Here is a 144179-nt window from a genome sequence, read left to right as displayed (position 1 = left end):
CCGAGCACCTATTTTCCCTGGAAACTATTTGAAACAATACAGGCTTTCCGCCTACAATCGTAACACATGTCGTTACATATTTAACACTCTCGGTTAAATTATTCATCTCTCAATTCTATTTATTCATCAATATTCTCGACGTAGTAACTCATAATACGGCCTCGCTCATATCAGGCGGGCGAAATAACTGTCGTTCACATCCATTTCTTACGACCTTGTTCATGACATGGTCCAAATATCACATTTTCCATTTTCAACGCAGATCATCAGGGATATTACTATTCACTTTGCTCGATCTTTTGATCATCCTCCGCTTCACATATTATGAAATATCAGAGCTAACTTATCAATGGCTTCCTGTCACTAGATATTTTACTGAAATGACGAGATTGCCTCTCAAAAACACGGCTATCGAGATTTGTAACCGCATTTACACACAGGAATAAACACTCGCGTGTCAACCAAATCGTCGCAAAAATACAAGTTATGAGAACTGCCGGAAACGGTCATCTGAATAATGATTACATAACATGAAATAACAAACTGAATGCGTTAGTAGCAAAAGTAAACATTAAAAATCAACAAGGCGGCATCTACAAAATCCTAACGTCAACAAAAATATCGCTCATAACCGACGTTATAATAACATTATAATTATTATTACTACCAAATCTGCACTACACTTATTTAAATCTCTAGAAAAATATGATTCTCATATGTCACAATGACTTACTTCAAATGATCCAGAAATAATATGCAAAACACATTTACTTAAAGAAAGTACGCAAATAACACTTGCTCACACTTATATTTATTATTATTATTATTATTATTATTATTATTATTATTATTATTATTATTATTATTATTTACAATCCTATCTAACAGTCTAAACTACATTCTGATCATCGATTGGTTCATAGTCCTACATATTCATTATTACTTATTGCTCATTTACCTTGGTGCTGGAGGCAGGTTGGATCACCCTCCGGGCTCTGTCATGATGAATTAGTATTCCATCTTGAAGCTGATGTGGTTATCCGAAATATCACACGTACATACTTGATGCATTTTTATGATGGTGTTGCACACGTCCACATTTACATAAACACTCGCATTTTTCTAACACTCCAATGAAGATTATTCAATACCACTGCATTAAACGCCTGACGTGAAGTCGAAAGTCTAGTCTCCGCTACCTGCCTGGCCTCCTGCTGCGTCTCTCACACCCCTATCAGTTTGTTTGTGTAAAGGCTTATTGGTTATTCACCTCCTCTGAACATAACATTGGACTCAAGGTCCTAGCACAAAGTCATTCTCCTCCCTGTAACTGCTTTAACTAATTCTGCTCCCGTAATATCTCACTTGCCATAATAGTTCTTTGAGAGTAATGAAAAAGAGGTTAACTGTAATGTTCCCAATGATACGTGGAAAATTTCTATAATAATTGTCCTCCAAAATATGACCTTTCCATAAAATATCCAAACTACACGTGGATTAGGGAAATTTTATGCAGTTACGTGTTACGACGTGATCCATTGGCCCTTTCGGTTTGTTTGTGTAAGTTCATTTAAGGCAAGTGTTGAAAATATAACTATCATTGTCATTTGATGATTCAATTGCCTGATTATCTCTGCATAAATTCAAATTAAATAAAAGTTTGTCAAAGTGTTCAGTTCTCCTAAAATATTACTCTCACAAGTAAATACATTACTCACTCGGATGCCAACAACTGTCTCTGATCACGTTCCTACAAGACTCAGAATTCACACAAGAAAAACGTTCATACAAGACTGAAAGAACACACACGAACTACTCCGTACAAGACTTCGTACAAGAACTCCACTAAACTTCTTACAAGAACTGAAGATTCACCACACTGCTCGTTGGTTTTGTAAACAGTCCTCCCCCCACTTCGAAAATAGTTCTGTGGAAGGGATGTGGCGTAATAATCTTGCACTTGGGACCGATTTATCATACGTCCGTAGGTTAAAGTTTTAGGAAATATGTTCAAAACATTCCTAATTTTGGTCCGTTTTACGTGTTACATTGCGCTATGAGAAAGGATCATAGGGTAATTCATACGACGGCGCGCGTCACTGGCTCTATTTTCTGTCAGAGGATGGCGTCTTCCCGCCATGACGGTTCGCTTCCTGGGCGATACCACCCTTCCATGTAAAGTTGAAAATTTCTTATTTAACCACTGATTAATCACACACTTGCACTGATAAATCCTCAAATATTGCTAGGAAGTCAGGACACCATTTTCCACAACTACTCCGGGCACCAAATCGCGAAATACTGGCTGTAGATTCCCGCTATGACAAAACATTTAAATTTGCGAATTTGTGATTGGCTGAGACGTTCGCGCTCTTCGCAGCATGGATTCTTCCATTTTCTGTCAAGGGTTGACGGGTATTATTTGTTTCTCTCTCGCACCTCTAAGTAGGTCAAGTTCCAACGCGCGGATTCCCGTGGGAACCGGGTAGAAAGTTTCCACTTCTCGTCGGCATCATAAAACATTATTGGATGTACCACTTAGGCCAGCTATCCTGTCCGTGCCTTAAGACGTGTTCTGTGGATCTTCCTGCAGTCTGAACGGCGCCAGAATGTTGCTTTGTGAGACTGCCAGCTTTCCCAGCCTACTGCTGTATTCCAATATGCGAATTACTAAACATTTAATTCATGCATTAATTACGCACATTCGCTTATGGGTGCAATATGAACAAGGTTTCGTAACACTTTCCCCGCTGACAAAAACTGTATTGATGATGAAGACCTTGGCAAAGATGACCTCATTGTGATAGGGTGTTTCCTCCTGAGAGTGTCCTGTTGACATCCATGATGATGATGGTGATGATGATGATGATGATGATCAATAAATCACCACTTATCTGCATTTAAGGCAGTCGTCCAGATTCCCTAATTTTAAAAACACCGCTCAAACGTATTCGTCTAATGATGTCATCGCACCCCATTTCTCCACTGACAGCTCGGAACATACCACTTATTCGAGCAGCTCGTCTCCTTTCTCCCAAGTCTTCTATCTATTTCTAGTTTTCATTCCCCTCCCTGAAGGGGAGAGGCGGACCACCCTGAAGGTAACGCCTTCACTCTGGCCAGGAGTTTCGGCAGGTTGGAGAAGGAGTGATGGTATGGGTAGGAGGGTAGTTTGATGTATGGAGTTAGGAGGTGTGTGCGGATGGTATTTAATTATCGGGGATGTGTGCAAGGATTAAATATAATGGAAAGGAAGGTGGGTAAAGGAAGGGTTTTTTGTTGTGGGGGAGAGCATATAATTTTTATTTTCATTTTTTATTTTTTATTTTTTTGAGGGGGAGGGCATATATATTTGTTTTTTGTACATTGATATTTAAATACGGTTTACAGTTTGACAGTACTTGAGATATTAACATAAATTAATGAGTTTTATCTTTACAGTCATGTATGAAGTTCCAAAGTTTAACACAGTGCTGATTAGAAATTTCCGTTGATTCCTTCGCCATGATTATCTTTTCTGAAGATAGAGGGGCCAATATGTGAAGAGTAATATTAATTTTGTGATGCACTCACAAAACGACATTTAACAGGATGTAAGTGTATTCAGTGATTAAAAATATTGGGGAGGCCCAAGTCTTCCAAGCCCAAACTTTGCAATATTTTTATAACGCGATGATGTAGGTAGAGGATGTATCCTGGTGACGGCACATAGCCTACTCCTATAGAATTATACCACGTGGTCTGTTAAACCGTAAATCTCCCCATTTGGCGGAGAGGTTTGGAACTCAACCCAACATTTTGACACGCAATCAGGCGCACCCCGGTGAAATTTTAATGGGGCTTATGGTGCCAAACTGTAGCTAGCTTCAAGTAGTTTCCGTCCGAAATTTTAGATGGCGCTGGAGGTCATTCACAACGTGTAGATAGTTGTGGACAGGTTCTGTAGATGGCATGCAAGTAGGCATGAAAAGCTATTTGCTTTACGTCGCACCGACACATATAGGTCTTATGGCGACGATGGGATAGGAAAGGCCTAGGAAGTGGAAGGAAGCGGCCGTGGCCTTAATTAAGGTACAGCCCCGGGATTTGCCTGGTGTGAAAATGGGAAACCACTGAAAACCATCTTCAGGGCTGCCGACAGTGAGGCTCGAACCCACTATCTCCCGATTACTGGATACTGGCCGCACTTAAGCGACTGCAGCTATCGAGCTCGGTGGCATGAAATGAGCGATATTAATAATTAAAGGCAGTTTGCCTCGAAGTGAAGTATTTGAAGTCTAACCTCAATCAGTGGGCCCTTCTGACAAAGAATTAGTCGTATCACGTCAAGTATTATGGAGATAATATTGCTTGATTGCATTGAATCCGACTTTACCCAATCGATTAACCTTGTTCGAACTAATATCGATTTTAAGCGATAGTTCCCACGATGCTACAGTATTTGTCTTGTTTGAATTCCAAGTGCCCATGTGCTTGTGCTGTAAATCCTTGTTCCATGTGCTTGTTTATTAAAAATATATCTTCGCCAGTCCTCCTGAAATCCGGTATTTCCTGTTTGAGTACACCTCAGGGGCTGGAAGCTGAATGGTTCTGTTAATGTATTTCTATATATTTCCCGTCTCAGTGCATTTAATTCTGTTATTTTTTTTTTCATATGGTACTTGGATATTGATGTGATATCCCATTCTCTGGCATATGGTGGCGACCAACTAGTTTGATATGTCGTCTCCACCCGCCCGTAATGACATACGAAGAAGCACAATAACAATAAGTTTTGTGGACAAGTTTGAGTTGACTTTAAATTCAATGTTTTAATTAAACCTTTAATACAAGCACAAAATTAAAAGATGATGGAAATTGGAACAATTTCACCATTTAAATTCAGTGAAATGCTGATGACTTCAAAATATTCAAAGCAATTTCAACCATTAGCGACTATGGACATTTTCAGTTAGACCTGAATAACTAGAGGATAGAAAATAACTTATATCTAAACATTCCGAGCCGTGCTGAGTGGCTCAGACGGTTAAGGTGCTGGCCTTCTAACTCCAACTTGGCAGGTTCGATCCTGGCTCAGTCCGGTGGTATTTGAAGGTGCTCAAATACGACAGCCCCGTGTCGGTAGATTTACTGGCACGTAAAAGAACTCCTGCGGGACTAAATTACGGCACCTCGGCGTCTCCGAAGACCTTAAAAAGTAGTTAGTGGGACGTAAAGCAAATAACATTAATTATACATGTTTTTCCATGTCGTTTACCGGTGAAGCGCCCACCGTCTTCACTTACACCTACAGATCAGCGTACGATGACCTCAGAAAGGGAAGACCTCGGACTATTATTAGACTGTGAGCTGTCCTTCACTCCTCAGCTACATAAGTTGGTCGGTCAAGCTTGTTCTCGTAGACCTTCAAGTTTTGCGCAATGTCAAGCCATTTTATAACAACTGGGTCAGGCCAAAACTAGAAAACGCGAGTGTGGTGTGGAGTCCAAGGTGCATTATTCATGTTTATCGACCTGAAAGGATGCAAAAGATTCAATCATCATTCATCTGCATTGAGGGCTATCAGCCAGGTGGCAGACGCCTCATTAGTTGTTTACCTAGCACCCTCTGTACCCTCTGCCTGTCTTAAGACGCGACTAAAAGGGGAGATCAAGGGCTCTGCACTAGGAAGCGTGAGTTTGCGACCACGGGGCTCTTAGCCGAGTCCTGACATTGCTTCCACTTACTTGTGCCAGGCTCTTCACTTTCATCTATCCTATCTAACCTACCTTGGTCAACTCTTGTTCTTTTCTGACCCTAACAATATTACAGCACTCGAGCCCCAGCGAGACTTTATTTTCACGCCCTTCGTGGCCCTTGTCTTTCTTTGACCGATATCTTCATTTTTCGAAGTGTCGGCCCTTTCCATTTTTTCTCTCCGATTAGTGTTATATAGAGAGTGGTTGCCTAGTTGTACTTCCTCTTAAAACAATAATCACCACCACCACCACCTCTCTTTTCAATCCTTACTACAGTCTCTAAATACTCTCATAACCATCTGAAGGGATCTGAAAACTTTATTTACAATCTCGTGTGGCTATTTCTAGCCGGGTGCAGCCCTTTTACGGCAGACCCTCCGATGAGGGTGGGCGGCATCTGCCATGTGTAGGTAACTGCGCGTTACTGTGGTGGAGGATAGTGTTATGTGTGGTGTGTGAATTGCAGGGATGTTGGGGACAGCACAAACACCCAGCCCCTTACCCCGGCCGGGAATCGAACCCAGGACCCTCTGAACCGAAGGCCAGTACGCTGACTATTCAGCCAACGAGTCAGACATCTCGTTAATGTATTTACCCCATTGAAGATATTTCCTTATATTAACACCTAGGAACTTACAATGATCATGTGAGGTACTTTCACCCCATGAATGCAGTATTTGTCCGCCTCTGTGGTGTAGTGGTTAGTGCGATAAGCTGCCACCCCCGAAGGCCTGGGTTCGATTCCCAGCTCTGCCACGAAATTCTTTTGAAAAGTGGTACGAGGGCTGGAACGGGGTCCACTCAGCCTCGGCAGGTCAACTGAATAGAGGTGGGTTCGATTCCCACCTTAGCTATCCTGGAAGTGATTTTCCGTGGTTTCCCACTTCTCCTCCAGTCAAATGCCGGGATGGTACCTAACTTAAGGGCATGGCCGCTTCCTTCCCTCTCCCTTGTCTATCCCTTCCAATTTTCCCATCTCCCCGCAAGGCCCCTGTTCAGCATAACAGGTAAGGCCGCCTGGGCGAGGTACTCGTTATCCTCGACAGTTGTATCCCCCGATCCAGAGTCTGAAGCTCTAGGACACTGCCCTTGAGGCGGTAAGAGGTGGGATTCCTCGCCGAGTCCGAGGGAAAAACCTACCCTGGAGTGTAAACAGATAAAGGAGAAGAAGAAGAACACAGTAATTAAAACTGAGAGGACTTTCCCATTTACCATCATACCGCTGTCTGTTGTCCATTTTTTCAGTTGCTCAGAATCCCGTAACTTATTCACTGGTGTGACTCCCTGTGGGTGGGGCGGTAGGATAACACCTCGGTAACCCCTGCCTGCCGTAAGTGGCGATTAAAAGGGGCCCCAGGGGCTCTGAACTTTGGAGCGTGGGTTGGCGACCACGGGGCCCTTAGCTGAGTCCTGACATTGCTTCCACTTACTTGTGCCAGGCTCCTCACTTTCATCTATTCTATCCGACCTCTCTTGGTCAACTCTTGTTCTTTTCCGACCCCGACACTATTAGGTTTCCGAGGGCTAGAGAGTCTTTCATTTTCACGCCCTTCATGACCCTTGTCTTTGTTTGTTCGATACCTTAATTTTTCGAAGTGTCGGACCCCTTCCATTTTTTCTCTCTGATTAGTGTTATATAGAGGATGGTTGCCTAGTTGTATTTCCTCTTAAAATAATAATCACCACCACCACCTGTCTTTTAAATGTAAGCATTGTCTCTGTAATTTATTTATATGCGTCATTATATCCCATTTAATTTCTCTCCCATTTCACACAGTTATACTAAGAATAACGAATGGTATAATTTTTCAGTAAAAAGGTAGGCCCTAGGTCTTTAATTGAAACATTTACCTTCTTTCATCTTAATTTCTTGCGTTCAAATTTGATATCCGTGCATATTTTAGTGCAAGGTATATTAACTATTCTATTGACAGTGCTTGCAAGAGTATTAAAGTAGTTTAATTTAATAGGACCTATATTGACGAAAATAAGGGTCATTCTTTCTTACAATGGTTGAGCGCGATACCATTTGATAACGAAGTCATGGTCGAGACCGCTAACATTTGAGCCAGCCTTCGCACACAAAAGTTACAAAGAAGCTGAAGATTTTAACCCTCAATGAGTCGACATACATAGTACGTCTATTGCCTGCAAGGAGCTGTGTGGCTCCTTCCCTCATCTCCCTCTATCTTCATTTTCGAGCCAGGGCAGGCGGAGAAGCAAGTACCTTCCCTTCCGCGTGTGTTTCGTTCATGTTAAACACCCCGTACTTCGCTCTCTCCACCTCCCCTCACTCTTCAGTCGCGTGCATGTGTTATGCATCTAATAGATGGGACCAAGAAGAGAGTGTGTGTAAGCAGGTACTACCGGCAGCCCAATTGCCATTTCATAATACACTCAGTGCCGTATTTACGAATGGGCTGTATGGGCCCGGAGCCATGACGGCAAAAATTTAAAAGTCTAATAGTTAGAAAACGAGTTTTTAGAATGCGTTTGTAGTATTCAAAAGCGAAAGCTCCCGACATTGATATAACGGAATTTTCGTGCCGCTTATGTGAAAGCTGTCAGCGGAACGAATAGAAATGCATAGTGCAACGACTTCTGCTGATTTATATTATATTATATTATATATATTATATTATATTATATTATATTATATTATATTATATTATATTATATTATATTATATTATATTATATTATATTATATTATATTATATTATATTATATTATATTATATTATATTATATTATATTATATTATATTATATTATATTATATTATATTATATTATATTATATTATATTATATTATATTTGCCTTTATTTGTAGTGGCGAAGTTAGGACTCATGGTCCTCTCTTACACTTAACCACACTTCATTAACATTGTACATCTGAGAGCAATATTCATAATCTTATCTTAAAACTATCATTACAAACTATGAAATAAAATAACATAAACTCTATAAATATTCTTAGTCATGTCTTAAAACTATCGTTACAAATTAAAAGTTGAATGACACAAAATACCATAAGAACAGTAAACGTACATTCATACACACATTCACTCTACTAGATTCATTCAGCCTGGCGGCACACATCGAGGAGATACTCACGGCAAGACAACTTGAAGGAATTTAAGGATTTTATGGCTCTAATGTTGTGGGGGAGAGAATTCAATATTCTAGCTCCATTTGCAATAAAGGAACGGCTAAATGCTGCTGACCTGCTGAGAGGGATAGCAAGTGTACTGCCGGAGCGTGTGTTATGCTGGTGGAAAGAGGATAGGAAATTGAGTTGTGAAGATAAGTAGTATGGGATATTCTCTTTTAATACTCGAAAGATTAATACTGCCAGGTGGAGGTTTCTATATTGTTCAAATTTTAGAAGGGAAAGTTGTCGATAATAAGGGGTAACATGAACATCATAGCGTAAGGAAAATATAAATCTAATACACGAGTTCATAGCACGTTGTAATCGGTTTAGTTGTTCTCTCGTGGCATCAATTAGTACTTCGTCACAGTAGGAAAATATAGGGAGGATAAGAGTATTTATAAGCCTAATTCTCATGTTTAGTGGCAGCATATTTTGATGATATTTTAGTGGATGAAGGAACGCATACACTTTTCTACAGATATTTGTAATGTGCTCTCCCCAGTTAAGATTCTCGTTTATTATTACACCAAGATTTCTTACCGAGTTTTCATACGGAATAATTTTACCAGATAAAGTTAGTGGAGGAATGTTTTTGTTTTTTGCCGCACTGATTTGTTTCGTCTGCCCAACAATAATAGCTTTAGATTTTGATGGATTAATTAAAATACAGTTTTCATGAGCGTATGCACAGATATTATTTAAGTCAGAGTTCATACAACCTATTGCTTGATTGATGTCTGAAATTTTGGAATGATAATAGATCTGTAGATCGTCAGCATACAAGTGGTATGTACACTGTCTTAGCCGTGTCGATATATCATTAATATAGATAACAAAGAGAAGTGTTCCTTCACTACGCGGCGCTCGTGTAGATAAATAGTGATCAGCTGTCTCTGAACATGTGACTCTAAATTAGATCTGATGTGACTTAATTTGGAATGTATTGTTTAAATAAATGATTTAAAACCGTGTTTTCATTATTGTGATGTTCCAGGACTGTGCATTCTGTTTACTGGCTGATGACTGTGTTTATGTGCGATCTGTGTTTCATGCAAATTAAGATATAGTGTTCCCTGTTTTGAAAGTAATTCTCGAAAAATACATAAGAAATATTTTACACTTAGTGATAATTTAATGACATTACTTCTGAAATTAGTTAGTCAGTATTTTTAACGAATATCTCAAACGTGTATGTGTCTATTGAGCTAAGAGATCTTTCATTAATTCACCGCGAAATCAAACTCGGTTGCAATCATCAGTTATAACCTTTAAAAACATGTTCAACTCTTAGTGTACATGCTACGTAATATAAACATAATAAAACTGTGCAGGCACCCACATGATTGTTACGTATGTCATACACATGTAATTTCTACATAACTACTTCAAAAATGAAAAAAAAAATTCCATTTTTCATTCGAATTCTTATCGTAACCCGGGGCATAACAAGTTTTAGGCATATTCACATGTGGTAGTAAATTGAAGCATATGCCTACTTCTGAAATACTTAATAATTTTTACTTTTAAGTCACAAAAAATGATACCGGATATTTTGCACGTATAAAACTACCGAAAAAGACGAGAAACTGTTTACACGCTTTCGCATTATCCGACAAAAAACGCGCGTATTTGGCCTTTTTATCGACAGCAACGCTGGAGGCGGCGGAGAACATGTACACCATATCTGTTAACATGTGATTCAGAGGGAGTCGTCACACTATTCATTTCTGTTCGTCCTGCAGTCAGTAATAATATTATAAACAGCACCACAATGTTAAAACCAACGACATTAAAGATATATAGACTGCTAAACATACTCGTTACAGCGCCCCTGGTTGAAGCACAGCGAACTAACTTTTGCCTACAACTGTCATGGCGGCTGCCACTTCTTGGTCTTGACAGTTAGCCCTTATCAGTTCAATGAATTGATGAGATTATACGTTATTGCAAATTAAAGATATATTTAAGAATAAACACGACATTTTCAAACATGCTTAATGTTGCATTGATGTTATAATGAAATAAGCGCAGTGAATATGGTGAGCATTTGCTTGGTTAAAACGAGAATTACGTGTGTAGAAGAATGGATAATTCGGCGTCATGCACTAACAATAAAGTAATTCACTACAGAAAGACATGTTATACTTACAGCAGTTCATTGAGGAATTCACACGCGTAGAGAAAGATACCCTGCTTTTCATGACATACCTTCAGTGTCATTCTGGTATAATTTTTGAATTTTGCTCCTTTGTCTAGTTTGTTACGTTTTACTTTCTAAGAACTGCTGAGCGACATGTAGCACAGACGTCCGTTGGTTGCGGTGTACAATATCTCTACGACATCCTCTGCCTGTCGTAAGAGGCCACTAAATGGGGTAACCCCAGATTCTAAAGTCGAGAACACCTGACCCCTGGTTGAGTGTAGCATTCCTTCCACATCCGGTATCCTACCAGCTTTACCACTTTAATATTTCTACCGGACCTCTCTTGGTCAAACCTCGCCTGACTTCATTCGACTGAATTCATAGCCTACATTTATTTATTTATTTATTTATTTATTTATTTATTTATTTATTTATTTATTTATTTATTTATTTATTTATTTATTTATTTATTTATTTATTTATTTTAACCTTGCACACCTTCTCAAAGACCGTACTCCATCACACAACAACTTCTACAGAGCCTTTCTATGGCAGATTCAGAGGAAATAAGTATATGTTTTGCCTACAAGTGTCATGGCTGCCAGTGGTTCAAGTAGATTCAAAGATGGCCATCAGATTAGCAGTCTATATTTTTAATGTCGTTGGTTAAAACACAGCCCCCTCCGTTCTGCTTATTGGTATCAAGATGACTTCGGACTGCAACTTAGTCAAGTGGGCGGCGAATCAACGCCACCTAGAGACAACCCGTAATACAGAGAGTTTCGGACAAATCTGTGAAAGCCATTTTTATTAATTTTTTGATAGTTTTATTAAGCGTTTTCCGTGTTACGTACATAACATGAATGGTCGAAAACGATTACGGTAAGTGGCGCAAATTATCACAGATTAGCAGAAGGGAAGAAGAGGGGAAGTGAACTGACCTCTCAAACACCAAAATTATACCTGTTTTTACACAGGATGGAAACGGTAACTCAAACAACTTCTCATGCAATGGCGAAAATAAAAAAGGTTGGTAATCGCACAGAAAACGTTGATGAGTGTACGCCCACTTTATGTTGCGTTTCCATCGATCTGTTGTTGGAACTGTAAGCGCGCGAAATTCGTGAAAACGATGTACTACTAAGAGAAGTTAGTTTTAAACCAATCGATTACCCTTATTTTTCATTTTTGAATAATATTACTAGAGACTACGATCATAAAAGTGGAGTGAAACAGAATCAGGACATTTTCTGTAATTCTATGCGGATGTATCCAAACAATTAGCGATTTCAGACAAAAATGCTGTTTGAAAGAAAAGTTTTAAATGAAGACATTACGAAACGTGAATATCTGGTTTAGTCCTTCAGTCAACGATCTCTTTTTGTGCTCCGTGTAAACATTTTGTAGCAACTGGCTTCAATGAATGGAAGCACAGAAATCAGCGGTTAACGGAACTTGAGAATTTTCACTCTCATCGTGATTACGTGGTAATATTTAAAAACCGGGGTAGTGGAATCAGAGATAAGAGAGAGAAGGCATTTTTCGGATGATATTATTCTGTATAGAGTAATAAATAAGTTACAAGACTGTGAGCAACTGCAAAATGACCTTGATAATGTTGTGAGATGGACAGCAGGCAATGTTATGTTGATAAACGGGGTTAAAAGTCAGGTTGAGAGTTTCAAAAATAGGAAAAGTTCTCTCAGTTTTAATTACTGCCTTGATGGGGTGAAAGTTTCTTATGAGGATCATTGTAAGTACCTAGGTCTTAATATAAAGAAAGAACTTCATTGGGGTAATCACATAAATGGGATTGTAAATAAAGGGTACAGATCTCTGCACATGGTTATCAGGGTGTTTAGGGGTTGTAGTGAGGATGTAAAGGAGAGGGCATATAAGTCTCTGGTAAGACCCCAATTAGAGTATGGTTCCAGTATATGGGACCATCACCAGGATTACTTGATTCAAGAACTGAAAAAAAAATCCAAAGAAAAGCAGCTCGATTTGTTCTGGTTGATTTCCGACAAAAGAGTAGCATTACTAAAATGTTGCAAAGTTTGGCTGGAAAGACTTGGGAGAAAGGAGACGAGCTGCTGGACTAAGTGGTATGTTCCGAGCTGTCAGTTGAGAGATGGCGTGGAATGATATTAGTAGACGAATACGTTTGAGTGGTGTCTTTAAAAGTAGGAAAGATCACAATATGAAGATAAAGTTGGAATTCAAGAGGACAAATTGGGGCAAATATTCGTTCATAGGAAGGGGAGATGTTGGAAATGTTCTCCTCCTTCATCCACACATTTCAATTTTAACATTTTTGTAGCCCACCATGCTGAGCTCTTCGAAACCCCGACTTCTTGCCCAAGTCGTCCTAGGGATCTTTTAGGTGTATGTTCTAATATTTCTGTGATTTCATTAACTTTTCCCTCGTTAAGTACACGTTTTTTAACACTTCGCTTCTTATCGAGTAAAGAACCAGTTCCTCTCAGTTTGTTAACGAGTTTCCGCACGGTCTCTCTGTGTGGAGGGCGTACATCTGGAAATTCTGTTACAAATCGTCTAACGACTTTCACATAATTATCGTACATAAATACCCTTTCATCCACCGTGTACTACATGTGGAGACATTTGAGAATCAGCCTATACCCCGAAGTAACACTTCACAACTGTTGAACAGTTGGAGCGACATATCAACACTTAATACACGTTCTGAGCACGGACCTGAACTGCGAAGTGCGGACATTCCCGTGTTGTCGCTGCCTCTGTAACGGGAAGTGATGAGTCAACGGGAGGCAGATAAAGTGGGCGCGCTGCCGGCCAACCGATGAGTGAAACTCACTGCACATATACAGGCGCCACCTTGTTGAGATGGTACTCAGATATACACCCCTAGCACTTGTAATTAACTGAAACTACTTGTTCACAGGAAGTTTAAATTTAAGGCAGAGGTTCTTAACCTACAGTCCGTGGACAGGCTTCAGAATGCCCTGAAAGTAAAATAAAACTAGCATACCAACTGTATAAGATACCTACAATTAGAAACTGAGTCTAACCATCGTCACCTTGGTCTCCCTCTACTTCTCCTACCCTCTATGGTCGAGTATATTATTCTCCTACGTAACCTAACTACCTCCATTCACTTCACATGGCCCCAACACCGAAGCCAGTTTATGTGTACACCTTCATCAATCGAGTTCGTTCCTAACTCAGCATTTATCTCCTCATTCTGAGTACACTCCTGCCATTATTCACACCTGTTTGTACCAGCGATTATTACCGCTGCTTTCATGTCTGTTACATCTAACTTATGAATAAGATATCCTGAGTCCACCCAGCTTTCACTCCCCTAAAGCAAAAATTGCTCTGAAAACAGAATACGTTTGATCGCAATTGCGAGCTCACTGTATTAACTTTACTGCACCTTGATTCTATCTCACTTTCTATACTACCATCCTGGGAGAACACACATCCTAAATACTTGAAATGATCTAACTCTTCCAGATTTGTATTCCCAAACTGACATTCAATTTGCTAGTTGTTGTTGTTGTTGTTGTTGTTGTTTGAGCCATTAGTCCATAAAGTGGTTTGATGCAGCCTTCAATGTCACCCTATCCTGTGCTAATATTTTCATTTCTACTGAACTACTACATCCTATATCCGCTCTGATCTGCTTGTCGTATCCCTACCGTTCTTACCCCCTACACTTCTATCAGAAACTAACTGAATAATTGCTGGGTGCTTTAAGATTTGCCTTATCATTCTATCTCTTGTTCTCTTAAAATTTTGCCAAATTGATCTCCTCTCACCAATTCGATTCAGTATCTCTTCATTCGTTATTCGATCAATCCATCGTACCTTCAGCGTTCTTCTGTAACACCACATTTCCAAAGCTTCTATTATCTTGCTTTCTGAGCTGGTTATCGTCCATGTTTCACTTCTATACACGACTACGCTCCATACAAATGTCTTCAAAAATATTTTTTAATTCCTATATCAATGTTCGAAGTGAGCAAATTTCTTTTCCTAAGAAAGGTCTTCCTTGCGAGTGCTGGTCTGCATTGTATGTCCTCCTTACGTTTACCCAAGTAACAATATTTATCTACTTCCTTTAAGACTTCATTTCGTAATCTAATATATACTTCATCACCTGACTTCATTCCACTGCAATCCATTATTTTAATCTTGTACTCCTTCCCCAAGTCTCTATCCATACCATTCAACATTTTTTTCCTGATCGTCTCCAGTCTCAGATAAAATAACAATATCATCGGTAAAATTCAGGATTTTGATTTCCTCTCCTTGGATTGTGATTCCCTTTCCGAATCTCTCTTTGATTTCCTTTACAGCATGTTCTATATAAACACTGAAAAGGAGCGTGGGAAATACAGCCTTGCCTCACTCCTTTTTCGACTGCTGCTTCTTTTTTAATCCCTCGATTCTTATCACTGCAGGCTTTTTAAAATACAGAATGTAGGTAATTCTTCGTTCTTGGTATTTGATCGCGATCACCTTCAGAATCTTAATGAGCTTGGTCCAATCAACATTATCGAATGCCTTTTCTTGATCTACGAACGCCATGTACGTGGAATTGTCCTTAATTCGGTCCTCTAATTTTCTTATTGAGAAAAAATATGTTTCGCTTCGAAATCATAATGTTTATAGGAAACGGTTAGAACAATAATCACCATCATCAGTTCACGGGACCATCAGCTTAGAAACATCCATTTTCCATACTTTATATGGTACTAGCATGTGCCCGCGTTTATTAATTCAACCGTTTGATGTTCTAAACTCTTTATTTAAAATCAAATTAAAACATTATATTTATTAACTCACATCTTTTTGACGTAAATTGCATGAAATACATTATTTTATTTTTATTATATTGTTACTTTCAATGCTTAAGAAACCGGATAATTCTTGTGAGTGTTGCTTGTTGATGACGTTGACAGCTTCATGTCTTGGTGCAAGAATTGCTCTTAGACACAACCATGCGTCTTAGGTGAAAACCTGTGCCCACCTATGACAAACATTTTAGATCTTTGTTTGCCATGAATTTGGCTTGGCATTGCACACATGAACACAGACAGACAGACAGACAGACAGACAGACAGACAGACAGACAGACAGACAGACAGACAGACAGACAGACAGACAGACAGACAGACAGACAGACAGACAGACAGACAGACAGACAGACAGACAGACAGACAGACAGACAGACAGACAGACAGACAGACAGACAGACAGACAGACAGACAGACAGACAGACAGACAGACATCATGGACTGAAGGAAAAATGGCTTCCTATTCCACGGACTTAAAATTGCATCTTGACTGATATACACTGACTGACAGAGCAAATGCAACACCAAGAAGGAGTGGTCAGAACTTTATGCCAATTGCAGGGTAGACTGACGTCACTGAGGTATGCTCATGGTGTGAAATGCGCCGCTGTGCTGCGCACGTAGCGAACGATAAATGGGACACGGCGTTGGCGAATGGCCCACTTCGTACCGTGATTTCTCAGCCGACAGTCATTGTAGAACGTGTTGTCGTGTGCCACAGGACACGTGTATAGCTAAGAATGCCAGGCCGCCGTCAACGGAGGCATTTCCAGCAGACAGACGACTTTACGAGGGGTATGGTGATTGGGCTGAGAAGGGCTGGTTGGTCGCTTCGTCAAGTCGCAGCCGATACCCATAGGGATGTGTCCACGGTGCAGCGCCTGTGGCGAAGATGGTTGGCGCAGGGACATGTGGCACGTGCGAGGGGTCCAGGCGCAGCCCGAGTGACGTCAGCACGCGAGGATCGGCGCATCCGCCGCCAAGCGGTGGCAGCCCCGCACGCCACGTCAACCGCCATTCTTCAGCATGTGCAAGACACCCTGGCTGTTCCAATATCGACCAGAACAATTTCCCGTCGATTGGTTGAAGGAGGCCTGCACTCCCGGTTTCCGCTCAGAAGACTACCATTGACTCCACAGCATAGACGTGCACGCCTGGCATGGTGCCGGGCTAGAGCGACTTGGATGAGGGAATGGCGGAACGTCGTGTTCTCCGATGAGTCACGCTTCTGTTCTGTCAGTGATAGTCACCGCAGACGAGTGTGGCGTCGGCGTGGAGAACGGTCAAATCCGGCAGTAACTGTGGAGCGCCCTACCGCTAGACAACGCGGCATCATGGTTTGGGGCGCTATTGCGTATGATTCCACGTCACCTCTAGTGCGTATTCAAGGCACGTTAAATGCCCACCGCTACGTGCAACATGTGCTGCGGCCGGTGGCACTCCCGTACCTTCAGGGGCTGCTCAATGCTCTGTTTCAGCAGGATAATGCCCGCCCACACACTGATCGCATCTCCCAACAGGCTCTAAGAGGTGTACAGATGCTTCCGTGGCCAGCGTACTCTCCGGATCTCTCACCAATCGAACACGTGTGGGATCTCATTGGACGCCGTTTGCAAACTCTGCCCCAGCCTCGTACGGACGACCAACTGTGGCAAATGGTTGACAGAGAATGGAGAACCATCCCTCAGGACACCATCCGCACTCTTATTGACTCTGTACCTCGACGTGTTTCTGCGTGCATCGCCGCTCGCGGTGGTCCTACATCCTACTGAGTCGATGCCGTGCGCATTGTGTAACCTGCATATCGGTTTGAAATAAACATCAATTATTCGTCCGTGCCGTCTCTGTTTTTTCCCCAACTTTCATCCCTTTCGAACCACTCCTTCTTGGTGTTGCATTTGCTCTGTCAGTCAGTGTATGTATTATTCCTTGTTTATTATTATCGTCTATTTTGTGCCATACATGTTTCCTGTAAATGTATACGTGTCCAACCCTTGTCCCTTTTCTCTACGGGGTTTGGGTATGAAGTAAGATGAATCTTCGTAGCGAGTTTTTATATGATAGTAAGAACGAAGAGGATAAAACCCGGCTCCGGCACATAGCCCACTCCTCTCGAAAAGCTTCAAGACTTTACGTCCCGATCCGACGGACGAATCACCATCAACACCGCCATATGCCCTCATAACATATAAGACCAAAACGGCTTCCTACGTCCTGGACGTAAAATGGCTCCTTGAACATTGTGTTCTCTACCTATCTCTATGTACGTTGCCTAGCGACAGCGACTCTATGCATTTAATCTTGGTGACAGCACGTTGGATTGTCATATCTTAATACACGTTATCCTAAGGTTTTTCATTCATAACTCACCAACGAAAGCGAAGATGAAAATTCCGGTTTCGAGGTGCATTCGGACCCCCTTCCATCTACCTATGTTCAAAATTTCAGATCTCTGCGTGCTGTAGATTTTGCTGGGCATCGCGCACAGACACACATTCAACCGTTAGATGTTTCTAAACTATTTATTTAAAAGCAAATTAAAACTTTATATTTATTAACTCACATCGTTTTGACGTAAATTGCATGAAATACATTATTTTATTTTTATTATATTGTTACTTTCAATGCTTAAGACACAGGGTTGATCGATGGTACAAATAATATTAAAACCATGTAAAAGACCATGTTATATAATACAAAATATATTGTTTCCGGTTATGTGAACGCTACTGATCCACGAAATATCACTGTAATATTTGTCACATATGAAAGGTAATCATTGATTTACTCAAATAAAGTCTAAAATCCCAGGTAGATTAAGAAATAATGGAAATATTTAATTTTACAGAATACATACTTTACTGCCTTACAGCTATATACAATTTTTTCTGCGTCGCAGGGCTTCCGTGTTTTGTTTGTGTGTAACACAACACTTTCGTGTGTCATGTCTTTGCTCACGGTAATGCTTTGGTGTCGTGTCACTTCAACTGTCAATTGTCTAATAGTGCTGTTCCTTTAATAAAGTAATATATCTATTGGTCCAGGGATCATGCTATTTTCCGGTTGCTTCGGCACGAGATTTAGGTCTTGTAATTTCCTTATTAAATGGTGATTTTCGTCGTCAAAAAAAGCGATAACATCCTTAATGTTGTTCACCTCCATTTTGAACTGTCCGCGCTAGACAAATGCACAAAGATAATAAGAATTCACAGACATGGCACTCCCATTCATCAGTGCCAGCCCTGGACCTCAAGAAACAAACAAAAGACGACGCGAGCAGCGGAATGCAACATGATGGACTCCTGTTTACAGCTCATAAGTACGTATTCATATTTCTTGCTAGTAACGACGGTATTTCTTAATCTACCTGGGATTCGAGACTTTATTTGAGTAAATCAATGATTACCTTTCACATGTGACAAATATTACAGTGATATTTCGTGGATCAGTAGCGTTCATATAGCTATTGTTTCCTTATAGAGCTTAGGAATAAACTATATTAATGTCCTTCCATTTAGAGGTAAGATGTTTACTGTATTGTGTTTGCCTTTCGAACTCTTGAACAATCTACGTACAGTTAACAATGGCAAAAGCACCGATTTCGAAGGTGGGGTCCTACAACTTTAAGCGATTGTCCTATGTCAAAATTTCAGATCTCTGTGTGCCGTAGATTTGACTGGGCTTCGCACACATACACCCAAACACTTCCGAATATTACGGGCTGATGGCTCCTCATGTCGTGGACCGAAAATGGCTTCCTACACAATGGACTTACAGTCCGAGGAATACTACTTCGCCCGCGGCATGCTCAGTCATGATGGTGGCTTCAATAATATTCGTCATCAGTTTCAGAGCTGTGCCCATTGCAGAGCATCAACAGTGTCATATGCCCTCACACATACAAGACGAAAAACGGTTTCCTAGACCCTGGACGTAAAATGGCTCCTTGAATATTGTGTTCTCTACCTATCTTATGTACGTTGCCTAGAGACAGCGACCTTACGCATTTAATCTTGGTGACAGCACGTTGGATTGTAATATCCCAATGCACGTTTGTCGATGGTTTTTCGTTCATAACTCACCAACGAAAGCGAAAATGAAAATTCCGGCTTCGAGGTGCATTCGGACCCCCTTCCATTTACCTATGTTCAAAATTTCATATATCTGAGTGCTGTAGATTTTGCTGGGCATCGCGCACAGACACACAGACAAACACTTCCTTTTATAATTATAGATTAACACTTTGGAGCTAGAGATATTGTATGTAATTGAGCCGCCCCGCATGTCGTTCACAGATAATGCTTACATACCTTCTGCATCGTCTGTACAGAAAGCAATTCAACTTCATACTATGTGGGATATTCAGAAGAGTTCAGATATCCCTGATTTTTAACTTCGTCGCTAATGAACGAACTCGGGAAACAGTATGGTGTCGTCAATGTGTTAAAAGTTGTTGGGGTACTTCGCACAACATCCTTGTCCTGCGAGTGGTACACATAAATACCTATTACGTTATTTACTCACTGCACATAAACCAATTATTATAACGCAGTCTTTCTCACGACCTCCAGAGTCCACTGGATGACCTTCACTTTACACTGATGGATGGAACATTCACAACGATCCAAGGACTTTGAAATAACATCACAGTCCACTTAATGAGGAGTGAACTATTATTAGGCGCATGATTTTTTTCGCATTAATTTATGTTGGATTTCGCGAAAAGGAAACAATTTTTCGCATTATTTCGCGAAATAGGGATGACCCCATAGCTCTAATTTGGCGTTAATCATTTCCTAAAATTATTCTTAAAAAGTTTAATTCGTGAGATTTCTGAATGATTCATGTGAAAGATAAATAAAGAGAAACAATATTGATAACCATTTATTATCTTTTGAGACTATAATATAGCCCTAACCAAGGTTAAATAACAAATTACCCTTTCACCCTACATGACCGTAGCTTTCACCCTATGTGGTAATATTATTAAGGGATTTTATAGAATATTAATACGAAGAAATACTTCTGTCGAAATGAGAAATCTTATTTTCTCCTGTTTCCCTTCACATATATTTCAAGATCGTTATTTTCCATGAATTTCGCTGCATTTTCGCACTTACCGCAAAATAAGTAAATTTCGCTATAAATAGGCCTTGTCGCTGTAATTCGTTAAGATATCAAGAAGTTAGTAAAATAACCACCTAATCGATTAGGTGGTTATTTTACTAACTTCTTGATTATATTCATCGATACGGCCATGAACTGGACAACTTGTAATCGTTAAGATATCTCAAAATCACTTTAAAATATTCCTTGTCGCGCTTATCGTTAATGCGAAAAGATCATGCTTCTAACTATTACCAAGTATAGAGAGGAATACTAATGGCTTTCACAGAAATGGGAGGCTGGATCTGGACTGGGTACTTTCGATTCCCAGGCGGCCTAGCTCGCCAGAGGCACTAGTTTGAGAGATACACGTAATTTTTCTTGAGACATACAACTGTATTTACTGTGTCCCACTCCTAGCGGGACCGGTAGAAGACATGTATGTTCCGAGCGATACATTCATAACTTCCCACGTATTCTATTACCGATTACATTTATTGCTTACTAGCAAATGTACCCGTGCTTCGCTATGGTATTCTACATTGTATACAGATATCGAAGTAAATTACTGCACAATGCAATGATAAGATTTCTTTTAAATTGCATGTCTCTTAACGTTATCCAGAAACAGCAGGGGGACATTCCCATACGTTGTTTCCAATGTAAAGTGCGAGTTGCGGAGTTGTGATGATAACGGCAGGCTCACATGCCTACTGCCAGTAACGATCGAATAGGTAAGTTTTCATTATAATGGGAGGCCCCATTACCTACTGCGCGGTCACAATCGATTTGGGGAGTTTTCTTTACAATGGCAGGCGTCCTTTCCTACTTCCAACCAGATTACAGTTGAGAACTTCATTTTATAATAGCAGGCACCTTCCCTACTGCCAGTCAAAATTCATCTGCGCTTTTTATCATTATAATGACAGGCCCCTTCTCTTAATGACAGTCACGCCGAGTTGGTGAGTTTCCATTATAATGGCAAGGTCACTATGCCTAATGCCAGTCACATTTGAGATGGGTAAATTCTTTTTATAATGGCGGGCACACTTGCCTACGCCAAAAAACAATCGGTTAGGGGAGTTTTGAACTAAATTGCATGCTATCTTGACTTCTGCCAGTCAAATCGAGAAGGGAATTATTAATTACAATAGTAGCCCCTCCTTACTAATGCTAGTTACAAGGGAGTTGGAGAAGCATTCTATTCCTACTGCCAGTCAAAGTCGATGTGGAGAGTAATAATTACAATAGCAGACGCTCTCCTGCTGAGAGTCACTATCGATGTAAAATAATAATTATAATGGCAAACACACCCTTTCTACATCGCTACAAATCGACTTCAATGAATATATATAGATCGACATACGAAGTATATGCATGTTTACAATATTGGAAACCTTCATTACAGATTAACTGCTGCTAAACGATACATCATATCGACAAACTGATTGTACCATAAGATGCCTCATTTAGCAGTTTAAATGGCAGGTCTCAAGATATTTTCTCCTGTCTCATCTATTTATGGGTAAAATTGAGTTAGAGACGTTGAATAGGGTGAAATTTTGGTAAGGTCTCACAGTGGTTACAGTGGGTACGAATCTGACAGATACAAACATAAAATTTGGCTCACGTATGGATACTGGCTGGACCAATATTCGTGTAGAATTAGATGATTGTATCTTTCATATAAGTGATTCGGACTACGAATTATACGTGTGCAAAGATCAAAATGTAGGTATAATCGAGAAATTGAGACAAATCTAATACACTGACTGACAGACAGAGCAAATGCAACACCAAGAAGGAGTGGTCAGAACTTTATGCCAATTGCAGGGTAGACTGACGTCACTGAGGTATGCTCATGATGTGAAATGCGCCGCTGTGCTGCGCACGTAGCGAACGATAAATGGGACACGGCGTTGGCGAATGGCCCACTTCGTACCGTGATTTCTCAGCCGACAGTCATTGTAGAACGTGTTGTCGTGTGCCACAGGACACGTGTATAGCTAAGAATGCCAGGCCGCCGTCAACGGAGGCATTTCCAGCAGACAGACGACTTTACGAGGGGTATGGTGATCGGGCTGAGAAGGGCAGGTTGGTCGCTTCGTCAAATCGCAGCCGATACCCATAGGGATGTGTCCACGGTGCAGCGCCTGTGGCGAAGATGGTTGGCGCAGGGACATGTGGCACGTGCGAGGGGTCCAGGCGCAGCCCGAGTGACGTCAGCACGCGAGGATCGGCGCATCCGCCGCCAAGCGGTGGCAGCCCCGCACGCCACGTCAACCGCCATTCTTCAGCATGTGCAAGACACCCTGGCTGTTCCAATATCGACCAGAACAATTTCCCGTCGATTGGTTGAAGGAGGCCTGCACTCCCGGCGTCCGCTCAGAAGACTACCATTGACTCCACAGCATAGACGTGCACGCCTGGCATGGTGCCGGGCTAGAGCGACTTGGATGAGGGAATGGCGGAACGTCGTGTTCTCCGATGAGTCACGCTTCTGTTCTGTCAGTGATAGTCACCGCAGACGAGTGTGGCGTCGGCGTGGAGAAAGGACAAATCCGGCAGTAACTGTGGAGCGTCCTACCGCTAGACAACGCGGCATCATGGTTTGGGGCGCTATTGCGTATGATTCCACGTCACCTCTAGTGCGTATTCAAGGCACGTTAAATGCCCACCGCTACGTGCAGCATGTGCTGCGGCCAGTGGCACTCCCGTACCTTCAGGGGCTGCCCAATGCTCTGTTTCAGCAGGATAATGCCCGCCCACACACTGCTCGCATCTCCCAACAGGCTCTACGAGGTGTACAGATGCTTCCGTGGCCAGCGTACTCTCCGGATCTCTCACCAATCGAACACGTGTGGGATCTCATTGGACGCCGTTTGCAAACTCTGCCCCAGCCTCGTACGGACGACCAACTGTGGCAAATGGTTGACAGGGAATGGAGAACAATCCCTCAGGACACCATCCGCACTCTTATTGACTCTGTACCTCGACGTGTTTCTGCGTGCATCGCCGCTCGCGGTGGTCCTACATCCTACTGAGTCGATGCCGTGCGCATTGTGTAACCTGCATATCGGTTTGAAATAAACATCAATTATTCGTCCGTGCCGTCTCTGTTTTTTCCCCAACTTTCATCCCTTTCGAACCACTCCTTCTTGGTGTTGCATTTGCTCTGTCAGTCAGTGTATATAAGGAATAGAGATACGACGAAACGTCATAGGACAAAAGTTGTAGATCACTCCAAATTGAACTGAGATCGGGCCATCCGTTTTCTGATATGACTGACCGTTTCGCCGCAAAATACCTCGAAACGAAGGTCTGCACCGTTAATAAAATTACCTCCATATTTCAATATTCTTTGGGGATAAAGAGTGAAAATTTCAAAGATCTTGGAAATTTTCCGTCGGTTACAGACTAAATCGAATAATTTCGCTTAATTTAAATTTTCTGGCTCGTCTGGCAGATTGCGCCGCAATCTTGATTTGGGGCGAGGGGGGGTAAAATTTAGGACTTTCAGGAAATTACAGCTAAAAAATATGCAGATGGTCATTATTACCCCTTAAAAGGATAGCCGATGGCCTTCGATGTTACAAAGACAAAGACACCTCCGTACAGACCATGAAGGCCCTTGGAGGAGAGGAAGGTAAAGGCTTCCACCATTGTTAACCGCGGCACGTGATGGGGTAGAGTGGTTAGCTCTACGCCCGGCCACCTTTGCCCCAGGAATTAACCTGGTACTCATTTTTGGTGTAGGCTGAGTGAACCTTAGGGCCATATGCACCTCCCGAAGTGGAAATCTCGTTTCTTAAATTTTACGACTTCCTGACGAGGATTCGAACCCACGTCCTTCCGGGCAAACCGAGCACGCCTTTACCGCCTCGGCCAGGTAGCCCCTGGCCTTCGATGTTAGGCCCCTTTAAACAACAAGCATCATCATCATCATCATCATCATCATCATCATCATAAACAGATAGCTGTACGAAAATTTCGCCATAATAGTCAATGCACAGACACACGGTCATTACGATTTTATTTATATAGATAGACTAGCAAGATACCCGTGCTTCGCTACGGTATTATACTGAAATTTATAATTTAATGCTTATATATAATCCTCCGAAATCCGCTATCTGACTCGTTTTCTGAGAGAATCCGCCAACATTCGCGATTTGATTCGTTTTCTGAGAGATTACGGCAAAGTTCCTCACATTTTTCAATCCTTCTTTCCAGCAATCGATTTCGTACTTCCCGGGCTAGGTCCAGGTATTCCACCCGGTCAGCTGGGTCCCTAAATCTTTGCCATCTTTTCCTATAAGCATTTTTAATATGGATCAAATCCTTAAGGAGATCTGGCGTGGTGTCGTCATGGGTGCCTTGGCGGCACTGAACCCGCGGCCGGACTGTATTCGTAGTAATAACCCGGCCAGGACCCGTTTCCAGTGCGGTCCGCACATTTTGACGACGGTCCAGAACATTATTGTTACGGAGTTTTGGTGGACCGGCAGAGGTGAAAGAAGGAGCTGGGTGGAACAGGTCTCAATTACGAAATTAAAGTTAATTTAAAATTTAATAAAGGTTATATTTTCTTTTCAAGATCAAGAAATAACAAGTACAACAGGCACCCAGTACCATATCAACAAATTAAGAAAGTACAATTACAGTTTGTTACTAGATTTGGGCTTCGAGCCCCAGACTCACAATCCTTGAGCAATGAGCCCAACTTTACCCATATACAAGATTCAACAGAGGGGCAGAAAACCCCAATCATGCCAAGGAGCACTTGCTCCCAATTACCCAGTAAAGCCTCCTCGAGGTACACAGAAAATCTACTTTTAAGAAAGAGCAAACCCGCTCTCAAAACTCAAGCCTATTCAAAGGCCACACCAAACTCCACCTTCAATCTGCCCTCCAGGCACACAAGAACAGGGGTAAAAATACCTAACCTACTGAGGCCTATTCAATAAAGAAACAGGTCAATTACATGGCCCAAAATTCTGAGTTGAATGGAGGCGTAACTTGCAGTCCTAATACATTTTTAAAACCTATTTGGCACTAGGCCGCTTATGCAAGGGCTAATCCCATACTACGGAGGTGACACGATAAGAAAACTTAATTACATTAAGAAAGGAAGAAACGGTTGAGAAATCAAAGTCACCTCAAAACAATAGGAGTGGGAGCTCGAGAGGGTGTAGCACTCTCTATCCCAATTTATAGTTAAGAAGCCAAGATTTACCAAGTGTCTATTACATTTTCTTGATAGGTTACATTAGAGAGGTTTCGAACCTGCCCCGCGGGTTAAACTGCTGAGCTAGCAAGAAATAAAGTTATTAAACGGCCATTACCTTATAGATGAACTGCTGCCCGAAGAAAGAGGCGCTTCCCGCCCCCTGCTACATAATCACACAAGGAGAGATGTTACTGAAGTGGCCCGGAGACCAAAAAATCAGCAGTTTATAAACCCTCGTGGAACATTCGAGACCTTTCATGAATGATTACAACCCGCCCATAAAATTTTATTGGTCGGCAAAAGATTACAAGTCAAAACTGAAGAAGACATCTAGGATTGGTGGAAAATTAATTACAAAAATTACTCATTGGTCAAATTCAAAACTGGCGGAAAGAGAAGGGTTATACTGCCAACCCAAACAATGACTGAAAGAAATTTAACAAAGAACAAACTTATGAATACCCAATTTCTTCAAAAAAAAAAAAAAAAGTTCCTTCACTTCGCACTAGGGTGCACAATTGTAGTTCTTAAGTAGTGCCATCTAGAAGAGAATGTTCACACTTCTTACTACAGAAAAAACAAAAACAAATCGAAACCGACATAGTTCAGAACACTTCAAAATTTACAGTAAAGACATCTTATGAGAAACCTTAGAATTAATGTGGTTGTTAAAGTTCAGGCTTTCTCCAGTAGAGGAGTTTCAACTGGCGCAACGTTTGAATTAGCGGCGTGGAGGTGTACCGCCCGGTACAATTATTATTATTATTATTATTATTATTATTATTATTATTATTATTATTATTATTATTATTCAGGACCCCACAGCAAGATGCAAGACCGCTGCTTGGCGGTAAATTACATCTGCTGCCATTGTCATTTCTGACAATGTGACCAGCACCATTGTCGCACGTAGGCAAGTGCGCGGGATTTCTGACGATATGAATGATATACTTCCGTGCATTATTGACCTTATTATAGAGGTGAACAATTGCACCGTCAATAGCATTCCTATAGTTTATTTCAAATGTGTTTAAATTTTTATTTATATGCCAGGAGAATCTACTGTAATCTAAGAACGTTCTCCAAAGGAAAAGATGGCTCTTGAAAACGAACCCAGGAAAGATTAAAAACGATCGTTTTATGATCAGAATAAGTACATTGAAAATCCACAGCCTGTTTCCAGTCATTCGACCGTACCAGCGGTCTAGCGGCGAGGATAGGAATTGTGCCGGCTGCCGAAGCCTGTCGAACTACTCTGGGGCAATGATTAATGAATGTCAAATGAAATGATATTGGAGAGTGTTGCTGGAATGAATGATGACAGGGAAAACCGGAGTACCCGGAGAAAAACCTGTCCCACCTCCAGCACAAATCTCACATGGAGAGAGCGGGATTTGAACTACGGAACCCAGCGGTGAGATGCTAGCGCGCTGCCGGCTGAGCCACAGAGGCTCCTAATAAGTGCATTATGAACAGTAAAATCAATTGACCTCAACTCCTTTTTCACCCCGCCGCCGTTAAGTTGATTTACCCCTCCCCCCAAAAAAACAAAAAGAAGGCGTGTTTCTTTATGTTTAAAGGAGATTCCAAATACCAATATTAACGCCTGTTACCTTCAGTTTTGAGATGTAAGCATCCCCATAAAAATAATTCACTTTTCACTTCTTTTCACAATCTCCCCCCACCCCCTCTCCATGTGTACTTTCCGGCAAAAATACTTGTTTCTTTAATAGTAAAGTATCTTCTAAATACCAATTATCTTCAGTTTTTGAGATATGTGTCCTCATAAAGGAATTAAACTCCTTTTCACTCCCGCCCCCCAAGTTGATTTCCCCCCAAATCGCGTTTTTCTTTGTTTTTAAAGGAGATCCACATACCAGTTTTCACGTCTGTAACAACTTCAGTTTTTATTAGATATAAGTATCCGCATACAAGATTTTCCAAAAACAAAAAATACGTGTTTCTTTATTTTTAAAGGAGATCCCAAACACCAATTTTCAGGTCTGTAATATCTTCAGTTTCTGAAATAAAAGTAGCCTCATTAAAGGCGTTCAACCCCTTTTTCACCCCTCCTATTGGGATTTTCCGAAAACAAAAAATACGTGTTTTTTTATTTTTAAAGGAGATTCTAAATACCAATTTTTACATCTGTAAACTTTTAAAGTTTTGAGATGTAGATACACTCGTTTTAAAATTCACCCCCCCCCCCTTTCATCACCTTAGCGATGTAATATCCAAAAATCCTCCCATAGCGAGCACCTACATTGTAATATAAATGAATCCTGAAAATGTCATTTCTTTATGTCCAGTAGTTTTGGCTCTGCGATGATGAATCAGTCAGTCAGTCAGTCAGTCAGTCAGTCAGTCAGTCAGTCAGTCAGTCAGTCAGACAGTCAGTCAGTCAGAGCATGTTCTTTAATATATATAGATAATAAATCCGCTCCACGTACACCACCTTTTGGGCTATGTCCTTTGGACTTAGCCTGCAAAACCGACCGTTCGTGATATCTCCCTTATTATCCCTCCTATCAAAAAAATTGACATGAGAAACAAAACGTTTTAGAAATGGATTTCCAACAAGATTGGTCAATTTCCAGTCCGGCTGGTCTTGTATATATTGTGGGAGAGTAAAATCAGTGTTTCGGTTCCTTATAAACACCAAGTCCATACCGGGAATTCGACATAATATGGACTTAAAAACTTACCTTTGGACAGATGGATGCTAAATATGAAGTTTGGTTGAAATATCTCCAGTAGTTTTGAAGTTATAAGGAACAGGCTTTACATGCACCCGCTCCTGAGTTAAGCCTGGTGGAACTTGTACCGTAAAACGGTCCGTTAATGATATCTCTCTTATTAATCCTCGTGTCGAAATGATGCACATGAGAAGAAAGATTTAGAAATTGATCTTTATTAAAGAAGGTAGATTTCCATTAAGTTTGGTTGTGTATATTTTATGGGAGTGCAAAATCACGGTTTCGATTTCGTATAAAGTCCCACTCAGTTCAGCGATTTAGAAACAATATTGGTTCTAAAATCTACCGAAGGACAGGTGGATTCTAAATATAAAGTTTGGTAGAAATATATCCAGTAGTTTTCAAGTTATAGATAAACACACAAACAAACAGACAGACACCAAAGCTAAAAATTATGCGGATGGTCATTATTACACCTGAAACGGATAACTGTACGGAAATTTCACCAAAATAGTCAATTTACAGACACACATTATTTACCGTTTTATTTATATAAATTTATGCACCTAATAACCTTTATCATGCACTCAATAGCATTTACCATGAGTACTAACCTTTTCTTACAGTCGTGTTCAAACATCCCTGGCATCTTCTAATGAAATTGCTATTCACACGGATAAGTTCCTGTTGCGTAATTGTCCTCATTACTGTTGTTATATTGTTTTTATGTTCAATTATGGTGTGAGGATTATTTCTGTAAACTTCATTTTCAATACATGATGCTATATAGGCTTTTGGGCTTATGCCGTGTCAAGAAAATAAGGTGAAATTCTTTACGTTTCGCAGGGAACTGTGCCCTGCGTCCTCAGAAGATATCTCGACTGTCCACGAGAAAGGCTTATTTTCTTGACACGGCATAAGCCCAAAAGCCTATATAGCATCATGTCTATAAGTAGGCCTACGGGCCGTGAAAGCATCAATGGCAACATTCATTTTTAAGGTTGCCCAGAAATAAAAGTCTCACGCAGTAAGATAGGGGGGAGCATGGAGGGAGGGCATAACCCTTTCGATATTATCTTATCATCAAAAATCGCCTCTATGTCTTGCAAAGAATCATGTGCAGTATGAGTTTTGTCAGAATACTGTTCGAAATAGCCATATTTTCTCTCATTATCTGTAAGCATTTGAAAAAAAGTGCGGTATCTCTCGGAATTTATGGTATCGTTGAAAAATATGGGTCCTAACATCCGTTCTGCAGTTAAAGCAAACCATACACCAATTTTCTGGTCATGTAAAGGAACTTCGTAAATTAATCGCGGATTTTCAGTGCTCCAATACCTACTGTTTTGTGAAGAAACATGACCACTCAAATGAAACCGTGCCTCATGTGACAAAATTATTAAAGGTGGGTCAACAATGCCGTCAGCAATATTTTGCAACGTCCAATTACAGAAATTCACTCTGGCTTCATCATCACAGGGTCATAATTGGTGGACAATAGTCACTCTGTAAGGTTTTAATTTAAATATGTTAGTAGCCCTATTGTACTGAGGATTTTGAGATACTGACTTGTTGTGTAACACGTCGTACAGATTTACTGGGAGATCGTCCGAATGATGTATTAACGTCGTCGATAAAATTGTTATAAAAGGATAAATCATTCAAGTCATTAAAGCCAAAAATAATCTAAAAACAGGAGAAAAATAATATATCAAATAATTTGATGCTACAGGATATGTTCCCTCCTTAGAAAATAACTTAATTGCATCAGCAAAAGGCTATCGGACCCTTCGTTTAGGTTTAGGAATTACAGCATTAAGTGACCCCGTTGTTATTAATTTATTCACGGGACATCTAACTGTTTTTGATAGATAGATAGATAGATAGATAGATAAAAAGCCTTTATTTTTATTTTCTCCTGAAATCGCCTACACACCCCTCTATATGACTCGGTTGTTCAAACGTGAATTTCACCGACATTTCAACAAGGTAATAATGTAATTAATCTAATTAATTCTACTGTAATTCAGCCACACGTGCTTTTGCAACAAACGTATCACCTCACAGCTTCGCACGACACACAAACTCGAGCAATGGGCCACCTCGTGACTATGCAGTGAGTCAGCACGGGATTATGAATACACCGCTCGGAGCGTGCATGTTATCTCCCGGCCCCGCTGGGAGTGGGACACACTATATTTTTTCTAGTTTAGTGAATTTACAGTTAACTTATAAGGTTGTAAAATAGTAAGGTACGGCCAAACTTTCACGACATGTTATTCTTACGACTCCGTCTCCCTACGAAGGTTAACGATCCAATTGATTATGATTTATGATAACTCCAAAGTTCGTCCATACCAGCGGCGCGGCTCATCAAGCCAGGAATTTTTCCGTATCTCCATATATTGTTTTCCTTCAATTTTCCCCTCGATGATGAGTTAGAAAAGTGAATATGGACATGAGGATGCTTGTCTGGCCCGTAAGGTCACCCAACCTCAATCCTATTGGGCACATCTATGATGTTGTCGTGAGAGATGTGTAGCCTACAATGTTGACCCTACTCTGAAGAATCTCTGAGCCTTAAGGGAAACTGTGCAGTGGTCACTGAACAGTATGACTTCACACGCATCTCACTGATTGGTGTGTCTCAACGGCGCGCTGGCCGGTATCAAGTCATTTAAGAAGATCATTATTGCTAGTGTAAAGTGAAAAGTAAAAGTTGTAAATTACGGCCATTGATTTTGTGATTTTCTGATTGATTCAGAATGTTAAACGAGTAGTATTTCTCGTAGTATTCTCTTTCCAGGTAATTGTTTGTTGTACTTTTGTTGTTGTACTTCTGTTTTGTTGTTGTTGTTATTGTTGGGTAATTATGTTTTAACTTTACTTAATTACCACACTACCGTAAGTGACCACTGCCACCGGGATATTTCCCAATTGCGATGTATTTGTTAATAATGATAATAATAATAATAATAATAATAATAATAATAATAATAATAATAATAATAATAATAATAAAGTCTTGGGAAGGTGTGACAATCCAATTGATGAGCCCACTGCTACACTGGGGCGAAACTATGGTAATTTCACGATTGAAAAAACCTAAATAGTATAAATACTTGACTGTTGTTAGTTGAGGTGTGTTCTGATAAACGGCAATACTCCTACACTTATACAAAGATAACACGTATAATACTGTAGCTTAGTCATGAATAGGATTCGGATCTTCAGGAATGCTTTACCCAGTTGTACTTCCTCTTAAAACAATCATCACCACTACCGAAATGTCATACTTTTTCCCCTTTTTCAGTTTTGGCTATTTGTTGGGATTAAGCACGAATTGAGCATTCCTGGGCGTATTTAGCCTTATCCTATATGTCAAACAAATGCATATTTTATCCCATGTTGTTCTTTTGGTCATATTTCGGAGACAGTAGTTGTTTAAGGTCATAATTTTTGGTTATATTTTGCACGGAAAAATATACTGTACTTTAAATGTGCTGCATCAATCTACTTTCCCACTCACTTCTGGAGAAGATAAATGAAAGGAGAATCAGGAATATAGTAGAACCATTATTGGAAGAGGAGAAACACGGGTTCAGGAAGAGCCGAAGTAGTACAGACTCATATTTGCCGTCAGAATGCTAACAGAGAAGCACTGGGAATTTGGTAAGAACTTACTGATGGTTTTTACGGACCTCAAGAAAGCCTACGACAGTATGCCTAGAGAGATAATTTGGGAATGCCTAGCAGGTATATGTGTGTCAAACTTCCTGATTGATAAAGAAAAGATGCTCTATCAAAAGCTGTGTCCAAGTAGGGAATGGAAGATCAGATTTGTTTGAAACCAAAAGAGGAGTCCAGCAGGGACATGGAAGTCCCTTGTCACCACTCCTGAAACTTTTAATGGCTTACTGATAAATAAAATCATGAATAAAAATATATAAATAAAATTACTCAAAAACTTAATAAAATTAATAAGCATAATTAACCGAAATGTCCGTAGTATGGGCGCCAGAGTTCACCAGAATGGATCCCTCGAATTTAGATAAGAGCATGATAAACTGTATATCCCAGGGCGTGTACATAATGCTGCGTACTGGTACATCTGCTGCAGGCCTTACCTAACCTCCTGAAAACGATTAATTAGGTAGGAACTGCACCTAGGTTCATCAATAACACTGTTTCTAAAATAGCTAACTATATTCTTAACAAATTCCGTGCATGAGCACCTCATCAACATACAACATTATACATATAATACACACATAAAATATTGCTGGAAGACTCCATATTTACAACAACAACAAAAATAATGAAAATCGTGGGAAAACGAAAGCGAGAACTAAGCTACCATTTGTAGATGGTCCGATGAACAATGTACATGTATGAAGATAAATACCCTTTACTGTCTCTATATCAATTCGACTTACCGATTCTCATAATCGGCAGTTATCACATCACACAGATACTGTACCTTGTACTACTGTGTTCACATATTTTAACACTTGTTGTAAAGATATATACACACGTCTGTCGATCCTCAACATATAAATTTATGGAAATTCTGATATAGCTTTCACCAACATATAATGCTAGGCCGCCACAAGTGCTACAATACTTAATGCGCAAACACTCTCCACAATCAGCCACTTTCCATGAACATAACAAGACTACGCTCCACGAACGTTTGAAGTCCAGTCCATTGCAGCCGTGTCACTCCAGTACCGTGTATCAGCACCACTTCCTTCCCGTACAGTGCGTCAGTTGTAGTTCTCTTATACAGTGTCACTGCTTGTAGTTGTAGTAGTTCCTTCTCGTTCCTTTACAATCACTCTCACAATGTCTTGGTTGCCGCCGTATGATCAACCTTTATAGACATCAACATCCCCCTCCTCTCAGATGATACGTCTGGATTGGTGCTTGCCCACCAATCATGAGTGAATCTCTTCTTTCTCCCAAGTTATAAACAAACACTCGGGAGTTTTACATGAATCATCAAATTTCCCTGGTACAACAACAAGCTCTGGGGTAGCCATATGACTCATTCAAATTACCAGAGTTATTAAAGCAATGTTTTCCCACCCGTGCAAAACAAATTACTCATACCTACATATGTGGATATCTTCCAGCTTACCAATATAAATGGCAAAATATACAAATGAAATAATAATAATAATTATTATAATAATAATGAAAATCGAATACTGACAATAATATGTCTAACTCCTACATATAATTCTGGGGTGTGATATATGTACTATCACACTCCTGTTCATCATTGTCATGGACCGGATTATAAAATCCATCAAAGAACATTGCAAAGAACGTAGCACTCTAATATTTGCAGATCATATTCTGATCTGGGGAGGAAATGAAGCAGAAGTTCAGGAGTAACTAAATCTTTGGAATGGCAAGTTTATAGAATATGGAGTAAACATTAGTAAAACGAACACTGTTAAATGACTGTCAACAGGAAAGGCACAGATTCGAACATTTTTCTGGAGAGAACTATGCTACAATCTATTTCCGACTTCAAATACTTCGGAAGTATCAATTCAACAGATAATAAACCAAGGAGTACTTAATAGGACCCAGAAATCTTCTCAGCTTTATTTTAAAGTGAGAAATCTACTCTGGGATAATAAAATACTCTAGAAAGCAAAACCATGTTTCATACCTACTTCATTCCATTCCTCACCTATAGACTCGAAACATATACCCTACATAATAAGGCTAATAGTAAAATCCAGTCAATAGAAATGAAGCAAACGTGAAGGAGACTGGCATCGAAATATCTGTTACCGAGCTTTTACTAAAAGCCGTTTGGGATCTCTGGCGACGCTCTTTGAAGGGTAATTAGCTTATTAAAAGCCATGTCTCCACCAACGATCATGGTCAATTGGAAAGCCAATATTTCTAGCTATAGCCCGACAACGTAATTTCCATTTTAGCAGACTTTTTCTCAGAGCTAGCATGTCAATCTTATCCCACTCCTCCCGACAGGCTTTCCAGAGGCCATTGATAGTGCATGGATGTCTATTATCTAAGGCCCTTTTTACGAGTCCAAATGCACTGAAGTCCATGGGTGACCTATCGGGTGCCTTCACAGGAATGTCAGTAAAAGGAATTGCACGGAACCTAGTTGCCATCTCTATTCTCTCTAAGAACAGACGAGTCGAACAGTAGTAGGTGTGGCTGGATGCTTTATGTTGATGTACCCACACCTGATTTTTCGCCCTCCATACAGTGGTGAGATATATGTGTTAAAAATGGGTGTTAACACCTCTTGCTGACAGTATGCAGAGTTCAGCTGGTGGTGGTGATTATTGTTTTAAGAGGAAGTACAACTAGGCAACCATCCTCTATATAACACTAATCAGAGAGAAAAAATGGAAGGGGTCCGACACTTCGAAAAATATCGGTCAAAGGAAGACAAGGGCCACGAAGGGCATGAACATGAAAGACTCCCTACGCCTCCATACGTAATACCGTCGGGTCGGAAAAGAACAAGAGTTGACCAAGGGAGGTGGGATAGGATAGATGAAAGTGAGGAGCCTGGCACAAGTAAGTGGATGCAATGCCAGGACTCAGCCGAGGGCCCCGTGATCGCCAACCCACGCTCCAAAATTCAGAGCCCCTGAGGCCCCTTTTAGTCGCTTCCTACGACAGGCAAGGGATACCGTGTGTGTTATTCAAGAAAATGGTTTAGAAATATCTGCTATAAAGGAAAGGGTATACAAGATGGAAAGAGCATATGGCATCACTAAGTATTTTTACTAGTAATGCGTACAGGTAAACCCCGTTATACGCGGATTCGTTACCCGCGATTTCGCATATACGTGATTTTGGTTTTAAGTCTAGTGATGTCATCTGTTAACATGATGTGGAAGCTCTAATGCCTTAAGACAGGTACAGACATGCGTGCCAAATTCTGTAACGTACCTTACGTCGCACGCCAAGGTTAAAACGGGGACAAGCGCATCTCTACACGCATCATCTGTCGTGTTTGTCGCGATGTGAATCGTCACTTCCGGTCAGTAGCGCTGTAAAGTTGTATTTGACAGGTTTCGCATTTAAAACGTTGGGTAAAAGGAAAGAAATGCTGCCTGTCGAAAGAAAGCTAGGGGCTTTACGTCGCACCGACACAGATAGGTCTTATGGCGACGATGGGATAGGAAAGGCCTAGGAGTTGGAAGGAAGCGGCCGTGGCCTTAATTAAGGTACAGCCTGGTGTGAAAATGGGAAACCACGGAAAACCATTTTCAGGGCTGCCAACAGTGGGATTCGAACCTACTATCTCCCGGATGCAAGCTCACAGCCGCGCGCCTCTACGCGCACGGCCAACTCGCCCGGTGTCGAAAGAAAGAAGCGTGTACCAAATTCGTATAAGCTAGAAACCAAGTGAAAAGTTTAGGATCGCTATGAGAAAGGTGAGCGTATTGTTGACATTCAGCGTGCGCTGGGAGTTAGTGAATCCACTGTGAGAACTATTCGTGAGAATGCGGAATCAATTCAAAAAAAAAAAAAACTGTTGATATTCCACTAAGTTAAGTGTGACTAGAGTGACCAAATCTCGCTCGGAAGCGATGGAAAGAATGGATTGGATTGAGCATCACAGCCATCAACACATGCCTCTCCTTGGAGCTTATATGTAGAGTTAAGTTTATTGTGTGTTTCAGTGTTAAATATTTAAGTGTATAAAGTTTGTATTAAAATGCGTTTCGGAAACATGATAATGGTTATTTTTTGTAACAATATTAAGAATCTCTGCTCTTTTAAATTTAATATGTGAGTAAACGGACACTTAACCCTGTATTTTATATATAAAATGACTCTCGATTTACGCGAATTCGTTACGCGCGGCATTTCCGCGGAACATAACTATAACGAGGTCTACCTGTATCTAAAAATCTTAAAAGGCATAACATTAGAGTCATAAAAAGCTCAAATCCCTTTCAGTCGTCTTGCCGTGATGTGTCGCCAAGATGAATGAATCTTCTGGAGTGAATGTGTGTGTGAATGTTGAATGTGTGTGTGAATGTACGTTTACTGTGCTTATGTAGTTTCTGTATTAAGAATATTAAGAATATTTGTTGTGTTTATATTAGTCTGTCTTATAATACTTTTAGTTTGTAAGATAAGATTATGAATATTTTTCACATATGTATAATATTAATGAAGTGTGGTAAAGCGTAAGGGAGTCCTAACTTCGCGGCTACGAATAAAGGCAAATATAATATAATAATACAATGCAGTGGTAAAACCAGAATGTTTTTACGTGGTGAATTTCTAGTTTTGAACTATAGTTTACACAAAATGGAAGTACTAGAAAGAAGAATCATGGGAACAAATGTTAGGTCCAATGAAAACGACAGAACAATGAGAAATAAGATGTAATAAGGAAATATATCAGAACAGAAAATATAACAGAAATAGTGAGAAAAAGGAGATGGCTATTTTTTGGATATATTTCTAGAATGGATGATAACAGATTGACAAAACAGATATTCAAGTACTTTCGGAGAAAAAAGTCAATGACGAGCTGCATACAAAAGGTCAAGAAAGATTTAGAAAGAAATAAAATAAAAGAAGAGAAATCTATAGAAAGAGAGATTTTTGATTTTTTTAAGAATGCAAGGGTTTCGAGGAAAAATGAAAAGCAAATCCGGTCCAGAGTGGTCTGAGGGGAGAAGAATAAAGCATAGTGCAATGGTGAAGGAATACTTAAAAGAGCGGAAGAGGAAAAAAACAAGGAAGGATGAACAAAATTGACATGTGGTCCATAAGAAGTAAAACTAGTAAGAGAATTAATTGAAGTACAGTAGTTCAACAAGCTTGTATAATGAATTCTATATTTTAATGTAAAAGAACTAGTGGCAAATATCATTCGTTGGTAGTACATATGTTTGGTCATAATTTCCATTTTTGGGGCCATAATTAGCTATTTTTAAGAGCATATTTACATGCACACTTGGGCGACTTTTAGGTTTTAAACATCCGAACCCTGGGCGTGAACCTCGAGAGCCAGAGTGGACTAAAATCTTACTTCCCAATATTTCATTGGCTAGCTCGTTACTGGTTTATTCTTGAATAGATTAACCTTCAGATGTTTAAAAATAAAAGTGGACCCGGTTGTGAGAAATATCCACTTATTATCACACGCTCATGATTTATTCAAATGTTGTTCTCTTGCTGGTTTTCAGCATCGCTTCTCGGTCCAGCGCATCTCTTGCTAGTTTCGTAACTCAAAGGGACATCATCCTTATGAAGAAAAGTAAATAGAATTTGCAGTCTTCTATTTTGAATGCCATTAAACATTAAACTAAAGGAAATTCAGTTCATAATCAATCAATCAATCAATCAATCAATCAATCAATCAATCAATCAATCACCAGTGATTTGCACTTAGGCAGTTGCCCAGGTGGCAGATTCCCTATCTGTCGTTTACCTGGTATTTTCTTAAATAATTGCAAAGAATTTGGGAATTTATTGAACATCTCCCTAAGTAAATTATTCCAGTCCCTAACTCCCCTTGCTATAAACGAATATTTGCCCCCAAATTTGTCTTCCTGAGTTCCAACTTTATATTCATATTGTGATCTTTCCTACTTTTAAAAACGCCACTCAAACGCGTTCGTATACTAACGTCATTCCACGCCATCTCTCCGCTGACAACTCGGAACATACCACTTAGTCGAGCAGCTCGTCTCTTTTCTCCCAAGTCTTCTCAGCCCAAACTTTGCAACATCTTCGTAACGCTACTCTTTTTTCGGAAATCACCCAGAACAAATCGAGCTGCTTTTCTTTGGATTTTTTTCCAGTTCTCGAATCAAGTAATTCTGGTGAGGGTCCCATACACTGCAACCATACTCTAGTTGGGGTCTTACCAGAGACTTATATGCTCTCTCCTTTACATCCTTACTACAACCCCTAAATACCCTCATAACCATGTGCAGAGATCTGTACCCTTTATTTACAATCCCGTTTATGTGAATACCCCAACGGAGGTCTTTCCTTATATTAACACCTAGGTACTTACAGTGATCCCCATAAGGAATTTCCACCTCATCAACGCAGTACCTAATTAAAACTGAGAGGACTTTTCTATTAGTGAAACTCACATCGTCATAGCATGACCTGTTGTCCATCTCACAACATTGTCGATGTCTTTTTGTAGTTGCTCACAGTCTTGTAACTATTGATTACTCTGTACAGAATAACATCATCCGCAAAAATCCTTATCTTTGATTCCACTTCTTTATTTAAAGTTAAACATTTCATTGTTCCGTATTGAAGAATATTACAGTTAAAATTGAAATAATTGATAAAGAGATTCAATCTATTCAATGCAAACGAATAAGAAATGTAGTGAATTACATTCCCATTTAATAATAGGTAGAAATGGTACCGGTTTTCGACCCTAGTCCAGGTCATCATCAGCCGATTAAGACGAAAAACAATACATAGGATCAGTAGAAGAGGCAATATAAAAGTGAAATGGGGGTAGACACTGTAAAACTTAGAAGAAGTAAAATGCAAATCACTCAAAAGAAAACAGTGCGCAATTCTCTGAGCGGCAGCATAGCACACGCTGCGTGTCTTAATTGGCTGATGATGACCTGGACTAGGGTCGAAACCGGTACCATTTCTATCTATTATTAAATGGGAATGTAATTCACTACATTTCTTATTCGTTTGTATTGAATAGGTTGAATCTTTTTATCAATTATTTCAATTTTAACCCCACTTCTTTACTCATATCATTTATATATAAGGAAAAGTAAAGGTCCAATAATACTGCCTTGAGGAATTCCCCTCTTATTGGTTACAGGATCATATAATGCTTCACCTACTCTAATACTCTGAGTTCTATTTTCTAGAAATATAGCCACGCATTCGGTTACTCTTTCGTCTAGTCCACTTGCACTCACTTTTGCCAGTAGCCTCCCATGATGTACCTTAGGCACGATCGCAAATAAAAGTACCAGTATGAAATAACATGCATAGTTCAACCGAAATGAAGGCTGTAATTTAAATTGCTTAAAACACTGTTTTACAATTGCATATAAGTGTGAAGGTATAGCCAGAAAAATTTAATTTGGAAGGAAAGCACCAAACAATGTCAATTAACTTGAATTATAATTGACAAATGACATCTGCCTGTGTGGTGTAGTGGTTAGTGTGATTAGCTGCCACTCCCAGAGGCCATGGTTCGATTCCCCTCTCAGCGGTTTCCCAATTCTCCTCCAGGCAAATACTGCGATGGTACCTAACTTAAGGCCACGGTCCCTTCCTTCCCTCTTCCTTGTCTATCCCTTCCCATCCCCCTGTAATGCCCCCGTTCAGCATAGCAGGTGAGACCACCTGGGCGACGTACTGGTCTTCCTTCTCAGTTGTATCCCCTGGCCGAAAGTCTCACGCTCCAGGACACTGCCTTTAGGGCGGTAGAGGTGGGATCCCTCGCTGAGTCCAAGGGAAAAACCAACCCTGGAGGGTAAACAGATAAAGAAAGAGGATAAAAAGGGGAACAAATACCTAAGGGAACAATGATATACAGTTGTAAGAGCCTAAAATCCCAGAATCTACTTCCAGGAGTACTTCCCTCAACATTTCTTCCAGTGTGCAGCAATGTGTATCATTGAGAGATGAACAGAGGATTCAAACTGCTTCTTACACCAATAGCAATTAAAGTATTTCTTGGTATTCACTGCATGCTACGTTGCATAACATGATCACAGTGAGGTTGGCACGGAGTTCAAGACTTGGTATGGATCGCATTCTTATAATGGTTAAGACAGCACTGGCATTTGCGAGGGCTGATTTTCCGCCGAAGTTTGGATTTTCTATTTTTTAAAGTAAAAAATAAACTATTCAGACCACATGAGTACTCAAAAATGAAATAATATTAAAGAATTAATTAGTATAAAAATTAATTAATTAGTATAAAAATTAATACATTTTTGAAGGAGCAATAAAATATTTTTTTGGAAATTTTCCCTCACATTTCCAAAAATATTTCTTCGTTAAAACACTCGCGGGCCGCAAAATACGGCTTTGGAAACCCCTGATCTACCCTATCAAATGCCCTAGATAAGTTAATCGCGATACAGTCCATTTGACCTCCTGAATCAATTATAAGTATCCAGTATCCGGGGATGGTAGGTTCGAACCCCACTGTCGGCAGCCCTGAAAATGGTTTTCCCATTTTCACACCAGGCAAATGTTGGGGCTGTACCTTAATTAAGGCCATGGCCGCTTCCTTCCCACTCCCAGCCCTTTCCTGTCCCATCGTCGCCCATAAGACCTATCTGTGTCGGTGCGACGTAAAGCAACTAGCAAATAAAAAAAAAAAATAAAAAAAATTCAATTATATCTGCTATATCTTGCTGGAATCTAACAAGTTGCTTTTTGCTTTTGCCTGGCGTGAAAATGGGAAACCACGGAAAACCATTTTCAGGGCTGACGACAGTGGGGTTCGAACCTACTATCTCCCGAATACTGGATACTGGCCGCACTTAAGCGACTGTAGCTATCGAGCTCGGTCCAACAAGTTGAGCTTCAGTCTAACAACTTTCTTAAACCCGAACTGTCTTCTATCGAACCAGTTATAAATTTCGCAAATATGTATAATATAATCAGAAATAATGCTTTCCAAAGACTGAAACGTAAGCGTAGTCTATAGTCGCCTTAAGAAGTACATGCTGGGGTTGTACCTTAATTAAAGCCACGGCCGCTTCCTTCCCATTCCTAGACCTTTCCTATTCCATCGTTGCCATAAGGCCTATCTGTGTCAGTGCGACGTAAATCAAATAGCATAAGAAGTACATAGGCTATTACTTAGCCTTGGTAGTGGATAACTGGTACCAGCGGGCCTTGGAATGAACTGTCAGGAGAGTGTCAGGGGCAGCTGGAGAAGCAGTCGGCTATAAAAAGATGAGTTTCCTCAATCGTCCAGTCATTTGTCCATCATGTCTCTGGGAAGCAAGTTCTTGTTGATAGTATGTTCGTTCGGTGTTTTCTTGGATACAGTTGCAGCAAAATCTCTTCCTTTACGTGAGTACAAACAATACTTCATTTATATAAGCTGTGTGCCTTTACAACAGGAACTTCTACAACGAAATGAATGAACTGGACAGTCTCCAATTTCTCTCTTCTCATTTTCTTTCTTTCTTAATCTGTTTACCCGCCAGGATTGGTTTTTCCCTCGGACTCGGCGAAGGATTCCACCTCTAGCGCGCTACAGGCGTGGAGCGTGAGACTTCGTATCGGGGGTACAACTGGGGTGGAGGACCCGTATTTCGCTCGGGCGGCATCACCTCCTATGCTGAACAGGGGCCTTGTGGGGGGACAGGAAGATTGGAAGGGGCTTTAAGTTAGGTACCATCCCGGCATTTGTCTGGAGGAGAAGTCGGAAACCACGGAAAAATACTTCGAGGATGGCTGAGGTGGGAATCGAATCCCCCTCTACTCAGTTGGCCTCACGAGACTGAGTGGAGCCCGTTCCAGCCCTTGTACCACTTTTCAAATTTCGTGGCAGAGCCGGGAATCGAACCCGGGCCTCGGGGATGGCCAGCTAATTACGCTAAGCACTACACCACAGAGGTGGACTTTACCAAATTTTACTTTGATTTTCTTTGCAATCTTGCTTTACGTTGCACCGACACTGATAGGTCTTAGGACGACGATGGGATAGGGAAGATCTAGAGGGAAAAGGAAGCGCCCGTGGCCATAATTAAGGTACAGCCCCGGCATTTTCTTGGTGTGAAAATGGGTAACCACGGAAAATCATCTTCTGCGCTTCCGGCAGTGGGGTTCGACCGCACTATCTGCCGAATGCAAGCTCGGTATATTTTAACTTTCCTTTCAGTATTAATCATATTCTTTCTCAACACATGATGCAGTTATGTATAGACAAAGACAAAGTCACCTCCGTACAGGCCATGAAGGCCCTTGGAGGAGTGGAAGGTAAAGGCTTCCACCATTATTAACCGTGGCACGTGGTGGGATAGAGTGGTTAGCTCTACGCCCGGCCGCCTTTACCCCCAGGAATTAACCTGATACTCAATTTTGGTGTAGGCTGAGTGAACCTCAGGGCCATATGCACCTCCGGAAGTGGAAATCTCGTTTCTTAAATTTAACGACTTCCTGACGGGGATTTGAACCCACGTCCTTCCGGGCGAACCGCAGTTATGTACAGAAGGAGAGTTTAAAGAGAAAAACAGTGGTGTATGGTTCTTGTTAGTGAAAATAATATTAGTATATCAAACAAGTTCCGACCCCGTGGTATAGGGGTAGCGTGCCTGCCTCTTACCCGGAGAACCCGGGTTCGATTCCCGGCCAGGTCGGGATTTTTACCTGGACCTGAGGGCTGGTTCGAGGTCCACTCAGCCTACGCGATTAGAATTGAGGAGCTATCTGACGATGAGATAGCGGCCCCGGTCTAGAAAGCCAAGAATAACGGCCGAGAGGATTCGTCGTGCAGACCACACGACACCTCGTAAGCTGCAGGTCTTCGAACAGAGCAGCGGTGGCTTAGTAGGCCAAGGCCCTTCAAGGGCTGTAGTGCCATGCGGGGGGAGGGTATATCAAACAAGTGGCTGCGCGCTTTGGGGAGATAATGGGTTCGAACCCCACTGCCGGCAGTCCTGAAGATGATTTCCCGTGGTTTTCCATTTTTACATCAGGCAAATGCTGGGGCTGTGCCGTTATTAAAGCCACGGTCGCTTCCCTCCCACTCCTAGCCCTTTCATGTCCCAGCGTCACCATAAGACCTATCTGTATCTGGGAAACCACGGAAAACCATTTTCAGGGCTGACGACAGTGGGAATCGAACCTACTATCTCCCGAATACTGGATACTGGCCGCACTTAAGCGACTGCAGCTATCGAGCTCGGTCCAACAAGTTGAGCTTCAGTCTAACAACTTTCTTAAACCCGAACTGTCTTCTATCGAACCAGTTATAAATTTCGCAAATATGTATAATATAATCAGAAATAATGCTTTCCCAAGACTGAAACGTAAGCGTAGTCTATAGTCGCCTTAAGAAATACATGCTGGGGTTGTACCTTAATTAAAGCCACGGCCGGTTCCTTCCCATTCCTAGGCCTTTCCTAATCCATTGTTGCCATAAGGCCTATCTGTGTCAGTGCGACGTAAATCAAATAGCATAAGAAGTACATAGGCTATTACTTAGCCTTGGTAGTGGATAGCTCGTACCAGCGGGCCTTGGAATGAACTGTCAGGAGAGTGTCAGGGGCAGCTGGAGAAGCAGTCGGCTATAAAAAGATGAGTTTCCTCAATCGTCCAGTCATTTGTCCATCATGTCTCTGGGAAGCAAGTTCTTGTTGATAGTCTGTTCGTTCGGTGTTTTCTTGGATACAGTTGCAGCAAAATCTCTTCCTTTACGTGAGTACAAACAATACTTCATTTATGTAAGCTGTGTGCCTTTACAACAGGAACTTCTACAACGAAATGAATGAACTGGACAGTCTCCAATTTCTCTCTTCTCATTTTCTTTCTTTCTTAATCTGTTTACCCGCCAGGATTGGTTTTTCCCTCGGACTCGGCGAAGGATCCCACCTCTAGCGCGCTACAGGCGTGGAGCGTGAGACTTCGTATCGGGGGTACAACTGGGGTGGAGGACCCGTATTTCGCTCGGGCGGCATCACCTCCTATGCTGAACAGGGGCCTTGTGGGGGGACAGGAAGATTGGAAGGGGCTTTAAGTTAGGTACCATCCCGGCATTTGTCTGGAGGAGAAGTCGGAAACCACGGAAAAATACTTCGAGGATGGCTGAGGTGGGAATCGAATCCCCCTCTACTCAGTTGACCTCACGAGACCAGCCCTTGTACCACTTTTCACATTTCGTAGCGGAGCCGGGAATCGAACCCGGGCCTCCGGGATGGCCAGCTAATTACGCTAAGCACTACACCACAGAGGTGGACTTCACCAATTTTTACTTTGATTTTCTTTGCAATCTTGCTTTACGTTGCACCGACACTGATAGGTCTTAGGACGACGATGGGATAGGGAAGATCTAGAGGGAAAAGGAAGCGCCCGTGGCCATAATTAAGGTACAGCCCCGGCATTTTCTTGGTGTGAAAATGGGTAACCACGGAAAATCATCTTCTGCGCTTCCGGCAGTGGGGTTCGACCGCACTATCTGCCGAATGCAAGCTCGGTATATTTTAACTTTCCTTTCAGTATTAATCATATTATTTCTCAACACATGATGCAGTTATGTATAGACAAAGACAAAGTCACCTCCGTAGAGGCCATGAAGGCCCTTGGAGGAGTGGAAGGTAAAGGCTTCCACCATTATTAACCGCGGCACGTGATGGGGTAGAGTGGTTAGCTCTACGCCCGGCCGCCTTTACCCCCAGGAATTAACCTGATACTCAATTTTGGTGTAGGCTGAGTGAACCTCAGGGCCATATGAACCTCCGGAAGTGGAAATCTCGTTTCTTAAATTTAACGACTTCCTGACGGGGATTTGAACCCACGTCCTTCCGGGCGAACCGCAGTTATGTACAGAAGGAGAATTTAAAGAGAAAAACAGCGGTGTATGGTTCTTGTTAGTGAAAATAATATTGGTATATCAAACAAGTTCCGACCCCGTGGTATAGGGGTAGCGTGCCTGCCTCTTACCTGGAGAACCCGGGTTCGATTCCCGGCCAGGTCGGGATTTTTACCTGGACCTGAGGGCTGGTTCGAGGTCCACTCAGCCTACGCGATTAGAATTGAGGAGCTATCTGACGATGAGATAGCGGCCCCGGTCTAGAAAGCCAAGAATAACGGCCGAGAGGATTCGTCGTGCTGACCACACGACACCTCGTAAGCTGCAGGTCTTCGAACAGAGCAGCGGTAGCTTAGTAGGCCAAGGCCCTTCAAGGGCTGTAGTGCCATGCGGGGGGAGAGTATATCAAACAAGTGGCTGCGCGCTTTGGGGAGATAATGGGTTCGAACCCCACTGCCGGCAGTCCGAAGATGATTTCCCGTGGTTTTCCATTTTTACATCAGGCAAATGCTGGGGCTGTGCCGTAATTAAAGCCACGGTCGCTTCCCTCCCACTCCTAGCCCTTTCATGTCCCATCGTCACCATAAGACCTATCTGTATCGGTGCGGAGTGAGACAAATTGTAAAAAAAAAAAAAAGGCAAAGCTAACCGCGCGGTCAACTCTCTCGGTAGTTCTACTACGTGCCAGTAACTCTACTGACATACTAGGACACCTTCAAACACTATCGGACTGAGCCGGAATTGAACCCGTCAACTCTAGGTCAGAGGGCAAGCGCTCTACCATTCGAGGTACATAGCCCGGCTTATCAGACTTTAGAACGCCCTAGTATCGTTTTCGCTATCCTCCCCGATTGCTTTGTCCATCCTTAAATTATTTATTTATTTATTTATTTATTTATTTATTTATTTATTTATTTATTTATTTATTTATTTATTTATTTATTTATTTATTTATTTATTTATTTATGTTTAAACATTTCTTAGCAGACAAAGTAGGGTCCCCATAATACGAAAAACGTCAAATTAACCAATTTCCTCAATTGTGCCGAAAGTTGAAGGGCTAAAGATCCCGGGAAGGTTTCAAATTGTGAGTCTTGGATAGCTTTATCGAACTAAAAAAAAAAAAAAAAAAATCAAAAATTTAAAATGACTTCTGGCCTAAATGCAGTTCAGATAAACAGCCTAAAATCACTTGTTTCTTTTTTATTCAGATCCTAGTCAAATTAACTTGTTTACATAATTCTTTCACTAATTTGTTCCTTGGTTCAATACGCTCAGGCGTTTTGTTTTGTTTTTTTAATTTTTGAAAAGGTCTACACCGAATGTAGTTATAAGGGTTAAGTGAAAATCTGCATTGACTCACATTAGCGCTCGTAGTGGTAGAAAAAGGCAAACTGCTAATCTAATCGACCGGATAACGACGAAAAAGAAAAGGTTTGTACATTTTAGGAATTATATATATTCTCATACTTTACTATATTTTATTTACCTAAAATTCGTAGCTCATATCCGTAGGATGTTTTCAACAATGAGTTACCTTCATCATGAAGAGCTAGAGAAGTGGGGATTTTTATTTATTTATTTAGCGTACGGCTTTTAGTGCCGCGAGTGCCCGAGGAAATGGTGAGCTCACTTGGTGCAGGTGTTTTTGTTTGACTTCCATTGGTGACCTGCGGTTCTGGGTGTGAGCTGATGATACATCGCCGAGCTGAGAAGCTCAGACGATGGAGCACTCGCCTCCTGGGCTGAAGATGGCATGTTCGATCCATTGCTCAGTCCGGTGTGATTTGAAGGTGCTCAAATAAAGAAGCGTCTTGTCGTTTGATTTACTGGCACATAAAATAACTCGTTCAGGACAATATTCGGGCACCTCGGCATCTCTGGAAACCGTTAAAAGTAATTATGAGACTAAAGCAAATAATGATACTGCTCTCTTCCAAGACAGTAATATTTTCCTAATAAGCCTTTCACGGCCACGGATCAAAAATCACACCAATACAACCAGCTTTTGGTCTATTAGACCCAGTGCGTATGTACAGCATTTCGCCCACAGCGCGCTTTTGGGCTCATCATTGGACAGACACCCTTTTCCTAGCACTGGTAGACTACTGTCATTATTACACTACTGTTTAACATTTTATTCTTTAAGTATTAAAGGTTTTTTAAAAATTGGCGTTACGTCGCACCGACTCAGATAGGTCTTATGGCGACGATGGGGGTAAGAAAGGGCTAGGAGTGGGAAGGAATGGCCATGGCCTTAATTATGGTATAGTCCCAACAATTGCCAGGTGTGAAAGTGGGAAATCACGAAACCATCTTCAGGGCTGCTGACAGTGGGGTTCGAATCCACTATCTCCCAAATGTAAGGTCACAGCTGCGCGATCTTAAACGCATTGCCACTTGATCGGTTTTAAGGTTTTACTTGTCGTATGTAACATTGTCTAGTTTTTGACATAAATATGTCTTATGGCTATGGGGTCGTCTGAAAGTTTGCATCACGAAATTCGCGGCACAAAATGTGCGACGCGATATTACCTAGCAACCGTGCAGGCTGTGATCTGAAGTGTTAATGGATGGCCATAACTGAGAGACCTGCTATCAAAGAGGGGCGTTAGAGTAAAGAAGGCCAATGAGATCTTGCAGGTTGTGATGTGAAGTATTAATCGATGGCCATCAATGAGAGACCTAATATCAAAGAGGGGCAATAGAGTACAGATTGTCGATGTGATCTTGCAGGCTGTGATGTGAAGTATTAATGGATGGCCATCAATGAGAGACCTAATATCAAAGAAGGGCGTTAGAGTACAGATGGTCGATGTGATCTTGCAGGCTGTGATGTGAAGTATTAATCGATGGCCATCAATGAGAGACCTAATATCAAAGAGGGGCACTGGAGTACAGACGGCCGATGTGTTCTTGCAGGCTGTGATGTGAAGTATAGATGAATGACCATGACTGAGAGACATATTATCAAAGAGGGGCGTTAGAGTACAGAGTGTCAATGTGATCTTGCAGGCTGTGATGTGAAATATTGATGGATGGCCATGACTGAGAGACATATTATCAAAGAGGGGCGTTAGAGTAAAAAGTGTCAATGTGATCTTGCAGGCTGTGATGTGAAGTATTGATGGATGGCCATGACTGAGAGACATATTATCAAAGAGGCCTCTAGAGAACTGATTATTTAATTCGTGGTAGTTCCATTGACCCTGAGTCAGTTTCCCCCCTTTCGACTAGTCGACTCCAAACTCCATACAGATGTCTCTCTAAAGCGATTTGTTAAATATAAATAAATTAAGTTAATCGTTATCAATTTGAGTTTCATTTATTTAATTTATTTATCATCATTTCATTTTTCTCAAAGGGAAACTAACAGCATATTTTTCATTATGACCCAACGGATAAATTCAACAATACTGTAGCTGTCGCAGCGTTATTGATGAGAAAAACAAGAAATGAATAGCGTCTGAATGGTTGAGAGATAAACTACAATTTTTGGAACTGGCAACGAAATGATTCCGTCAACGAACTTGTAATTAATTATATAACTTCTATCAGCATTGGGCTAAATTTCTTTGTGCTTTTTAACAAATGATTCGCAAGCTTTGTTTCGGAGGATACGATTTGAATACTCGGATTTTACCTCTCACGAACAATGAATCGCCTTTACAATTATTAAATAAATTTCCTTCAGAACTGTTTATTCTCCTTAGTCATATTGTAATTTAATTAATAATGCTATTTGTTTTACGTCCCACTAACTACTTTTTAAGGTCTTCGGAGACGCCGAGGTGCCGGAATTTAGTCCCGCAGGAGTTCTTTTACGTGCCAGTAAATCTACCGACACGGGGCTGTCGTATTTGAGCACCTTCAAATACCACCGGACTGAGCCAGGATCGAACCTGCCAAGTTGGGGTTAGAAGGCCAGCGCCTTAACCGTCTGAGCCACTCAGCCCGGCTCATATTGTAATTTGAGACAGTTAACCCTTTATAGGGCAAACCCCTGGGGTACAAAATACATTACTTATTTGGTTAAATACCATGTCATTGGGGTCTACTCTTTAGGTTTTGACCAAAATCTACTCTTACATCCTACCCTGAAAATGTATTATTATTATTATTATTATTATTATTATTATTATTATTATTATTATTATTATTATTATTATTATTATTATTATTATTATTATTATTATTATTATTATTGTACCGGGCGGTACACCTCCACGCCGCTAGTTCAAATATTGCGCCAATTTAAACTCCTCTACAGGAGAAATCCTGAACTTTAAAAAACTGTATTAACTCAACAGGTTCTCCGAAGATGGCTCTGTGTAAATTTTGATGTGTTTTTGGTTTTTCATTGATCAAGAAGTGTGGACGTTCTCTACCAGATGTCTCTACACAAAAAAAAAAAAAAACTATGATCATGCACTCTGGTGCAAAGGAATGAACCTTTTTGAAGAAATTTTGTATTCAAAAGTTGTTGTCTTTACTAAATTTTGTTCTTTTATTTTTGGGTTGGCAATATTAATCCTTCCTTCCGCCAGGTTTGAACTTAGCCAATCCCAAATTTCTTTAATTAATTCTCAGCTAATCATGTATGTCTTCTTCGATATGGATATGTAGCTCTAAGCTATCCAATAAAGTTGAGGGGGTGTGTCTACTCATTCTTGAAAGGTCTCGAATTTTCCACGAGGGTATAAAAACTGCTGATTTTTTTGTCTCCGCGCCACTAGTATAACATCTAACTCTGTGTGTGAATATGTAGCAGGGGGCGGGAAGCGCCTCGTTCTTCTGACAGCAGTACTTCTACAACATCTTTATTTCTTGCTAGCTCAGCAGTTTAACTGTCGGGGAAGGTTCGAAACCTTTAATATGTAAACTATTAAACATGTAAACCCTTTTTCTGCTAAACTTCAGTTTTCTTGATCTTTAATTCGGGGATAGAGAGTGCTTTACCCTCTCGAGCTCTCCTTCATTTGAAATTGAGGTGACTACGTTTTAGTAACCGTTTCTTCTCTTCCTTAATGTATTAAAGTTTTCTCAAACGAGTCACCTCCCTAGTATGAGATTAGCCCCTGTATAATCGGCCTAGTGCCACCTAGGTTTTAGGAAGTGTCATTCGGGAGTGCAAGTATTCGCCTCCATTCATTTTGGTATTTTGGTCCACATGAATTAATTTATGATTTTTTTTCCTATTGAGGCCCTAGTAGGTTGGGTACTAGTTACCGCTGTGTATTTAAAAGTATGCCTTAAGGGCAGTCAAGGGTAAAGGTTGTTTATGGCCTTCTGATAGGCTTGAACTATTGAGAGCGGGTCAGCTCTTTCTGGTACCGTATTTTAAAAGGTGCCTCGAGGAGGCTTCAATCAATCAATCATCAATCAATCATACTGATCTGCATTTAGGGCAGTCGCCCAGGTGGCAGATTCCCTATCTGTTGCACCCTAGCCTTTTCCTAAATGATTTCAAAGAAATTGGAAATTTATTGAACATCTCCCTAGGTAAGTTATTCCAATCCCTAACTCCCCTTCCTATAAATGAATATTTGCCCCAGTTTGTCCTCTTGAATTCCAACTTTATCTTCATATTGTGATCTTTCCTACTTTTATAGACGCCATTCAAACCTATTCGTCTACTAATGTCATTCCACGCCATCTCTCCGCTGACAGCTCGGAACATACCACTTAGTCGAGCAGCTCTTCTTCTTTCTCTCAATTCTTCCCAACCTAAACATTGCAACATTTTTTTAACGCTACTCTTTTGTCGGAAATCACCCAGAACAAATCGAGCTGCTTTTCTTTGGATTTTTTCCAGTTCTTGAATCAGGTAATCCTGGTGAGGGTCCCATACACTGGAACCATACTCTAGTTGGGGTCTTACCAGAGACTTATATGCACTCTCCTTTACATCCTTACTACAACCCCTAAACACCCTCATAACCATGTGCAGAGATCTGTACCCTTTATTTACAATCCCATTTATGTGATTACCCCAGTGAAGATCTTTCCTTATATTAACACCTAGATACTTACAATGATCCCCAAAAGGAACTTTCACCCCATCAACGCAGTAATTAAAACTGAGAGGACTTTTCCTATTTGTGAAACTCACAACCTGACTTTTAGCCCCGTTTATCAACATACCATTGCCTGCTGTCCATCTCGCAACATTTTCGAGGTCACGTTGCAGTTGCTCACAATCTTGTAACTTATTTATCACTCTATAGAGAATAACATCATCCGCAAAAAGCCTTACCTCCGATTCCACTCCTTTACTCATATCATTTATATATATAAGAAAACATAAAGGTCCGAAAACACTGCCCTGAGGAACTCCCCTCTGAACTGTTACAGGGTCAGACAAATCTTCACCTACTCTAACTCTCTGAGATCTATTTTCTAGAAATATAGCAACCCATTCAGTCACTCTTTTGTCTAGTCCAATTGCACTCATTTTTGCCAGTAGTCTCCCATGATCCACCCTATCAAATGCTTTAGACATGGCTTGACATTACTAAGCGGGAGCAAGAGCTCCATGTAATCAAGGGGTGTTCTGCCCTTTGGTAATTTGTAGATGTGAGCTGTGAGCTCAGACTTTGGGGCTCGTAGCCCAGAAATTGTAAAGTTGCCTTGTACCTGGTTGTAACTGGTTGTTATTTGTTGTACGCTCTAAATTCTATGTCTCCATTGTTAAGTTTTGAAAATATAACCTTTGTTGAAATTTTATTCATCTTTCGAACTTGTAGTTAGACCCATTCCAGCCCGCACCTTCTTTCACCTCTGCTGTTCCACAGATACCTCGGAACAATTATTATTATTATTATTATTATTATTATTATTATTATTATTATTATTATTTTCTCTATACGCCCCTGAAATCAGAGGAACTGAATACCATACAGATTGACTAAATTTATGTTTTTCCAAAATATACACGAAGTTTTGTTTTGGATATAAATCCATTTTTCATAATCTGGGAAGCTAATACATCTTGTGACGGATAACACGTACGTCCACGACCTTACAGTCTTGCTGCATGTTTTCATATTAGTGAATATAACATGTTGGCCAGAATATTGTACGAAAAGGCATATGTAAAACATGTAACTAGAAGCTTTGAAGTATATTTTCCAATATTTATATTACCAATTGCATTGAAAATGAGTACGTTATCAGTATGCAAAACGAGCACACTATTTCGCTTTTCTTGGTACCGTACTTCATGTGTAGATCAATGATAATTTGATAAAATCTTTCAAAGTTAACCACAAAATATGTAATCTATGTTTACAAAATAATCAAACTATTCAATAATAATAATTAATAATGTTATTTGCTTTACGTCCCACTAACTACTTTTTAAGGTCTTCGGAGACGCCGAGGTGCCGGAATTTAGTCCCGCAGGAGTTCTTTTACGTGCCAGTAAATCTACCGACAAGGGGCTGTCGTATTTGAGCACCATCAAATACCACCGGACTGAGCCAGGATCGAACCTGCCAAGTTGGGGTTAGAAGGCCAGCGCCTTAACCGTCTGAGCCGACTCAGCCCGGCAATCAAACTATTCAAAAATATATATTGTTACGTTATATAAATCAGGAAAATCCAGTATCTCGCCTAAAATGAGCTGTATTTTACGGTCAACACAATGCTTACACGAGTGAAATTCAAGTGGCGCTCTCTGGTAAACAAATGTACCACTTCCGGAAGTGGAACGATTCAAATAGCCGTGAAGCGCGAGTTACGAAAAAAGTGGTAAGTATACTTACCATAGAGTAGAGGCGGCAAACTATCGATAGTAATCGCCATCGATATTTTCCGACAGTATGAGCAAGACCGACTACACTATATCAGACCGTAATATCAAAACCAAGATGGTGGACGTCGTGGGCGCAGTAGCTGCCGACTGATGAAGGTTAGGTTAGCACGCAATAACTTCGTTTCGACGATAAACCAACTTACGATTTTCGGAGATGTCGGAATTTAGTCGCGCAGGAGTTGTTTTACCTACCAGTCAATTTACCGACACGAGGCAGACGTATTTGAGCACCTTCAAATACTACCGGACTGAGCTGGGATCAAACCCGCCAAGTTGGGGTCAGAAGGCCCGAGCTCTAACCGTCTGAGCCACTCAGTCCGGCGTCACATTAAATTACTTGTGTTGATACCACCGAAAGAGCTACACAATATCTGGTTCAATCCGCCCGAAATTACGTACATATTTTGCAAACGGTAGTAATTTATCATGATAAATGTAACATCATAGGGGAAATCACTGTTGCACCTATGAAAACGCTTCGCGAACAACTACTCATCACATCAACTAGAAACACATATTCTGCTAGAATAGATGGACAGCCCCACAGCAAAAGAGAACAACAAGCTGATTATTTCGAAATTTCACTTAGTCAGATAACGTTTTCTCTTAGATTACACTTCGCTGGATAGAGGGAAATACACTACAAAACTGTTCAAATAATATTTATATCATCATTTCGAGTGTTTAAAAATAATTTAAGGTGCGAATTCCTCAATTTATTCACTCTCATAAGAACTATGAAACATAACGTGTTGACTTAGTTTCGAAGTGGTGGACAATTTCTAATGTTCAGCACTCGATGAAAATGAAGTACACCCGAAATGATTATGCCAGCCCAATGAACAGCCCCGGTGATGTTAAGCCTTCCTTACTGGAAACTCTTAAATCATATGTTGACATATGATATAGTAGCACTTCAAACCATGATGGTAAACTTAGCAATGAAGCGTTCAGACACTAAAGATATAATAGGATTTCCCCCATTGAAGAACATGAGTAAAAGAACTCTATTGACTCTAAACAATGATGTCTTTAACCTACATGGACGAGCTTCAGTTTGGTGTAGACTGCTTGATAACAGATATCCACAGCATGAATCGGAAGGTATTGGTACAATAAAACCCTTGAGTTACAAACGAAGCTAATCCCTGCAAGTCACTATTTCTTCTGTGTAACAGTGTACAGATTGCTCCATTTGTCACATTATAAGTTTTGTTATACACCAAGATCTATCCAAATGTTCCCGTAGGCAAGCACAGATTCTTTTAGAATACAATTGCATATAAATCACGCGACACTTTGAAGCACATAGACACTGAAGGAACATCACCATACCAATCTATCTAAATGAATTTTTTTTTTCGAGGAATACGAATAGGTCCACCATTTAGAATTAGAAACATAGTCTTCCCTAATCTCAGACTCACTCTCAGTTGACACATGCACAGTACTGTCTTGTAGAAATATTCACGATGTATGTTCCTAATTCATTTCTCTCTTAATGTTTTATTCCTTAGAGAACTTAAGAATAGACGTATGAGAGGTATTGCCATAGTTCGATTTAAATCCGGTTCACAACACGATGAAAACAAACATATTCTCACATGACTGCGTATAATTACAGGTCTTAGTGACCACAGACCCATATAAATACACTCATACACTTACATTCTACATAGAAACCAATACTTATCGTCAACTTACATGAAATTATTTCGACTGAATAAGAAAACAAAAACGAATAGGCTCACTATTATCGGTTGGAAAGAGATCTTCCCTAACCACAAATTTTGGTTACACACATAGCCTACGATAGTTTGGTTTTTAACTTCCAAAATTTCCCGGTGAATATTCCTTATTCATTTCTCCTGTAGAGATCTATCTTTAGGGAATTTAAAAGCTTCAGCAACGGTATAATTAGATCTACAACCACGAACGCAGCAGGAACGATCCATTTTGTGAAATGCTGCAGCGCGGCAATATGAACACTATTATACACTAAAAATACCATCATATAAACTCCTAAAAATACATCATACTAATAAACCGTTCTAGATTATTATTTTACCAAACATATACTTTATACTTCAATAACTCGATCAAAATAACACTTTTTAACAGAATTTAAACACAGATATGAACCAACTACATGTCTCAAACGCTCGCCCACGAAGTCGCCATTTTCCTCCCAATCGATAGTAGCCTTAAGGTCTGATATATTGTAGTCGGTCTTGGTATGAGCTCTACTATCGATAGTAATCGATAGTTTTCAAAAAGTGGAACATGAAAATAGGACATTCACTGAACCCAATCCACAAAAAATTCAGTAGAAATTACAACTATTTCATGCTAGCTAATTTCAGAAATTCAAATCGGAATCACTCATAAATCTACTTAGTCGCACGTCCAAGACATTCTCGAATTGCACGCGCTTGCTCATAACTTAACCGCCCGAGAAATTCTCGTTCAGCTGCAGTGTTCATTTGCGATCGCCCGACATTTTCTCGGGTATAGTAACATCTTTGGAAAAATGTTTTATATCATTCTGAACGGATGGCAGGAGAGTTTTTAGTTGTTTCCGTGAAGCCTTTGGCCTAAAATTTGCCTTATCTTCTCTCGCCTATAAGTTGTACAAACTCTTGACTCGTCAACTGACAAGGTAAACAGAAATGGCCAGCGCAAAAAGGAAGAAATGTTTGTCTGATGACAAAATAAGTGACTCGCCTACATCAAAGATGTATCTCTAAATTATATTGGTAATTCTGATAGTAGTAATAATGATTTTTCGCATGATGACCTGGTATTTCTAATGAATGTGAGGAAGATATTTTGTCGGAAACAATGGTGATGTAGCACATACATTCGTGTGGAAAAAATGTAATATTGTAAATACTGAACGATCTAATATCATTCCATTTAAGGATATTCTGGTGTAGAGGTTCTTTTACAGTATTCCACACCCATTGCACTTAGGTAACTTTTCATCCTCACTACGCCTAAATCACCTCCAAACGTCAGGTATCTTACTTTTGGGCATCTATATATGAAGTTCACAATTTTAAACCGGTACATTAAAGTTACTACCAAACAGTGAAACATCTGTACAATTTCTGTTAGTGCGAAAAATAAGCCAATAACGAAAGAAAAAAACTATCGTTGACTATCGATAGTAGACAACTGACTATCGATGTCAGACGATAGTGGTCGCTATCGATAACTATCGATAGTACTATCGATAGTTTTCCGCCTCTACCAGAGAGCGTTACTAGACTAGTAATGGGAAGAAGCAGTTCACCTCTGGGAACTAGTTCATCCACTCTCGCTCTCAACAAAGAACTACTTCACGAACTACTTCGCGAACTACTTCAAAATGTGTAATTTTCCCGCCAGAGCACTCTGCAACCGCTGAAGTAGTTCGTCCGCGAACAAGTTCTTTCTCATTCCCTTCACACAAGGCTTCATCGCTTCGCGAGCTTTCCAGAACGAGGAAGTACACAAAGCGGACAATAGGTAGCACGCAAGTGCACTTCTCTGTAACATTCATAAATGCTATAGAGGTGAACGTTCCTATTACCGGTAATGTCAGTTCAAAGATAATAAAAATTTCTGTTAAATATTGTCGACTTGAAAATGAGATGTTTTAAACGTGGATTTGCTATCGCAGGAGAACCCTTTTCTTGGTGGTGATTGCATCTCCTGACTGAAACATAAATTTATAACATCTGAGCGTTGGTCAACCTTTTCCTCGCCGGTGGCGCTAAACGTCAGACTCCAACACTCTCGCTCCCAAGAAAGAACTACTTCACGAACTACTTCAAAATGTGTAATTTTCCCACCAGAGCACTCTGCAACCGCTGAAGTTGTTCGTTCGCGAACAAGTTCCTTCCCTTTCCTTCACACTCGTGAAGTCCTACAGTTCGCGAAGTAGTTCTCGAGAGACGAGTAAACACTTCACAGTTTGTGGGAGTGAAGTAGTTCCCGAGAACTAGTTCGTTCGCGAACTACCCATCACTATAAACTAGACTAGAAAGCAGAATATTACGGCCACTTAGGGTATTGCCATCTGAACAGACTCTATGGCAACTGAAGTGGTAAATATATTTACCACCAACCTATAAAGGGTTAACCTCTCAACGTTTTGAAATACTTGAAAACAAGATGCGGCTACAGACAAGCATACACACCCACACTGACTTGGTTCAGACGGTTTAATGGACTGGTAGGCCTTGCCGCCAAACACATTCCAGCCGGTCACTACGGGCAAGGTCACGCGGTGGTTGTCCGACCAGTTCGACAGCGAATGGTACCTAACGACAGCGGTGTCCACGGGAGCTGTCTTGAAGCTAGTTTTGGGGGCGGGGGCATGGTAGGGAATGCGACACAACGGAAAGCATTTAAAGATCCATTAATGTGATATCTTATTCTGCAAAGTATTTTAATATTTATGAACAAATTCTTCGCCAGCCCCACCACTGAAGAAGGAATTGCTGTTAGCCATTTCTGGGCAGCCTTTGTGTGAAATATGTTTATGACATGAGATAAGGGTGTATTCTGTTGTTTTCTGCCCGAAGGCAGGTCCAAACCTCCGCAGAGGTGTCCCTGTTATCCGGAGGCCCCGGGTTCGATTCCCGGCCAGGTCAGGGATTTTTACCTGGATCTGAGGGCTACTCAGTCTAATGTAATGGCGTATGGCCTCCGTTGAGGCCGGGTGTGGGTCTTTTTCTCGTAGACAGCCTATTAGGCGACCTGCATGTCTGTGAAGATGAGGGCCCTACCTAGGATGATTGCTAATGCTGAATACGCTACACACACCCAGCCCCCGAGCCATTGGAATTAATCAATTAAAGTTAAAATCCCGGACCCGGCCGGGAATAGAATCCGGAACCCTCTGGACCAAAGGCCAGCCGCGCACTCAGCCTACGTGATTGATTACAGTTGAGAAGCTATATGAGGGTGCGATGCGGTCCCGATCTAGAGAGACAAGAATAACGGCCGAGAGGACTCGTCATGCTGACCACACAACACCTCGTAATCTGCAGGCCTCCAGGCTGAGCACCGGTCGCTTGGTAGGCCATGGCTCTTCGGGGCTGTTGCGCCATTGGGTTTGGTTTGGCTTAGAACAAATTCTTCCACGAATTATACAGAAAGTTACCCTTTTTTTTATAAGTTTCCTTTCGTCGCACTGGCACAGTTAGGTCTTTCTTTCTTCCTTTCTTTCTTAATCTGTTCACCCTCCAGGCTTGGTTTTTGCTCGGACTCAGCGAGAGATCCCACCTCTACCGCCTCAAGGGGAGTGTCCTGGAGCGTGAGACATTGGGTCGGGAGATAGACCTACATCTGGGCAGGATGACCAGTACCTCGCCCAGGCGGCCTCACCTGCTATGCTGAACAGGGGCCTGCGTGGGAGATGAGAAGATTGGAAGGGATAGACAAGGAAGAGGGAAGGAAGCGGCCGTGGCCTTGACTTAGATACCATCCCGGCATTTGCCTGGAGGAGAAGTGGGAAACCACGAAAAACCACTTCGAGGATGGCTGAGGAGGGTGTCGAACCCCCCTCTGCTCAGTTGACCTCCCGAGGCTGAGTGGAGCCCTTCCCAGCCCTCGTACCACTTTTCAAATTTCGTGGCAGAGCCGGGAATCGAACCCGGACCTCCGAGGATGACAGCTAATCACACTAACCACTACACCGCAGAGGCGGACTGGTAAATATTTTCATAATACAATTTCTAAATGGTCAAGGTTGTTCATATCCAACAAAGCAATAGCTGCATTTTAATCAATGGGACTAGGACTATGCGCGGGTTCATGGCGTCCGTGGGTCTACTGTTCCCCTGTCGTATATGTTTGTGCGAGGCTCTACGGTAGGCACACTTCAAGACTGAGGTACCATTTTAGACCGAGCTCGATAGCTGCAGTCGCTTAATTGCGGCCAGTATCCCGTATTCGGGAGATAGTGGGTTCGAACCCCACTGTCGGCAGCCCTGAAGATGGGTTTCCGTGGTTTCTCATTTTCACAACTGGCAAATGCCTGGGGCTGTATCTTAATTAAGGCCTCGGTCGCTTCCTTCCCACTCCTAGGCCATTCCTATTCCATCGTCGTCATAAGACTAAATTTCGGCACCGGATTTTTTTTTTTGTATGCATGTTGAGTATTCAGTATTATTATTATTATTATTATTATTATTATTATTATTATTATTATTATTATTATTATTATTGTGTGTGTGTGTGAGGCATTTAATAGTTGAATTGTCGGGCTCAGTAGCTCAGACGGTTAAGGCGCTACCTTCGAACCCCAACTTGGCAATTTCGATTCTGGCTCAGCCCGATGGTATTTGGAGGTGCTCAAATACGTCAGCCTCGTGTCGGTAGATTTACTGGCACGTAAAAGGACACTTGCGAATCTAAATTTCGGCACGTCAGCGTCTTTGAAGCGGGGATTGCAATTTCAGCACTTAGCAAAATAATTGCCGAGCCGAGTAACTCTTTCTTACTGTGCATGTACGTTGAGTATCCAGCATGAAGGCAGGTTGGATCTTCAAAATTAAAATTATTATTATTATTATTATTATTATTATTATTATTATTATTATTATTATTATTATTATTATTATTATTATTATTATTATATATAATTCGCTGGGGCCATCAAGGACCACGTTAAGTCTTGTTGCATTTGACACTGAACTTGGCCTTCTTTAGAGCCCAAATTTCCCTCATTCTTTGTGAGTGGGCCTGCTTACGCTCCTCTGTCCAAGGGGCACCGTGTCTTCTCTTCGGCTGCTCGTCTCGGTTTAGCCCGTTCGTCAATATTTTCTTGCGGAATTGTTCTCTGTTAAGGGCGTCTTCAGCTGAGATATGTAGCATTTGCAGGTCTTCTTTGGTATTTCTAAACCAGGGAATTGTGGTTTTGTGGTTTGAATCAAAAAAGTGAAAGATTTCTTTAGTTAACTTTCTTCCGTCCATTCTTTTCAGATGACTGTAAAATCTCTTTTGATGGATTCCATTTCTGTACTTTGATCCCAAGATTCCTCTCACAATTTTGCGTTCTCTTTTCTCCAGTTCTTCAAGGAGTCCTTTGTTGGCATTTAGAGACAGGGTTTCGGCTGCATATAGAACTACTGGCTTCAGAACTGTTTCATAGTGACGTATCTTGGTGTTTTGGGAAAGGCATTTTTTGTTGTAGATTGTGCGGGATGTTTGGTAGGCTATTTCCAGTTTGCGTACTCGCTCCTGAAGTGCTTCTTTGTCCAGTCCATTTTTCATGATGATCTCACCCAGGTATTTGAATTTGTCTACTCGTGTGATGTCCCCGTATTTTGTATGGAGTTTTGGTGGAGCCCCTTTGATGTTAGTCATTACTTCTGTTTTCTCAAACGATATCTGCAAACCAGTTTGTTCGGCAATTTCCTTTAAAATTTCAACTTGAGCTCTAGCGGTTTCTATGTCGTTTGAGAGAACAGCAATATCATCGGCAAATGCTAAGCAGTCTGTTGCGATCCCCTTGGATTTGGTTCCTATTCTCAATGGACTGTAGTTGGTTTCCTGTAATCTCACCCGCCAGGTTCTGATGATCTTTTCAAGAACACAGTTGAAGAGTGTCGGGGATAGCCCAACACCTTGTCGGACTCCTGTTTTGATGTCAAAGGAATGCGAAAGACATCCGTGGAACTTCACCTTGGATTTTGTATCGGTCAGGGTGGCTCTAATTAATGCCAGCAGTTTCAAATCAACACCAAATTCATTTAAGGTGTTTAGCAGGACTTCCCAGTCAATGGAGTCGTACGCTTTCTTAAAGTCCACAAAGACAGACACATACTGCTTGGACCTTAGCGTACAATATCTGATGATCGTTTTGAGATTTTGGATCTGTTCAGCTGTTGAGCGACCTTTTCTGAACCCTCCTTGGTATTCACCTATTTGATGTTCGACTTGTGCTTCCAAACGCTCCAGGATGGCAAGTGATAGAATTTTGTAAGTCACGGGTAGCAAATATATTCCTCTGTAGTTGTTGATGTTCTTCATGCTGCCTTTTTTGTGTAATGGATGGATCAAAGCTATTTTCCAATCTTCGGGTAGGGGCTCCTTGTTCCAAATTTCTTCTATTTGCTTTTGCAAGATATCAAGTGATTCCTCTGGGGCATATTTCCATAGTTCTGCTACTACTGAGTCTTCCCCCGGCGCTTTGTTATTTTTGAGACGGGCAATGTGGCGCTTGATTTCATCTCTGTCGGGTGGTCTGGAATCTGGGTACCTGAGTAAGGGTTCCTTGGTCTCAATGGCGCTTTGAGGTTTAGAGCAATTAAGCAAATTCTTGAAGTAATCTGCCAGAATGCTGCAATTTTCTTCATTTGATGTCGCCAGTGTGCCGTCCTTTCGCTCAAAGCATAGAGATGGTGGTTTATAGCCAGTGAGTTTGCGTTTGAAGGCTCTGTAGTACTCTCTGCTTTCATTCTTCCTAAAGTTTTGTTCTATCTTTTCAATGAGAGATTTTTCGTATTTACGTTTCTCAGTTCTGAACACCCTAGCTGCTTGGGCACGTTGGGTTTTGTAGGTTTCCCAATCATTTTCTGATTTCGTAGAGTAGTACTGTTTCCACGCATTGAGTCTTTCTTGGAGGACTGATTCGCAGGTACCATTCCACCAGGCATGCTTTTTTCCTCTCTTGATTTCTGCAACGTCTTTGGCGGCCTCAACAAGGAGACTTTTGGCGTTGTTAAAAACAGTGTCATTTGGTCTAGCCTTCTCCTGGAACTCGTCAACCCTTTGCCGAAGTTTATCATTGTCGAAGCGTGTGATCTGTTTGGTTGTCTTCCTTGTGTTTGCGGGAATCGGTTTGAATTTGATAAGAGACATATAATGATCTGAGGCCACATTGATGCCTTTCTTTACCTTGACATTCATAATCTCAGGGCTGTTTCTCCTGGAGATTGCAACATGATCAATTTGGAACTCTCCGAGAGCTTGGACGGGAGAACGCCAAGTCATTTGCTTTCTAGGTAGATGGCGAAAGTGGGTCGACATAACCTGCAGGTTGTGATTTTCGCAAATGGACACCAGTCTTTTGCCGTTGGGATTGGTTCTTTTGTGAGCAGGATAATTTCCTATAACTCTCTTGTACTTCTGCTCACGACCTAGTTGGGCATTGAAGTCACCCAAAAGAAGCTTGACATGGTGTTTGGGAATTTTGTTCAATTTTTCATCCAGTAGGTCCCAGAAATGATCAACTTCGTCTGGATCAGTCTTGTTCTTATCGTTAGTAGGAGCATGTGCGTTAACTAGGGCGTAGGTTTTGTTCGCGCATTTAATTGTGAGTATAGACAATCTGTCATTCACAGGTTCGAAATTTGCAACCGATTTAAGGATCTTGGTTCTAACAGCAAACGCGGTTCCAAGCATCACAGCTCCATTGAGGATTCCTCTTTGCGCTTTGCTCTTGAAAAATCGGTAGCCTTCGGATTCAAAAATCTCTTCATCTGGGTACCTTGTTTCCTGTAGGGCCATTATGGATATCTGATTTTCGTGAAGAGCTTTGGTGAGGGTTTTCAGCTTGCCAGTTTGTGTAAGTGAATTTATGTTGAAAGTTGCTAGAAAGGTTTCAGATTTTGGCCTGAGTTTTTGACTCTTCGGGGTACACCGAGACGCTCCGACTCGTCTCTTGCATGATGTCGAGTCTCCCCCAGAATCCGAACGAGACTCGTGCGCCGTGGCGTTCACGACGAGGGATTTATCCGAAGATTTACCCCCTGGGGTATGTTTCTTGAAATGTTGTGCCATCATGCTTTTTGACTTGACTTTGCTTTGGACGGGTACCCATCCTTTTACAACTAGGGTTGTTAGCCCTAGAGGTTGCCTCAAGATGTTTTCTGGCTTCTGGTCATTTACCAGTCTTCGCCGTAACCCTGGCAAGAGACCAGTTTTTTTTTTCACGGTGGTATTTTATTTCCCTACTACCCTCTGACTCTGCTGGCGGCAGAGCCAGCGAGCTTCCCCAATTCCAATGGGACGCGCCCGATGGAGGTAACCGGTAAATCCCCACACGGGTTATTATTATTATTATTATTATTATTATTATTATTATTATTATTATTATTATTATTATTATTATTATTCTCCGTTACGGTCTTCTAGGGACCTCCAGTACTTCATCTGCTCACTCTGCCTCCCTTTCCTCTCCTCCCACCATTTTGAGCCTGTTTTCCTTCCCTCCCGACCTTTGAATCGTTCCAGTTTTAACACTTTCTTTCTAAAAATCTCTCTCTGTTACTTCTTCTTCTTCTTCCCTTATCTTGTTTCTTTATCTTGTTCTTATTACGTGTTATCATCACATACGAAATAATTAATCCAGTTGGAAAGAGTTAAGATATAACTATTAACCTCACCCTCTGTTCTAATTTCAGCCCCCTTCATAAAGGCTTGTTCGAGGAACGATCCTAAACTCAACGAATGTGCAGTCAAACATGGCCGAGAAGCTTTACCATACGTCGTGCAAGGTAAGTTATCGCACGCTCTTTATAGAAGATAGAAAGCGGAATAGAATATAGAATATTATACGACAAACTACAGGTATAAAGACAAAGTCGGCCATAGACAAAAAATATATGTACATGCAAATTAATTAATTTTTTATCTATATATGGGCCACTCATTGTGGATAAATGCGGGACATCTAAGTGAAAGGAAATTGTTCTGCCAAGGAGTCATTAAAAACACACTTCTGCTTCGGCATTTTGAACAGTCACAAACACATTTCTTAACTGTTCTTCGCAAATATGCATTCGTGTTATAATCATGTGTCAAGTGATGGCAGGAGGGTACTTGGAATGAGGAGATACAGGCTAGGTTATGAATTAACTCGATAGATGAAGCTGTACACATAAATCGGGTTCGGAGTTGGAGTCATGTGAAGCGAATGGAGGAGGATAGTTTACCTAAGAGAATAATGGACTCTTGTTATGGAGGGTAAGAGAAGTAGAGGGAGACCAAGAAGACGAGGCGAGAGAGATGTAGAGGTGAATACAGGTTTTTAGGCGTTTAAAGGGTTTGACATTCCTCATCACAAATCCTAATGTTCTGTATGACTCAGCAACTGCCTTCTGTATATGTGGGGGGTGAAGGTGAGTTCTCGGTCTAATAATATCCCGAGGTCTTTAACCTCATTTACTGGTTTCAGGTCATCGTAACCTAGTTTATAGTTAAAGGAAATACACGTTTTATTTCGGGTGAACGACATCGATATATATTTCTCTACATTTAGATATAGTTGACTTTCACTCGTCTAGTAAGTCAGCTTGGAGGTTCGCAGTCGTTAACAGTGACAATGGATTTGAATACCTTAAAGTCGTCGGCGTATAGGGAGCCCGAGAATTTTATTCGTTTAGATAAGTCATTGATTAGCGGCCCTAGATTATAACCCTGGACTATTCCTGAATTTACAGGGTATTCTCTGGATGAGTTTCTTTGATAAATTACATACTGCTTTCTATCCCTTAGGTAGGAGCTGAAAAGACATAGTAGTGGGTAAGATAATCCAAGTATATTTAATGTTTTTAGGAGTATGTTGTGGTCAAATTTGTCAAAGGCCTTTTCGAAGTCAGTAAATATTGCGTCTGTCTGGCCACCTCTATCAAGTTCTGCGGATATTGATTGCGTAAAATTTATGAGATTTGTTACTGTAGATCGTCCTGAAATAAATCGATGTTGCTGTTCTGATATTAAAGGCCTTGTATAGACTGTGAGTCTATGGCATAATATAAATTCGAAAACATTGGCTATAGCTGAAAGAATTAATATTGGTCGATAGTTTTTTATTAACATTGGATTACCCGATTTAAACACAGGACATACTCGGGACAGTTTCCATACTGTGGGATATATGGATCTTTTAAGAATTAAGTTATAAATGAAGGGGAGAGGATATTTCAGTATATCTTTGCAACCTTTTATAATTATAACATACGACGGTATATGATCTGGTACCGCGGAAGACTTTGGCTTGAGCTTTTTTAACGTTAGTTCAACATCCTCTACAGTAATGCTGTAAATGTGGATATTGCCAGTGGATCCCGATGGAACCTTTGGACTGTTATATTGAGCTCTTTCTTGGGGATATACGACTGAAAGTACGTTGCAAACCCTTCCGCAATGTTTCTATCATTCTCTAATACTCTATAGAGTTGTATTCATAGGTATTGAGATTATTGTTGTTTTTTCTTTTATTCTTCACCCACGTCCTAAAGGTTTTAGTATTATCAGCGATATCCTGCTCTACAGGTGTGTTTATGCTACCGCGAAAACACCACTGACCTCGGCCGGGATCGAACTCGTGATCTTGGGGTTATGACCTAACGCGCTAACCACGCACGCACCAGCGCCGGATACCGCTAACATGACTTGTTTATGTGACAAAATGAACTGCTGTATTCTAACACGCGTTACTGAACTGTATCACGAACATATGCTTTCAATAATAATAATAATAATAATAATAATAATAATAATAATAATAATAATAATAATAATAATAATAATAATAATAATAATAATAATAATAACTTAAAATGAAGCATTTCAGGGCGTATGTTTATAGGACATTTTTCCTTGTGTTCATGTGAAGAACCCACCATAACCGCCTGTCCAGGTATTTCTGATTCACTCTGTACAGATGTAGATATTTTTGTATGTGTAAAAAGTGGAATAGTCTCGTTCACAGCTCAGCCAACAATTGATATGAGCTTGTGCGGCGGGCTACGTTCTAATTGATGTGCATGTGATATGCATAGGAAAAAACACCTTGCTTTAAAATTATGAAGTGCAACAAGTTTTTAAGGTGGGTCGAGCAAGGACAGCTGGTATTTACTGATAATTAGTAAATGGACAATTATTATCCATTACCAGCCTCACAAACAGTCTAAACTTGACGTAAACTGCAGCCTTCAAAATGAGGAATGTCCAGTGGCAGTAATCTTTATATTTGTAAGGTCTCTTAGAAACGTCTACGGCATGAGGCCCTTTTCGTATTTTTGATAATAAATGGGTCTTATGGGCTGGTGTTCATCTGAAAATGTGTCAAAATTTCCTTTGCGAAAATCAGAAGATAATTCTTTTTTGCTATTGGCTTTACGTAGCACCGACACAGATATGTCTTACGGCGACGATAGGACAGGAAAGGACTAGGACCGGGAAAGAAGCGGCCGTGGCCTTAATTAAGGTACAGCACCAGCATTTGCCTGGTGTGAAAATGGGAAACCACAGAAAACCATCTTCAGGGCTGTCGATAGTGGGGTTCGAACCCACTATCTCCCGAATACTGGATATTGACCGCACTTAAGCGACTGCAGCTATCGAGCTCGGTGAAGATCATAAATATGTCTTATGTGTCTCTCAGTCATGGCCACACATCAACAGTTGCTATAGTCGTAATATTGAAAGATGCGTTCCGACAGCTCTTAGAGGGAGGTGTCCCAGGGGCTCTGAACGTTGGAGTGTGGATTGCGACTACGGGGCCCTTAGCTGAAACCTGGCATTGCTTCCACTTAATTGTGGCAGGCTCCTCATTTTCATCTATCCTATCCGACCTCCCTTGGTCAACTCTTGTTCCTTTTAGACCCCGACAGTATTAGAGCACTCGACGCCTAGGGAGTCTTTCATTTTCATGCCACCGAGCTCGATAGCTGCAGTCACTTAAGTGCGGCCAGTATTCGGGAGATAGTGGTTCGAACCCCACTGTCGGCAGTCCTGAAGAGAGTTTTCCGTGGTTTCCCATTTTCGCACCAGGAAAATTGCTAGGGGTGTACCTTAATTAAGGCCATGGCCACTTCCTTCCCACTCCTAGCCACTTCCTGTCCCATCGTCGCCATAAGACCTATATGTGTCGGAGCGACGTAAAAGGAACTTGCAAAAAATGCATTTTCACACCGTTCGTGGCCCTTGTCTTTCTTTGGCCGATACAGTGGCGAATATATAATATATTTTTGGGGGGGGCCAAGATTGATGTAAGGTTAGATTAAGTAATTTTAAGAGGTCAGACGATTTCAAACATTTTAGAAAGGAAAACGGAAACATTGATTTGGGCTGATACATACATACATACATACATACATACATACATACATACATACATACATACAGTACACTAATGGTTACAAAACGAAGTCCAGGTTTCTTGGTACACTTGCAAACTTATCAAGAACTGCTTCATCACTAACTATAATGTCTCTGTGGATAGAGAGTAAAGCAAGCCCGTTAAGCCTACTTTCAGATGTGCTGTTCCTTAAGTAAGTCTTCAGTCTCCTTAGGCTAGAGAAAGTTCTTTCTGCGGTTGTGATAGAAACAGGAAGAGCGGGGAGTAATTTGAGAAGGGTATAAATATTGGGGAAGAAAGTCTTGTCACATTTTTCTAGAGAACTTACAGCCATTTTGGGAAGATTTTAAGGATTTTTTTGACTCCACTTTTCTTTCCACCACATAAACTCACTTTGCACAATCTCTTTATGTGACAGATTTCCTTCGTAGAAACTAAAAGTAGCCTCCAATGAACCGAAATCTGTTACGATACACAATTGTGGAAGGATGTTTTGTAAGGATGCAACTATTTCCTTGTGAGATTCAAAGCATTCTTTTAGTGAGTTACAAAAATCGTCCAGGTATGGCACATAAACTGCTAACTGTTGGCTCGGAATCTCAACAACGATCGAAAATTCCCATCATTTTGGTCCGGTTCTTCAAGGCTTATACATTTTTTCGGGGGGGGGGCCAGGCCCCCTGGGCCCCCCCTTATATACGCCCCTGGGCCGATACCTTCATTTTTCGAAGTGTCGGATCCCTTTCAGTTTTTTCTCTCTGGTTAGTGTTATATAGAGGATGGTTGCCTAGTTGTATTCCCTCTTAAAACAATAATCACCACCACCACCACCATTAGAGGGAGGTCCGTTTAGTGTCTGCCTGGGAGGCGAGAAGGGAGTAAGGGGTATGGTTGCCATAGAAACGAGAGCGGACCCACTGCGGTTGCTATGGAGATAAGCCTGCTGGCCGGCTCGTGTTGTTTGGAGTTAACAAACCTCTCACTTCAAAATCAAAATCACTTTATTTGCAAATGAGGTCTCTACCTCGGTGACAAACGATATACAAAAATACATTATTATTATTATTATTATTATTATTATTATTATTATTATTATTATTATTATTATTATTATTATTAAGCACTAAATTTTAAATTAAAAAGGAAAGAAGACATTTTCCTAAAATTTAGTATTATACCATTTACACTACCAATTTTGTCAATTAAATACGCGGCTCAATGAATTTATAATTTATATTATTTACAAAATTATACTCCTAATATCTTCAGGTACTGACACACATAATCAACTAATATACAGTATGTGGAATCGCTTCAAATAATACTATAAAACTGCTATAAGATTTAAATTTACATTACTTTTTTTTTATTTTATTTTTTTTACCATTTTGGTATAACGACCTGCTGCGTCTTAACCAGAGCCCCTTTTGCCACCGCTTTTCAGAGTTCCTGAAGGGCCTTCACAGCTACCGTAGCGGCCCGGGGCCCTCGAAGTCCCCACTGTACTTCATCCCTACGCAGTTGCATAACTAGTCTCAGTTACGTACAACAGGACACAGCGGGGTCTGAACGAACGAACAAGTGAGCCGGAAGCAAGGGAAGGAGAAAGGAATTTAGAAATGTGGCAACGCCGTGCAATGCTCCTCCCTCCAGTCTTATCTGCCAAAAAGCTTCTTTTAATATTACGGGTATAGGTAACATCATGTTACACATTTGTATCGCTAATTCCAGATGACCCCCAACCAAAGACACGTTTATATCAAAATTTACTTCACGCAATTAGCGACACAAAATGTGTGAGGCAATTACCCAGCAACCATGCAGGCTGTGATGTGAAGTATTGATGGATGGCCATGACTAAGAGACATACAGAAGGCTCTTTTTTCAAAATGTCTTATCGATTGGGATGGAAGGGCTCATCGGAAAATTTGCGTTACGAAATTACCATCACAAAATGTGTGATGGAAGTGTAACCAAATAGGTTACACGGATAATAGCAGAAAAACTCTCAAAAAAGCATAGTGTTCGGACGAGATAGCGCCATTAACGCTATCCAGCGGCTCACGGTTATAACTACTTACGGATCCCGTCTCTTCCTGCATGATATAGGCCTAGGCCTAATACCTCAACCAGAAATCTGGAAATTTCACTTGAATACAAAAACGTATTGCTTTTAAATTTTAAAGGAATTATGAAACAGGATTTTCAAGTATCGGTACAAAATGTTTAATCTGGGGTTATAACATTTTATTAGTCACGAGATAAGGCATGAAAAGTGACATCCATTGCACGCCTACAGCTAGACCAAAACCACTCACATGTTGTACCGTCTGTAATTTTCGTACAAGGCACAAAAAGTGACAACTATAAACATTCAAAAATAGCTTAGCCTACTGTACGTACGGTTTTTTTTTCTGCAAATTAAAGTTTAGACATCAAACGTAACTGTAACAATTCACATACAACTATAGGCCGTGCAATCATGTTTCCATTAAATTCACTTAGCCATACATACCGTATATTCTATTTCTTGTAATTGCAGTGACAACTTTGCATGTACCATAATAACATAAATCTTAAATATGTACTGTAGATATACGTGCACATTATCGTGAAATCACATATGTGTTACTTTCTATAATTTGACATTTTTCCTTTTCTGTTGATATGTACAGGAAGATAGGAATTATTAGTTTTATTTGCAAAGGCTTTATCGAGAACTGGTACGTATTTATGGACCAACAAGAAATAACAATTGTCACACATACCATCTACACTAACATTTCAACTCATACATTTCTTTATTTTTCGGAAATCTGTAGGAAGACTTTGACGCACTTTACTGTCGGTAATTATTACAACCATATAGAGCGCAAATACTGCCTTCTGCAGTCATATGAATAATTAAATATTATTCACACTTGACATTGTATAACTCCATATCTGTTGATGCCCAGGTGATAGAGTACACTTCGAGCCCCCAGAGTCACCGTCCCAAGTTTTCAAAGCCTCCTTTCCGCTGTTGTTATATCTGTGGCTTGGTTCTAAAAGGGCCAATGTCATTTTTTATCGAAATTGAGATATTAACCGATACAAACGCGTTTTATCCTGGCTGGCAACATGTTAAAAGGGCCAATGTCTCTGTTAAGTACCCAACGAACAGTTAACGTTTAATTAAATAAGCCCTTGCTGATAATGTTAGATTACCAATAAAAATTAGAGACCTGGCAATTGTTAAAGAATATGATAGAAAAAAATAGCGTTCAGTAAGGTGACTTCCACAAAGAAAGTATATGGTTATTTAAAGTTAGTTAGTTGAAAAAAATAATTGGAAAACTAAAAGCAAAACTTCAAATGCTCATAGCTCAAAAACAGGTTTTTTGACATTGGCCCTTTTAGAACCAAGCCAGAGATATATCTATCTATTATACAAAATAACATGTCGTGACTGACTGACTGACTGACTGACTGACTGACTGACTGACTGACTGACTGACTGACTGACTGACTGACTGACTGACTGACTGACTGACTGACTGACTGACTGATTCATCATCGCCGAGCCAAAACTGCTTGACATAAAGAAATGAAATTTTGAGATAACATTCATATTCGAGTGTAGGTGCTCATTAAGGGAGAATTTTTGGATATTCCGTCGCTAAAGGGGTGAAAGGGAGGGGGAGTGAATTGTTTAAATGGGTATATGTATATCTCAAAAACTTAAAAGTTTACAGACGTAAAAACTGGTATTTGGAATCTCCTCTTAAAATAAAGAAACATATTTATTTGTTTTCGGAAAATCCCATTAAAGGAGGTGAAAAATGGGGTTGAATACTTACATCTCAAAAACTGAAGATGTTACATACATGAAAAGTGGTATTTGGAATCTCCTTTAACATTAACATTATGTATTTGTTTTCGGAAACTTCCAATTAATGGGGTAACAGGAGTGACAAGTGGGGTGAATTTAAAAAAAAGCTATATCCACAGTATATCTCAGAAACGTAACATGTTGTAGATGTGAACATTGGTATTTGGGATCTCCTGTAAAAGAAAAGAAACATAGTAATTTGTTTTCGGAAAATCCACTTCAGGCGAATTGAAAAAGGGGCGAATGTTTAAAATGAGCATATCTACAGTATATATGATAACTTAACCTATTACGGGTGAAAATTGGTATTTTTAATAGCTTTTAAAAATAATAAAGAAACCTCCATTTTTGTTTTTGGAAAAACACTAGGGGGGAGGGAAGGGCTGAAAATGGGGTTGAATTATTTTTATTAGGATACTGGTATCTCAAAACTGAAGATGTTACAGCGGTGATAACTGATACGAGTATTTGGACGCTCCTTTAAAAATAAATATCTTTTTTGTATTCGGAAATCCACTAAAGAGGGATGAAAGAATTGAAAAATAAATTATTTGTATGAGGATACGTATATCTAAAAAAAAAAAAAAAAAAAAAAACTAAAATGTTACAGACGTGAAAATTGGTACTTGGAATCTCCTTTAAAAATAAATAAGGAAATACGCATTTTGGGGGGAGGTAGGCAGTGTGGGAAGGACTGTGAGAAGAAGTGAACAAAGTAGAGTTTGGAAGAATAAACTGTTGTATGTCTGTAGGGGTAGGCGATGTAGAATGATGGATTGTTTAGAGGATTGAATGAGGAACTGTTAGTAGGGGTGCAGTGTAAGTGTATGTAGAATATAGTGAATACATAGTAAGAGGATTAAGGTATAGTGATAAAGGAGAGTTTGGAATGATGAACTGTTGTGTGTGTCGAGTGGTAGACTATGTAGAAGAAAGGATTGTTTATATGTGTATGGTCTGAGTACGATCAGGCTGGAATAAGCGAAGTGGCGGAGTGCATGCCTTAAGAGGTGAGAAAGAGGGGTGGGTCTGTCCCATCCCAAGAAAGAGCTGAATAAGTACGTCTGCTCGTGGAGAGGGACGAGTGGAAGGAACTTCGCTGTCAATGTGACAGCGAAGACAAGCCGTGTAAGGAGATCTAGCTAGACAGGAGATAAGAGTGTGACCGGCCGCGTGTTGGACCGGCTTCCGCCACATGCGTCCTGTTACGTAAGGAATGGTGAGGAACACATTGTCAGCAAGGGTTCTGTGAGGTTCGGTATATGGCCTCACGAGGCAGGGCTGATGGCGGTAACCGTGGGTTGGATGGCATGTTTCCTTACCAGGAGATTTGCCGTGACCAGTTTTTTTTTTTTAAACTTAGTCTTAGAACAAGGTAGTTAAGTAGTTAGTGTAGATAGTTGTTGAGGTAGCATCTTCCATGTGGTGCTGGCTATCCTCGCATGTGTGGGATGATATAGAGTAGATGTAGTAGATAGTTAGCTATAGATTTAGGGGGATAGTACTTACTCAATCTCTTTATTACCAGATACCGATGGTGTTGTACTATGGTTGGAAATAAAGATATGTAATATACATAATTCTTGGCATTGATGAGAATGTCGTTATTAAATACAACCCCTAAGCCTTTACAATTAAAACAATTGCGAGTAAAGTTGCGACGGGTAATGCTAGTAGTATATAAATGTATGTAACATTACACACTGTCAGTCTGCATGTATCATTCTGTAAATTGTATTATTGTTCAATAAATGGAATGGTACCCAGGGTACTACTACTAAATGTTTTCATTTCTGCCCTGAACGGGAGACGCGGACCTCCTAGATGGCGACGCCGTCTCCCAAGCCAGGAGATTTGTATCGGAGATGTGGGGAGAAGGTGAGAGGGTTGGTGACCGTGGCGTAAACTAGAAACTGTCCCGGCATTCCTGTTAGTGCAGGAGAATGGAAAACCACGGTAAACGATTCTCAGGACAGGACAGCCCCTCTCCATCTTCCGAATACAGAGGCGTAGAGCTATGGCTACCCCTCCTTTGCTCGGTTGGTCTGACGGAATGCAGAGCTGTCGGACCACGGACTAGCCGTGGCTAATTGTGGACCGAAGTCTACTTTACAACTGCCAACCTTTGCTGTATTCAATCAATTGCGTCTCTTAATTGTCAAGTCACACACAGCCTGAGCACTCCTTAACAGAGAGTTTTCCTCTGTTATTATACTAAAATATGTATAAATCTCCCTGTTCCAGGTAACCCTCAAGTGAAGATTCCCCCACTGGACCCTCTGTTTATTCCCGAAGTCAGAGTCGACCAGACAGGCAGTGGAGGAGGAGCTGTGGGTGCTGTCCTCACCTCTAGAGATATTACGGTCACAGGACTCAAAGATACCATCTTCGAGCGCGCTAAGTAAGTAAAATACTCTACTATACATTCAATAAAATTATTTTCCATCAAGGGTATGAAAGAATTCGCTAAGGACTCTTTCTTGGCATACGTGGGTATGTAAACAGTTAAAAGTAAAGGTGCTAAGATTGAACCTTGAGGAACACCATGATGTTATCTCAAGAACGCTTCAAATGCCATCCACGAGGCTGGTGTTCACCTGGGTCAAAATGAAGGACCGATTTACCACAAAGCCGCCAATGCTTTTGACTACATGCCCAAAGAATCTTGGGTTACCCCGAAGAGCTAGTAATCAATCAATCAATCAATCAATCAATCAATCAATCAATCAATCAATCAATCAATCAATCAATCAGTCAATCAATCAATCAATCAAATCATCTGCATTTCGGGCTATCGCCTAGGTTGTAGATTCTCTATCAATTACTTACATAGCATTTTCTTTAAAGTTTTCAAAGAACTTAGAAATGTATCGGACATTTCCCTTGATAATGTATTCCAGTCTCTTACTCCTCGTCGTATAAATTAAAATTTGCTCCAATTTGTCCTCTTCAATTCCAACTTTTATCTTCATATTATGATCTTTCCTACTTTTAAAAGCTCCGCTCAACCTTATTCGTCTACTCATGTCATTCGTTTTGTCGCCATTGTCACCTGCTGCCGGGTTCTGGATTAGAAACTGGAATACCTTTCGCCACATGGGGTCCTAAAACTGTGGCTTCGGACCCCACGACATCGGATTTCTAGGATCGACTGGCACGTGTGCAACGGCTGTTCACGCGGGCGCCGTACGGAAGTCTAGCCTCCTTCATTTTTTGAATTATTGGGAAGAGGTGGCTCATAGACGATGTTGTGTGTGTATAAAATGATCTTGCATTCTAATGTACCATTAATCAGTTATTACAAAACTAAATTCTGTTAGTCAAACTTATTTACACCATGGGAAAAAATATTCCCCAAATTCGAAATACAGACAAGAGTATTACTGTAGTAAGCCTAGCCACCGTTTCTTTGTACCGTATATTTAAAAAAATTAAAAATTCTTAAGTCAGTTTATCGAAAAATTTCAACTCTATTTCCTTTTTGTCACAAATCAGCCTTAAAAAGTACACTTCCTTCCATCTTTCTCGTCTGAATGCACTTAAAATGCTAACTAGTTATTTTCACAGCAGGTACGGAAAGTAATCATTTACATGGTGTTATATTTGTCATGCTTCTGGAAACGGAGTGAGTTTTGAAAAATCCGTTACATTTCTTTACGGAGAATACAAGTATAGCCAGGATTTCCTATTTCCTCTAGCCCTGTGCTTGTATAGATCAGGTTGGGTCGGTGTTGACTTCCACCCTGACTGGCGACCATTTATCAAACGGCAAACGTGTATTGAAGAGGAGGATTTTATGCAATTAAATTATTTTAGGATTTGATCTTAGATATTCAAAGTCAATGGTAAAGCAAAGCAAAGTCATCTCTGTACATGAAGCCCCTTGGAGGTGTGGAAGGTAACCTCGGCACTTGACTGGGTAGAGCGGTTAGCCGCCTTCTCCCCCAGGAATTAACCTTGTACTCATTTTTGGTGTAGGCTGAGTGAACCTCAGTACCATGTGCACCTCCGGAAGTTGAAATCTCGTTTCTTAAATCTTTCGACTTCCTGATAGGGATTCGAAACCACGTCCTTCCGGGCGAACCGAGCACGCCTTTAACGCCGCGGTCAGGCAGCCCCTATTTAAAGTCAATACGGAACCGGAATGAAGTTCATTACTTGTAATAATACGGTGAATTCACTTAATTTAAATTAAATGTATTTAACTATAAAAAATATGGACTCGTCATGACGCAAATCGTCCCGGTTTCATCCATGCATTGACGTTTTCTTATTTTGTTGTTCGTGTCTTGATATGAAAGATATGAGGTGTATACATGGGGTAATGCCGTAATAAAACAAAGAAACTCAGCTGCCACAGTCGTACACTTGGTCCCCTGTGCCTGGATTAAAGAAGATAATAAGAACGTAATTATACAGAGTGTCCCAAAAATCACCGACAACGCTTTGTATGTTGTGCGGAAAGGCAAACAGATTCGTTTTCAAGAAGAAACCCATATTCAGAAACGCACATCGGGCTCATTACAAGCGGGGATCGAACTGTGTACCGCCTACGTCATTGCAGAGCCTACATCGGCGGTGCTAAGCCTCATGCAGATGACCCAATACGTGCGGATGTCTTTGAAGAATTTCAACCGCTCCGTGGACTCGAGCAATAAGGTCCTCCGCTGACGTTACAGGAGTGTCATACACCATACTTACGTGGAATTGTCCGGCTTCTCTTAGTCGTCTCTCGATGGCCGCGAATGTGGGGTACGTATGTTTGGAAAACGTTCCGCATACAGTCTTGCAACAGCTCTACCACTGCAATCTGCTTTGCCGTATGCAAGCACCATGTCGGTCATTACCGCAACTGTGAACTGGTACATGTCACACTGCTGTCAATATCGTTACTGCGCTGGCAGATTACAGTACACAAGTAACGCACTAAGGACTATGTGGAGTGAAGTAGCGCATGCGTAGGAATGTTATTAGGCTGAAGTCGTCCACCCGCAGTACACAGATGGCTAAAGGGTTAAGACACCAAATCGGAAAAAACTGTTACAACCGTTCTTAGATTTCGACGCTCCCCAGCGCCCAAACCGTGCATTCGCGAACAGGGGCTCCTTCTTAAAAACCGATCAGTCTGACATCCCGCACAACATACATACTACTGAACGCGGCAACACTGCGCCCGATTTCACCACCCGGCCTGCTGTTAATCGCACGGTACGGCGTACACAAAACTTCCTTTGAATATTACTCTTCATAAATTCGGTACCAAACTGTACGGTTACAGTTGTTGTAGTTTCTGATAACCATGACTGAGTGCTTCAAAATAAGCCCAAGTTTGCTGCTGTACCTTTATCCTGGGCTGAGAAAGAGTTGCTTTAGAAAAATGATAAGAACTTTTTTCAGGGTCATTGAAAAAAATTGTGACTTAAGTATTACACTACAAATACATGTGGTTATAACATATAAAAATTTCATTAGAATCAGACGAGTCGTTTTCCTTGTACATATTCCTAAGTGAGCGCTTCCTAGAGAAGAAGCCAAAAACCCGGGCAATATTTATTGCAACCACAAATAAAAAATATTTAATGAACGTCGAAAACAATGCGTCTTGTATACACTAATGTAGAATTAAACAAGGAAAATATTGGTATAACTCGAATGTCAATAGGCCTATTGATTCGTTTGTAATTAAAGCCTAAACTCGAGTGTCCATAATAAAAAATCCGACAGTAAGCCTTATCGGTGAATTTTTGGGGACACTCTGTATACTGTGATAAATGCGATATTTATTGGTCGGAATTGGATTAACCTGTACATTGGTCTGTATTGTAATGACGGCAGATTACTTGAGCTGGGAATGTAGAGACGCCACGAGCACGAAACCACGGTGCTGCCATCAAGCGGAAAGAAACAAGTTTACGCATGGTGTTCTTTGATTCATGATCTCTCTGACTATCTGCGAAGCAGAGTTCAGCCAATCAGAGACGATTTGTAATAAAACAGCGTGGACAAGTATTTTACAGTACGGCAACGTGTCATTTTCGGTACTCTTTTGAGAACGGGAAGAAGGCAATTACGTCATAGTATGAAATAAAAACAATTAACTTTATACTTTCACTGTTATCTTTTCAGTAGCGGTGGTTACTAATTGGTCCATAAATCACGTAAGAACTGCGGTAAAGAAATTTCTCGGAGAACTGACAGGCCAGGAAGACACAAACAATATGCGGAAGCTCCATCCTTTCCAATACATTACTGCTTTCAAGGCTCTCTCGGCGGGACATGTACGCGTCGAGTTACATGCGTTCAAAACACACCCACCAGTACCATCTGAACAGAAAACTTACTTCGCTATAGTAGGTTATATCTATTTTTTTAAATGCTCCTAAAAATGTGGGTGGTTCAGGGTAATTTAATGTCGTAAAAGTTTGTAGAAGGTGACGGTGGGCCTTTTTCTGTCTCCTAGTTATAGGAAAACATTCCGCCCCATAAAGGACACTACAGGATTATAAATACAGTCGAACCACGATATCTCGAACCTACATTACTCTAATTTTCAGTATCTCGAAGTAACTTAAATTTCACGGCCATTTGTCCTATTCTTCACGTGTATCTATTACCCGAAATTCGGTTACACGAATTTCTCGAAGCAAACGTTTCCTCTCTTGAAGCAAAAAATACACTGTAACTCGAATTTTGTGCAACATTAACTGTGCAATACAGCATTTATGGTTTGTGAGGAACAGAAAGTGTTACAGTAATGCTGGGAGCTAACATGACGAGAACCGAAAAACTAAAACTTACAGTAATCAGAAAATCAGTGAAGCTTCGCTGTTTCTCGGGCGTGAATTAATTACCTGGTCACGTACGAAAGCAACCTCTGAAGTCGAGGATGACAAGCTCCATTTACGAATCTCGGCTGCGTGGTATTGACGATAAGTTTCAACGTGAAGGGAGGAAAGGTTAACAGTAACAAACAGAAGAGACTAACGGATTTTTTTCCAAAGCTGTTAACCGAGGTATGTTTCTTGTTTCACTGCTGTATGTACTATATCCTGTCTTCTAGAAAGTTATTATAACAAGGGTTTTAATTAACGTGATGCTCTAAAATAGGGTTTATATGTACACAGTATTTTAAATACTGTTAATAACAACGTATTCAGTAGAACCCCGTAGATACACATGATTCAATTATTTGCTATCATGCTCAAAAACGGAATTCTACATATTGCTGTTCCAAGTGTTTGGCGAGCTGTAGCACTTTGTTGGGGTCCGGATTGGTCCAACCTTGGGTGAGCTGCTGCGGGCGTAGCTGCCTCCATACAGATACTGGGCGCTGTGGTGGCTGTTGGATGTCCTCGTCCGTGTGCTGCATGACAGTGGCGTTTTGGTCCGGTTCGAACCCTTCTTCGTATGCCTGAATCCGTTCTAGCTGCTGTTGAAAGGAGGCTTGCTGTAGGGAAAGATTGTTCACCAACGTCTTGAGTTCTTGAATCGCTTGTAGAGTAGTGAGGTCGGTGCTTGCGGTGGCCATGCGGGGTGTGTGGCCTGGCTCCAGTGGTTCTCTATCGGTTGAGGTGTCCCGGCTACGTGAGCGGGTCTTTGGTGCTGGCGTCCTCTGCTGTGTGAATGAGTCTGTTATGGATGGTTGCCTTGACATGCCAGTTCTGGAGCTCTTCGAGTCGCCTGCGGGGCGTCCTCCTGGATCAGTCGAGTAATCACTTGTTGCCTTCTCCCTCTCTGGCTGCTGACTGTCCCCGAGCTGCCTCCGCACTCGCCTTTTATAGCCTGAGATGGCGCGCGTGTGTCGAAATAAAATTTAGCTCCAGAGGTGATTCGAGATATTGAGGTTCTACTGTATTTTTCTTGAGGTGTCAGGTATCCTTTTACGGTAGCGGACTCCAGTAACTTGTCTCCACTTGAGTCAGTCTGCTTTGATCCCGTTATTAGAGATGATGCCTTTATGTGAAGTATTTAAACTCTGCCGGATTACAAGAAACCTATAGAATTCTTTGCATTGTACACATTACAGCTTATAAATCTCATATTTATTCCGTATTGGCTCAGCACAACTAAGGTTAAGTTATGAGTAGGTTCCCACCTTCCAATACTTATCAATTTCTATATAATAGGTTTATTAATTACATAATATAAACCATATAATCTCTAGTACATGTTTCGTTCCGATTATGGAACATCTTCAGCTAAAAATTGACAAATGGCAAGACAATTAAAATACATTGATGTTATGATACAAAAGCTAAAAGATATGATAAAATGGCACGAATATTAAAACATGTAATTATGATGATGAAATAAAGTTCATTCATGTTGGTTAAAAATTCAACAAGTCAGTGTGCCAAAGTAGTATTTAATGTTTATCACCTATATTAAAAATTATTTTGAATATTTGGTCCTTTCGTAGGGGGTTGATTTGGATATGAGGTATCTAAGCTTTCTTTATCTTATAACTTATTATCATTAGAACACTGACTTGTTGAATTTTTAACCAACATGAATGAACTTTATTTCATCATCATAATTACATGTTTTAATATTCGTGCCATTTTATCATATCTTTTAGCTTTTGTATCATAACATCAATGTATTTTAATTGTCTTGCCATTTGTCAATTTTTAGCTGAAGATGTTCCATAATCGGAACGAAACATGTACCAGAGATTATATGGTTTATATTATGTAATTAATAAACCTATTATATAGAAATTGATAAGTATTGGAAGGTGGGAACCTACTCATAACTTAACCTTAATTGTACACATTGTAAGAGCAGAAATGGCCGTGTATATAGTGGAGCACTGTCGGTCGTGACATCTGTTCCAGAGATATCGAATATATTATTTTTCAAAGCACCAGGAAATTTCTCCCTTCACTGTAACGATATAAGAAAATATAGAGTGCTACATATCTTCCCTTGATTTTTTTCAGCTTGGATTTGAAGAACCGTCGCGTGGACAGCTGGTACACCATTCCTCGTCTGGAGATCATCAGCAAGTATGAGATCAAAGGAAGAATTTTGGTTCTTCCTATCGAAGGAAAAGGAGACGCCAATTTCACATTAGGTCAGTGTGAACAGAACACCTGATGGTGCATGTGCGATGACTTCCTAGAGTACTTCGTTTTAAGTATGGTTTACTCTTGGTCGTGACTTTCCTTCTCCTTCTATGTCACAGACGAGTTAGACTTCATAGGGTGCTATCCGTGTTATTTATAGATATAAAAGACTTTTAAAACTAATAAACACAATTCAATTATTAAAAATGTATTTTCCCAGAATACTTATAAAAGGAGGTTTACTCAACGGATAATGACTGAAATGGTGTTCTTTATTTTTCAGTGGGCAACAAGCTGTATCACTGGTTCACCTACGACCTGGTACAGCGGGATGGAGAGACATTCACGTCGTTGACAGGTGAAGATCTCACAGTGAACGCCAGTCGTGCTTACTTCCACCTCACCAACCTCTTCAATGGAGACAAACTTCTCGGTAAGGAAATCACGGCTTACTTCCAATCCGACGTTCTAAACAGAGTGAAATATCACAATACTTTTTGGACAACGTAACTCCCAAATCCTGCTCCCAAAAATGTGGGTTGTAATTAGACAGGGCATGGATAGAGTGTCTAGACATTTGCGGTCACCACAAAATCACGGTACTTTTGTGGTATTCCCCCTAACCTGCCTGGGCTCCTGCTTGCTCACTTTGTAAACATTTTCCTGTCGCATGCATTATGTAGAGGCTGATACCTTCAGCCATCATTGAGCACATTACAATGATTATATGTACCGGTACAGAAAGAATACGGAAATTAAATATGGAATTGTCACCTGGGTGCGTCTGAAGGAGAAGAACAAGTCATGTCACGTTTTTGGAAACATATAATTCTGCAATTTATAAATAAAGTATAAAATGCCTCAATGTATATTCTGTTGAAAGTTAGATTAGATCAGATGAAGAGTTTTTGAGTAACAATGTCTTAAAACTGAGGCATGGTTGTGTTCCATCTGCGATAAAAAATGTTAATGTAATTACAAAACTTACATGGATTTTCTGTAGCCCTATTTGTTATTTAATGAACAACCTCCAAACTCGAGTACATATAATAATTTGGTTGACACTAAATTACCGTATTTTATCGCGTAATTCCCCCCTTTTTTTCTTAAAAATTTTTCTTGAAAACACTAGGGAGGGAATTATGCGAGTGGTGCTTCTAGGCATTCAGAAAGGAAGGGAAACAATGTATTAGGTAAAAGTTATATTTACGGTAATACCGGTATGTAAAAAAGTGGTACCTACCGGTATTTATTTTCAATTAATACAAAAGAATACCACTGTTTCATTAGGCTACAATGAAGAGCAGCAATGCATTGTTTCTTTTCTCTCACTATTCTGCGGCCTCACTTTCGTCACTATCATCACTATTTCCAGGCTCAGATAACACATCATCTTCTTCATTTTCACTATTCCACAATATGTCGTCCTCGGAACCGTCAATGGTACAAGAAATTTCAGTTTTTTAAAACTCTTCTTAACAATATCGACACTAATTTCCTCCCACGCCAGTATTATCTACTTGCACGTCGTCGGTATTGGTGGCTTCCTTAAGTTGCCTGCTGGTGTCAGCTGAGGAGATCCCGCCGCCATCCATTCTGAATACAGGCGTCGAAGATATTCTTTGAAAGGTTTGTTGACGCTGACATCTAAAGGTTGAAGAGTGGACGTTAAACCTCCAGGGATGATGACAGGACGGGACTTCATCAGTTTCATTTTCTATTTTACAGCTTCCATAAGGTGACCCCGGAAACTATCTAGGGCAAGAAGGGACTTCTTTGGTAATAATGCCTCTGGTCGTCTTCCCCAGACTTTCTCCAACCAATCCACCATATAATCTGCTGTCATCCACCCCTTTTCTTGAACTCGTAAGTGAATTCCATGTGGGGTAGTCTCCTTTGGTAATGTCTTCCTTTAAAGATGGCATACGGTGGAAGTTTATTGCCGTCTGCTGTAATGCACATCATCACTGTGCATCTTAGACTCCCCGCTCCAGTCGTCTTCACAAGGACACTTTTTGAGCCAGTTGGAGCAACGGTGGTGTTATGTCGGCATATCAAAGAACACTGGCGTCTGGTCAGCGTTACCAACCTGAGAGAGTTAATAGTCATATTGCTGTCGCACTTGTATTACGTAACGATGGAACGCGATTACCTTATCTGTGTAGTCTCGAGGTAAACGCTGGCACAAAGATATTCTCCTCCGTAAACTGAGATTTTGCCGTCTCATAAAACGAATCTACCAACCAATGCTTGCTTTAAAATCCTTTCTGTCAATGTTGAGCGTGGCAGCTATCTCGCGAGCTTTGTTCTGAATCATTTCGTAAGAGACAGCACAACCATCATTCCGAAGTTCATTGACATAAGCAATTACACCATTATCAATTTCGGGATATTTCCCTGTTTTAGGCCCACGGAAAGATTTGGAGCTTGCCTTTGCAGTCATGAGTTTATCTTTTTGTCTCTGCCAATACCGTATTGAATTAGGATCAACGGAGAAATGTCTTCCTGCAGCTTTCACTCCGTTTGTATCGGCGTAAGATAACATATTAAATTTAAATTTTGCCGTGTAGTTTGAATATTTCGACATTATGATGACTTGTAACAAACTGACCTAGAAACACGTCTACAACTTCACTGTTCAAATTTACGGTATGTTGTGACAATGGAAACATTTTTATGTCAAGTACCGCTGTGCTCATTGTTATTGTTGTCCATTATCAAGTCATTTGAAGGCCGCTCCGTAAGAACAAACCAGGAGAGGGAATTATGCGCGACATTTAATAAAATCATTTTTAATGATGAAAAATCGTAGGGGAGGGAAATATGCGAGGGGGGAGCTTATCCGATAAAATACGGTATATGTCTTAAAATTCTGCTAACCATCACACTTTATCCACTATGTTTATGTAGAACAAGCGAGCAGGAGCTCAGGCAGGTTAGTCTGGATATTCCGAGATCAATCTAATGAGGACCACCCCCTGCTGCAGTGAATGCAAATTTCCTGTCACTGATGGGGAATTTCTATGAGTGGGCACAAGTTTATCTCAGTGACCGCAAATATCCGACAACCATGGATAGCACACTCCCAGAACAAGACAATACGTCCTACGAACTTAAATAAACAGAAACTTTTTAAACCTCGAACTATCACAGATGGAAAGCTGCAACAATCAATTTATCTTTTCATACGGCATGCAGGCATGCCGAATATAAGACGAAGTGTGAGGACTCAGCCATTATAGCATGGTAGTTTGTGGTCCCGCAACTACAAGCACTGCAAGCGTTTATATCCAACATGTGCTCCAGTAGTTCCACCACGCCTTGTATAGAAAAGGTCGGGAGACGTTACTGTGTGAGATATTTCAGTGAATAAGTTGAGTTTTCTTTGCTTTCAGTTCCTAAACTCAGTTCATTGTGTGTTATGAACTTCAAGCATGTATCTTATGTGGCTTGATTAATTTAATAGTTCAGCATGTCGTACTGTTTTGTGTTGGCTGTAAGCAAATACAGTAGAGACAATACGCGACACTTACGGATTTAGCCTTGTTAAAATGGGAGACAATTCGACGGTGGCGCGCCTAGTGCCTTGACCTGAAAAGTCGCGCTAAATTCAAATATCAATGGAAATGCATATACGAAAATGGATAAATAAATTACCTACGTCTAGAAACAAAGTGTTATTGAGATATTAACTTCGAAGTTGCTAAAGCAATTCTGGATAAATGAATGAAGAATTATTTAAAAGGTTATTATTCAAAGACTGAAATTAGACATATAAACAAGATGTGAAATGGACTGCTGTGAAATGAGTTGATCTTTCATTTATGCATTACTTTTTTAGCTTTAGCATTCTTGCCTGAACTTTTACGGTTAGATTCATCTTTTTCTCATTTATAAACATTTTATCACCACATTAAGACACTTGTCAATAAGAATATTGGCACATTCCTTACACACATGATGGAATGAATTAACATTTAAAAGGTGGACAATTTTCCTCTTAACATGAAGCCTACTAACAGGAAGAAAATCCATAAAATCCCGGCTTTAATCTGAGAAGAGGGATAAAAGAAAGAAAAGTATGAAAATGTTTTCGATAGTGATGTTTTGAGGAATATGTAATGTAACATACCCTTGGTTGTATAGTCGAGGATTTCTAAACTCGCTGGCTTGGAAATGATCTGAACAGATCTTATAATTCTTATATAAGGGTAACGTCCCTTCTTTCTTGTACACCTTATACAAATCACGTCTGTGACATTTCAAAACCCACAGATCACACCTACGACAACACATCGGTATTGAAGGTTAACTGCTGCACTATACAATAAAATATGCGTATTATATTTTAAGCCAGTTAAAATATGGGTCGAGCAGGTCAGAAGATTATGAAGTACTATAAAAATCTCTTTGTCACTGGAAGAATATATATGCAAACACAATATTACTTACATTTTCTTGTCACGAGGGAACCGGAAGAAAGACCGCGCATTCTTCTCTACTTCATAGTTATTGCAGCCAAACACTGTTGCTATATCAATTTGTTACAGCACATACCTTTCCCCTCATGCTGAGAGGAGATATCAAGGAATGACACACGCTACTATTTAATTATGTCAACCCACTGAAAACGCATAAATAACACCAAAAACGTCACACACAGATACAAGTGCTCTTATGACAGAATCAGTAGTTCTCAGATCAATCCGCTAGAGAGAGCTCTAATAGATGTCCCTCGATATCTCGCTGAGTGTCGCGTTTTGTCTCTTCTGTATTTGCTGTAAGTCAGGCTATGGCAGAGTAGTTAATGAAATGCCATTTTTTCACCACCGAAGGATAGAAATCAATTTTTAAAATGAGCCATAACTATTCCACGGAAGGATACTGAGTTAACGCGTAATAGCAAAATTTGCCATGTTCATTTCTCTGATGATTTGATAGTAAAATCAGATAATTTTATAGTGAATGGTGAAAAGTGGATATCTCTCGCGTGAGATTGAAATTAAGTCCAGGAGCAGTGCCTCAAATTTTCCCTAATTTGCCACCACATCTTCACGCAAGCTTTCGAAAGTCCAGTAACCGACAAATTGAGTTGGTAAGTAGAGTATTACCTTTAAATAGTTCATGGCTGTTTGTTTTAATCTGTATAAGTACAATCCAGCTACCTGTGCTTTCCGCAACATGCGATTAAAGCCATGCCGGTAGCTCGTATTTCCATGTACGTTTTTTTTTTCATTGTACCCTGTTGTGGTATTTTAATTGTAATCTCTCATTTTTTAAAAGACAGTGTATATACTTATCAGTTAAGGAGTAATTAGTTTCCTCTGACATCATTCCTAAGACCAGCTGATTGGTACTGAGGAGCTTGCCCACTGGAGCGCTACCGGGCGGGGCGCGCTTGAACTCAAGAAGTCCTCACACTTGTTCTTATATTGATCATGCTGCAGTAATTGATGAGTAACAAGCAACATCAACATGTAGAAATGTACGAAAGTCGTTTTATAACTGTAGCGGTTTGTGACATTCTTCTCTGGGAGGGCTCTGCCTTCATGTGTACCTTCCAACCGCTCTGCAGCCCAGTTTACACCAATCAACACCATGATATCATGTGCCCTGCAGAGAAGCCTGGTGTAGGTCTTTCGAGTTGACCCCTGATAGGTGTGATAATGCTGAATACAAAAAACACACACACACACACACCCACACCCACACACACACACACACACACACACACACACACACACACACACACACACACACAGAGAGAGAGAGAGAGAGAGAGAGAGAGAGAGAGAAAGTCCCCGAACTACTGGAATTCAGGTTAAAACCTCCAACCCGGCCAGGAATCGAACCCGGGATCCCTTGGACCAAAGGCTACCACACGTCGGATGGAGGCGTAAAGCCTTAGCAACAGTGTAGTTAGGCTTCCTCCGAGGGGGGAGGGCCATCTAGTGCAGGAAGGCATCTGTCCGTAAAACTGTGAGGAGGAGGGGGGATTGAGCTGACATCCGTAATGTCATGCTGTCAGATATGCTCCAAGATGATGTCGGGGGAAGAGGCATGTCGAGAAGGGCAGCTAGCCGTAAATCTAGAGTCCTTGGGCCCCTCCAAGATGGTTTCGAGAAGGGCAGCTAGCTTTAAAACTTTAATCCTCTAAAGTTAGACCCCCTCTAAGATAATCCCTACACGAGACAGCAGCGAAGACAGGACTACAAATTTCATATGAAGAGACCAAGTACTTCACCTTTATACAGCCTTCTCTCTCTCTGGCTGAAGTAAGCCCCGCAGGCCTTCCTGAAATGTCTGGAATGTGTGTTTTCTGGAAGGTGGATTGGGCACACAGGATCTACGTGCTGGTTGGTGCATTCTCCGGACCTCACATCACTAGACTATTTTATGTAGGTTTATCACAGGATGTGCGTACCGCAAATGCATTACCCCATTGCTGGAACTCTGAAACTGTATTCGACAAGCTGCTGCAGCCATAATACCATGAATGTCCCAGAATGTCTTTCGAGCTACATTGGACAGACGGGAGGTGTGACGTCATGGGAATGGTGCTCATGTTGAACGGAACATGCGATAAACATAAACCATTATGCACATAAACAATTCTGTTACTATTTCAACAAAATATATACTTGAAGACCTCCCGGAATGTAACCAACAAAATATCAGTAGTTTTGTAGGAAGGAGGAAATATATTTTTGGGGTCTATTTCATGGTATACACTACTTGAACCAAATCTTTAGCATGAGACAGCCGATGGAAAAGAACTGGGAATATGGAAAGGATCTGGTCATGGCTTTCATAGAAATACACTATGTGATCAAAAGTATCTGGACACCCCCAAAAACATACGTTTTTCATCTTAGGTGCATTGTGCTGCCACTTAATGCCAGGTACTCCATATCAGCGAACTCAGTAGTCATCGTGAGAGAGCAGAATGGGGCGCTGCGCGGAACTTACGGACTTCGAACGTGGTCAGGTGATTGGGTGTCACTTATGACAGATGTCTGTACGCAAGATTTCTGCATTCCTAAACATCCCCAGGTCCACTGTTTCTGATGTGATAGTGAGGCAGGCATCTATCCAGACCATCACACAGGAATTCCAAACTGCATCAGGATCCACTCCAAGTACTATGACAGTTCGGCGGGAGGTGAGAAAACTTGGATTTCATGGTCGAGCGGCTGCCCATAAACCACACATCACGCAGGTCAATGTCAAACGACGTCTCGCTTGGTGTAAGGAGCGTAAACATTGGACGATTGAACAGTGGAAAAACGTTGTGTGGAGTGACGAATCACGGTACACAATGTGGCGATCCGATGGCAGTGTGTGTGGTATGGCGAATGCCCGGTGAACGTCATCTGCCAGCGTGTGTAGTGCCGACAGTAAAATTTGGAGGCGGTGGTGTTATGGTGAGGTCGTGCTTTTCATGGTGGGGCCTTGCACCCCTTGTTGTTTTGCATGGCACTATCACAGCAGAGGCCTACGTTGATATTTGAAGCACCTTCTTGCTTCCCACTATAGAAGAGCACTTCAGGGATGGCGATTGATTCTTTCAACACGATCGAGCAACTGTTCATAATGCACGGCATGTGGCGGAGTGGTTACATGACAATAACATCCATGTCATGGACTGACCTGCACAGAGTCCCGACTTGAATCTTATAGAACACCTTTGGGATGTTTTGGAACGCCGACTTCGTGCCAGGCCTCACCGACCGACATCGTTACCTCTCCTCAGTGCAGCGCTCCGTGAAGAATGGGCTGCCATTCCCCAAGCAACTTCCAGCACCTGATTGAACGTATGCATGCGAGAGTGGAAGCTGTCATCAAGGCTAAGGGTGGGCCAACACCACATTGAATTCCAGCATTACCGATGGAGGGCGCCACGATCTTGTACGTCATGTTAAGCCAGGTGTCCGAATACTTTTGATCACATATTGTAGAAAAGGCATATGATAGTGTCCCCAGAGAGAAGTTTTGGGAAACCATGGTTAAAGAGACATTCGGAAGAGAGATATTAGAAATAGTGCAAACAATGTACAACAACTTTGTTAGCAGAGTACTGACCCCAGTTGGAAAGACAGAATGGTTTAGGAATAACACTGGATTAAGACAGGGGAGTGTGCTGTCACCCCTTTTGTTTCTTATGGTCATGGACAAAATTGTAAAGGAAACAAAGGGAGCTTATGGAGATAAAGAAATGAAGATACTGCTATTTAGAGATGATGATGTGATCTGGGGAAAGAACAGCAAAGAAGTGCAACAACAACTAGATGTACTGAAAGAAATAATTTGGAAGTATGGAATGAAAATCAGTACAGACTATGGTGATGTCGAGAGGGGAAAGGCAAGGAAAGCGCACTGTGAAAATTGGAAGTCAGAGTCTGGAAATTATGGACAGCTTCAAATACCTAGGAAGTGAATTAATGCAAAATGCTAGCGTGGACATTGAGATTAGCAAAAGGGTACAGCAGAGTAATCCATTGTACCAAAGTGTAAGAAAACTTGCTGAAGCAAAGAAGTACCAAGGAAAAGTAAAGAGATAATATACAGAATTTTCTATGTACCAATACTGACTTATGCAGCTGAGACTTAGACTTTGACTAGCAGGCAAGAGTAGAATTCAAGCCAGTGAGATGAAATTCCTAAGAAGTATGATAGGAAAGAAAAGGGAAGACAGATTGAGGAATGAAGATGTTCGGAAGGAAGTTGGGATAAGAAAGCTAAATAAGAGAGTTTAAAATAATAAACTACAATATGGTGGTTTGGACATGTAAAGAGGATGGAGGAGAATAGATTTCCAAGACATGCTAGAGGCAACATGTGAGGGCAAGAGAGCAAGAGGTAGACCCAGAACAAGGTGGATTTAATCAGTGAAGAGCAGCATAAGAAGATGAAATTTAGACTGGGACAAGATTGTGGAAGGAAAGAGGACAATGGAGAAGTGCCATAAATACCCCGACCCGGCAGGAGTTGGGTAAGGGGAAATTATGATGATTATGATGACACTACTTGAACCAATTGAATATGCACATGTACAAATGGGTTCATTTATCAAAAACAATAATTAATGTTCTAAGTATGCACAAGGAAGAAATACAATGGTAAATAATCTGCAAGTATGTCTTTCATTTGTATATAACAGAATGTGTTAATGGCCTGATAGTACCTTATGGGGTACAATGTAAGTACCTAGGTACTTATTCTTGTACTTATGTCATTCCACGCCCACTCACCGCTGACAGCTCTAAACATACCATATAGTCAAGTATCTTGGGCATGATCTTCACTGGGGTAATCATAATAATGAGGTAGTTAAGAAAGGTTAGAGATCTCTTCACATAGTTATGAGATTATTTAGGAGTTGTAGTAAGTATGTAAAGGTGAGGGCTTATAAGTCTCTGGTAAGACCACAGTGTATGGGACCCTTAATAGGATTACATGATACGAGAAATGGAAAAAATTCCGAGGAAAGCAGCACGATTTGTTCTGGGTGACTTCCGACAAAGGAGTAGTGTTACTAAAATGTTGCAAACATTGGGCTGGGAAGACTTGGGAGGAAGGGGACGATGAGATGCTCGACTATGCGGTATGTATTTGCAATTCTTATTTTTATTATCCACTCAATTTAATACATAAAATGTTTATTGTCTCTAAAGGGACATTACAATACAAACGTTAATTGGGACATGTTTCGCTTGCTGTATCAAACATCTTCAGCCATCTTTCATACAATTTTCTCAAGGATGCTTGCTATTTGCTAGAAGCTTTACGTCGCACCGACACAGATAGGTCTTATGGCGACGATGGGATAGGAAAGGCCGAGGAGTTGGAAGGAATCGGCCGTGGCCTTAATTAAGGTACAGCCCCAGCATTTGCCTGGTGCGAAAATGGGAAACCACGGATCTCAAGGATGAGTCATACATTAAACCTCATTTATAACAATTTTGTTCACTGAAAATGTTTTACACAATAAAAAAATTGACACTGCTTAAAAAGTAAACAAGTAAAATTGACAATTAAATTGTATCATTAATGGACTAGATGTTAATTACATAATATTAATAAAATGTCATCACTACTCAAAAAGTAAACAAATACTTTTTTACAATTAAAATCTATCATTAATGGACTAGATGTTAATGACAAAATATTGATGTCCAAGTCATATACAAAGACTTTAATATTACTTATCTAGACTCACAGAGCGCGCTGATGCTATGCGGAATATTGAACACTTTCGCGCATTGCCATGTTGCGGGCGCTACAGCTATGAATGCATGGCTAGCACGTGATAATGTTTACAGACCCTTGCATGTTTTCGATTTGAATCATGCCTGTTAGTGGATTATTTTTAGTATTATATGTGACAGAGTGATAATATATTGTCAAATATTTCCAAGGAATGTGGGAGCTGATGCATTACGGTAGTTAAATTGATCGGCAATATTAGGCTTTACCTGTGGAATGGAAAGATATTCACAAGAGTGAATTCGTGTGCAGGCCTTCATTTGTACAGATTGCTATCAGAAGGGATCTGGTATTTCTTTTCTTCACATGTGAGAAGGAATTGAACTGTTAAAAAATAACTTTCATTTGCCATAATCGAGAACTCCCAAATTTAAAAAAAGAATTGAAAACAGATTCTAATCAGACCCTATCAAAGCAAATAAATGATTTAAAAACCAAAATAAAAGTTAACAACGTAATTGTCACTAAGGCAGATAAAAGCGAAACAATAGTTCTTGTAAATAAAGACGACTACATTAAGAAAACCAAAGATTTTTTTTGCTATTTGATTTACGTTGCACCGACACAGATAGGTCTTATGGTGATGATGGGACAGGAAAGGCCTAGGAATGGGAAGGAAGCGGCCATGGCCTTAATTAGGTACAGACCCAGCATTTTCCTGGTGTGAACATGGGAAACCACAAAAAACCATCTTCAGGGCTGCCAACAATAGGGCTCGAACCCACTATCTCCCGGATGTGAGCTTACAGCTGCGTGCTCCTAACTGCATGGCCAACTCGCCCGGTCTGAAGAATTTTTCTCGGACAATTCCTATACCGTTGTGAACAAAGACCCAATCCCCAGAATCCAAAGAAATTTAAAATCTATCCTTAGAAATCCTAATTTTTTTCAAAGAACAAGAACAACAGAAACTGATAAACATGAATCCGAAAATACCAAAGGCAAAAGCTCTACCTAAAATACACAAAAACAACATACCCATTCGACCAATCGTAAATAGCATGAATAGCCCCACATATAACACACAAAAATTTATAAACCAGTTCCTAAAAAAATATTACAAATTCAATAATACCTCTTCAGTCAAAAACTCGATAGAATTCTATGAAAAATTAAAAAGTTCAACCTGCAAACCCATCACAAAATTATTTCCTTTGACATATCTATTAACGAAACAGTCAAAATAATTGAGTCCAATTTATCCAAACATAACAATCTAAGTAAATTAGAAATAGATGAATTTATTAAACTACTTACATTTGTACTGAACAACAACTATTTCTCCTTCAATAACAATATCTATCACCAATTAAGCTTGGCTATGAGGGCCCCCAGCTCGGGTATATTAGCTGATATCTACACTCGTGCTCATAAATTAAGGATAATTGCATATTGTGGTGCCACACAACGTGGCACTACACAAAACTGGCGCTAACAGCATAGGCACATAGTGAACACAAATGAAACATATCTGTAAGTCCACGGTATTGGTGATAAGTTGAGAAAACTGTCCCAAAACACATGTGCTACAAACGCCACTGTTTCCTGCGCATGTACCCTGACATCAATATGGGATATGATCACCATGCACATTTACACAGGCCGCTCAACGGGTTGGCATACTCTGGATCAGGTGGTCGAGCAGCTGCTGGGGTATAGCCTCCCATTCTTGCACCAGTGCCTGTCGGAGCTCCTGAAGTGTCCTAGGAGTTTGAAGACGTGCAGCGATAAGTCGACCGAGAGCATCCCAGACGTGCTCGATGGGGTTTAGGTCTGGAGAACAGGCAGGCCACTCCATTCGCCGGATATCTTCTGTTTCACGGTACTCCTCCACGATGGCAGCTCGGTAGGGCCGTGTGTTATCATCCATCAGGAGGAAGGTGGTGTCCACTGCACCCCTGAAAAGGCTGATATACTGGTGTAAAATGATGTTCCGATACACCTGACCTGTTACAGTTCCTCTGTCAAAGACATGCAGGGGTGTACGTGCACCAATCATAATCTCACCCCATACCATCAAACCACTACCTCCATACAGGTCCCTTTCAAGGACATTACGGGATTGGTATCTGGTTGCTGGTTCACGCCAGATAAGAATCCGGCGAGAATCACTGTTCAGACTATTCCTGGACTCGTCCGTGAACATAACCTGGGACCACTGTTCCAATGACCATGTACTGTGTTCTTGACACCAGGCTTTACGGGCTCTCCTGTGAACAGGGGTCAGTGGAATGCACCTTGCAGGTCTCCGGGTGAATAAACCATGTCTGTAGACTGTGTGTCTGGAGACAAGTGTTCCAGTGGCTGTGGCAAGGTCCCGAGCAAGGCTACCTGCAGTACTCCGCGGCCGTCTGCGGGCACTGATGGTGAGATATCGGTCTTCTTGTGGTGTTGTACACTGCGGACATCCCGTACTGTAGCGCCTGGACACATTTCCTGTCTGCTGGAATCGTTGCCATAATCTTGAGATCACACTTTGTGGAACACGGAGGGCCCATGCTACGACCTGCTGTGTTTGACCAGCCTCCAGTCGCCCTATTATTCTACCCCTCATAACGTCATCAATATGTGTTCATTGAGCCATTTTCACCACACAGTCACCATTAGCACGTCTGAAAACGTCTGCACACTTACTCACTGCACGGTACTCTGACATGCACCAACACACCCCTGCGTATTTGGACTGCTGCCAGCGCCAACATGCGACGACCGCAGGTCAAATGCACCACATGGTCATACCCCGAGGTGATTTGAAACTGAAAACCAGCCACCATAACGTTGTTTCACCATGTATGAGCATTATCCTTAATTTCTGAGCATGAGTGTATATGGATAACTTGGAAGAATATAAAATTAAACTGAATATACAAGGATTATGCCTTTGGATGAGGTATGTGGATGACACGCTCGTGATAATAGACCACCGAAAAAATAATAGTACAAAAATTCTAGAATTTTTAACAAGGTAAATAGTCGCACAAAATTCACCAAAGATTATGAAAACAACGGATCATTAAATTTCCTGGATATAAACATAACATGTACAGATTTTGGATTTGACTTCCAGATATATAGAAAACCGACACACACCCCAATTACAATAAAAAAATATTCCCTCCATCTGAAATCCCATAAAGAAGCTTCTTTTTTCAGCCTAGATACAGAACTTTCAAGATACCTTTATCACCAGTTAACTTAAAGAAAGAACTTAGATTTATAAAAGAACTAGCACTAATTACTGGTTACAAAATAGACACAATTAATCGAATCATTAACAAATTAAAACTTAAACTGGCCACTAATCTTACTCCAGAGAAGACTAAAAAAAATCAAAATTATGCTACTTTCACCTAAACTAATCCTGTGATTCACCAAATTACAAATTCCTTGAAAAAACAAGATCTACAAATAGCAATTAGGACAAATAACACTAATAGAAACATCTTTTTTAATCATAATACAGTTAATGTAAATAAAGATGAATATCAGGAATCCGGAATATATAGATTAACATACACACAGTGCAATTTCTTATATGTTGGCCAGACGGTGCACAGTTTTATCACAAGATATATGGAACACCATAATGCATTAAGATATAATAAGTATTCTGCAATGGCTAACCACATGAAAGAGACTGGCCATCACTTTAGCGCAATAGATAAGGACCTTACGATATAAAAAGAATTGAGAAAGGAAAGTTAATGACTAAATACGAACACATTTATATTTATTTACATCAGCATTTCAATAGGAAAAAACTAAACCATGCAATCGAAATAAAAAGCCCATTAATAGAGCAATTGCCAAAATTTAAATCAGATAACAGTAAAATTTCAAAAATATTTGACCGTAAACCTTCCAATACGTCACAAATACAACTCCCATTACAATTCCTTCCCCTACGCCCTCTACTCGCCCCCCTCATGTCACGCCAACGCCCAACACTCCGCCCATAGCCCTTTCTCTTTCCCCTCCACAAGCTAAGCTAGTATCCAACACCCGGCCCACAATTCCTTCCTCTACGCCCCCAACTTGCCCTCCTCACGTTACGCCAATGACCAATGATGATATAGATGTTGATTCCCATAGGGAATCTGAAATATTTGTCCTGAATGAGCAAATTTATAATAATATAATAATATAATAATATAATGTCCAATAACGGACCATTTATATTGGTATTAATGACCAATGATCCGGCCATAGCCCCTTCTCGTTCTCCATCTACTCGCCCTCCACCACACCCGCCTCATTCATATAACACAAGAAGTAAAAACATGACGACAGATATTTTCAGTACTGTAACAAGTACATCTAAACAAAAAAGCGTAAAACAAAGGGGTAAGTGATACTCCAGCTTCAATGTACTCATAACAACATTTACAAACTATTACAATCTTAATAATCTTTTGTTACAGACACAATCATCCATAATGTTGCAGTATACAACACATCACATCTATGTAACAATTATTGGTGTCCCTTTAAACTACGCTTAACAACAAACTGACCAGTGAATATAAGCCGACTTTAATCAGTTGAAGATTCTGAAGACTACAAGTATGATGCACACAACAGAGTATAAACCTCGAATAATCCATCCCTTAATAATGGTGTAGTTCTCAATTAACGAAAACACAACGGAAAAAATACTGCTAGTTTAATCCTTTTACTTTCACTAATTTCATTTGAAACTCTGATAAATACACTAACAGCAGGACGAATAGAAATGAATAGTGTGACGACTCCCTCTGAATCACATGTTAACAGACACGGTGTACATGTTCTCCGCCACCTGCAGCGCTGCTGTCGGTAAAAGGGCCAAGTACGCGCGCTTTTCGTCGGCTTACTGTGGAAGTGTGCAAACAGTTTGTGGTCTTTTTCAGTAGTTTTATACATTCTCCAGTAAGTGCAAAATAGCTGGCATTAACTTTTCATGAACTGAAAAGTGAGAAGTAGGATGTATACTTTGACATATGCTTCAATTTAATACCGCATGTAAATATGCCTACAACTTGCAATGTCCCGGGTTGTAATTCGGGTTACAATAAACATTCGAATGATAAGAGTCATTTTTGTTTCACCCCCAAAAGATCCCACCCTGTTCTCAAAGTGGTCGAAGGCTATCCCACGTCAACATCTGCCTTAAAGTGATAGTAGCTGGTTGTCAAAGAGAATGCCAAAATCACAAGTACATCTCAGGAAAAAAAATTACAGCACGCTTACCTTTGATCAGCCACAATTATCTTTTTTTTTTTTTCTCTACGTCGCACCGACACAGATAGGTCTTATAGCAACGATAGGATAGGAAAGGCCTAGGAGTTGGAAGGAAGCAGCCGTGGCCTTAATTAAGGTACAGCCCCAGAATTTGCCTGGTGTGAAAATAGGAAACGACGGAAAACCATCTTCAGGGCTGCCGACAGTGGGATTCGAAGCCACTATCTCCCAGATGCAAGCTCACAGCCGCGTGCCCCTAACCGCACAGCCAACTAGCTCGGTCCACCATTATCAAGTTGGGAAGATGAACAAATAGCTCCTTTCACCAGTTCAAAAATTAATGTCATTCATCAGTTCTGTAGGTATATTGTTAAACATGCAAGCGAAGTGATAGGCTGTACAACATGTATTGGTTCTATGCAAAACAATACAGAGGACCTAACAAGTCTAAAATAATACTTTAACGCATCCAACTATCTAATTTATCCATCGAGTGAATTATTATCGACGTTTTCTCATGTAGAGGAAGTTGTTGTGAGAAATATTAGTGTATAAGAAGCATATGGGGTGAAATATTTCAAGAATGCCTGGATAGTTTACCTTCAATTACTGTTTCTTATAGACTTGGGTGCTGTACTAAGCATGCTCAGGACTTGGTACCAAAATTAATTTTTCATTACATACGATGCCGATTTTATTTCCGAACAAAAGAAGTACGGAAAGAAATGCAAGCTTGTACGACCACAAAACATACCCGGAAAATGTCCAAGGTGTCCAGTTAACTGACTGATGGGGTGAAGTGCTGATAAGATTCATTAATTTGAGCATGTTAATATATAATTTAACTTAAATAGTTATGTAGGAATTACATATGCATGACATAACGGTACGTAACATCATTTGGGTGCCTGCAGAGTTTTAATATGCTTATATTACGTAGCATGTACACTAACAGTTGAACATGTGTATTTTTAAGGTTATAATTAATAATTGCAACTGAGTTTGATTTCGTGGTGAATTCATGAAATATGACTTAGCTCTGTGCACACATACCCGTTTGAGATATTCGTTAAGACACTGACGAACCAATTTCAGAAGTAATGTCATTAAATCATTACTAAATGTAAAATATTTCCTCCGAATTTGTCACATATTACTTTCAAAACAAGGAACACTATAATCTTAATTTGCACGAAACACAGTCATCGGTGAGTAAAGAGAATGCACATTCCTGAAACATAACAATAATAAATACACGGTTTTAAATAATTTATTTAAACGATAAATTCCGAATTAAGTCACATCAGATCTCATTTAAAATCACATGTTCATTGACAGCTGATCCCTCTTTACCTACACCAGCGCCGCGTAGTGTAGGAACATACCAAACAGCAGAAGTCGTCACACTACGTACTTCTATTCGTCCTGACTAACAGTACTAGTATTTGAAAAATCAAGAAACAAACGAGAATTTGCCAAATCTTTCAATTTAATTGGCATATCAATATTATGTCATTAACATCTAGTCCATTAATGATACAATTTAATTGTCAATTTTACTCGTTTACTTTTTAAGCAGTGACAAAAAAATGTTATTGTGTAAAACATTTTCAATGAACAAAATTATTATAAATAAGGTTTAATATATGACTCAACCTTGAGAAAATGATATAAAAGATGGCTGAAGATGCTCGATATAGTGAGCGAAACATGTCCCAATTAACGTTTGTATTGTAACGTCCCTTTAGAGACAATAAACATTTTATGTATTGAATTGAGTGGATAATAAAAATAAGAATTGCAAATACTAGTAGTAAGTTCAATACACGTAAAAACATGAAATTGATCTTATGCAATATGCGGTATGTTTCGATCTGTCAGTGGTGAGTTGGCATGGAATGGCATAAGTAGAAGGATAAGCATGGTTAGAGCTTTTAAAAATAGGAAAGATCATAATATGAAGATAAAGCTGGAATTCAAGAGGACAGATTGGGGCAAATATGCATTTATAGCATGAGGAGTAAGGGATTGGAATAGATTATCAAGGGAAATGTTCATTAAATTTCCAAGTTTGTAGAAAATAATTAAGAAAAAGCAATTATAAATAAATGTAAATATGAGGTAAAAAAATTTATAGAGAATCTGCCAGCTAGGTGACTGCAAATCATTAATGACTGATTGAGAAATCGTGTACATAAAATTGCAACACAAATGATAGAAAATAATATTAGTGTAATAATGAGAACAATAACAATGAAAATATCAAGAAAATATTTCAAAATACACATGTGATTTCATCTATGGCTGTTTTTTAAATGATCTACTACACCTGGTGATGAACCAAGACAAGCACTGTCCACCATCTTGACTGATGTTCCACCCTTATACCACAGTGGACAAAGTTCTCTTGGCTGTAAACCAACTTGAATTTCACATATAAGACATAAGATGACACCACAGCCTAGAGGAGTGATGATACACCCTATTTCCATTCAAATCTCACTTTTCAAAATTTGTTGGTTACATCCTCATTCCAGGGATGCTGAATAAGTGCACATAAATTTGCTCTACCATGATATACTTTCATCTTAAATTTGAGTTCTGTTTATAATGAGAATGTGGTGGTTGTTTTAGGAGACAACATGAACAAGTTTCTGAACGATAACTGGAACGATGTACTCCAGGAGATTGGGCCAGACATCGTGGTAGCGGTGAGGAAAATCATGGAGGTTCTTGTGAGAGGAGTCATGAACGCCTTCTCCTACGATACCATCTTCCCAGAGAAGGTTTAAGATGTATGAACAGAAAGAGTGAACAGTATTATACGAAAGTCGATCAAATGTAAATGGGATTTTGTTCCTGAACATCAACAGTTTGTAGGACTGACCCTGTGGTTCTGCTATGCTTATATGGGACCATTAGGAGTGGGCAGAGTGCGCTGTTAGATATTTCCCGCCGTTTCATCAGTAATGCTCATGATGTGGGAGCAACAGGTTCACCCCTCCACTGCGCAACGCATAATTATAAAATTTCTTACTCATGAAGGAGTTACAGCAGCGGAAATTTGCCAGCGATTGACTGCACAGTTTGGTGATCAAACATTGTCAACAACACGGGTGCGTAAGGAGTGGCGGAGGAAAGGGAGGCAGCACCAGTGAAAGCCAAAACTGTCAGCTGGCAAGGATCTTGCAATCGTTTTTTCGATCGGTGAGGCATTTTGCTGATTGACTTTTTGCATGAGTGATACACAATCAATGCTGCTTACTACTGCGAGCTGTTGAACAAGGCAGGGGTTGCATATCGCTGCCAAAGACGAGATCAACGGATTCGACAATGCGCTGCTCCAGACTGCAGCTGTAACTGTCTCCAATCTATAGGAAATGCACTAGAATACACTTCATCATCCTCCTTACAACCCGGACTTATCGCCCTGCAATTTTCATTTGTTCGGACTGCTTAAAGAAGCTCTATGAGGGCAATGATTTGAAAGATGATGAGAATGTGGAAGACTTTGTGCACAACTTTTTTTTTCTTTTTTTTTCTTTTTTTTTTTGCTAGTGGCTTTACATCGCACCGACACAGATAGGTCTTATGGCGACGATGGAATAGGAAAGGCCTAGGAATTGGAAGGAAGCGGCCATGGCCTTAATTAAGGTACAGCCCCAGCCTTTGCCTGGTGTGAAAATGGGAAACCACGGAAAACCATTTTCAGGGCTGCCGATAGTGGGATTCGAACCTACTATCTCCCGGATGCAAGCTCACAGCCGCGCGCCTCTACGCGCACGGCCAACTCGCCTGATTTTGTGCACAACTGGCTGGTGACATGAACTTGTTCTTTTCATGATAAGGGCATCAAAAAGCGCCCTACGCTGGGACAAATGCATTTCCAAAGCAGGAAACTATGAGGAAAAATAAATTGTAACTGCCTTGTATTTTTCAATAATTGAATTTAAACAAAATACAAAATCCCGTTTATATTTGATCCCCCCTCGTATGTGAGGGGTTTAATTTACCTCCTCAAACTGGCTGGACACACTTTTATAGAGCAGTAAGTGCAAGAAATTCAGTTTTATACTCTTCAAGACCAGCTGTCTGGGGTACACCATGTGTACCCTAAACCTGTATTTTACTCATGGATTTTGTACATGTGAAGTTGCTTATATGTCTCCAACCCTTCAGGTATAACGCCTGCAGAGTTGCGAAGGAAATGAATCAAAGTAATCAAATTACTTTTTTAACATTTACATTCTTAGTAATGTTTACTTTTACAAAATGTCATTTTTACTTGTGATTTACATTTTGAAATAAAATTGTAATCATTGCATTCTATTCATTGATGTACATTGCACAGAAGCAGAAACGGGAAAGAGTAAATGATGAAGATAATAACTTTTTCAGTTCTATAGCAGAGCCAGTAGCTTCACCAGTTCTAGATGAGGTAGTTTCTTACTTCTTGAGTACTTTCAAAAACATTCCAATGATGTTCTTAATAATAAACACAGGTAGGAAGACCTAGGAAGAGGTGGCTGGACCAAGTGACAGAGGACATAGGAACAAGAGAAATCAGCTGGGATGTCGTCTTGAGAGAAGAGTGGTACATGGACAGACAGAAGTGGAGAGTGCTCGTAAATCATACCCGGGCAACTGGAGTGGAAAACTGATGATGATGATGATGATGATTCCTTAGAGTGCCCCTGTAGGGCATCTTTCCAGTAAGTGAGAAAAACTTTCCAGTCTGTCAAACACACAAAATGTCAATATAAATTATAATACTATGAACATACCTATAAAGAATACACACTATAATGCAAAGAATGACATGTTTTGTTCTTCAAGAACATCCTCAGATTCTATGAAATCACTTAAATCATGCGTATATATGTACAGTATTGTTTACGTTGCATCATCATCATCATCTGCAGTTTCCAGCTGTTGGCTGGGTCTGCTTTTACGTTGCATAAACTTTTCAATGATAAAGAGTTATGAGATAATATGTACAAGTATTAACAAATAATGATGATTTTATAAGAACTCAACCATCACTGTATTAACACATTGCAGACTGGGTGCCCTTCACCCCATGCACAGTCCTGTTCCCAGCCACTTCCTAACTACCTCCAAACTGGCATGCATGCATTCAAATAAACCGTCAGAATTTCACTACCCTTTGAAGGACTACTGTGTACTTTTCTGGAGGCCTTTCTGAATAGTTGTTGAAATTCAGGTAGGTAAGCATTTGTTGAAATTTATTCCGGCCCATAGTTTTTGGAAATATAGGGGTTTCTATTAGGAAATCAGTTGACCAGTAATCTTTCAGACAAGATTTCTTCACCTGCCCTATCAATATACACAAAGCATTTTTTTTTACTTCCCTGCTAGTGACATTACTCCACTTTAGTGTTTAGGGGATACGTTATGAGAATGAGAATTCTGCTCATAGTATAAGTTTGTCTGCTCAGCTATATACTGAAAAAATCCTCACCAAGCATAAGTCCCACTACTTGTTCTATGTTTCCAGGTTCATTAGGCAGGAGCACCTTCAAAATCTTCTACCCTATGTTCAATGTTGTCCAAAACCCAGTTGACAGAAAACACTACATTATTTACAATATTTAGAATATTTACACCCGTACAGCAATTATCACACTCGTTTTGTGCCACTTGAGTTCCACACCTTAAAGATAAGGCTATATCCACATCATCACTCGAAACATTTCTGTTAGAAGATATTTAATCATCAAACTTTAAATATTCAGCATCACTTGGATATTTGGAGCCTGTATCAGCACATAATTCACGAATAATTTCACCCTGTCTAAACACATGTGATCCCTGGGCGCCGCCATCTTGCATGGCTGTTTTACACTTTGTACACATGTCGTCAGGAAATGCAAAGAAAATCGATGATATGAAGAATAATCGAAAACAAATGCGACTATCGATTGTGTGGAACCATACATAACAGAGTTCTATCACCCTTGACTTCCAAATAGTTCTAGCATATCTCAAAAGATAGCACTACACTTCAGTCTGCTGCTAACATGAGATAACTCGGGAACGGTCTGCAATGCTCGGCCAGGCAAACACGAGTTCTCTCGGGACCGGTCCGCATTGTGTCAACACAATGGAAAAAAATTGTACTTATTGTCTTAGCTTCAGCAATCCAGATAAGTACAATTTTTTCCATTATGTTAAAAAGAGTGATTGGTAAATGTGGAGAAGATATGGAAGCTAATGGGAATGGGAAGCGTTTGCTGGAATTCTGTGCTAGTACGGGTTTAGCAGTTACAAATACATTCTTCAAGCATAAGACTAGGGTATTCACCACTACACATGGGAGGGTAGGGGTACCAGATCCATAATACACTATATCTTAACCGACTTCAAATTCAGGAAGTCTGTTGAATATACAGGTTTTTTGGAGATTTTTCGATGATATAGACCACTATCTGATCTGTAGTGAACTAAGTATCTCCATGCCTAAGGTAGGGAAAGTGAAATCTGTCTGCAAACGAATATGGGTAGAAAATCTCCAGGACAAGGAAATTAAAACAGAAGTACATAGATATGATCAGTGAGAAGTTTTGAACAGAGGACAGTAAGCAGGTTCAGAATATAGAAAGAAAATGGGTGGCATACAGGGATGCTGTAGTAGAAACGGCAAGGGAATGCCTAGGAACGACTGTATGTAAATACAGGAAAAAGCAAACATCTTGGTGGAATGATGAAGTGAGAGCAGCTTGTAAATGTAAAAAAGTAGGCTTATCATAAATGGCTCCAAACAAGGGCCGATGCAGACAGGGAATTGTACGTAGATGAAAGAAACAGTGTGAAACAAATAGTTGTTGAATTAAAAAATAAGTCGTGGGAAGATTTTGACAATAACCCGGAAAGGCTAAGTCAAGCAGCAGGAAAACCTTTCAGCAGTAAGAAAGAATCTTAGGTAGGGAGGGAAAAAGGAAATGAACAATGTTTTGAGTAATTCAGGTGAACTCATAATAGATCCCATGGAATTCATAAGTAAATATTATCATAACTATTGTACTTTGATTTCAAATAAAACAATATTGAGAAAAAATCCAAGTTTTCCTGCTTTTACTGTAGCAAATTTCATCGTTAGTTCTTTCTAGTTTATTTATTTGAACAAGTCAAATGGCACCCCTACCCGAGTTACATTACTGGCTGTACTGCACCCTTTTTCTTCAGCTTCTTCTTCTTCCGAATTTGGCCAACTGTGGACCGCATATAACTTAAGGCTTGTTGGCCTTTCTTCTCTTCTCTTCCCAGAACCTTTTCATTCTCTCGCTTCGTATTTTCCTCCTCAGAGATTATCCGGTTGGGCTTCTTTTAAGGTGGTTTTTCCTCAAAAAATTTGATTTTGTTGATTATGTTTCTAAACTTTTTCCTTTTATTGATCACCTCTAGTGTAATTCCAACTTCTTCTGCATCTCTTTTGACCTCTTCTACCCACTTAGTGGTGGCCTTCAATTCTACAATGTACTTAAAGATCTTTTTGGTCAGTCTGCTTTCATCCATTCTTACTAGATGTCCGTAGAAGTTCAACCTTCGCTTCCTCATTGTGTCTGAGATCTTTTCCGTTTACTTATAAAGATCCTTGTTTTTCCTTTTTTTCCAGGTTCCATCAGTAGTTTTCTGGGGTCCCAGAATCTTCCTTAGGATCTTCCTTTCTTTCTTTTCCAGTTCTTGTAGCTCCCCTTTTTTATTCAAAATAAGACACTCTGAGGCATACAATCCTTCTGGTTTGACTACTGAATGATAGTGTCGGATTTTGGCCATGTAGGATATCGCCCGTTTGTTGTACATACTCTGGGTTAGTTTGTAGGCCAATTCTAATTTTCTGGATTCTTCCTTTGATAGCCTCTTTGTCTAGCCCATTGGGTTGGATCCATTCTCCCAGGTATCTGAACTTCTCTGCCCTTTTAATTTTCCCATACTTTATCTCTACGTACTTCTCATTTCCGTGTCTATACTCCATATACTCCGTCTTTCCGTAAGAAACTTTAAGACCTGCTTTTCCGGCAATTTCGTGCAGTTTCTCTATCATCTTTATAGCGTCTTCTCGATTTTTAGCTAAGACGGCGAGGTCATCGGCAAAAGCTAGACATTTAATTTCCAAGTTCTGGCCTTCTCTTCCAAGGTGTATTCCTCTTATCCCTTCCGATTTCAGAGCTTCTTCCCAAGTTTTCATTATTTTCTCCAAAACTAGGTTGAAGAGGATCGGGGACAGTCCATCTCCTTGTCTGACCCCTGTCTTAATTTCGAACGGGATTGATATATCTCCGAGGAACTTGACTTTCGAGATGGTATCCGTCAGGGTTTGTTTAATGAGTTCTCTAGTTTTCTTGTCAATTCCAAACTCCTCTAGGACTTTTAATAAGGTTTGTCTGTCTATTGAGTCATATGCTTTTGTGAAATCGATAAAGACGACTACGGTGTTCTGGCTCCTTATTGCTCTTGTTCGCAGTATACTTTTGAGGTTGAAAATTTGTTCTGCGCACGACCTTCCTTTTCGGAAACCAGCTTGGTATTCTCCAATGAGGTGGTCAGTCTGTTCTTGAACTCTGTTTAGTAGAACTTTAGAGAATATCTTATAAGCAATTGACAGTAAGGAGATCCCTCTGTAGTTGTTCGGGTCTGTTCGGTTACCTTTCTTGTGGAGCGGATGTATAAGCACACATTTCCAGTCTGCAGGGATCCTCCCAGTTTTCCATATATCTTCTATACAGCGAAGAATTGCTTCCGCTGTGATTTCTCCTCCAATCTTCCACATTTCTGCCACTACGCCATCTTCACCTGGCGCCTTGTTATCCTTGAGCTCTTTGATTACCTGTTTGATTTCGTCTAGATTTGGAGGTTTAGAATCTGGGTTCTCACAGATTGGTTGCTGGGTCTCTAGTCTGTCCAGAGGTTCTTCACAGTTTAGCAGCTCTTTGAAATAGTCTGCTAGGAGTTGGCAGTTTTCTTTGTTATTGGTAGCAATGCTGCCGTCTGTTCGCTGGAAGCAGAGACTTGGTGGTTGATAACCTTGTAGTTCCTCTTTGAATATTCTGTAAAAATTTCTGCTGTTGTTCTTTCTAAATTCTTCTTCTGCCTTTTCCACCCTATCTCTGTCATATTTTCTCTTTTCACCTCGTACGATTTTGGCTGATTCCTTCCTTTGATTCCTGAACTCTTCCCACTTTTCCTCTGTCTTGTTGGAATTCCACCTCTTCCAGGATTTTAATCTTTTTTCAAGTGCTTCATCACATTTTTCAGTCCACCACCTGTGCTTACGTTTTCGTGGAGGGTTCCCCAAACCTTCAGATGCTTTGATCAAGGATACTTTCATTTCTTCCCAGTTATTCATGTCCAGGTTTGACAGATTCTTGATGTACTTTTCTTTGTTCTGCTTTAGTATTTCTGTATTGATTCTGGGTTTCTTGTTAGCTTTTGGCTTGATTCTGTTCGGTAGGAATCTTGTTTTGATTTCCGAGAGGTAATGGTCTGAATCAATGTTGGCACTTTTTCTTACTTTTACATTAAGAATTTCTTTTCGATTTCTGGCTGTTATTGCCACATGGTCTATCTGAAATTCCCCCAGCATTGCATTAGGGGAAACCCACGTTTTCTTCTTCTTTGGGAGTGCTTTGAAGTATGTGGACATTAATTTGAGGCTGAATTGTCTACAGAAGGCAATGAGTCTTTCATCATTCCTATTTGTTCGTTTATGTGCCAGGTAGTCTCCTACAATTTTTCTGTACTTTTTTTCCCTGCCCACCTGAGCATTGAAGTCACCAAGCAAGATCTTTGTGTGATGTGGAGGGATTTTTAAAGTTGCATCTTCGAGCATTTCCCAGAAATCTTCCACCTTTTCTGGGTTTTTCTTATTATCTTCATTTATCGGTGCGTGCGCATTGATAATCGTATACACCTTATTTCCCGACTTGAAAGAGAGGAGTGAGATCCTCTCTGATAGTGAAGCGAAATCAATTACGGATTCAATTATGTTCTTTTTGACTACAAAGGTTGTTCCAAGAATTGTTACGTTGGAGTTGTTCTTGACAGTAAAGAGATCCCTCTGTAGTTGTTCGGGTCTGTTCGGTTACCTTTCTTGTGGAGCGGATGTATAAGCGCACATTTCCAGTCTGCAGGGATCCTCCCAGTTTTCCATATATCTTCTATACAGCGAAGAATTGCTTCCGCTGTGATTTCTCCTCCAATCTTCCACATTTCTGCCACTACGCCATCTTCACCTGGCGCCTTGTTATCCTTGAGCTCTTAAGATTCTGAAACTCTCTGAATCCATTGGGTTTTCATCAAGGTATCTGGTTTCTTGTAATGCCATTATGCAAATGTTCCATTCTTCCATAACTTTGATTAGCTGCTTCAGTTTTCCCGTTTTTAGGAGGATATTGATATTCAACGTTCCAAGCAGGTGTTTTTGCTTGGGTCGTACCTTCTGTGATGAGGTTCTGGGAAGCTCCGACTCTTCCCCACACGATGTTTCAGGCTCTCCAGAATCCGACGGCCTGATTGCATCGCTCATGGCGATAGGGGATTTCCGTTTCCGGCTGCCCCCTGGAGTAATCTTTACCGAAAGTGTTTCCATCATGCCTTAAGTTGAAAATAATTGAGAGGATGGGTACAGCCCATACCTCAGTGTTAAAACTGAAGTTGTAAGCCCCAGAGTTTATTTTAGGCCGCCCCTAACCTGGAGAACAGACGCCTTTTGCAGTCGCCCCTAACCTGGAGAACAGACGCTGCGTGTGTTTCAAAGACAGTTCTTCCACCTTCTTCGCCGTTGGGAATTATATTCCTCATCCGCCGTTGAAGCTGTTGACCTTCTTCTGGATTTATATTGTACTCGTTTTAATCCCCTGAGTACAGGGTTGCCCCTTCTGCCCTCTCCACCATACCAAAGTCCACCTTCTCTGCCACAGACGCCATTGAGGTCTTCACCCATAACCCTGGGTTGGGCCCTCCACATTTATGACCCCTGGAGAGAGGGTGTGTACTGCAGCCTATTGACAACCAGAAAAACAGAGTAATAGGGTTTGAAAAAAATGCACCTAAAGTTTAAAGAAAACTTTTGGTTAAACACAAAAAAAAAGAAAAAAATACCAGGCATGTCAATTGGGTACATACTAATAGTGTAAAAATTCCCCAGGACCATAATTTTCAGTCTTGGTGATCTCCTGAACACCATTTTCTGCAAATCTACCTTCTGAAGACCATGTTCTTCCATTTTGTGATATCAAGATTTCCCATACCTTGCAATCTTCTAACAATAGCATTGATTAAATTAAAAAAACATCAAGTACATCAATTTTTGAAAGTTTTCCTCCTTACAAAGGTAGTTGTGGTCTCTTGGATACCCTTTCTTATAATCAATGGTTGAAACATTCCATTAGGATTCTGGGTATGGCCAAGTAAAAATATAGTAGATCTCCTTTTGTTAAAGGGGCCAATGGAATACATCCACAGTAATCCCTGCCTGTCATAAAAAAACAATTAAAAGGGGTAATCTCACAGGCTCTCGACTTTCGAGAGTGCCAGGTAAGGTAGCTTAAACAATACAATTGCTTATATATGCCATGTTATTTCCCTGTGACGAGTTGTTGTAGATGGCATTGCTGGATACTAGGTTGGCTTCTGTAGACTACTGCATTCCATTTCAGTCTCTGCAGCATCCGTTTTTTTTGGCCCTCTGTAAGTCACCCTATGTTTTCCGTCATTGCAAGGTGACACATTTTTGGATTCTTCAGGATAAGATTTATGTGATGCTGACCATTGAATCTAATACTTCTATCATTTTTCATGTGTATATCATAGTGCTGATCTTGAAGCACACAAATCCCCATCAAAACACTTGTAACTCCTAAAATTCTGGTTTGATTGGACTGGGATTATAATTATTAAGATAGTTCTCAACAACATTAAAAAACTCAAAAGGTTGTTTCTCATGCATTCACATGTTTAACAGAGAGCAGCACTCAAGGCACATTTTTTTTTCAGTTGCCACTGCACAGCTTACAAGAAGAATGGCAAACCAGTTATAACTTGGCAAGGGAGACGTTTGAAAAATTTCCGTCTTCTCTGATATCATTTAAGAAAAGAGTAGGTAAACAAATGATAGGGAATCTGCCACATGTGTGACAGCCTTAAATACAGATAGTGGTGATTGATGGATAATCTTCCATCCTTCTCCCACTTAATAGTATACGTATGCTTTGTTGAACGTGTGTAACTTTTCCAACACAATTTTTTAAAATTAGTATTATTTTCATATCGCTCAGTTTCCCAAATTATTCTCTATGCAATGACCTCACTGATACTTCCACATCAGTCCACTTAAAGTAGCTTTTGTGACAAGGGAGAAGTGCTTTTTTAAATCCAATGCAGTTCATTCTCTCATATATGGAGATTATCAATTCTTATGTAAAGAATACACGACGGGAGGGAGAATAAGCGATGAAAAAAGGAGAAATTCAAACCGAAAATAAAAGAATGAATCCATCATGGACCATACATTACGTACACAATGTTTTTCTTATGGCTACCATAGCAATGCGTTGCAATAACAAGTCTAGGCCTAAAGATCATCTCGGCTGATTTGATCTCCTCCTGAACATTCTTATTACCAATTTTATTTTTTACAATGGTTTACGTCGCACCGATATAGACAAGTCTTATGGTGACAATGGGATAGGAAAGGGTTAGCAGTGGGAAGGAAAAGACCGTGGCCATAAACTCGATGCCTTGTGTTATATGGGAAACCATTCAAAACCATCTTCAGGGCTACCGAGAGTGGGGTTCGAACCCACTATCTCCCGAATGCAAGCTGACAGCTACGTGACCCACACCAGACAGCCACTTTCTTGGTCAATTTTAATTAATACAAATACTTTTTAATTATTATACCTTTTAATGTTGTTATCCATGTCAGTTTTTACAAATAAGTCAGTATATGTGATTTTGCAAGGCAGACCATATCTTAAATGAAAAGGTTAATAGGCACTGAGGTAGTGATATTTTAAACATATTTTTTATTATGAAACTATATCCATTATTGTCACATACATAGTTGGTCACAGGCAGCTACATTTAGAGGTGTTATTATTACAACAATGAGATATGTAGTACTGCTGTAGTGCTGCCCTGACTTCACTCGAGAGGGACTTCCCTTATACATTATCTATGCGCATACTTCAATAGTATGGTCTGTAAATTTAGAACATAAAACAATTTACTTAACTGGCATAATAATAGTATCAAAAATAGAGTATTTTCAGTTTTACACTCAACCTAACAAGCACCAAATTACTTCACTAAATGCTGAATGAATTTCACTTTCTTCTGAACATCATGCGCCATCAGATCCCGGATGCTACATCAATTCTTCTGTACATTTTATGCAGTGTCTTGTGTGGTAATGAACTGTAATACACTGGTAATTCTATCTTAAAGAATGTTATTCTCTTCACTCCAGTTACTGTTTTATAAACAAAACTGATGGAAGGCTCTGAAGTACTGGCTTGGCTTCAGTTCACAAGAAAGTAGCTATGTCATTCTGTGCTGAAATTGTGGAAAGGTACCATGATGTCATTCACAAGTAGGGCCTATAAACACACATAAGCATGCTATGTGCATATTGTGGCAATAAATCACAAGTTGTGCTACAAGACCCACAGCCAAAACAATGTGGTTGCTTAACCCTCTGCCAGATCCTCCTGCTAAATAAATACAACTCCTCATAAAAACAGCAAAAATATACAATTTTCCTTAGAGATAACTTAATGCTTTTGCCAGATTTATGGCATGCTAGAGAAATGGAGATTTAAGGTGGAGCTTTCAGTTTTATATCAGACCTCAGAAACACTGAAGGAGCTGAACTACTAATACAATTCAGCCTGACCAGCAATTTACAAGACACATTCTCTGAGAATAACAGATTGTTGAAAATATTACTCAACTGTCGAAACAGAGATTCTCTTCCCTCAACAGAATTGAGACCTTTTGTTCAAAACACCAATTTACTGCAACGGCTTAGTGTCCTTGCAATGCTCTTACCTGAGAAGAATATGACTGACAACCTGAGGGGTTCAACTGTAAAGTCATGGAAAAGTTCTGCAGCCAGAAACAACAAAGTAAGGACTTCATTTTTCATCAGGAGGCAAGTACTACACATTGCCAATATTTTCCTGTGGGTTTATTTGTTTGTTCAGTTTCTTACTGGAATATTAGAACACTCAACTGCATTTTAGCACAAACTTCCACCGGTTGTGATCACACCCAGGGCATGTGAATTCTACTTTCTTTTGTATATCATGATTAATCAAACCCTACATAACTCAGTCATCAGACTCTCAATACCCTACATGCTGCATTAGTTACTTTTTCTTTTGAGGCTCATGTCTCCGCATGTGTTGCACTAAATTTGAAGCCATCTTGCCACAAACAGTACAGATAATTGGCCCGCCTGCTGTGTGGTTTAACTTGTAATGCTGGTTGTAGGCACTAAGACCAGGAAAGGTCTTCCCACATATCTTGCAGTAATGTTTTCCAGAACTGTGCACCTTCATATGGATACGAAGGCTCCCTATCTGAGCAAATGTCCTGTCGCAATCGTTGCAGGTAAAGGGTCGTTCATTAGTATGAGTTCGCTTGTGTCTCTCAAGAACACCACTCTGCGCAAAACTCCGTCCACATGTTGGGCACCTATACGGCTTCTCTCCAGTATGAACTTTCATGTGGCTCTTCAATATCCAAGTGTTGCCAAATTTCTTTCCACAGGAGCTGCAGGATAACTTTGCATTCCCATCATGTGGAGTGGATGAATATTCATCTGAATCACATGCAGATGAATTTAGTTTTCTTTTCCTGGTTCCCTCGTGTTCAGAATCTGCAGTGCTGAAGAATACAACACAAGTCATTACTATACTTTGAGAAAGAATTATAGTTTGATATTCAGAAGAAAACCCTAACAGATTTTTAAATATTTTTTGATGGTGATTTAACATTGCACAAACTCAAATAGATTTATGGCAATGATTACATAGGAAAGAAAGGGATTGTGATCTCAAGACACTGATGACAGGCCCTGAACAGAGGCTGGATGTTGACAGGAAAGTTCAAACCTCCAAGAAAGTTCAAACCTCCAAGAAAGAAAGTTACACCATTGGTCTCAAACTACTGTAACTTGAAAAGTAAAGATATCGACCTCCAACTAACATAACCTAAACTAACCACATAGCTTAGTAGTGTGTATGGTGCGATTCCTTTCAAAAGAGCACCCATTGTGGCTCCATTTAATAGCCTTCCTCAGCATGGTGTAGTGGGAAAGATACTGCACCTTTCATGTACATATTATATTCAAGAGTACAAGGACTTTTCTTTATGGTTACCCATTTAGTGTTAGCCATTCATCATTAGAAATAACCAATTCACTACCACATGGTAATATCTGAAAACCAGTCGGCACAGAATTAATCACAAATATCAGTACCGGTGAGCCTCCGTGGCTCAGACGGCAGCGCGTCGGCCTCTCACCGCCGGATACCGTGGTTCAAATCCTGGTCACTCCATGTGAGATTTGTGCTGGACAAAGCGGAGGCGGGACAGGTTTTTCTCCGGGTACTCCGGTTTTCCCTGTCATCTTTCATTCCAGCAACACTCTCCATTCTCATTTCATAGCATCTATCAGTCATTACTAAATCACTTTGGGAGTGACGACCCCATCGTACTAACAGCCTATATCTGTTTCATTCATTTCATTCCTGACCCGGTCAATGACTGGAAAACAGGTTGTAGGTTCTCATTTTCATAAGTACCGGTATCTGTAAGCAACAGAATGTGCTGCACCATGTTGACACCTGTACTAAAGCTCAAGGGAACAGCTCCACATTTCTGATATTATTTTGTTAATGACATGAAAGTTTAAACAAAAAGATACAGTGATAGCTGCCTTACACTCTATATTCATGTCTTCACCATTTGAATAGTATGATCTTGCCATAAAATTATTACTACGATCACGAAAATATGAGGTGCACAAAAATGAGAATTTTCGCAGCCCATTACCCACTGTCAGTCGAGAAATTACGAGAATTCTCAGGGCCTGTCACCCTAGTGACACCTCAGATAATTAATCTGCATTTAAATCTTGAAATAGTTTCTCGTCACAAGGCAAGTTCCCATGTACTCTTGAGATAGAACACCCACGTATATATATAGTTTTCATGTCTGCAAAGAGCATGCAAGTTGAAAAATATATTGGCACTAACATGTACAACCCCACTATTTCATGACATACTTACAAACTGTTCAAAATTTGGTCAACAGATAACAAACTGCAAATGATGTTGTGTGTAAAAAAGGAGAATTCTGGGACATGTCATCAATGTGTTATTCAAGGCGTATAGCCCCAGGATTTGTCTGATGCAAAAATGGTAAACCAGGGAAAACCATCTTTGAACCCACTATCTCCCACTTTCAAGCTAATAGTTACACAGTAAACAGATATGATGGGAGCGTATAAAATGGTTGATCAATTAGTTCTTATTGGTTACTAGGTGACAGAGTAGGTCCAACATGTTGGTGTTATCACAGGGTCACTTTGTCCACTGAAATAAGTAGGATAATAAATGTTGCAGTAGTGTGTGTGCATAGAAGATAATTCTATCAGTTCTTCATTGTGACCAGCTAAATTTATTCTTGCTAAGTAAAATAAGTTATACATTTTATTATTTGTGAATATCTAGGTCTGTTATTAATGTGAATGATGGCTGCTCATACTTGACCTACAGTTTGCCTTCTGTGAGAGAGACCTTTCCTGGCCATGGTATCAAAAAAAGTTCTTAGGATAATGGTTTCTATGCACTGGATGAGAGGTTGCAAACTCTTATTTTTCCATATTGCAGTGTTTAGACATTGTTGCTTTCTGAGCAGGCACACCAGGGCTGCAACTTCTCTACAATGAGAATTACCACACTCTAACCCAGATTGTTTTTGGAGATGATAGGGAATGAAAGACCTAGGAGTAGGTGGGATGCAGTTGTGGTCTTAATTAAGGTACATATTCTTGGTGTGGAAACGGGGAAGTACAAAAAAAAATCTTCAGGGCCAATGGTAGGATTTTAATCCACCAAAGCAAGCTTACAGCTAGGTAGTCTGCATACCACACTGCCAACACACTCAGTGCTGAAAAAGTTTGTGAGGTACTGTGAGATAACTAGTAAACTGTGTTAGAATTTGTTTCAAACTGTGAATGCTTTAAAGAGTGACTGATAATCATCTTTCTGGACACAAGATGGGATAATTGTTGTTCATACTCAAGCAAATTAACCTTACATTAATGTTAACATTTAATATACAAAACATTCATTCCAGATCTTTCCACCCTGAATAAATTTAATGAACACATGATAAATTATAGGCATATAAAATCAACTGATTGCAAACAAAGTACTTTCATTATAAACCAAACTAATAATTTTGTAACTACTAATATACCAATTGTATTTAAACTTTATCGGACGAGCGCTTAATATATCAGCCAATACATTACAGTCAGTCAGAAACTGTGGCCGATTTATCAACCACATGGAAATTCTAAGTTCCCAAGGAGGGAATTAGATATTTTTCCACCAACAGAGCATGTCAAAAAACAGATCAGATGTAAGGCTTTTCAGGCGTTTTTTTTATCAACCATAACATTACACTTTGAAATGGAGACGTAGTTGAAATATCAACCGCAGAGTTCACTGTGAATTCTGGCTTATGAAAAGTATTTACTTGTTCTCTTACTGATAAATTCATCAAACCAATGTGCAGAAGAATGTGAAGGCTTCTTTTCCTGCTAAAAATAAAACAGTAAGTGGACAACAATGACAATGCACTGAAACCTCTCACTGTTGAGAGGTTCAATACCCATATGGGCTATGTTGTCCTGGGGGGAAAAGCTGTCTCACAAAGAATTTCATGTGCTACTTGTTAGAAATCAACTAGATGCTGCTCAAGACATGAACCCAGATCTACCATTCACTTATCACACCAGACCAAGTACAAGCTCTGAACGTCTCTCTCGCCTCTGAAGCCATGCTCAATAAAGATGGTTTATGGATTGCTCATTCAGGGTAAAATATATTAAATATAAGTGGATAGCGAGTCAAAAATGTAATCCAATTTATTTTTCAATTCGTCATACTGACATAGCTAGGCCTTACAGCAACGTTACTATACGAAAGGACTAGGAGCGGGAAGGAAGTGACCATGGCCTGAATTAAAGTACAGCCCCAGCATTTGCCTAGTTTGAAAATGGGAAACCATGAAAAACCATTTTCAGGGCTGCCAACAGTGGTGTTCAAATGATCCCTAAGTCAATAAATATGGATTTTTAATGCCAGGTTTGAGATCCTCCTGATGTTCTACAATTTGCAACATAATTAATGCCTGGAGAATGGTGCCAAATGTTGGTTGAAAAAATTAATAGGCAACACACACCAGAATACAAAACCGGCTACTCCCCCCAAAAAATCTGAAGAGGAAATTAAAATCTTTATAGGTCCCTGGATAATAACAGTGCAAGTAAAGAAATCACTTCTACGATTATGTTGAAGCTCCAATACTTATCTCTAATTCTCTATTTTCTAAGACTAAGACAAGGAATAGCCTTTTTAATATTTACCATCTATATTTTAATGACAGAGTCTGAACATGCAGAAAATGACCAACTCTATAAAGAACTTTTTTGTGGATATGCTTTTGAAATGATCCCAGAATTACTACACTCACGAACAAAACTTTAACCTGATGAATATTAGACACAATGAAGTGTGATGACCATTTCAAAATTCCACATACTATTGTAACTTGTTCTTTTGATGCCAATGATGACCAATGGTGACGAACAGATACTGTCAAACACAGATTTAACAAAACTTGTTTCATTATGTTACACCTCTCTTTGCTCAAGTCACATATGATACCAGTCTGCTAGTGGTTCATTTCCTGGCATGGTTATATACTTAACACTGACTGGTAAGACCAGCTTGATATATTTACACTTACTCATCCAAAAAAGATCCATTATAAACATTACCATCTTCTTCACAAATTTCTTCTTTCACATCCTGGAACAAATAGAAATCAATATTACATTTAGTATTATCATTCAAATAATAATAATAATAATAATAATAATAATAATAATAATAATACCATTGAAAAATTACATGAAATTGCCATCAAAACAGGACTTCAAATCACATATGAGGAAACTCAATACACAGGAGGAGCTTCATGATACTTAGATGGACAACCTATGATCACCAAATTTGGCAAAATCTTTCAGGTGAACTAATTCAAATATTTGGAAGAAATTATTCAGCCCTCTGATTTAAACCACAAAGAAAATAAGGAAAGAATTTCCAAGGTACAGAAAACTTACAGGATCACTTGGAACAGGTACAATAAAAAAAATCAATATCTTGGAAAACAAAACTTTGACACTGTAATACAGTAATCAAACCTGAAGCGTTATATGCTTCAGAAACCTTAACATTTTCACTACTGAGTTTTGATGACCAGGCCGGGCTGGGTTTTTTTAAAGCAAGGAGCACTTCTACAGATACATATTTACTGATACTATTAATGGAATGCATATCGTCCCCTTAGCCCCGCAGCCCAAAACGGTACTGGGGATGAAGTGAGATTATATTTTGCACCATACTTTTACAGTTGGATGCCCTTCCTGATGCAAACCTCAACTGAGAAGATAATGAATATGAAATGAATTATGGTCAATGAAACTGGTTAAGGAAGTGGAAGGAATTTGCTGTGGCTTATGAATAGGAACTGCCCCGAGATTTGCTTGGGAGTGCAGAAGGGAAGAAAAAAAAAAAAAAAAAAACATTCTCAGTACAGCTGACACTGAGGTTCGAAGCCACTCGTCTGCCGAGGGCAGAGCTTGGCTCCATAGCCGTAGCATGTTAATATGCAAGGCTACTCAGTTCGGTGATACTATTACTGAAATATAATATAAAATTGTTGATCCAAGAACTGGTATTATCAAAATCATTTACATTTGGGGAAAAATAATTTATCTGAGGAAGAGATGGCAATTCCACATGAGATTCGTAATTAATACTTTGTCTCGCACTTTCTTGTAGTTCAATATCACCACTTAGGTATTCATTATCAAAATATAGCTCTCCAGAATCTCTATTTATAAGGAAACATTCAATTTCTTCTTCAAAAAGAGATGAATGTATACTTCAAGACGCCATGATGGCTACACGTTAGTGGGAAAGATGTTCCACTCCAACGAAGCTGAAATAACATCAGATCGCTTTCAAAACACATGAAGCGGAGTGGTATATCTGCCGTACAGGACTTCTTTGAGCATTTCCAAGGAATCTCAAAGCATGACAATATATCACGTTCATTTGTGAGATCGGTGAAGTACACACTATACCAAAATGTATATATACGGGTTTGGCAGTGAATGGGTTAATCATTGGTGGCGGGGCTCTAACCAAAGACATAGAGAAAGAGAAAAGGAAAATTTTAAGGAGAATTTTTGGCCCAGTTTGTATAGAGGGAGTATGGAAAACATCATCTGAGGAAATATATTGTCATTCCGAAAAATTATCTCACACTTTTCAGAAAAGACGATTGAAATTTTATGGACATATCATCAGAATGAACAGTAAGTGACTAACTAAAACAATTCTCAACCTGTCCCTTTCATCTAAAACCAAGAACAGCTGACTTCGTGAAATTGAAACAGACCTCCAAGAAATAAACATCTCAAAAGACATTTTACAGGACAGGTGTAAATTCAAAACCAAAATCGACAATCACCAGTTTGAAGACACTACCAACACCAGAGAAACTATAACTTGGACAGAAGAACGAAGGAAGCAGCTCAGCGAGAGGATGAAGAGATTTTGGGAGGAGAAGAAGGCTAACACATCAGCTAAACTGGTTCAATCGAGCTCCTAAGTAGGGCATAACAATGTAAATAATAATAACTAGCAGTTTCCCGCTGGCTCCGCCCGCAATGTACAAAGTATGGTGTTGTTCGGTACTATCCTCATGGATGTATTTGCAAAGTTTCGAGTTAATGAAATAAAGCAAATGATCTGCTGTGGTAATAGAACGTAATATTATGTCAACAAAACACTTGAAAATACATCACAGAAAGAAATTGAATTAAACGTTCCTTCGAACAACACTACGCGCCGAACTGTTAAAACGTCCTTCAAAGATCTTCGTCACGGAGACAAATGTACTCATATCTTTTCTAAGAATCTACCAATTTAAGTAGTTATTACTTCAAAAGAAAGCGCTTGATCCATTGAGTGTTTTTAGATCAAAACGAACTGCGTACCTCAATTAGAACAAAAGATATGATTGCTTCAATGAGAAAAAATGTTGAAGAAATGAGACATCAAATTGAATATGCACTCATAACCTTTCTCAGAATCAAGCAATTTGAATAGTTAAGAGCTGGAATGAAAGAGCTTAATCCACTGAGTGTTCTTAAGCCAAAACAAACTCCGTATCTCAATTAGAACCAAAGATACGATTGCTTCAAGGAGACAAAAAATTGAAAAAATCAAATGATTCGTGGAAGGCGGAAGTTAAGTGATTTATATTACCTGATGACAAATCTGTGCTTGAATACCTTTCAGTTAAAAAAATAATGAAGGAAATCAACCGGATAGAATGTCCGGACTGACTGACTTTAGTTTTCATAAAAAATTTAATATATAGATAATAATAATAATAAAAATAACTACAAGGCTGTTAAACAAGGTTGATTATATGCTTCAGAGTCTTATGCCTGGGTGCATCATTCTCAAGAAATATCGGGTGTTACAAAACCACGGTAAAACTATTACAATGATATTGTCATTAACACGTTGAGTGCCAGACCAAAATTCATAGGATTTCCCTCTAGTGCCGTGACCTAATAACATTGAGTTACTTCCTGGTGCCGAAACGTTCACAGGCTTAACGAAGCAAGTGATCGCTGAAATGAGGATATATTTATGATATATTAGGTTAATTTATTATGTATATTAGGTAAAATATTGCAACCCCATACGGGGCCGTATTGGTCGTTACGAATTGTACATGTACCGCCGTATGGGGTCGCACTTATACAGTAGTTAATGTCCCGACGCTTGCCCATACTTACCTTTTCCAGTCCAGGAACACATTATATGCCATTGATTATGAGAGATGGGTTACCTAGTTCATACTGGATCGTAAAAAGTACGATCCCGGACTTTGGGTAAGGAAATGTTTCTAAAGACGATCTTCCAATTTTAGGTTAGGAAATTTTCGTACAAAAAGTTGTTTAGTGAAAATCATGTGAATTTGGTAAATCAGGATGTAAGAGCATAATATTGTCAGAAGAATTTGTAGTCAGGGAATACTGAATATAAACGTAATTATGTTTGTATAGGGCTAACGTTTAATTTGGGTAAGAGAACCTAGCAGTTATGATTGTGCAACATGGGAAACCAGTGACTATATTGTTGAAGACTGTTGAAGTCAGTCAAAAGTGTTGCAACCAGTAGCTTGGAAACCCGGAGAACAGTGGGAAAGTGTGTGCTGAAGAATGTAATTCATCAATATGGATGAACGTGCGAGATCACTATTTGCTCTGTACTGGGTTCAAAATCACTGTAACCATATACATCGTCTACATCACCACTGTCCGACTTGTTCAATACATCGTCCAGACTACCTGCACTAAGACTTTTACTGCTCGATTTACTCATAGTGACTTAAAGGAAAAGGAAACTCGCAGCACTGCACACTTATATAAACAATTCGTGCGCGAGATAGACAATGATTTTGTCACTCTACAAAGCACTTGTGACGTACCCACAAAGGGTCACACCAAAACAGGAATTAACAACTCTCATTATTGTTCCGTATTGAAAACCACCTACTTGGTGGTTTTATTAAATTATCCTTAAGATTTTATGCCTAAAACAGAAGTTGATGAATAAAAGGTGGGCTATGCACGTACATAAATAGAAGGTCAACAGATGGCAGGAAGAGACTTTACACACCTCTGAAACACACACTGACTGCACACCCAAATGGGTTCGCATAGTTCTTGATTTCGAACAAAGGTACAACCCCATATGGTGACGTGAAGTTCAAAAACTTGACTACTCTTACATACCCAAATCGGATCGCTTGGCACTCAATGTGTTAAAACTGTTACACCATCGCTATTCCTTGGTTTGAAGACCACAGGTTCTTGACGCTTATTTTTGTTGCTATTGTTCCCCTGAGAAGTATTTCAAAGTGGTATTCAGAAGACTGTAGAGCCTCTGTGGCTCAGATGGCAGCATGTCTGCCTCTCACTGCTGGATACTGTGGTTCAAATCCCGGTCACTCCATGTGAGATTCCTGTTGGACAAAGCGTAGGCGGAACAGGTTTTTCTCCAGGTACTTCGGTTTTCCGTCATTTTTCATTCCAGCAATACTCTCCATTCTCATTTCATAGCATCTATCAGTCATTAATAAATCACTTTGAGAGTGGTGACCCCATCGTAATACTAGCCTATATCTGCTTCGTTCATTACATCCCTGACCTGGTCAATGACTGGAAAACAGGTTGAAGGTTTTCATTTTCATTCAGAAGACTGTGTTGAGTTCGACAGTCACTTGTCTTTAATTTATCCAGTTGTGTATGTTTTGCCTGGAACCATCAGATGTCTTTTTTCATTCTTTCTTTATTTATGGGACGAATATTATTTATTTAAATTATTTTCATTTTGTATAAAGAAGTTTTCTAATGAAATGAATTAATTATTAATTATTAATTAATTAATGAATTATTGTAGTAATTTTAATCATATCTTCATTTAGAGCCCCTTATTTCTATGATTAATTAATTTTGTTTTGTCAGGTCAGGTTATCAGTATCAGCCAATATGAAAAAGGAAGGGCGAACAAGAGTGTCAAATTTTAATGCATTTGAAACTGAAATGTTCACTGACTTGGACGATTAATTGACGAAACAATATTATTTCTACGACTAGGAAACTTGAGTCAGTTGTGTATTAATCATAACAAGGACGTCACAATCTCCTCCTCCAAACGATCCCTGTTTTGAAACGAGGAGTCCATCCTATCTTCAAATAGATTGTTCCTGTCTCTTTCTCCCTCTTCATCATACACAAGACACTGTAGATAAACAAGATGCGGTGACAAATCCATTTTAACGATAAGGTCACAGCATTTTGGATGCAAGCAATATAAAACTTGCATGCGAGATTATGTAGAGTACGTAGGCCTTAAAGCCTTGGTTAGTTGCTTAACCGCTAGCTCATAACTGGTAAATTTTTAACCATGATAAAAGCGTCAAAAATGTTAAAACCGGGCTTGATGCAACAGAAATTCAACTTTACCATGGAAAGCTATTTATTTTGCCACAGTTAAGTCATAATCAACGTTGATGCATCTGGACAAGTCAATCGGCATGCAAAAAGAGAATGCAGGTTATTATTATGAAAGACTTTGTGCAGCGTTTGGTCTGCAAGTCTGTGAATCCTCTATTTTCTATTAGCCCTGTGGACTCGTACAGTTCCTCATCTCTTGCCATTAAATCATAAAAAACAGTGTTCAACCATCATCACTTTGGTCTCTCTCTACCCTTATTACCCTCCATGCAGAGTCCACTATTCCCTTTGATAACCTGTCCTCCATTTGCCTCACATCACCCTAGCAATGAAGCCAATTTACACTTACAGCTTCAACTGTGGACTTCATTCCTAACTTGGCCTTTATTTCCTCATTCCTAGTAGCCTCCTTAATAAATGATCTACAGTCTTTCTTATAAACTATGTCCACAGTGTTTATACTCTGCACTACTGTAGCTGGCTCAGCCGAAATTATGTCGCACATGACCACCCTGCTTTAAGCGTGTATACAATCTTATATGAAATCTTACCTTATAAAAGAAGCTGGAAGTGTCGTCCTTCCTGGGTTATACAGGCATTATATCTGGTAATCACACTCTGGCTGACGTGAGTTGAGTTCTGTCATTGTAATGTTCCTGATTTCATTCACAATGTTTTCATTCAGTTCCTCCAACGTGTGAGGATTTGTTTCATACACTTTTTCTTTCAGTTTACTTCACAAATAAAAATCACACAGGTTAGATCTGGAGAATAAGAGGGGAAATAGACCAGCACTGATCACTCTGTCTGCAAACACTTCTGAGATTGTAAGAAGGGAATCTTCTGCTGTAAGGGCAAGATCTAAATCTTGTTGAAACCACCCATGCGATTTATCTTCTTCCATTAACTGATGGAAAAACGGCATCAAAATGTCATTTTGGGTCTCTCTGCATTCACTGTTGTCTCAAAAAAAAGCCCAAGTATTCGTCTTGCACTAATACCACACAAAACACCAATCTTCCTATCATAGTGAGGGGCTTCATAAACACCATTAGAATTTTTTGCACATGAAGAGGGAGAGTTATGACTGTTCACACGACCATTAAGATGAAACTAGAACTTTCACATACGAAAATAAAGTGTTTAATGATAACTGTCTCGTCATGTTAATGGCTGAGATTCATACTGACGACTGATGCCTGCCAGGACAAACATGTGCAGGCTTCTTGCAAAGTCAAGAACTATGTGCGCGCCTCCCATACTGCAGCTTACGTCTCAGAGGGTAAGAAACGCCACCTCAATGGTCTTAGTTTATAATAAGAGATCCTGTATGTTTACCATGAACAATAAAAGTGAAAGATTACAGACCTTAACTCTTGTGACTACTTTGAACCAATAATTCAATCTACCATAAATTCTAACCGCAGCCTGATTATCAACATATAAAGGGGCATTCAAATGAAAACCGAACACCTGCTACAATGTGACCATGGGACGGTTTTATTGAAAAGTAATTACCAAAAGCATTAACACATTTATCCTTCTGGGAGACGAGATGATCAATTCCAGTTTTGCAGAAAGAGGTAGGTTGCTGATGGATCCACAACTGAACCCACTCTAGCACGTTTTCGTCCGAATGAAAATGACATCCGCGAATGCCTTTATTCAGGTCGCGACAAATGTGAAAATCACTAGGTGAAATGTCTGGGCTGTATGGAGGATGTTGAAGTGTTTCCCAACCAAACTGTTGAAGTGTAGCCTTCACCAGATTGGAAGTATGGGGCAAGCATTATCATGAATTAAGATGATTCTGCCTGAGAGCATTCCAGGGCATTTTGATTTTGAGGTATGTCGCAGTTTTTTAAAAGTGTCTTCATAGCGCTGCGCCTTGAATGTCGTTCCACGCTCAAGGAAGTCGACAAGTAGAGGGCCCCTGCAATCAAGGAAGAAGGTCATCATGACTTTACCAGAACTTGTTTGAACAGCTTTGGATTTCTATGGTGGGGAAGAATTGTGATGTTTCCATTGTTGGCTCTGCCGTTTGCCCTCAGGCTCAAAATGGTGGCACCATGCTTCATCCCCATGATGATACAGGACAGAAACACATAATCTTCCTCTTGGTACCACTGCAGATGACTCAGACATGACGCCATTCTCTCATCTTTTGTCCCTCTGTCCATTGATGCAGAACCTACTGCGGACATATTTTGCGGAAATCTTTGATAATGGCATGCACGGAGCCATGGCTAATAATACCAATATAATGGTCCGTTATTGGACATTATAATTTTTCCAGCTAACTCATTCTTGGTTGCCTGCGTTTCGCCCTCGTGTGCTAAGTTAGGCTCGTCAGTTGGGACTTAGCACACCACCCAAGACGCAAGGCTAGTGCATACCGTGGAGGCCACTGCTTAAGCTACTTGAAGCCACCAGCAGTGCCAATGCACTATGAGAGCTATGTCTCATTTCCAAAAATTGATGCCTGCCTGGCCATCAAATTAATAATAATAATAATAATAATAATAATAATAATGTTATTTGTTTTACGTCCCACTAACTACTTTTTAAGGTCTTCGGAGACGCCGAGGTGCCGGAATTTAGTCCTGCAGGAGTTCTTTTTACGTGCCAGTAAATCTACCGACATGAGGCTGTCGTATTTGAGCACCTTCAAATACCACCGGACTGAGCCAGGAACGAACCTGCCAATTTGGGGCTAGAAGGCCAGCGCCTTAACCGTCTGAGCCACTCAGCCCGGCACCCCCCATCAAATGATGTAGATGTTGATTCCCATAGGGAACCAAAAATATTTGTCCTGAATACTGGTAAATTTATAATGTCCAATAACGGACCATTATATTGGTATTCTAAATTTACTCATTCAGGACAAATATTTTAGGTTCCCTATGGGAATCAACATCTACATCATTTGATGGCCAGGCAGGCATCAATTTTTGGAAATGAGACATAGCTCTCATAGTGCATTGGCACTGCTGGTGGCTTCAAGTAGCTTATGCAGTGGCCTCCACGGTATGCACTAGCCTTGCGTCTTGGGTGGTGTGCTAAGTCCCAACCAACGAGCCTAACTTAGCACACGAGGGCGAAATGCAGGCAACCAAGAATGAGTTAGCTGGAAAATTTATAATGCCCAATAACGGACCATTATATTGGTATTATAAATTTACTCATTCAGGACAAATATTTTAGGTTCCCTATGGGAATCAACATCTACGCCATGGCTAATGCCGAACTGAACTCGAATTTCTCCCTCCATGATTTGTCGGTTTTCCTGGATAAGGCCATCAAACTGCCCTATCACATTAGGAGTAATGGCTTGATGGACCTGCCCTGGGTGCACATTGTCTTGCAGTGATGTGCACCCTTCTCGGAATCTCCTATGCCACTCGTGCACACTCGTCATGGACATGCAGGTTTGCCATACACAGCAGACATGCGAAGATGAGTTTCGTGTACTCCACCACCCTAGCCACCAGAAAATGAACCACACGTCTCTGCTTTTCTTTGCTTGCCCCCATTTTCTACAGCTGGACGAACACACTAGATCAGTCCGGGCACCTACAAAGACATATCCCAACAACTGCATGCACCTGTGAGTTGTCACTATGCAGTTCTCCTCCTTCCACGGCAATGACAGTATCGATACGTAACAACAGTGTTGCCACCTTTTGCACAGAATGTGTGTTATGGCAGGTGTTCGGTTTTCATTTGACTGCCCCATAAGCCATGAACAGATGAGGACATTTAATGTACAAAAGATAGCGCCACGCAATGGTACAACTTTCTGCTCCACTGCCTTGTATGCAATCTGGTATGGGAGCTTGTACTTATGCTTACCATTGCCGTGGCAAGTTGTAGAAAATGGTTGCTGCTGGAATTATGAGGATGATAGCCGCTGCAGCTGCAGTTATTATTGCCGTGATTTCTCGACGTCACAGGAGAAGAAAATTACAATGATACAATAGAAGGTGATGGACTTGACCATGGATTCAAAGGCATGATGAAGATGGTAGAGAATTGCATAGCTTATTAAATAACGAGCTATGACTTGAAGACTCAGAATCCTACAAAAATTTCCTGAGAACGGATGATGTACAGTTCACAAAGCTTTTAAATTTGGTAGAACCCCGAATCATAAAGATGAACACCAACATGCGAGAATGAATATTACATGGTTACTATTTAAAACACACTATAGCTTATAGGCCTACATAACCTAAAATCTAAATAATGATAATAATGATAATAGTAATGTTATTTGTTTTACGTCCCACTAACTACTCTTTTACGGTTTTCGAAGACGCCGAGGTGCCGGAATTTAGTCCCGCAGGAGTTCTTTTATGTGCCAGTAAATCTACCGGCATGAGGCTGACGTATTTGAGCACCTTCAAATACCACCGGACTAAGCCAGGATCAAACCTGTGAAGTTGGGATCAGAAGGCCAGCGCCTTAACCGTCTGAGCCACTCAGCCCGGCTAAAATCTAAATATTAACACTATTTCCCCTTTCAACAGATTAGTGCTGACCCTGAGGTTCCTGGCAACTGGAGAAAGCTACAAAAATTTGATGTATTCTTTTAGGATTTCTGTGAGTGCTATCTCAACAATAATTCCAGAAACATGTAAAGCACTATATGAAAGCCTGAAGGATGAATACTTGAAGGTAGGCCGACAGGTTTAATTATTTTCATATTATGTTGGTAGAGGTTAGCATGCTTAGTAGGTACCAGGGATGTGCACTATACTATCTATATTTTTCATCAGCTTATGGCAACTAACCCGTGGTGTAGGGATAGCGTGCCTGCCTCTTACCCAGAGGCCCCGGGTCCGATTCCCACCCAGGTCAGGGATTTTTACCTGGACCTGAGGGCTGGTTTGTGGTCTACTCAGCCTACATGATTAGAATTGAGGAGCTATCTGACGGTGATATAGCGGCCCTGGTCTAGAAAGCCAAGAATAGTGGCCGTGAGGATTGATCGTGCTGACCACACGACACCTCGTAATCTGCAGGCCTTCGGGCTGAGTAGCGGTCGCTTGGTAGGCCAAAGCCCTTCAAGGGCTGTAGTGCCATGGGAATTTTTTTTAAGGCAACTATGGCCTACTATAGGCCTAAAAACCAATATTTTTCAAAACAAATTCTGTTTTATTTTAATTGTGATTTAAATAAATGTTTTATGGTACAGGTTGGAAGCATTATTTGTTGAGTTTATAGGCCCCATTATACTTTTTGTACTCTGCAATGGAACTTATGTAGAGCACATTTTCTTTTCACATGGCATCAACAGAATAATAATAATAATAATAATAATGATAATAATAATAATAATAATAATAATAATAATAATAATAATCGTATGGCCTCAGCTACCATGTGCAGACATTTCAATTTGACACCATCTGGCTGTCTGCTCGTCAATTTCGACATTCCATTTTACTCTAGGCCCACTAGATGGCAGACCGAGTAAACCAAAACTCTCTTGGGCGTCTATGGCTGAGATTTAAAAAATTTTGTCAGGTAAACACCAAATGTGTCACCAGAGATCTTTTACATGCCGACATCGTACGACATGGAGTGTCGGAATGGACTTTTTTCCGCCCTTCAAATATCCAACTACCTCTGCCGGGTTTGAACCCGCTATCTTGTGATCCGGAGGCCGACACTCTACCACTGATCCACAGAGGCAGCTGGCATCAACAGAAATTGAGTGGCATGAAATATCCAAGCAGTATGAAGAAATATGGAAGTTTCTCAATTACCTTGGTGCTCTTGATGGAAAATATGTTGTATTTCGGCCACCAAGGTGCATGGGTTCATACTATTTCAATTATAAAGGAGGAAACAGCATAGTGTTACTTGCTCTAGTTGATGCAGGATTTAAATTTCTGTATGTAGATGTAGGATGCAATGGACGAATAAGTGATGGGGGTATGTTGAGAAACCATGCATTACATACAATAATGGACAAAAATTTAGCCAACTTGCCTTTGTCAAAACAATTACCAGAGAACACTCAAAGTTCCCTATGTGGTAGTTGTAGATGATGCTTTCCCTCTACAAGAAAACATCATGAAGCCTTACAAAGGGAATCTCACTCAGCAGCAGAAAATATTTAATAATCACTTGAACAGGGCTAGACATACATCCGAAAATGCATCTGGCATATTGTGCAACAGATTTAGAATTTTATTGAAAAACTGAGCTTCCTGTGGAGACAGTTGTTCCTGCGACTGGTTGTGTACTGCACAATTTTTTACTAGCTACAGGTAATAAAAGATATGTAGGGCAACTAGAAGAGAGGGAAGAGACAGAACAGTGTGTAGTTGTTCCTGGTGGATGGAGGAATGAGAATCTTGTAGGATTACAGAGGGTAGGGAGGCAGAGATCTGCAGAGGATGCTAGGAAAGTAAGAGATACCTACCAGGAATATTTTAATTCTACTGGTTTTGTGCCATGGCAGTGGGAGTCGATAAAGAATTGTAATTATTAACATAATTCAGAAGTATATTTTGAAATATAACTTACTTACAATAAATATGCATACAAAATATTAAATTTAAACCATGGGGAATGTGGTGTTCATAGAAATTTGACTAAATGTTCATAATGTTTAATTTCAAGGCTGGAAATGTAAAATTATCATAATTCATATTTTAATCTAAGTTCTGCATCTGTCATTCCATATGTAAGTGCCAGTATTTTATTTTTTAAATTAGCTTCTACTGTGTTACACTGTATGAAAAGTAACACCAGTGTGAATTACAATAAATTAACATAAATAAGAAAGTAAACAAGACTGAAAAATCTACTATAATTCAATCTATGCTTCTATCATTCCACAGGCATGCACTAGTATTTTAATTTTACTGTATTGTATATGAAAAATGATATCAATGTGAAATTACAAGATGGTAACATAATAGAAAAAATTGCAGTATTAAATTAAATTTAAAACATCTAAACCAGTCTTCCTTTATTACTCACTCAGCCTGTGGTCTTCTTCTTGCAGACTCTGTATAACATCAAATATTTCTCTCTTCCCTTGAATGACAAGGGCTTTGTTCTTTAATTGTTTTAAAGAACTGGAAACGAACAAACCAACCGCATCCAGATCAGACAGCTGTTGTTTTTTCCTTATCACAGAGTCCAGAACTGAAGTGGCTTGTTGAAGGAGTTTTTCTTCCTCTTGCACAATTAGTTTCCTTTTCTGACCTCTTGATATGCTCCTTTTGCGTGGCGATGGTGAAGGTGAAGCAATTAACAGTGATGGTAGATGACTAGATGTTGATGGAACTGGTGTCATCACTTCACAATCTCCAACTGCAGGGACTTTGTCAAGGGATGGAACACCTTCGCATGTCAATTCAACCTGAAATCAAGAAAAACTGTTAAATGTTGGATTTATGTTACATTTTTCATAATTTACCATGATATAACAGTAGGACATCGGAAATAGAATGTTAGTATTTTTTAATTAAAATTATAATGGTTTCCTGTTGAAATTAAATATTACTAGGTCTATTATATTGTAGAAAGTTAGCATAGATACTGGTATCCTGTTATATCAGATAATAATAATTTATGCTTATGTAATTCTTATAAATTACCGTACTTACTATACTGGCTGTTCCTTACGAAGCATCATGTGTTCTGTAGAGAGCTGCACTGCTGTTCCCTTTTCTGGACTAGACATAGTCCTTCAAAAACATAAGTTTTTCGAAGTACCAAACTAAAGGTTTGTATACTGTACTTCGTCCATTCCAGCACCACTTTTCTTTGAATTATGAACTTATTTAGTTCTGCCACAAAAGTGGTACATAAACATTTCATTTCATTAATTATGTGACCGTTTGTTGTTGATGGTCTAATTTCTTTTACAGCATTGCGCACATTTTCCGTAGCCACTCGTCTCGCATGTTTATTGTAGTACGAGGGCAACTGGTTGTAGAGGCACGATTCTCTGCTGAAGGCCTCGATCAGGACATCTATCGTGACTTTAGACCACTCCATAACAATTAAAAACTAATAAAAATAGAAACAACTACAATATATAGTTAAGTTAATAGTTAACAATGAAAATCAGCAGAGATACACGGTAATGAAACACACACTTCACACTTATCACATCAGCTCTTGCTCGAAATGGCTACCAGATGGTAGGGAATATAGCATCCTCCAATGGCATGCAGTTTACAAGCAATTCCCTCGTTTGCCAGTAGATGGCATTCTTTTTTTTTTTGCTAGGGGCTTTACGTCGCACCGACACAGATAGGTCTTATGGCGACGATGGGATGGGAAAGCCTAGGAGTTAGAAGGAAGCGGCCGTGGCCTTAATTAAGGTACAGCCCCAGCATTTGCCTGGTGTGAAAATGGGAAACCACGGAAAACCATCTTCAGGGCTGCCGATAGTGGGATTCGAACCTACTATCTCCCGGATGCAAGCTCAGAGCCGCGCGCCTCTACGCGCAGGGCCAACTCGCCCGGTAGATGGCATTCTAGGTGAACGTACACACGGAGGCATCTCGACATGGCGCCGTCTATTGTACAATAAATGTCCACGTCTGTTCATGGCTTTATAAATGCCTTTGATTGCCTAGAAGTTATTGCATCAATAATTTAGTATGGACTGTCTTTTGCATGTACTATATTTTACACTTCCATATTGTAAGCTGTTAAAAGTTCGACTTTTTCTTACACCACTGGATGTGATATTTTCCACATTCTTGCCTGCTCAGTTCACACATACACTCACTGATGGGTTCCTTTAATGGCTTAACCCTACAAGGACGAAGGTGAGCCTTCAAGATCCACAGTCAGAATAAATAGCTTTTTATAATGAGATATACTCTTTACAATGGTTGTAAAGAAATTATATTGTTATTTAAGTCATAATTACATCCCAGATGTTTATGTCCCAAAAATTTTAGAATTATGCAAGCATTTATGACCTAAAAATGTATTAGAATATGACAATAAATACGACTTAAAAGTTTTTTGCTCACATTTTCGAAATCTTCAAAATCTTGTCGCTGTTTAAATTAACATTATATTGAAAATATACTGTTAAAGTCTATAGCATTCAATAATAAATAAGTAAAATATTAATTTCATTATTATATTTTGATGCCTTTGCTGGCGAGATGTAGTGTTTACAGTGCACTATGTCTTCTGGTATGGGCTATATCAAATTTGTTACTTTCATTGACCTGTCTCAGTCTCATCCTTGGCTTTGACAATATGAAAGTGACTGAGGTGTGAGTGATGCTATTAATACCATTGCTTATGCAGCCAGTCCCTGTTATGGATGGTGTGAAGATATCGCTCATAGGGTCGGTTGGTGCAAGCATTTCAGTGGGCTTGGCAGACTGATATGTAATAGCAGTGGCTGGCTCGGTGAGGAAAGCAACGGGAAACTACCTCACTCCTCATTTCCCTAGTACGCCTCTTCAGTGACACCTAGGCTATTTATGACAGCTGTTGGCGGAGCTGCAGAGGATCAAACCAGCCTTCGGGCTGAATACCCAACATACAACATTATGTTTTGAATTTATTTAATCACTCAATCCAGAGGTAACTCTTGACTCTACACAGAATGAAATAAATGTCACATTTTGCTGGGTGATCAGAAAGTATTGCAATAGCAGATTACAAATATTTTAAAGTTTTCAAATAGGAACGATCTTCTATTTTCAAGCAACACTGACATGGAATGGGGAAAAGACTGCTCAACATCGTAAGATGTTATTGACCCATATTTGAAATATGTCAAATCATTAGAGTTCAATTCAGGCTCACTATTCTTTCACTTTACATGCATCTGTCTCTTTCTATACAGAGTACCCTCCTAATTGACATAAATATATATTTGCAAGAAAGATAATTGTCAAAAATTACAGACGACAATTAGGAGATGTGAAAAATCTGTTTCTGAGAAGACTGCAAGCAGGTATGCAAAATTGAATAAAAGATAAAAATTCAGAGGGAAATATGATCATAATATGAAAAATTACTGGAAAATGGCAAAAAAAACATTAAAAAGCCAAAATATGACTGTATATGACCCTTGAAAATTGCATAATTTTAGTCACCGTAGATAAAATCATGTTTAATTTGTATTTTCCATGGAAATAATATGAAGAAATAAAATATGACAAGTCATAAACATCTACCTGGGAACTCTACTCTTGAACAATGGCAGCTGCTTGGACAACATAAGGAGATGCCTTACCCTGGCCCGCATGGTGACTGCCAAACTCAGCAAGATATAGAGGGACAGGACAGGATCATCTTCAAGATCACAAGACTGAAGCTGGTAAATGCACTAATATTTCCAATTTGCACATATGCTGCTAATATAAGACATGGGCAGCTAAAACATCTGAGATGATGGAAATATGTGTCTACCAACAATTCTTCTGTATATCTTGGATGGAACACCAGACCAGTGCTTCAGTTCTTGAAGAGATTAGAGTCAAGGATAGGCTCAGTGAGCATTCTTGAGATACTTTGGCCATATTTCATGGTGGAAAGAATCCATGGGGAAAATGGTGGTAGAAGGGAAGGTACCAGGTCAGCAACCTCAAGAGCAAGCCCCTACAAGATAGATCAGCATGGCAAAAACCCTCTAACTGTCAATGACACGTCACCGCACCCTGCCAATGGCAAAGGGTTAACCTCTACAGTTAGAATTTTAAAATTCTATAAAACAAGAATAATATTCTTTTCAAGATATGACAAAATACACACCTTAATAACATCTCCTTCCTTCTTTAACTCTGGTGTTCCTTCTTCCAATTTAGGCACAATAAGCCCTGTAACCTCTTGTTCGATCTTGATATTCTCCACCTTAACAGAATCAGCCACTTGATCAACATCTCCCTGCCAAAGAAAAAACAGAGTAAGATTCCAACTATGACAAGAAAGAAAGATTATGAGCTATACATCAAACAAGAAAAGCACAAAATTTCAATAAATTTTGTGTATACTATTTTTAAATTTCTATAGTCGCTCTATACCAAGCATTGGGCAGCAAGAAGTAACCCAACCCCTTAAAGGAGCCAAAGGCTTTTGGGCAGATGGGCTCCCTCAGTGGAGAAAATACCACTGGAAGCCACTGGGCAGCGTCTGTATACCACATTAGGGGCAGCTGAAACCATTGCTTGACTCCATGTTACGAGTGCCCAGGGAAAGGCAACAGAAAACAAGTTCGTGTAATGTTTTCCAAGAGGTTACTAAAGAGATAGTACACAAAGCCAAGGCCCGTAAGTCTGGACAGCCCTCAAGTAAGCAAGAGGGACTAAGAATACCCCAGTGCAACGTAGTTAAGTCTAGATTTCGTATTGCCACTGTAAAGAGCAGGAAAGTTTGAATTTCTTTTTACAATTTGCTTTTATGTCACACCAACACAGGTAAGTCTTATGGCAACAATGAAATAGGCAAGGGCTAATAGTGGGAAGGAAGTGGCCATGGCCTTAATTAAGGTAGAGCCTCTGCATTTTGCTGGTGTATAAATGGGAAACTATGGAAAACCATTGTCAGCAAATTCACATAAATTACGAATTATGATGGCCAGACTCTGGAATTTGTCATCATAAACTGGGAACTATTCTGGCAATGACCCACAAAACTGTAACCACTGAGAATGCAGTTGGAATTTTTGTATTACCTGAACTACAGCAAACGTGTCAGGAACTTCACACTTATTTCAGTCCAGATGATGATGTTACAGATTCAAAGTTAGCCCTGCAAACTCACAACTCACAACGAAGTGTAGAAATAAATAAAGATCACAAATCCCACATCATCATGGAAAATCAACATGTATCCAAGTGTGTGGACACTAGAACACAAGAGTTTCATTAGACTGTTGATATTTCTGAACAGAATTGTGGTAAATAAATAATATATATATTTATTGAGAAACTCAACGACTTTCCAGACATTCTGAATTGCCACAAGGACAAAGTTTAACTACATCAAAAAATAAAATTAAAATTGAATAATTAATAACACAATACACAATATATAGCATCAAACATTTGGAAATAAAAAAAGAAATTAAGGAACAATACATTGGTTATTAGGACTTTAAAGAGAACTACTGTGAATACAGATGTGATTTTTAAAATTGATAAAGATCATCGTAAAGTACTGATATTGTAATCACAGTCACGTGATCTCTTAGTTTCACAGCGAATCCAAATAACAGAGATGTTGTACTTCATTTTAAAAATTACAAATTCAAATTGCAGCCCGTTAGTGAAAAGCCCATTATATCGTCCAACTGCTCCTACAGGAGTCATGCCGTCCTTGATAAAACTGGCCTCAGGCAGAACTGAACCTGCAATCTTGGGAATGGAATATTAGTGCTTATCAACAGATACTACTCACCTCAGTTGTGATCTGTGAGGTATCATCAATCCATTCTGGCTCATTCTTAATGCATGGTTTCACCTCCATAATTTACTCAACAGATGTAGTTTGGCACACTATAAACAAAGAGCACCTTATTAGGAGTCTGAAACAACATGTAATTAATTCCATTCAATAGCCTGTTTTGAAACAATTATATACAAATCCAATATACTAACATTATGCCTGAAGCAGAATCTATCTGCCCACCCATCAGTCTATTGAATTCTCCCAGAAAATATCAAAATACCAAAATCCCTGAATAATTTAAAAAGTGTTTCCCACTTCTTGGAGGATATCAAGTAGTATGTTCCAGCTGATGAATGAATGAATGAATGAATGAATGAATGAATGAATGAATGAATGACATGTGTGGATGCTATATGAATGAATAACTCTTGCTCTTCTTTTGCTATTTTCTTAAACTTTTAAATTTCACTAATTTACCAATAATCTTTCTTTATGCCCTGGTTTGCTTTTAGTTAACAGGCCGTTATTTGCACTTTAATTAAATTTCATACTGTGTGGTTAAATGTAAGAGACAACACTGCTGTCCAAATTTTGCCATTAATAATACCTAATACCTACAAGTACTACTACTGCTAAACAAACTTAGTACAGTATATTTAGCAGACTAAATTTTTACTATTATTATCATCATCATCATCATCATCATCATCATGAAGGTGATCAAATACGTAAGCCTCGTGTCGGTAGATTTGCTGGCACGTAAGAGACCTCCTATGGGACAAAAATTCCAGCACCTCAGCATCTCCAAAAACTATAAATATGTATTCTGTAGGACAAAACCGTTATTATAATTACAGTATATGTATCACTGAACTGTTAATAAATAATGTTAATTATAAATAGAGCCTATAGCCTACAAATCTTACAACCAGAAATATGTTTTAGAATAAGATAACTATGCAATGGCTTCTTCCGTTCTACTAGTATTTAGGAAATCTCAAGGGGAAATCTTTGGGGCTTTCCTCCAATGCATGGTGTATCGTATGCACTGTGTCACATAGATTATTCCCGCATTAAGTGTAAGAGAAGGCCATGTGTCCTAACTTCGCCACTTAAAAGAAGAAAAATAAATAAATCAGTTTTTTTTAGTTTATTATGCCTTTGCTGGCAGGACCTAGTGTTTACAATGCACTATGTCTTCTGGTGTAGGATAGAGCAATTTTGTTACTTTCGTTGACCTGTCTCAGTCTTATCCTTGGCTTAGAAAATGTGACAGTGACTGAGGTATGATGCTGATGATGATGATGATGCTTGTTGTTTTAAGGGACCTAACATCGAAGGTCATCGGCCCCGACTGAGGTATGAATGATGCTAGTAATGTCATTCCTCATGGAGCCAGTCCCTCCTATGAATGGTGTGAAAATGTTACTCATAGGGTCGGTTGATGCATGCATTTCAGTGGGCTTAGCAAACTGATATGTAATAGCAACATCTGGCTTAGTGAGGAAAGCAACGGGGAAACTACCTCACTCCTCATTTCCCTAGCACACCTCTTCAGTGATGCTTAGGCCATCTATGACAGTTGATGGCAGATCTGTTGAGGATCCAATAAACCTTAGGGCTGAGGACTGAACATACATAAAGGATAATAATTTTATATATTTTAGACAGTTTTACAACACCTCATAAAGCCTCAGGCAACATACCTGGGTGTTGCAATACTATACAGACACCAAGCCTTCTGATAGTAGTTATGTCGTTTTATGTCAGTTGACTCCAAAGCAGTAATACAAGCGGTGTCCTCAAATAATAACTATATATACCACAAGAATGGCTTCTAAACATTTAAGGGACATGAAAAAGCAGTTGTTCTCATGATGGACTGGAGGAAAATAAAATAGATTTCTTGGCTTAAAAAAGCACCAACATAGATACCAAGGAGACAGCATTTCAAATACATTTGCAAAAAAAAACTTCTAGACTCAAAATGATATACAAGAAAGCAACTGACAAACAGTCTGACACATACACTCAAATAAAGGAAGAATATCCATGAAAAGAGGAAGGAAGCAGTAACAAAACACAACACAACACAACTGTCTTCCTGTACATTTAAGAGGAATTGGCCTTTAATGATAGTCCAGCGAATGCCCACTATGCCAGGTTCCCAATGTCACTCCTCTGCCCAGAACTTGACAATAAGCAAAGGCTCAGAAGCACCATCAACTTCTGTGATGCCAGATCTTCAACGATAAGACAATTTCTCCACATTCTCAATAGGAACAAAAACAACAACATACAAACATTTAAGCTCTTTAGGCTTTTTGAATCGTGAAATTGCCAGCGTTTCACACCAGTGGGCTCATCATTTGAATTGCTTCATGTTTCAAAGACACTGGCGGCTAGTGCACCATTGAGACACCACTGCAAGCCTCATACGTAGGACAATGCAGTGATGGTGCACTAGGGGAAGCATGTGCCTCCACTTTCATAAATGCCTGCCTTTGGCCTTTATATTAAAAAATAAGGTTCCTAGAAGGAAACCATAATTTAATTTAATATTTTTTGAAATATACAAACACTCACTTATAAAAAGATGAATTATCTAAGTCTCTAAAGAGAAAATCTTCTAGAATAAATTGATATTTTGTATCAACTTTCTATATGGCATGTCATTTGTTAACATTTATAAGAAATTAACTATCTCATAATTACCTTTCCTACTCCTAGGTATAATGACTAAAGACTATTAAGGTATTTGAATGCAGTCGTACATATCAGAGAATAATTTCTGGATTGATAAGATGCAAAATGAATGCAGTGGTGTAAACAATTTCTGTATGGTGGCAATGAGGCAAAAATCAGCCCCCTTATATTTTCATATTATTTTATCTAACTCATACCAAGATTTTTCTTTTCAAACTTCAGCCGGTATAACATTAAATTCAGCATTAACCTGCAGAAATATATGAAAGCATTCACAATTTATTTGCAACACACATCACATGTACCATGGTGGAAGCACATAGCATCATTTTTGATATACAAACGTGGAAAGATTTTGAATTTGTTGCTGACAGAACTTCAGCACTAAATTCAATTGGTATAAATTGACTTTGAGTGTGTTAACACCAAAACAGTTATTGGGAGGGAGATGACGTACAATTAATTCTGTGATTTTTAACACACATTAATAATACTTAAAATTCTTCATTTATACGATGTGGGATCAAATATAAACAGGATATTATTTTTTATTTAAATTCATTTATTGAAAAACACCAGGCAATTACATTTTTTTCTTTTTACATAGTTTCCTCCTTCGGAAATGCATTTGTCCCAGCGGATGGGAAGCTTTTTGATGCCCTCATCGTAAAAAGAACAAGGTCACGTCTCCAGCCAGTTGCACACAAAGTCTTCCACACTCGTCATCTTCAAATCGTTGCCCTCCTAGTACTTCTTTAAGTAATCCAAACAAATGGAAACCGCAGGGCAATAAGTCCACGCTGTAAGAAGGATGATTAAGTGTAGTTCAGTGCATTTCCTGTAGCTTGGAGACAGAACTGCAGTATGGGGACACGCATTGTTGTGGAGGAGGATGGCCTGTCGAATTGGTTGGTCTTGTATTTTGCGGCGATATGCAACCGTTGCCTTGTTCAACAGCTCGCAGTGGTAAGCAGCAGTGACTGTGCATCACTCATGCACGTCGATCGTCGTCAATAATGTCTTTAACCCCACTAATGTTTTCGTCTGTAATGCTGGTCGAGGACAGCGATCGTGTTGCTGATTTTCTGCATGTTCTTGTCCTTCCTTTAACTTTTTATGCCAGGCAAACATACGCGTCCTTGATAATGTTCGATCACCGAACTGTGCTGTCAATCTCTGGCAAATTTCCGCCACTGTGACTCCTTCACGAGCAAGAAATTTTATAATTATGCGTTGCGCAGTGGAGGGGTGCATCTGTTGCTCCGACTTCATGAGCGTTACTAACGAAATGGCAGGAAATATCCAACAGCACACTCTCCCCACTCCCAATGGTCCCGCCCAAACATAGCAGAAGCATGGGGCCAGTCCTACCAACTGTTGATGTTCACGAACAAAAATCCCATTTATATTTGATTGTCCTTCGTATTATTATAACTGCTGTTGATGTTGTGTAAATTGTTAGGGTGTGAGGGGAGAGGTGCAGGTTCACACCACCTAATCCCCTGCCACATCTACACACCAAGATAAACACATCTCCATTTTGTAAAGGAATGAATTATAAATGCTTACTTAATCCATTAAACTGCCTGTTTCTATTTTGTGGTGGAAGCAGTAGTTTTACATCTGTCTCTCGGCACAGGCCAGAGCAAAATGTAGCTGCCACTGATTGCTTAGTATCATCTAGAGTAGGTTTTGAGTAGGTGAAGTGTTATCTGATCCTGTAATGATTAATAGGGTGGTCCCCCAGGGCAGTATTATTGGACCTTTATGTTTTCTTATATAAATGATATGAGTAAGGATCTGTTCACATGGTTATGAGAGTATTTACGGGTTGTAGTAAGGATGTAAAAGAGAGGAGGTATAAGTCTCTGGTAAAACTGCAGTTAGAGTATGGCTCTAATGTATGCGAACCTCGCTAGGACTATTTTTTTACGAGAACTGGAAAAAATTCAAAGGAAAGCAGCATGATTTGTTCTGGGCGATTTCTAACAAAATGTTGCAAACTTTGGGCTGGGAAGACTTGGGAGTAAGGAGATGAGATGCTCGACTATGTGGTATGTTTCGAGCTGTCACTGGTGAGTTGGTGTGGAATGATATAAGCAGAAGAATAAGCTTGAGTGGATCTTTTAAAAGTAGGAAAGTTCATAATATGAAGACAAAGTTAAAGAGGACAGATTGGGGAGAACATTCATTTATAGGGCAAGGAGTAAGGTATTGGAATAAATTATCAATGGAAATGTTCAATAAATTTCCAAGTTTTTAGAAAATCTTTAAGAAAAAGCTAGCTAAACAATTATGAATAAATGCAAATATGAGGCAAAAAATGAATAGGGAATCTGCCACCAAGGCAACTACGTTAAATTCAGATCATTGATGACCGAATGATTGATCATGGTTGTGTCAGCATGGAACCTACTGAGGTACGGGTGTAGAGTAACACTCAAGTCCAGGATCCGCTAGCACGGGCAGTGCATCTCTGTGACGTCATGGGTGATGGCACTGGGAGATTGAGGTAGGCTATACACTAATAGCAGATAATATGAAAGGAGGCTGAGAGGTTTACAGCATGGCTAACATGATGCAACAAGACCATGACCATGGCTAGTGACAAGAACATGACAGAATATGAGGTTTGTCACTCTACTGACCAAACCATTGGTCTGGATTGGTTAGGTCTGGCTAGTGACAGTCACAGGGCCATTTGTCTGGACTGGTCCAGCTAGTGACAAGACCATTAAACTGGGGGCAAGCAGGTTAAGGCCACAAAGTAGTCAGCAGGCCTCTGGCATCCCCACTGGCAGAATTGCCTAGAGACAAGACTATTGTAATCCACCAAAAATCACTGATAGCGACAGGTTAGGTTCAGCTAGGCATGAGATAATTTCTTAAGGGTTGCATTATTGATGTTAAGGTATACAAACAATGTGTTTATGAAAATGAAACTACTTACAACTTATGGTAGAGATATCGAATCCACCCTGAAAGGATTATAACGTAATAAATAATTTCTTCTTATCTGCTTTACATCGCACCAACACAGATAAGTGTTATAACGATGATGGGATAGGAAAGGACTATGAGTGGGAAGGAAGCGGCTGTAGCCTTAATTTGCCTTGTGTGAAAATGGGAAACCGTGGAAAACCATCTTCAGGGCTGCCAAGAGCGGGGTTCGAACCCAGTATCTCCCAAATGCAAGCTCACAGCTACATGACCCTAACCGCATGGCCAACTTGCTTGGTGACAGAATTTATAATTGACCAATTGCTGTCATTGAAACCACCGTAACAATCACTGAATGCAATAAACATAAACAACTAGTGTATCTGAATGTTATGAAAGATGCTACACATAGGTCTGTCACACTTGTCTGGCTCAGTGAAGAAAGCAATGGCAAACCACTTCATTCATCATGCCATAATGCACTGCCATAAGGTTTTGTGGTTTCCACATAAACTTTGGTGATGCCATATCCAATCAGCCTCTGGGCTACAGACTTAACAGATAATCCCTTAAAGTACAATAGGCCTAAATATCTGGTTAATACATAATAAAAATATACTCAATTTTGTGGAACAATGTACCATACAAAGTTTGGGCAGAATGGGATGTTCTCAGTTTAGGATGCCAGATCTTAAGGGTCGCATTATTGATGTTAAGGTATACAAAACAATGTGTTTATGAAAATGAAACTACTTAAAATTTATGGTAGAGATATCAAATCCACCCGACAAGGATCATAACGTAATAAAAGATTCAATGCTGCATTATTATTTGAAATGATTCTGGAAGAGAGATGTATTCAATACACTTGCCAGGGACCAACCCGCCCACCCCTAGAAGTATATTTACTTTTATAACCAAAATACTGTTTTAGGCACCATTGTCCATTGCTTATGCCGTACTATCACGGGGACTGGTTGACCCATGGAAGAAGTTCACACCATTTCCACCAATGAAGATGCAAAGTTTTCATTACCAACCACTTGAAAAGAAAAAGAAAAGTGTTGAAGAAGGCCCGGGAAGTTCAAAAGAACAGATGATAACCTAATGTTTCCTCAAGTCCTCCTATCTGGGGGGCTCATGCCACCAGACCCTCTTTGCTTTACTGTAATAATATACAATGCAAAAAATATTTAGGCCTACATCTCACAAAAATTATTACTCGTTGAAATATACCTTAAAGGAGAGGAGGGTACAGTTCACCAGCGGCCTCGAAGAACTCATGCACATGGACTTTTAAGGGAAAGTTTGATTTGAACAAGCACTCTGCGAGGTAACCTACAAAGTGCGCCTTCTTCCTTCTAAATCCAGGTTTCATGTGACGCCACCTGTATTGTATATTGCCTCTATTCACACGCCCGCTCTGCTGGCTGTCAAACTGAATAGAGTGGTTAAAACGTAAATGTACGTAATCTCCATCCTCCAGGCAATCGTATGCCTTCCAACAATCAAAAATTGTGACACTTCCTGGCAATACCCAATCTTTGATAACTGCAAACAGCGTATGCTGGTCACATCATGCAACAGGAGCAGCAAAAAGTTCTTACAGTTGCCCCATTCCACACCACCAAACACAAACTGACCCTCAATATATCTTGCTCTCTGGTACTTGGATTTTCTGAACTTACTTTCGTAGATTTCAACGAAAATGCCGGGACCACCAATTTTATGCTTAATGGCGTCCACCCAAGCAATGCAACCCCCCTCCCCCCGACAAAAACTGTACCAATCGGCTATAGTACTGGAAGAAAAACCTAATTCTTGATTGATGAAAAGAGGGATTGGGTTGTGCAGATTGCACCAAAGGACATAAAATAGTGAGATGTCAAATATGGAAAGTCTGAAGTCACCAAAGAATGTGTTATTTCTCCCATTCTCATACTACCCTCACTCTTTCCTGCCTTCAATGCGACAAAGGCACCTAAAAACAATGCTTATCGGGGGACACAATGACCTCTCTAAAGCAGAAACTGTTGTACGTCTACGAATCTCTCCACCTTTTTTTGTGGCTGGGTGGCCATCATCTTTAGTAAGCTACCTTGCTGCCCTAGAAAAGCATATAGGCTGACGCCTAGTTGGCAGTTGGCCTTCCTATCACCATGTTCACCTGTGTCATCCCAGAGATCGCTCCAACCATATCAGAAGATGACGTCTGCATCGCAATCCGTTTCGCCGGCTTCAGACTCTATGATGCCTACCGGCTATTGGATGGCACCAGCTGCTTACTATCTACGCAGATTCTTCTCTACTTACATACGTTGGACGACGAGAAGCGTCTCATCGACACCGGCGTGTCCATTCATGATCATTACTACATCGTGGAACCTACTCCTCAACCCATACTTGCTCAACTCTCTGCCGACCCCACTCGCCTCCATGTAGTACACACGCCACCGACCATGACCCTGCAACAATCTACATCGCCATCCCTCTATCTTTCCCCCACGACAACTATCACCACCACAACCTCTACTACGACAGCTTATTCCTCCTCTCATACACCTGTCACTTTTGTCATGACCTGTCATCCATCGCCAATTACGACCTCCTCGCTACCCACTTCTACACTTCGCGGACAGTTAATCCCTTTCCACTCCTTGACAACCCCTCGGCAACCATCGCAGCAACACCACTGTCGCTTCCATCATCGCACCCAGAAAACGCCGCAACAGTAGCAACGTCATCACCGTCCACGCAGCTCCCCACGTCTTCCCACGGTCTGCCTAGCTGTGTGATCCGTGGCCTCGACCCTTCGATCTCTAACCAGGACATCCTCAGTGAACTTCACGCCGCCGACGTCCCTGCTCGTCATCCGTTTAGAATTCAGACAAGTACAGGCCCGACGTATATGGTACGCCTCCTTCTACCAACTGCAGACGACGTTCACAACCTCATTGTCACCGGTGTCAACATCTGCAGCCATCGATACAGAGTGGAGCCTTCTCGCTCCCCACCTCAACCATCCCCACACCCTCAACCCGTTCGTCCAACCCCTCCTCCAACTAATTTCTTCTTTTCGCCACCACCATCCCCACTGACCTGTTCCGACTCTTACTCACTTCTCTCGTTACCTTCTCGTCCGTGTTTCATATACTTGCTCTTCAACTCCCTCATCACCCCCTTGCTTAGAACTTCTCTTCCTTCAGTTCTGTCATGTCTCTCTTGAGTCATGTATTAAAACCGTCCACAAGCACCTCCCTATTCCACATTTCTACTTCCCATCTATCTAACTTTTCCTCTTCGAACCCAGACCCTTTTATTTCTCACTTCGTTTACCCACCTTCCCTTTTCCACACATCTCCTTGACCCGCCCGCACCTCTTGGCCAGAGCGAGGGCGTAACCCTCTAAGTGGCCCGCCCCACCCCTTCAGGGTGGGGAATGAAAACGAGAATAGTAGTAGTTGTAGTGGATAACCGAAGTATTACACAAATTAGTCACCTCGCGTGCGCCAGTGTTTAAAGACAATAAAATTATTTTGACTAGAGGCGATAAAAACAATGCTGCATGCAGATATCTTCCACGTCGTGCCTTCTGATACAAACACGGGAGTTAAAGTGGTTTTACTTACTTTTACATTTCCCTATCGAAATTAGTCAAATACACTGAAGTGAATCCAAGCTCCTTCGTTTCCCTCCATGAATTGCATACTTCCCACTTCAAACATAATTCACTTTTATTATCTGCTGAAGAATACTGGAATGATTAAGATACAGTGAATCTGAACAATCTCATGAGTCGTAATATTTTTTAAAAAAATAAGTTTCTTTCACATAAACAAATGCCACTGTCAAGAGGCGGAACATGGAGCTGACGCTCGATATAGTATTATACAACTGACCATTACCCACCGCTTAGATCATAGAGTATAAGTTCTTGTATAATGCTTGCTGTTGAACTGCAGTGTTCGTTGTATCAACCATTAATTAATAATATATTTGAAATGCGCACAATGTGCAAATATCCTCCGGTGCAAAGTTTCTATCAACCATTAAACTCGAATAGCATACTAGAACTTGTGTCGTGTCGCTCCGAAAGGTGAAGTTTCGCCTCGCGGTTATGGCGTGGTAAGCATGGCAGCTACGAACGTTGTCCACCTATCGTTAAGTATAAAACGTGGCGTCGGTAAAGAATAAATAGTGTAATAACACCTTCGTTTCTTGACTAGAAAGTGGCAATTTCTTGCCGTGCATATAGCTGCTCCAACAGGTTACAGAAGAAAACTGAAGAAAGCATTGGTATGAGAATTCACGTCCATAGGTTAGTCGTTCTACTTTCATGACATCTTATATTCCATCTTTAATATTTTAATCCAGTTTGAGTTTACTTACCGCTCTCATTCATCATCATCTTGTGGAAAAACTTAATGTAATACCGGTTGGTACAGTACTTGTTACCGGCAGCTGTGAGCTTGCATCCGGGATATAGCGGGTCCGAACCCCCCTGTTGGCAACCCTGAATGTGGTTTTCCGTAGTTTCTCATTTCCACACCAGGCAAATGCTGGGGCTGTATTGTTATAGATTTCCTTTCGAACGTCCGGAGGTTTCAAGGAAGTGGAAAATAGCAATGAGAAGGAGTTGGAAACCAACTCTGTTCCGTTATTTATGTAGTGAACATTTTTTTTTAGGAATGCTACATGTATGGGAAGAACAGGAATATACCTGTGCTTAAACTTGATGCTGTTCCTGATGAATTTGATTTCCCTCAACATTTGTCCCAGACACTGAACATCATTTGTCACATAAGGTAGGTGTGAAAGTCTTGTCAGCCAGGCTGGAGTAATGATAATTCAATTTCTAACCTTGTTGTTTTCATCATCAATTGTTGGACTGATTTGATGCAACTACCCATGTCAGCCTATTCTATGCTAAACTTTAAATCTCTACATAAATATTGCGTCCTTTGTATACTCTAAATTTGGTTGTTGTATTCACGTCGTGGCTTCGTTCTACTATTTTTACCCCATATGAAGATATATATACCTTAGATTTTGTCAGATTATTCTCACCTAATTTGTCCACCTTCTTGGCAGAATTTTCAGTGTACTGGCTTTCATTTCAGAGTGTCTTGGGTTTGATTCCCAGCCAGGCCTTTTAACCACATCTGTTTAATTTCCATAATTTGGGGACTGGGTGCTTTTGTTCATATGAATTCACGTCTTCATATGCATACAACAGATCACACTACAAACCTCCAAACAGTAACCCTCTAGTAAAATCACTCTGGCATTTAACACTTAACTTTACCTTAAAATGCTTGTAGAAGGGACATGTGTTCATTATGAATGCCAGGGTCCACCCCAAAATGTATATTTACTTTTATAACGTAAAGAAATATTTCTCACGCCCTTGTCCATTAGTCGACCAGCTACTGGCACTGGCATTGACTGACATGACGTCATTCCTAGAATTCAAAAAAACTAACAGCTTCTACAGCTTTTATTAAAAACGTTTGCAGAGTAAACACAAAAGGAAAGGGTCTGTTAGTGGCTGTAACATACTTTGCACATCCAAGCCAATCTCTGTCATGAGATTGTCCATTCAGGATTTTTTCTATGGCAATTTAGGTAATTTGGTAGCTTTGAACTCATAGCCTCCACACACAGACATAGCCATTGTTGTACTAAACGTTCCTTCTCCCCCCCCACAATACTATTGTAACAGCAGTGCTTAAAACTGCTCCTCTTGGCACTCCCGTGAATTAACAACAAAATAGGATCACCCTGCATCAGCACTCTGGTCAAGGAAGAACAAAAGAGCACTACTCTCTGCCGACTCTCCATCTGTAATGTGTGGAGTGTGTTAACCAGAGTTGTACCATAAAACTGGGCCATATTCATACAATACATTAATATATACCAGAGGCGGTTGGTGGTATCTGAAGCTGGGTGTTGC

General features: G+C 40.1%; 2 protein-coding genes across 10 annotated transcripts; one reads left to right on the top strand and one right to left on the bottom strand.

Annotated features, from left to right (window-relative positions):
- Nucleotides 1-44237: 44237 nt before the first annotated feature.
- On the top strand, nt 44238-100086 carry LOC136885328 (protein takeout). The gene is made up of 6 exons (XM_068230291.1): nt 44238-44322; nt 63650-63742; nt 73448-73604; nt 80146-80279; nt 80555-80704; nt 98392-100086. The coding sequence occupies exons 1-6, from the start codon at nt 44238-44240 to the stop codon at nt 98547-98549; spliced, it is 777 nt and encodes a 258-aa protein (XP_068086392.1). The 3' UTR covers nt 98550-100086.
- Nucleotides 100087-108697: 8611 nt separating this feature from the next.
- LOC136885496 (gastrula zinc finger protein XlCGF49.1) lies at nt 108698-142732 on the bottom strand. 9 transcript variants are annotated; one of them, XM_067158085.2, is made up of 6 exons: nt 142136-142405; nt 132590-132687; nt 130946-131077; nt 127184-127568; nt 114826-114887; nt 108698-109332 (listed from the first exon to the last, which is right to left on the bottom strand). In XM_067158085.2, the coding sequence occupies exons 2-5, from the start codon at nt 132656-132658 to the stop codon at nt 114865-114867; spliced, it is 609 nt and encodes a 202-aa protein (XP_067014186.2). In that variant the 5' UTR covers nt 132659-132687; nt 142136-142405; the 3' UTR covers nt 108698-109332; nt 114826-114864. The 9 variants fall into 9 exon arrangements, with proteins under 9 accessions (XP_067014186.2, XP_067014181.2, XP_067014182.2 ...); XM_067158084.2 differs by lacking the exon at nt 108698-109332 and adding an exon at nt 110534-110667 and having other exon boundaries at nt 142136-142404; XM_067158080.2 differs by lacking the exons at nt 127184-127568; nt 142136-142405 and adding an exon at nt 142616-142732 and having other exon boundaries at nt 108698-110667.
- Nucleotides 142733-144179: the final 1447 nt, after the last annotated feature.

This window comes from Anabrus simplex, chromosome 14 (assembly GCF_040414725.1).
Source record: "Anabrus simplex isolate iqAnaSimp1 chromosome 14, ASM4041472v1, whole genome shotgun sequence".
Classification (NCBI taxonomy): Eukaryota; Metazoa; Arthropoda; class Insecta; order Orthoptera; family Tettigoniidae; genus Anabrus; species Anabrus simplex.
This window is presented reverse-complemented; position numbering and strand designations above follow the sequence as displayed.

Coding starts and splice junctions, on each gene's coding strand:
- LOC136885328 (XM_068230291.1), top strand. CDS start 44,238: ATGTCTCTGGGAAGCAAGTTCTTGTTGATAGTCTGTTCGTTCGGTGTT. Junction 44,323..63,649: donor AGCAAAATCTCTTCCTTTAC/GTGAGTACAAAC, acceptor TTCTAATTTCAG/CCCCCTTCATAAAGGCTTGT. Junction 80,280..80,554: donor AGACGCCAATTTCACATTAG/GTCAGTGTGAAC, acceptor TTTATTTTTCAG/TGGGCAACAAGCTGTATCAC.
- LOC136885496 (XM_067158080.2), bottom strand. CDS start 132,658: ATGGAGGTGAAACCATGCATTAAGAATGAGCCAGAATGGATTGATGAT. Junction 114,888..130,945: donor AGGAAGGAGATGTTATTAAG/GTGTGTATTTTG, acceptor TATTTGTTCCAG/GATGTGAAAGAAGAAATTTG. Junction 110,668..114,825: donor AATGGATCTTTTTTGGATGA/GTAAGTGTAAAT, acceptor TGTATTCTTCAG/CACTGCAGATTCTGAACACG.